At 37.4% G+C, this 144179-nt stretch overlaps 3 protein-coding genes, 2 long non-coding RNA genes, 1 other non-coding gene and 3 pseudogenes across 8 annotated transcripts; 2 read left to right on the top strand and 7 right to left on the bottom strand.

Annotated features, from left to right (window-relative positions):
• Positions 1-17471: 17471 nt before the first annotated feature.
• On the bottom strand, positions 17472-19331 carry LOC104593697 (uncharacterized). Its single transcript, XR_016084568.1, has 3 exons — positions 19121-19331; positions 18757-18832; positions 17472-17937 (listed from the first exon to the last, which is right to left on the bottom strand). It is a non-coding gene; the product is annotated as an uncharacterized LOC104593697 (long non-coding RNA).
• A 1024-nt stretch (positions 19332-20355) lies between these two features.
• On the bottom strand, positions 20356-23474 carry LOC104593690 (uncharacterized). Its single transcript, XM_010253658.3, has 4 exons — positions 22703-23474; positions 22408-22578; positions 21825-22233; positions 20356-21705 (listed from the first exon to the last, which is right to left on the bottom strand). The coding sequence occupies exons 1-4, from the start codon at positions 22995-22997 to the stop codon at positions 20835-20837; spliced, it is 1746 nt and encodes a 581-aa protein (XP_010251960.1). The 5' UTR covers positions 22998-23474; the 3' UTR covers positions 20356-20834.
• Positions 23475-44223: 20749 nt separating this feature from the next.
• LOC104595128 (GDP-fucose transporter 1 pseudogene) lies at positions 44224-59332 on the bottom strand (annotated as a pseudogene).
• Positions 59333-62717: 3385 nt separating this feature from the next.
• LOC104593673 (putative L-gulonolactone oxidase 6) lies at positions 62718-70025 on the top strand. 2 transcript variants are annotated; one of them, XM_088899967.1, is made up of 4 exons: positions 63548-63687; positions 64187-64236; positions 68774-69029; positions 69153-70025. In XM_088899967.1, the coding sequence occupies exons 3-4, from the start codon at positions 68888-68890 to the stop codon at positions 69965-69967; spliced, it is 957 nt and encodes a 318-aa protein (XP_088756093.1). In that variant the 5' UTR covers positions 63548-63687; positions 64187-64236; positions 68774-68887; the 3' UTR covers positions 69968-70025. The 2 variants fall into 2 exon arrangements, with proteins under 2 accessions (XP_010251945.2, XP_088756093.1); XM_010253643.3 differs by lacking the exon at positions 64187-64236 and having other exon boundaries at positions 62718-63687.
• Positions 70026-70395: 370 nt separating this feature from the next.
• Positions 70396-70467, top strand: TRNAD-GUC (transfer RNA aspartic acid (anticodon GUC)). Its single transcript has one exon. It is a non-coding gene; the product is annotated as a tRNA-Asp (tRNA).
• Positions 70468-80383: 9916 nt separating this feature from the next.
• LOC104593664 (protein BRANCHLESS TRICHOME-like) lies at positions 80384-83254 on the bottom strand (annotated as a pseudogene).
• Positions 83255-94124: 10870 nt separating this feature from the next.
• On the bottom strand, positions 94125-107980 carry LOC104593659 (uncharacterized). The gene is made up of 3 exons (XR_016083646.1): positions 107235-107980; positions 106885-107153; positions 94125-94421 (listed from the first exon to the last, which is right to left on the bottom strand). It is a non-coding gene; the product is annotated as an uncharacterized LOC104593659 (long non-coding RNA).
• A 2604-nt stretch (positions 107981-110584) lies between these two features.
• Positions 110585-112561, bottom strand: LOC104593652 (protein CANDIDATE G PROTEIN-COUPLED RECEPTOR 7 pseudogene; annotated as a pseudogene). The gene has a single exon (XR_016083645.1). The product of XR_016083645.1 is annotated as a protein CANDIDATE G PROTEIN-COUPLED RECEPTOR 7 pseudogene (transcript).
• A 19534-nt stretch (positions 112562-132095) lies between these two features.
• On the bottom strand, positions 132096-134980 carry LOC104593639 (endoglucanase 1-like). Its single transcript, XM_010253603.3, has 7 exons — positions 134649-134980; positions 134337-134546; positions 133867-134067; positions 133676-133768; positions 133418-133579; positions 133230-133341; positions 132096-132756 (listed from the first exon to the last, which is right to left on the bottom strand). Exons 1-7 carry the CDS (start codon positions 134853-134855, stop codon positions 132257-132259), a joined length of 1485 nt encoding a protein of 494 aa, XP_010251905.1. The 5' UTR covers positions 134856-134980; the 3' UTR covers positions 132096-132256.
• Positions 134981-144179: the final 9199 nt, after the last annotated feature.

Below are 144179 nucleotides of genomic sequence, written 5' to 3'. Positions count from 1 at the left end.
TTAAACAATATAAAATAAATACAATTTAAGCATGATTAATACAAAATAGTATTATTTATATAATATAAATAATTAAATAACTATTAACTAGTGGAAGTATTTATAAAAAGTAATTATTATTATAAAATAGAAGTCTTAAAATATTAATCATTTATATAAAACTAATAATGATTAAAATTATTATTAATTATTTATAATATTAAAATTATAAGATAATCAATAATGATTTATTATAAGATAAATAATAATTAAATATAATTAAAATGATAAAAAAAACCCTATCTTCCAGGCTAACATTTCTTATAAGCAAATGGGATTCATCAAAGATTCAAAAACATTCAGGGCAAGCTAGTATTCATTATAATCTGATAGAGTGAAGCAATTGGCTTAACCACTTTGATTAACAAAACAAATTTTTATTCTGCTAAAACCGTAATAAACAATTATAGAGAAGATTACCATTACCCAATCAAATCAAAGATGAAAAAAAGGACGGACAAAGCTTGCAGCAGTGAACATGGTATGTCTCAAAGCGGTGAACAAAATCTTAACTCCTAAAAACACAAAGAAAACTTGTCAAAAAATTTAATAATTATGGTGTTACTATCCATTTGCCCCATGTTGGTGGTATGAGATGCTAATGTTAGGTATCCCACATTGGTAGTATAGGATGCTACTGTGGGGTATATATGTGCTTGGATTCCCTTCCTCTAACAACTAGCTTTTAGGGGTGAGTTCTCCTAAGGCACGTAACAAATGGTATCAGAACCAATACTATGCTTCCCAGTTGCAATCGTGCAGTGCAAGTGGTGACGTCGATGAGACTGCAGAGCATGGTGGAATGTTACGATCCATTTGTCCCATATTAATAGTATGTGATGCTAATGTAAGGTATCCCACATCAGTAGTATGGGATTTGGCTCACCAAATATTTTCATGTAAACAACGGCTGTGAAAGATATTTTTTTACCATCAAAGATATATTATGATATAGTATGGATCAATGCAAAATATATCGTGTATTGGTCTATGCAACAGTATACTGAACAGTCTGGCATCTCATGGCTTGGATATGATTGGATTCAGTCCTCACAAGACAGTTGCTCACACCATTAACACTGACAGTCCCTTGCAGCCTTGCATTGGGAAGGGGACTGTGCACATAATATGAACACAGTCTAATGAGGACCAAATCCAAATACCACCAATTGTGGGGTAGCCTAGTTGGTGCGTTAGATGAAATGTCCTATTAATGGTGCGGTTTCGAATCTCACTCTTATCATCTATGTAAGAAAAGAGTGTTAATGTGATATTGTACTGTTCACTTAAAAAGAGTAACAACCCCCATAGGGGTGTCACAACTTCCACTAAGTTACTCAGCTCGTCCCCTCGTTTGTAAGTAGTTTTTTTATGGGTTCAGCTTCCATCAAGACAATGCCCGTTCGAGTAAGCCTTTACAGCCTTGCATTGGGAATATCTTCCTACTCATGTGTTTTATTTCATGGGAAGATATTCTGGATACAAGATTGCAAGAGGCTGTTAGGACGGTGTAAGCACGGGCTTGTCCTAACCAAAGTCAATCTCCTTTTTTATAGGGAGATATTCTCAATACTAGGCTGAAAGGAAATGTAGGAATTGTGCAAGTACGGTCTTATGAGATTTGATTCTACGTCAAATCTGGAACAAAGCAGCTAACACACCAACGCGCCAGCCTCGATTGGTGATGGTCAAAACTCTTTAGGTATCAGTCCTTTCCACGACATTTTTTTTGGAATGACCATCTTCCATTATGTTGTACAAACATGAGAATTGAGAAGTAGCTTATCAATCAAAGACTTGATTTTTTTTTTTCCATTTAATTGATCTATACACAATTTATTAATGAAACAGTAGATGAGATGCTGATCAACAAAAGGCTGAATGTCAAAATTGTAAACCTAAATTTCACAAAGAGCGAAATTGACCTCATGCCCGTAAACCTATATAAATAAAATTGTAATTCTTGTATGGCAATATTCTTTGGATTTTAGATAGCTTAGGGTTTTACAAAATTTTAATATATATTCGATGAATGACATTTGAGCTCTTGTTAATTTTAAAAATTTTGATTGTGAAAATGCAGAAATCAAAATCATTCATGTTGGCCGACACACTATTAAGAATGGGAAAATGAAATGACATCCTCATGGTACGTAAATGAAATCCTCACATTACCAATAAGAAGCCACCCAGTATACATTGTGTTGCATATCCCCTCTACAGAGAGTACAGACCAATCCCCTCCCCACGCCACGCCATCTCCATCTAAAACAAGGATATTGCAAGTACCGCGGGCGAGTCCTCGCTGACCAATTGAGAAGAGGAGCTATCCAGCTGCCCAAACTCAGAGCTTAGGCTCGCGGGTTACTACTTACTACTACAGCGGTGGAACGCGTGACAATGGAATGGTAGCAATTGGTGGTGCTGGGAATGGGATCAGTACGATAAGGCCCAGAGCCTACTTACATGGCAGCCGATGCCCGATGACGCCGGAGAGAGAACGAGTTGGATCAGCTAAGATTAAGAAACGTCTCTCATTTCCAGTTTCCGAGATCAATATAATGCGAGCTGTGGTGGCGGGTCCCCAGGGAATGTAAGGAGTTTATTGGAAAGACATTGAGCAGTAAACCTAGGGGTTCCCCAGGTTACATCTTCCTCTCTAAGCTGAAATCTTGTAAAAATGAATTAAAGGAATGGAGCAAATTGAAATTTGGAAAAATTAATCAACAATTGCACAAAATAAAAGCCCAAATCAGTTACTTGGAGTCATAAGACAATGACAATAAAAACATATCACAACTCAATTCACTACAAATACAATATGACGAATGGCTGCAAAGAGAAAAGCAATTACGGATATTAAAGTCCCATGAATTTTGGATTTCAGTAGGAGACCGCAATACAAAATTTTGTCATCAAACGGTGAAACACAAAAGAAGAAGAAATGAAATTTATTGGATTCATGGTAGTAGAGGAGATTGGATAGTGGACAAATAGGAGATACGGAATTCATTTCAATCTTTTGTGGAAGCTTATGGAAATGTAGAAGAGCACTCTGACTTCACATTTTTAGACAATCTCTCTCTCCCCTCATTGATAGCTGAACATCGAGAAAGCCTCTCACATCCACCATCAAGGGATGAGGTCACTTTGATAGTGAAACAAATGAATCTGCATAAAGCCCCTAGGTTAGACGGATTTTCAGCTTTCTTCTATCAACAATATTGGAACATAATAGGGGAAGATGTCTATCAGATGATTCATAGGTTCTATAATTTTGGGTATTTATCGAAAGAATTGAATAACACAAACCTCCCTATCAGTCTTTGCAATGTTGCATATAAGATGATCTCGAAATGGATGGTCAACAACTCCAACTTATTTTGCATGAGCTGATCTCACTAAATCAGGCAAAATTTCTTAAAACTCGATAGATTACAAACAATATTATCCTAGCAAGAGAAATAGTGCTTAAAACAAGGGAGCAAAGAAAAGGCAAAGGTTGGAGAGCTCTCAAGCTAGACATGTCAAAGGATTTCGACCATATGAGATGGAATTATATCATATCAGTAATGGGAAAGATGAATTTCCATAGCATTGGATTAACTTAGTCCATAAGTGCATATCCACTCCCACCTTATCTATCAAAATGGGAGGAGAAGTTTTAAGATACTTCCATATGAAGAGAGGACTAAGACAGGGAGATCCCTTATCACCATAGGGATGGAAGTCCTCACACAATTAATCATTAAGGAAGTTTCTCTGGAGAATTTGGAAGGTATTAAACTCAATAGAGATTCCCAATAGATCACACACCTTCTTTTTGCAAATGATTGCATCATCTTTTGTAAAGCTGAATACAATAAAGTCAAAAGCTTGAAGTCCTTGCTATAGAACTTTGAAGATGCCTTAGGCCAAAAGATTAACTATAGCAAGTCAAGCATCCTATTCAGCAAAAATATTCACAAACAGCTTAGGACATTCATCTCAAAACACCTAGGAGTCCATACAAACCTTGAAGCTGGTAGCTATTTGGGTGCGAAGCTATGGATAGGGAAAAACTTCACTCAACAATACAGATACCTCATTGAGAGAATTAAATCAAAAACAGAATCTTGAAGAGCAAATTTGTTATTTTAAGATGGCCACACCACCCTCATTCAAGCAGTCACTCAATTTATACCTACATATACCATGTCCACTACCATATTACCAAAAGTTCTTATTGATAAATTGGATAAGGAACAAAGGAACTTCCGGTGGTCAGGCAATGAAGTGAAGCAACAAAAGCACCTAATCTCTGTCAAAACTTTGCCAACCAAAATCAAAGGGGGATTAGGTTTTAAACAAAATCTACATATGAACAATGCCATGTTTGGGAAGCAAGATATATCAGAAACCGTAGCCCATTTCAGGTTGAACTAAAGGCCCATGATTCTCTCTAGTGAAAACATGCAGTTAAAAATCATGAAAGAACACAAAACAGAAGTGATCTGGATAATCAAGGATGGATCAAGTATTGGTGCATTGCATGATCCGTGGATACCAACACTACCTGGAGGTATCCCCCAATTGTCAAATAATGGTTTGCAAAATCAAACGCACTTAAGAGTTTCTAATTTTTTTATTTTCGAATGGATCATGGAAGCTACAAACTCTCCAACAACACTTTATAGCAGAGTCGATTAACCACATAATTGAAATAAAGGAAAACACACAACTAGAAACAAATACACTTGTTTTGAAACGTAACAACCCAGGTAGATATACAGTCAAATCAACTTACATATCCTTTTCACAAGCCTCCCTCCATCTTCAAATCAATTATTTGTTTGGAAGTTATTATGGAAACCAAAAATTCCATATAAATTCCAAGTTTTCATGTGGAAAGCAATGTATAGAGGTATCAAAACAAAAGAAAAATGCAATGCCTAGATCCAAGAGCAAGACATGCTATGTGCTATATGTTCACAAGAAATTGAATCATTTCATCATTTGTTTTTTTAGTGCCCTTTGGCTAAAGCAATTTGGTGCCACGCTCAAATAGGAGCAAACCCATAACACACTAGAGAAAAACCATTTCACTAGTACCTTTTAGAATGGTTCTACTCATTACTTGGTCATCTCTCCAAAATGGAGAAAATCTACATTCTCTCCAAATTCTAGGTGATATATACAAGTTATGGGAAGCAAGGAATCAATAGATCTATCAAAAGAAAAAAAAAATCACCCCCTGAGTATCACTGAATCAGCTTGCAACATCCTTAAAGAATATTCAAAAATAGCAAAAGAAGAGAATGAGCACCCCGACACAAGGTCAAATCCTATCACTCCCTCATTTATCTTGTACACAGACAGCTCATTTGATGAAAAATCAGGTCATGCAGGGATTGGATATGTACTTAGGAGTTTATAATCAAAAGCAATCATGGAAGTGCAACGAATAGCATGCAAAGAAAATGATAGCAATGATGCAAAAATTAGAATTCCAATTTAAGGATTGGAATCAGTAATCTGTCACAATTGCAATCATTTACTAGTCTGCCTAAATACTGAAGGATTGGTCAAGAAACTCAAGAACCATTCTCTTGATAGCTCACGGGTGGACCAACTTCACTAGGGTACCATTCAAACCAAGACACAACACTTCCAGTCAATAAAATTTGTATATATCCCTCGTACAGAAAACAAACTAACTCCACCTCGTAGCATATAAAGCTTGTATATATGGAGAAACAGAAAGATACCATGCTCTCGACTATTCTGATGTACAAACCTTGAATTGTTAATAGAATAAGAAACTTTACCAGCAAAAAAAAGAAAAAAAAAGAAAGAGCTCCCTTGAAGCTCCAATTTGATATTCGACTAATCATGATACGGCATGTTAGCCTGACCTAGTGCATCGTAATATTGGCCATCTTTTATGACTAGAACAATAAACAATTCTACTCTCGTTCCATAGTTCCAACGCTTTTGGGCTCGAAGGGATTTTCCCTTCTAGTCCACAGTCACATATTTGATACGCTTTTGACAATTTGGACAACAAAAAAAACAAGAATCCTCAATGGATAATGGTTTTATTAGTTAATGGAACAGTTAGCCCGTGAACTAGGCCAAAATGCCTGTTGGTTATTGGTTACCGGTTCCCATTTTTCACGGTCGGACCATATAGTCTTACAAATTACAATATCCACAAATGTATTTGCAACTGTGGTTCTGGATTTTTACTCTAGAATAAAAGGTAGACCATTACTGGTTAGATAAAAAAGGCAACATGCACCGCTACTTGTGCAATCTTACATTGGGAATATCTCCCCATGAAATAAAGCACACACAAGTATGGAGATATTCTCAATGCAAGGTAGTAAAGGCTGCTCGAACAGGCTTCGCCTTGATTGAAGGTGAACTCGCTACTTGTATACAAATGATATGCCATAGCTTTTGTTTGTCCAAAGGTCCAAATCCTCTCCAAAGCTCCATGCCTATTCCCTTAGTCAGTCATTGCAAGGAAATATTTAGTGAGCCATTTCTTCTTCTAACCAACAACATTGAGCACAAAGTGGATGGAAGGGCAAGATCAAATTAAGAACATCCTAGTAGACCATTTCAAGGCAGTATTCACTACTTCCTCACCTTCAAAGATCTCCACTGCTATTGAATTTATGAATTGCAGAAACAGAGAAGAAAATAGTACAGATATCTAAAGAGAGGTAACTGAAGAGGAGATTAAAGAATCTCTCTTCCAAATGGCTCCTAGGAAAGCTCCAGGACCTAATGGGTACCAAAATTTTTTCTTTAAAAAATTTTGGGAAATTGTAAAAGAAGATGTGGAAAAAGAGGTGCTATCTTTCTTTAATGATGGCATTCTAAATAAAACCATAAACTCCATGTTTATAGCCTTAATCCCAAAAGTTAGAAATCTAGAAGAAGCATACCAGTTCAGGTCAATTTATTTGTGCAATACATTGTATAAAATCATTGCAAAAATCCTAGATAATAGGCTGAAACCAATTCTAGATGAAATAATATCCAAAAATCAAAGTGCTTTTATACCAAATAGGGCTATTATAGATAATATCTTAATTGCCCATGAGGTGATGCACTTTATGGCTCACACTAAAGCTAGAAATGGTTTCATGGCTATCAAGATAGACATGAGCAAGGCCTATGATAGGGTGCAATGGGCTTTCCTAAAAAGTCAACCATTGAAAATTTTGGTTTTGGGTAAAAGTGGATCTCTGGGGTCATGAATTGTATGACACTAGTATCCTATCAAATCCTGGTAAATGGTTCTCCATCAAAAAAAAATTTACCCTCAGAGGGGGCTAAGACAAAGGGATCCCCTCTTACCCTATCTTTTCTTTCTATGCTTTGATGTTTTATCTACTCTTTTAAACTAGAAAGGGAATAGGAAGGAAATTTCAAGAATCAAAATTTGTAGAAGAGCTCCAACTATATCTCATCTATTTTTTGTAGATGACAACTATATTTTCTCTAAGTGAATCTTAAAGAAGCAAGCTCACTGCTGGATGCCATCTCCCTTTATGAGAAAGCTTCTGGGCAACAGGAAATTACCAAAAATTTGAAGTTTTTTCAATAAGAATATGCATCCCAAATTAAAGAAGTTGGTATCAAATTGTCTTCATAACAAAAGAATGGATAAACCATCAATTTATTTGGGAGCCCATACTCTTATTGGGAAGAATAAATCTCAAGCTTTTGGGTATTTAATTGAGAGAGTGGACAAAAGGTTCAAAAGTTGGAGGGGCTCTCTTTTATCTCAAGCAAGCAAGGAAATTCTTCTTAAATCAATGCTTATAGCAATTCCAACATACTGTATGTCTTGCTTCCTACTTCCTAAAGAAGTTTGTAATACCTTGGTAAAAAGCCAAAAAGCCTTCTGGTGGGGGATTATGAAGGAAAAAAGAAAATAAGATGGATGAGATGGGATTAAATCAATAAAAACAAATCAAATGGTGGGCTAAGATTTAGAGATCCATTGTCTTTTAACCTAGCTTTATTGGCAAAGCTAGCTTAGAGACTATGTTCAGATTCCTCTAGCCTTTGGGCCAGACTCTTGAAAGCAAAACATTTCCAAAATACCAACTTTCTTCAAGCAACCCAGAGAGCCAATCAATCCTGGGGTTGGAAAAGCATCATGGCTGGTTAAGAGGTCATCAAAAAAGGAATTATTTAGAAAATTGGAAATGGTTCAGAAGTTAATTTGTGGGATGACCCATGGATTCCGAGCTTAGAAGAATGCAAACCAATAAGGCCTAGACCTAATAATTCTGACCTAAAGGTGGCTGACCTAATAGATCAAACCAACAAGTGGGATGAAAGAAAAATAAAATGCACTCTTTAATCAACACATAACCCAAAAAATTCTGGACCTGGAGATCCTAGCTAACCCTTGGCCAGACAAGTTAGTCTGGATTGGAAGCAAAAAAGGTGTCTTATCGGCTAGAGCTACCCATTTCTTAGCAAAATCTCTCCAAGAGACTAAACCCATTCCCCAAAATTACCTAAATGCTGAAAAAAAGTTTCTGGGATCAAGTGTGGAAACTCCCAATTGAACCAAACATTTTGTTTGGAGGTGCTGTGTTGGAGGACTAGCTATAAAGAGAAACCTTTACCATAAGGGCCTAGTAAATTCAGATATTTGTGGGAAAGAGCCAAAAACAATTTGTCATGCTTTACTCCATTGTGATAAAGCTAGATGCATCTGGCTGGGATTTGGATTAGGTATTAACCCAAAACATGAAAGGCTCTTTAGCACCTTTGGGGAGTGGATAAAAGAAATCTTCTCTCAAGCTAAAACTGGAAATGCGGATTTTTTGTCTAATATGGAAATAATCCTATGGGAAATTTGGAAAGATAGGAACTTGTCTTACTGTCAAAAAAAAAGATTTAAGTCCCTTTTGTTGTTCTTTCCAAAATTCGCAGGTCAATTGCAGAGAGATATCATCACTGGTAACAGAAATTGGAAAGCTCTTTTAATCCGATGGTGAAAGTTGGTGAGGTATCATGGAAGACCCAAGAACAAGGTTTTCTTAAAATAAACTATGATGCAGGCTTTGTTTCAGAAAATAAAACTTCCTATGATTTCCTTTTGCGTGATTACTGTGGAGTGTGCTGGGGTGCCGGTTTTGGGTCTCTGAAAGCTTCATCGCCTCTAGTAGCTGAAGCCAAAGCATTGTGGTAAGTAGTCTCTTTTGCAGATCAGTTGGATTTATCAAATACAACCTTCGAATCAGACTATGCAAACCTAATCAGGTTTTTTCGTGACAGTGATGCTGCTGTATGTCCAGATATTTTGTTCTGTTGCGATGACATCAAAGAGGTAGCAGTTAGAAGGAACTACAGCTTCCAGTGGTGCCCAAGAAGCTCGAATAGTGCTGCTAATGGTGCAGTAAAGTTTGGCTTGTCGTCGTCTTTTAGGCTCTGTACAGTGTAAATACATACAAAATCATGGTTTTTAAAAACGAACTGGTGACCGAACCGGTTAGGGGTCTGGTTACTGGTTCGAACGGTCGGCCCGTTCTGACAAAAAAATTAAAAAATTGGAAAATGGTCAAAACCGTTTGAACGGTTCGAACGGTTAATCGGCCAGTTTAGCGGTTTGCTGACCAAAATCAACGGTTTTGGAAGAAAAAACGGTTTTGGAGGAAAACGGAACCGATCAGGTGACTGATTCCGGGTTTTTCCGGTCCGGTCCAGTTTTGAAAACATAAAAATATAAGATTTTGCACTCTACATATTTGCATTTATACTCCTTCCAAACTCAGCCTTAAGTCCTGTTGGGCCTTGCCCCTTTGCTTATCAGATTGTATTCTCAGAGATGTTACTTCTGTTAGTTTGCTCCCTTAGTTAGGTTTTTCTGTTTTTCTTTTTTTCTTTAGTTTGTTTTTCTGTTTTCTTAGCCTGGTTTCTTCCCTGTTTCTGTAGCTCTCTTGTTTCCTGTTTCTTCTTTAACGAAATCTCTCTTTACCAAAAAAAATAACATTGAGTACATAGATTTCGAATTGAAATCAGCCCCCTACAAGATAGTTTTCCACAATGTCCCACAGCACATCTCCACCGTGTATTGGAATGCCTCATAATTTCTGATATTATCATAAGGAGATGTTCTCAATACAAGACGGGAATATACTGTGAAATGTTGAGGAATGTTGTGAAAACTATCTTGTGGAAGCTGATTTGAACTCATAGATTTCAGGGCACTATCTTGTGGCCATTAGCAACTAATATCCCACCACAAGCTATCTTCTTTTCTTTAGTAGAATGGAATTGGAAAGGCCAAAATTATTATTTAGGCCAACACTCGTAAGGAGAATAGACCCGGAAAGCTAAACCCGAGCCTAACCCAACCCAACCCGAGATTTTGGACGGACTGGGTCTATTATTTGGGCTTTGTGCTGGCGCTGTTGGGCACCTCGAGTTGCCAAACTCGACTCAAGCCCAGTTCAACCTCATCCCACCCAAACAAATATATGCATATATGGAATTTATCAATATAAAAATATATCAATTTAACTCAATTGAGAATGTGATAGGTCTACTTCTGTTTTGATTTCATTTTAATAAAGCCCGCACATCTTACAGGGCTGTTTCTGCTGATGCTGCAATCTCTGTGTAAATGGGTTTTGTATCAGTCATTAAAGAGCATACTTCTCCGTGTCCATTGCATAACTATTGTGTGCTCAATCCGTGATTTAAAATGCAATCAGACATGTAAAAGGTCTATACATTCAAGTGAGACTAAGCCCGTGGCCCATCCAATTTGAATGTATACAATGGTACCACAATCAAATAGAGAGAAGGTTTAGTAATCATTTTATTTATTTAATTTGAGGGATATCACGGGGTAGGCGGGATTTAATCCCAAGTCTCTGTTACAGTCAGATGACCTTACCAATCAGCTGGTTGGTGCCTTTTATTTTAATTTCGTTAGTGTTAGTGGACACACTAATAAGATATTTAGTGCCGTTTGGCAAGTTTTTTCTGAAAGATCTTCTATAAGATCTAACAGCTAAAAGATATAATGGGCTTTTACATAAAGATTTTGGTAGTTCATAGACCGTTTGATTGAAGGTGCATCTTTCCGCATGTCTTTCTGTACAAAAACAATATGAAAAAAGACGAAAAGTTTCATTTCTATCTTCTCAAAATAATCTTGAATCGAACTTCGCACGTCTTTTTAGAACAGTCTTTTGACAGCAAATTCTTTCCCCAACCAAATAAAAAAAAAAAAAAAAAAAAAAAGAAAAACGAATTACCAACCCATATGAAAAGACATGCCAAACTAGGCCTTAATCAGTGTTGGCTGATTCCACTATCAGCAAATTATTCAAATATTGTCACGGCTAGTATATTAATTTATGGATTAGGGCCCACTTGAGACCCACTAACTGGGAACCTGGGATGGTCAGTGACATACGGAGCAACATGCGTATCACTAATATGATGAATGGACCTCACATGCACCCCTCTCTCTTCGTCCTGTATTGTGCATTACGCAATATCCAAAAAAATAAAAACGTTTAACTCAGCCGATTTGAATAAAGCTACTAAAACAAATTACATCCAAAAGCCAACTTTGTTATTAACATCATATTTGAGAAAAGTAAATATAATTTTTTTTAGGTTTTTCAAAGCCCTACCAAATGGGCACTTATGACCGGCCAGGAAAGAGAGTTCAAGTGAAAAAAAATCACCCTACTTTGTAGTATTAAGAAATAAAAAAATAAAAACTTTGGAATGGTTCTTTTCACGGTCTCAACCCAATTACGGCTGCAACTTGGCCAGGTTGAGCGGTGTAAATCAGTATCGGCCTGGCATGAAATTGGAACGGCTTGGCCCGGCATGACGGCTGAGGCTGTGCTAGGTCCAGCACGATGGTCCGTGCCGTGCTAGGCTGGGGGTTCGAGGTTCATGGGCCGGTATGGCACAGCCCACAGGGCCCGTAGCAAGTCGAGTGCGGCCCGTCCGGAATATAGCCGTTGCCTCCCCCCCCCCCCCTCCATGGCTAGTTTCAGCTTTTTGGGAGGGGTTTATAGAAATACCCCCCAACAGCTATAAACAGTCATATTAGGGGGATATTTGTGTATTTTGCTTATGGGGGTTGAAAAAATGATATAAATGCCCCCCCAACAAATATATAACAACTAGTTTAGGGAGACTTTTTGGGTAAAGTTACAAACAACTTTACAATGACCAAAACACCCCTCTCAACAACTAAATAACAGCTAGTTTTTTGAGTATTTTGGGCAATTGAATTATGTTCAATTCCTATAAATAACCCTATCTTCCACCAATCTCACATCACACCAATTCAACAATTGTCTTAATCTCTTCTCTCTCTCTCTCATACTCATACATTCTCAATTCTCTGCAATCTGAGTAATTCTGATTAGCTGATTGTTTGATTCTGCATTCTCCAATTCTCAAGTCTCAACTTTGTTGAAATTTCAACTTTCAAAAAAAAAGAATGCTTGCTCAACTAGCTCAAGTATCTCAATTTGGGAGGCTTGGACATTGAAAGGCTTCAACTATTGAAATCAAGTTGGGATTTTGAACCGGCAATCCAGGTAAGTCAAACTAGATTAATTTTTATCTTTTTAAAATTAAAAAAATGGTCGGTTCTTCCGAAAACCGATTCCCCAACATGTTCACCCTTGATGATATTCAATCGCATCATGATAGTGTTAGCACTATGCGATTGATATCGATGGAAGTAGAACTTTCACCCCCAGTACTAATACTAGGGGAAAAAGGAGGACCTCCAAGTTGAGTAGCCCGGTTTGAAAACTTTTCGAAGTAGAGGATATCGAGGGAAAGGGGAAAAGGGCAGTTTGCCAAAAATGTGGGAAGGACTTTAGTTATTGTAGAAAGGGTGGTATGGGTCATTTGATCAGACATCTGCTCACACATGAGAAGGAAGAAGATGAAGGGAGAAAAACAACTCAAACACAAATAGGGAGGGGGAATAGTTTTGGTACTTTTAAATATTTACAAGAAAAATGAAACAAGAATTAGCTAAGTATATTGTACATGCAGAACAACCATTTATATTAGTTGAAAATTTAATTTCTTTGTTATCAAATCTTAATTCTAAAGTTGCAATTACTTCGGATGTTTGGACATCCAAATTTAATACAAGTTATATTTGTGTTACTAACCATTTCATTGATGAAAATTGGCTTTTGAATAAAATAATTTTAAGTTTTACTACGCTTGAATGGCCACATACTGACCCAACTATTGCTGCAAGTATTTTAAATACTTTGTATGCTTATGAAATAGAAAATAGATTATTTTCTATTAGTTTTGATTATGCCAACAATAATGATTCTACAATAAATATTTTAAAATCTCAATTAAGACCATGCTTAAATGGTAAATTATTTCATATTAAATGTGCATGTCACATCTTAAATTTATGTATTCAAGATGCCTTGAATATTATTTTTACTCATATTTCTAAAATTAAAAATTATATTATATATATTAAAAGTTCAGGGGCAAGAAAACAAGAATTTAAATATTTAAGTCAAAACTATGGTTTAAAATATAAATATTTTATATTAGATGTAAAACATAGGTGAAATTCTGCATATGCTATGTTAAAAAGTTGTATTTCTCATAAACAAATTCTTACTGATTTTTATAACTCAAAAATGCCTAATGATATGATATTTAAGGAAGACTGGGAAATGACAGTCTGTATAAGAGATTTTTTAAAACATTTTTATGATGCAACAAATGAATTATCAGGAATTTATTATCCAACTACTTGTAATTTACCTTATCAATTAATGGTAATTAGTGATTGTTTTGCAAAATATAGAAATAATCCATAATTTCAATGTATCATTGAAATAATGGAAAATAAATTTAAAAAATATTGAGAGAACATTTCTCCCCTTTATTGTTTAGTTACAATATTAGACCCTAGGATTAGGAAAGATGGTTTAGATATTTTACTTGAATCATATTGTGAAAATATGAATGTTGATATAGGAAATAAAAAAGAAGAAATTAATAATTTGTTATTTGAAATGTACAATTTATATGAATCTGAAGTTGTAGGAATATTGTACAACATCTTCTACTTTTGACCTTGAGACCAGTAGTAGAAGAGAAAAACTTTTTTATTTAATAAGTAGAAGGCAGAAATTTGCTACTTCTACAACAAGTTCATTTATTGAACTTAATTTTTATTTACAAGCAAATTTTTCTAATTTAGATGAAGGATCAAATAATTTTGATATTTGAGCCTGGTGGAGTGAACATTCAAAGAATTATCTAGATCTCACCGCCATGGCACGTGATCTACTAACCCCTCCGGTGTCTACAGTTCCATCGAAGTCTTTTTTAGTGCAGGTACCAGGGTGTTAGATGACAAGAGAAGTTACATGAATGATGAAAGCATAGAGATGTGCATCTACTTCAAAGATTGGCTAGATGCAAAAGATAGATTACAAGACAAAGGAGGGCATGATACTACACTGGATATTTCACCTAAAGCAAATGATGAAAGTCATGATTCATGAAGTTGACTATTTATATAGAATTTTTTTTTCAAATGATTGTAAATTATTTTAATTTTATTTAATTTATTTGATATTTTTTAATTTTTTAACAATGTAATTTTGTATTTTCAATTTGTAACTATATTATATTTTTTATATTTTATTAATTTATTCCATTTTCAAATTTCACTCATTCAAGTATCCTTTGATACAATCATTGTATTTGTAATTTGTACCATTCAAATTTAAATGAAATAAAATTCATATTTTTCTTCCAATTTGTTATTCCCTCATTCTTATTTCATTTTGGTTAAGTGTTTTTTTTCATTTATGTGTTAGATAACTTAGATTTCTCATTTCTTAATTTTTTAAATAGTTCCCAATTTCCAAAGTTCAAAGGAAAGTTAAATATTTTAGTTTTACAATTTTCTTAGAAAAGAAATCAAAATTTTCAAAAACACAACAAAAAAATCAAAAAAAATGTGTAGCTCGATTCGGTCTAGGCCCAAGGCCCGCCCTGTGGCCTAGCCCGGCACGGCCCAAGCCCACCGAATGGCGTGTAGCTTGACTCGGCCTAGGCCCGCAGCATGGCACGGCACGGCATGGGCCTAGACCCCCAAGCCCACCGTGGGTTGTGCTGGGCCGACCCCCAAAATTTACGACACGACCCACTTTACACCTCTAGTTGAGCCCAACCTATAGGTTCGGGTTATTGTGTGGAGGGGATCAATCTGTACTTCTTAAAAGCAACGACACTGAGGTCTTTTTTGAAAGCACTAAGGGTCTGTTTGGCTTGTTGTTGGAATCAGAATTGGAATGGTCCATTTTCATAGTTTGTTTGATTCAGACAGGAATGGGAATGGAAATTATAATCAGTAGGAATGGGATTTCATTCACAAGGGAGGGGCAGGAAATGGCCACTCCCTCAAATGGGGGAATGCCATTCTAGCATGAACAGAAATGGGATTCTGATTTTGCCCAACCAAACAATTGGAATCAGAATAGCCCATTCTGATTCCGATTCTAGACCCATATTCTTGTGAACCAAACAGGGCCTAATATCTTTATAAAAAAATGGTTTGAGTTGAGTGACTACATTAATTGGCTAATAATATAAGACTCACAAAAATTAAATGGGAAATGATTTTAAATAGCATATTAGCATGTACAATCTTTATATATGTCTATATCTATACTACTATTAAAAGTACAAATGAGGGCATGGAACTTTTCTTTTTGACTAACTACTCCTGTTTTTTAATTTAGTTTCTCTCTATTTGTGAGGGCTCAAAACATAATTTGAACTATTACTTGTGATCACATTTAATCCACTCTCAGTAAATCTTATGCTTTATGTATTAATTTGCATTGTCCCTCATTAAATCCTATATTTAAGGTATTTTTCTCACTAATAAACTCTATTAATTCTCTACAAAAAAAATCTATTAATTGGATCTATTCCGACTACTTTCACAATATAAAACTGATGTTTTTTTACAATTGGCCCTAAAAAAATCATTCTTCCATTCAAGTGGCAGGTAAGCAATTCAACCATCCAAGTCAAGTGTATCAATCCATAATGAAAAAATGTAAAAAAATGAGTATGTCTTTAATATTTTATATTAATTATTTAAAAAAATAAGTATGATAAACAACAATTGTTTTTATTGATGATGAAACGACATAGAAAATTAAAAAGTAACCAAAAAATGGTAAAATGTCTCTATTTGGTGGTGAGTCAACAATTCAACTTTCAGACCAAATGTTTCAACCATTGATATCATAATTAAACAATTCAACTTCTTTTCCAAGGAAGGTAACATTGTAGATGTATTTCATTTGCCTCGTTCATCTTTTTTTGAATTTTTTTTATCAAGACCTCTTTTCTTCTTTCCTAACGACATAAATTTCAAATACTATTATGCCATGTCAGCTCACAAACAAATAAGCCTTGTATTGTGAAATTAAAAAATCCAGCAAAATTTTCTCATAACTGGTCTCAGGAACCAAACACATTCTGGCAGGAATGGGAAAATAAATTTTCCCTTCCTATCACATCCTTTAGGCTCCGTTTGGTTTGTGGGAAAGTTTGGGTGGGATGGGATAAGATGAGAAAGTGTGAAAAATTTACTTTCCACCGTTTGGTTGTACAAGGAAAATTAGTGGAAATTTTCATTTTCCCATTTTTGTTTTTGGGAAAATTCATTTTCCCATGTTTACTTCCCTAAACAAATTATGGCAATTATACTGATGCATTTTGCTATTGCGCTCATGTTATGAAATAATGAAGTAAATTAAGGGCCAAACAGCCAAACTAGTTGATGTAATCCAACTTATATATGTTTTTAGAATCTTATTTTAACAATGCTGATTGTAACCATCACATTTGATACAGACCAATGATGGGCCCATGTCATTTGAATTTCATATGGCAAAATTATGGCCCCATGCAACAACAGCTAGCAGTCCTATTTAGCAACCAATCGACCAGATACTATAACTATAACTGTGTCGAGATGATTTGAGCCATCAATTTCTCCTCTTACAATCTCAGGTCATTAACTCACCAGACATTTGATACAAAGAAACTAAAAATAATGGCCAGGAGATCCTAACCAAGGGTCCAAGTTTTGAGGCATCAAATCTACCAAAAGTCCATACTTCAATTAATTATTATAATTAGGCTAGTTCTAAATTTTAATTTTTCTTTTTGGTTCATGCTTAATAATAAATTTTAAAAACAATTATTGAAATTGAAATTTATATATTTATATATTTATAAATATTAACAACAATTAAATTGGTTTTTTAAAAATTAAGATATACACGCCATCCATCCATGCTTTGTGTTTTGGGTGTCACCCGGTGGGGTGGTGTATACTTCACAATAGATTGCGGTTCCTCCTCTCAAACTAAAACAATCAAAAAATTCAAAAGCAGAATTACATGCTATTAAACTTGCAAATTTCAAAGATGTTAAAGCCTACGAGTTGCTTCTCCATCATCCAACTTCAAAACATCAGAGATAAACCATAACTGATATAAAAAGGAAACAAGGGAAAGGTCTCTCCCAAGAATAAAAAATTTTAAAACCTCAAATCCTAATCTAAATATCTCTAGATCACTCAATTCATCTATCAATTTTTGAAGATGTAATCATTGATAGGAATTACATAAACAAGTTGGGCCTTGATGCCCTGTATGTGGTTTAAGCTTCCTGGTTGGAGGCCTGAGCTTCTTGAACACCAAGGGGAACTTAATATTGGCATTGTGGACTCTCTCTTGCATAGGCTAGCTGGAATGGTGGTTGTCTTGATGATCTGGATGCATAGTTCTTGATCTTGGTTGGGTTCTTCTCAAAAATCTATATTGAAAAAACAATGGTCAAGACAATACCCATCGAAAACCACAAGAAGCAACTATAAATGGATTGTATGAAACAACAAGATTTAACAAAGAGAAGAAAGAATCTAGCAGAAGTCAGAATCACTAACAATAGCAGATAATTTGTTAGTGTTAATTTGTCTTTTCTCAATTAAAAGCCCACTAACCCACTACTATCTCCCTAAAAAAACAAAAAATAAGTTGTTCTATATCTTCACTAAAAGAAATCTCTACTCATAGAGAAAGAATCTTGAATGCATGGTTCACAAGATTGGCGAACAGGCTCTTAGAGGTTGGGAGATTGGTCCTTATCAATTTCCCGTTACAAAGATTGGACCTTGGAGAGATTAGTCCAAGTTTCTATTTGAAAGAGAGCTTAGTCCTTATTTTTGACGAGAAATTGATAAGGACGTCGTTTTCATTTCCAAGTTGATTGGTTTATGGTTACCCTAATTCTGCTGAAGTTGATTGATTTCATAGACAACAAAAGAAGTACTGGAGTGAGTTTAGTTTGGGTGCTTTTTATCGTTCAGCAAGTGTGCAGAAGCATCGTTTAACTCCAACAAAATAGAAAGGATTAACATTAAAGTAATTAATAGAAAAAGTAACTATTTATTCATCATTCAACAAGTATGCAGAAGCATAAAACACCGACCCAATAAAATTACATACAACTAACGCTCAAGCTTTGAATCTTCAAAAAAGATAAGAAAGCATGTCCAACGCAGAAAAAACAACAAATATCCACATCTAACTTTAATTAACAAGGAGAGCAACAAAAGAAAGAAAGAATAGATACCTGCCACGATGGGAGTGTCAATAGAGCAGAAGAGCAACAAATGGAAGGTCTTCTTTGATTTGGTCTATATGAAAGCCTAGAAGGGCAAAGAGAGATCATTCAAGGCAGCCATCTCAACTGCAATAAATTACTCAAAACGCAAAGTATAAAATGCATAAAAAGGAAAAAAATCCTAAAATGCAGTTCTTTTTGGAGGAATTTAGGTAACTAGCAAAAACCAGGGTAGAGCAGAGGACAAGATCTTGAAGTGGGAAATGGAGAGAGTGCGTAGGGTTCTTACATACGGACAGGGAATATCTTTCTTGAAAATAAAAAAGGTATAGATAGAACCCTTAATACGAGTAGATCTTGAATGTAGTCTTACCGTCGTTCGAAGACACCGAAAAAGTGGCCGGAGATATGACCATCGGAATGCCTAGAGGTAGACGGGGGAAAACGAAGGAGCTTCCTCTCAGACAAGGCGCGATAGTTTTTCCCAGATACGTCTTTGATTTTCCCTCTCTGTGGGGTCGCATACTCCATTGATTTGGTGCTACCCCGCCCGCGTTCTTATTTTTGGGATCTCACATCCCACCCCACCCCACCCCACCCTTTTCCCATTCCATCCTCCTATTTCTTCCAAAACAAACAAAGAAAAAAAAAATATTTTTAAAATATTCTCTTTTTTCCATCCCTGTCCTACAAACCAAACATAGCCTTAGGCCCTATATTCAAACAATAACGTCACACAGTTTCGTGGATGGCAGAATAGGGAATAGGGATTGGCCCATGAATCGACTCTGGATTCCCATGAATCAGCTTCATCCACGAGGATATATCCACCTCTCCGGCTCCCTTCCATCTAAGCATGCAATACGTGGCTTTCAAAAACAAAAACAACAATGCAATAAGTGTAAGCTAAGTTGATTAATTCAACTAAAATGTATTTGGGTTCATGAAATGGTGATTGAAATTTAAATAACGTCAGAATAAGTCGTAAGCGCGGGGTGGTGTAATGCCTAATGCATTTCAAGCCCAAATGCAAATTCATGTCCAGGCCTGTGAAGTAGAGTGGGTTATAGGCACATCTCATCTTTTTTTTTTCCGAAAAGAAGGGGCAAAACCCTAAAACTGTTGAAAAACCACATGTTGGAAAGACAAAAAGACCCCATATACATTGGTCTTTATAGTTACAGAAAAAGGTTTCATATTTGTCAGACTTTTAATAAGTTTTCATTTGTTAGCCAAACAAAGTAAAGTTTAATAAAGCACGCCATACCAAAAGAGTATTCATACAAGAAAAGAAAAAAAAAATTAAGAAATTGCTGAATTTGAATACTTGTTATACCAAGCCGCTGAATCTGAAACTTTCAACCTTGCCATAAACCATATACTATTTTAATGGCCACCCTTGGCTCCCTCATCAGTTGTAACAAGGAAACCACTCCAAGGACTTTAATTGTTAACAAAGGTCAGCTGCATATTATTATTGTGGATTAAATTGGAGGAATGTTGGGAAAAGATTTCAGTAAAGATGAATTGGTGATGCACCATTTAACCAGTAATCTCTTGTTCTTCAATCGAGATCAAGGAATAGACAAATTGGGCTTAACCAAGAAATTAATTAAATTTGTTTTACATGGATCTATTATAAGTAAAATTGTCATAGAAACATGCTAAAAATGAAATGGTTGAAATTGGATCCGGTTATGCTCAATTTTTGGTGTAGGTAGGGTGAGAAAGGGAAGGACCAGTTTGTCCAGCATTTTGTGCAAATAACTTCAATTACACAATTCACAAAATAAAGTTGGGGATTTATTAATCCCTAAAACCCAATAAATATTGCAAGCTTGTGAACGGTTGAACCCCAACAAACCCTTTTGCTTGGACTACATTCCTAAGTCCCACTCCATTAATCCAGTGAGTGCTCTCAAACTCACAAGCGTCTAAGTTCTAACAGCGACGACACACCGGAAGGCCAGAATGAGCATGATAAGCCCATTCAAAACAAAAGGGATACGATTAATAATAATTATTAACTACGGCTCATCGGTTTTTCAGTTCCCTCGTCGCCCTCACCGAACTAAACGAAATCATGGTCATTTGCTCTGGTTCGACCACTGGATAGCAATCTCCGACTTTGGCACACCAGCCGTGAACGAGGGGCTGCTGCTACCACTGCTATCTGAGAGAGATACGAGGGTCTTCTGCAGGACACCCGACGGAGATGAAGCTGTAGTTGCTGGAGGGCTACTGGGATCGCTACCGACACCCCAAAAGTCGCTCATCAAATTAAGATCCTCGCCACCATACGAGCTCTTTTTCCCTGTGGTACCTCCGCTGCAGCTTTCAGGACAAACCCCATTCGACGCCCCAGTCACAGTGGCAGCACCGCTTGGTAGTAAAACTTCCCCCAATGGTCCACCGGGTGGAGAAGATACCCATGAAACAGGGTTCATCCAGCTTGAAGGTTGACACCCTTCACCGATGTCACGTTCAGAGCCCATAACCCCAAGATCCCTCTGCACCTGATCCATTTCCTCCCCCATCCCACATCCACCCGACATTGACAATGTAAGAGAAGACGACAGCGACAGTATCCCATTTGAAGAAACAGGGGACTTGCCTCTGCTGGCCGTGGTGTTTTCACTCCCCGCAGTTGACCAGGCATCTATGAATCCTCTCGGCGTTTGTCTCCTGTCGGAGCCGGACGAGCCATCTAAGGAGACAAATCCGGTATTAAGGAGCAAGCAACAATTATCAGTCTGCTGTTGTTCTGATCCTTCGCCCTCACCGAGATGCGAGTGCAAGTTCAAATTTGTCGCTTCTTTGTAATGTTGTCGATATACAGTGGCATTACACAGGTTGCTATCAGTCCTAAATGCTACTTTCGTGTTCATCTGCTGCTGCCATTGCTGATCAAATGCAGTAAAGGAAACCGTTTCTCCTTTTGACGTCCACTCCGCGCACCTTTTTACGTTTTAAGCAGCAAAATCAAACATTAATACCAGAGGAAAAGAAGAAAAAGAAAGCGAAGAAAATACATATGCATTTCGTATTCAGAGAAATGGCTGGAAAATGTAACTCACCCAGGTTGCTTGTAAGATAGCGAAGGGAAATTGGTTTCGAAAGGGGAGACTTTGTATGCGGGATCGACCAAAACCCTAGAAGGTTGAGTGTCAAACTTCTCTGCCGCGAGGCGATGAAATGATATATTACTGGTATTGGTTGCGATGGTAGGAAGGCATGCGGTTGCTGGTGTTGATGTAGCCGAGGGCGCGTTATTGCTAGCGATGTTGTTGTCCTCGCCTTCAGCTTGTAGTTCCACAGGCTTTCTTGAACGGGGGCGGCCTCTGTGCATGTGTCGCTCACAGTACTTCTGATCAGGTGCCACATCTCTGGAACACCGCCACTTCTTTCCATCCGTTCTGCGACACCTCCCCGGCTCAGGATCCGTGCTGCTAGAGAATCGTAGATTGAAACAAGCCCCCCGACCCACTGAACATGATCATTAAACAGAGAAGAATAAGCCTTTTTGAAATAAACAAATCAACCAACACCACCCAAAGAAACTATAATACAGGACGAGAAATATAAAACCAACGTCGAATAGTATCAACAGAAAAACACAAACACAAGAAAAAAATGATTTGAAGGAGAAGAAACGGTTACTGGTAGATTGGGAAGCAATAGGTTGGGAGGGGTTTCTGCTAATGGTCATGAGAAGATCAGGAGGAACAGGTACAGAAGCCATCATATACTTGTAGATCAAAGCCTGCCTCTCAAGTTCCTGCCACTGAGTAGATGTAAAAGGAAATCTCAGAGATGCCGCCATTCCTCCTCCTGTGGACACAAGATCACATCCTCATCTTCAAGTTTAGTCCCTCAGGGACCCGCTTTTCTTCAATAAGAAAACTCAATCAAGTTTTTCTTTGCATTAACATGAAAGGAATTAGGAAATACTGACCTGGGGACTTGAAGGCAGTATAGGTGTTAAAAGGCTGCAGAGTCATGGCTGCAGCACCGCCACCACCACCAACAGCAGAATCGTATATAGCTCTCGTAAACCTGGCCCCCTCTTTGCTTCCGCTGTAAAAGGTGGGGCCACCACCAAAAACCTCAGCCATCGCCACCGGCGCTGCCGTGGTCATTTTATACGGAAAAGATGGAGTGCGTTGCAACTTAAGACGCATACCGTCTCCCGCAGCAGTCTCCGCTGCTGCCATATCAGAAACAGGCTCACCACTGATTTCGGTTCTCATGATCTTTCCCTAAAACAGGAAACCAACTTTGTCATCAACCATCAAAGAAAAAAGAAAGGCAGAATCCAAAGACCGAGCCCGCCGCTTTTAGACTTGAAGAGAAAAAAACTCCAACTGTTTGAAACTGTAGAGCTGAATCACGCAGCAGTATCTTTCTTGCTCCGCGCCCCTTCTCTCTCTTTCTGGTGTTCTTAGTATTGTTTTTTTGTCCGTGTTGTTGAGACGAGTCTTTGCCGCCATTTACACACTCATACCTTTGCTTCCCAAGCTTCCAACATTCGAACCATGGCAGACAAAACAGTAAAAGGTATACATCTCCTTATCCCTATTACACATCACATGAAGCATAGACATCTCGTTATTGAGATAACTATGTTTTTCGATTATTATTATTAATTTTTTTTTTCTGTCTGTAAATAAAACTTACTAACAGGTGATGAAATTGTAGCAGTAATTACTAGAGATTACATTAGCCTCATCCTTCAAAGAATGGAAGTAGTATATATGATCGACGGGCTCCGTGGGAGGGTAGAGACTAGAGACGATGTCGCTTTCCAGCACTAGACGGCGTTAACACACTTTTGTTTGCCTTGGGGGGATGAATCTGTGGTCCACCTGACACAGCCGTCCTCCGTCCACACACACACTAGGGTTTGGGCCCGAAAACAACTTTTCGAAGTGATGGGTTTTCTCTACGAGCTGCCCCCCTCCATGGCTCCATGTATGATGTTGTGCTTTTCTTTTTTCTTTTCATGTATCATTGCTCATGAATGGATGGATGGATGGAGGCCAGTATATCTATATACAAAAGTCAATTGGAGAAGAGAGAGAGAGAGAATGTTTTAAATCGAGAGTTGAGATTAGATTGATATTGATGAATGAAGATACCACTGCGTCACACTCACACCAACCGAGGTCAAACTCAAACTGATGACTCTCCTTTATCTTTTAAGCGCTGATATCGGTGGAGAAGAGAAGAAAGGTTGGCTCGGCCGCCCTTTATCCAAGAGAAAATTTTCTAGTTACAGAGAGAGAGAGAGAATTGAGAAATTGTTATGGTACCCTTTTACTTTTACCTGTTTCAACGCACTTAACAATTGTTAACTGTTAACTTATATCCGGTATAAATTGTTTGTTTGTTAAATCACTAAATGTTATATAAATATGTCGCAAGGCATTAAACTAATGTGCTGAAATGCTGCTGCATCACCACCACCGTTGGATCAAACCCATCTGTTAAAACTAAAAGGGATGATCCTCGAAATTAAGTTTTGTCTCATTAGAACATGCTAGCTAGCTAAAGATAAGATTGAAAATCACAGTAGACACTCCCTAGAATCTTGCATGTAAGACGCGTGTTAATAGTGTTGAGCTGAATTATCATATAATTGAATATGGGGAAGCATTGATACCAAAGAGTGAGGACTGGTCTGGTCAGACAGCTGTCGAGGGAAAGTGGCGAATGGCCCGTCACCATCACAACCTTAGGGTCCTGGTTTATGGAACCGTGACTTGTACTCCACTCACTCTCTCTCTCTCTCTTCTCTTCCCCCGTCGCTCACAACTCACAGCTTCATCTATATATTTATATAGTTTATCCTATTATATTATAGTAAGCCGCTAAGCCCTAACCTCAAATCCGATATCATCTGACATCTGTAGGGCTCTTGGCCCTACCGAAAAAGAGTGCATATCTATCGAGGTCGGATCTTCTGCCCACGACGAGAACTTTGCCTACGTTATCGCAGTTATACATAGAAAATATCTCATCATCTGTAGATGTTCTCAATTTATGGGGATAATGTGTTATGGATGCACATGGGCAGGAGATTCGAATTCATACCTAAATCCTAATACGGAATTTTGCCTTTTTTTTATATACAAATTTGCATTTCCATCCAAAGTCTCCCAATCTGGCAATGTCCTCCCAACTGTGTAGGGTGGACCCCACTCAACCTTAATCCCATTTAATCCTTATATAGGTGATAGGTCCGTCCGTTGGTTATACCATCTCTATTGCTCTACATACAATCGACAAACGACAATTCATTCCCATCAATCCCACCCAATCAATAAACCCATGTGCTGCTTATCGCCCTCTCGGGCCTACCACAGGGCACAGGCACACTCTACCATTGTCATTGAGATCGAGCCCTCTCTTCAATTATCGATTTATCATGCTACTTCCGACTCCGAGATTGAATTTCCACTCTCGGAGACAGAGATTTCAAATTTCATTCGCACAAGAAGATGGATGTTTGGACCATTCTTTGTGGGGAAATCTGATTTCACTACCTCCACTCTCCAGTCCGGTTAAGAACCCAGTGAGAGAGAAAGAGAGAGAGGAGTTTTTTTTGGTTAGATGTCTCCGAGGGAGGCAATTACTGTTTTCAAAATCGGATTGGACCGAATGGTCAGATTGAAAAAATCGGAAGCCCGTCATATGACCGGTTCCGTTTTTCTTTAAAATCGTTTTTTTCCCCCAAAACAATTGATTTTGGTCAGTAAAACATTGAACCAACCAGTTAACTGTTCTAACCGTTCAAACGATTTTGACTATTTACTAATTTTTTAATTTTATTATTTTTTTATCAAAACAAATCAACCATTTGAATCAAATGATCAGACTGTTCGAACCAATAACTAGACCCCTGACCGATTCAATCACCGGTTAGTTTTTAAAATCCATGGAGGTAACGAAACAAAGGTGTTACAGCAATTGGTCTGGACCGCTTGGTCTAAGTGCATTGTAAACCCGAATCTACCACCGCTAGGCGCTATCGCTAAGGAAACACCAACCTCCAGAACAAATGGCAAATGCTGATATAATCATATTATCATATAATTATTAATTGATAATTGTATCACGAACCCGCAATTATTAACTTTTGATGGGTCAACATGTCATCATTCAAAACATGCATATTTTTAGAGATACATACATTCAAGTTACCCAAAGCGGGTTTTGAAAAAAATTTTAAATAATAAAATTTGCCCAAAGCGAATTCCACCCACACTCACTGATGATTTCCTACTCATTTTTTCTACCCACTCTCTACTCGTTGTGAATTGGAGTTACACGTATAATTTCAAAAGTTATCGTTAATTTATTTCATTCGTCAATAACCTCGGGAGGATAATACTAGAGTTATGGGTCTCACTCCCATCTCATGACCAATGCTTCAAAAACCGTTTTTGATTCAGGTTGTGGGTCACCAACTTCACCCTTTGGGTCAAATTGGTTATATGATTTCTTATTAATATATATATATATATTAGCAGGTACCCATGTAATGTACGAGCTCTGTTAAGCAAAAGTTAAACTATAGAAATACATAAGAGTATATAATTGTTTTATATTTTAACTTTTTAATAATCAATCCAATCAAATCCGATTCGAGTTGATCGATTTTTTAATATTTTTCGATCGGTTTTGGTTTAGCAATTTTCTAACCCGACTAAGTTAGGTTAGTTTCGGTTTGGCCATTTGTAAACCGACTAAAACTAAATCGATCTGACCATAAATATATATTAATATTTTATATTTTATGTTTTTTTTAATACAGGAAAGTAGGAAAATTCTCATATTTCTCAACCTAAAATATTTTATATCATAAATTTATTTTTTAATAATATCACTATAATTTGTGAAATTTAAATTTAATTTTTAAGTTTAAATATTCCCAAACCAATACAACCCAAGTTGGCAGGTTTTTATTAATCATCAATCGATTTCCAGTGACAAACTCCTGACTTGACCATATAGATTTGGTTGGCGAAACAACCTGCAATTGAACTGAACCAATCCTTGAACGCTCCTAATTTCAGCTAAATTTATAGTGTAATTTCTAATAAATAACAATAGTTTAATCTCAAATAATTATTGAAAATATATAGTAAAAATACACAATCATTGAAAATAAATTTATAATGAAAATATAATATATATCTAAAAAATATACAATAATTAAAAATAATAATAAATACTAAAAATAAACTAAATTAGTCAATAAGTAATGTAATCTCAAATAATAGTTTAATCTCTATAAATTATAAAAAAATATATAATTACTAAAAACAAATTTATAACAAAATTAAAATACAATAAATTAAATTTCAAAAGTTAAACAATAGTTGTTTAATCTCCAATAATTATTGAAAATTTTCTATTAAATAACAAAACAAAAATAGATGTATAAATAATTATTGAAGATATATTTATCAAAGTATACAATAAATAATTACTAAAAATAAAATAAATTCCAATTTTAGTATATATAAATATATAATGAATATACACTATTATTGAAAAATTATTAATAATAAATTTAATTTTTTTGAAAGTTATTTTCTATAATTATTAATTGATATGAGTGGAATTAGTTATTCACAATATTATTTAGTTATTAAAATAATATTGTTATTTAAAATTTTAAAATAATAATTATTTATTAAAATTTAATAATCCATAAAATTACAATTTTACTATTATTACATAATTTGTTATTAATTTTGTAAAATATTAAATTATTATTAACATGAATATTATGAAATCTAATATAATTATATTTTACTTTGAAGAATGTTTTTTAATTTATTACATAATTTTGTTATTTTAACTGTTTAAAATTTAGTAATTTTAAATATTTCGTTATTTAAATATTTAAATAATATGTAGAATATTTTAAAATTTTCATTATTTGAATTTTATTTATTTTAATGTTATTTACGTAATATTAAATGTTTTTATATAATTATTTAGCTACTTTTAATGTTTTTATATTTAAGATATTTAGTTATTGAAATATTGAAATAATATTTGTTTTTTAGTGTTAAATTTTTATTATTTGAATAACATTTAAATTGAATCATTCCGAAACTTATAATTTATATTATTACTACATATTTTCATGATGAATCTTGTAAAAATATAGAATTATCAATAATATGAATATTATTTAACCTATTATAATTAATTTTTGGTGTTTTGAATAAATATTTTAAATTTAATATATAATTTTGTTATAATATTTAAATAATTTTGAAATTTATAATTGAAACTTTCTTTAGATAGATATAGATAAAAAGTGTGGGAAGAGGATAAATAGGAATTAGAGATAGTTTAAGAGAGAATCTCTCTACTAAATTAGAGATAATTTAAGAGGTAAATAGGAAATAGAGATAATTTAGGAGATAACTAGGAATTAGAGACAATTTAGGAGGAAGTGGGGGAAAATGGTGCCACTTGGTTAAACATTAGAAAAGCAAATCCCTCTTTCTTTATGATTGTTAGAAATAGTTAAGCATATGTGATTTCCTTATTGGTTTAATGGATAATTATGTGTAATTAAAAAATAAAAAATTCAAAAAAGTAGATAATTAGATGTAATATATATAATTTTATATTTAATTATATTTTTAAATTTAGTTTTCATTTTTGTATAAAAATGTTAAAAAATGCAATTTAAGACCCAAAAAAACTGTTTCTTTTTTGGCAAAAAATAGAAGTGGTGCCTTGAGACGCATGGTTATGGCCTATGGAAGTTTGTACATACATTGAATGTGCAATCTACAACCCAATGACCACGGTGAATGGATAACTTTCAACCGCTCAAATCAGATGATTTTTTACTAAGTAAATGTTTTTTTGACTAAATAACAGATTTCAAGAGAATTAGACCCAAAATCAAGACCAAATGAGAGATTAAATGAATAACCAACCAAATCAATGGTGAGTTAAAAACACTCAATCACACGTCAGTCATGACACCACCTTGAGCCTATCAGTAGTAGTAGCGAGCAGATGGTCCACGTCACCATGCCTCTCCTTGCTCCATTACCCAATATTCTCCTTGACTCTCTCCTCTCTCCTTCCCATCAGTCCCATTAAGCCATGTCACCATTCCCAACCCCACTCCCCAATCAATTCCTAAAATCTCTCCCCCCAATCTATATCCATCATCTCTCATTTAAAATATCCATATTAATTAATAAATAGTTAAAAACGGTTAACTCATATTCAATGAGTATTAGATAGTGTTATTACCAAAAGTTAATAAAGACAATTAGTAAATTATCAAAAATTAAATAATCTTATTAATACAGTTAATAAATTACCAAAAATTAATAAATACTATTATTATTAACTCATCATGACTTTTTAAATTGTTTTGGGTAAATTCTGTTATACTCATGTTAATTAACAACATTTTATAGAAATTGAAAACTCTTAACTAATTTCTATAAAGTTGATAATTTCATTTAAAAATTATTAAAAAGTATAAAATTTTAGTTATTGCTATTATTATAGTTAATAATGGAATGTAGATAGGGGAATATGATATTATAATGTTAGAAAATAAAATTATTAATTAATTTATATTAGAAAATAAAAGACAAATTAGTGTTATTTTGTTATTAATTAAAATTTTAAAATATTTTTCAACAAATCTCCATAATTAAACAAATATAATAACTTTTTCAAAAATTTTCATAAAACTACATTTTCATAAAATAACATTTTGGAAATTAAAAGATATAATATTGTACTTTTGGAAAAGCTTTGAAAGTTTATTTAAAATGTATCAAATAATTATTGAAAATTATTAGAATATTTTGGAAATTTTAGGAAAATTTATTACACTTGATAGATTTTGGAAAACTATTAAAAAATTATGTAATTTTCAATGTAAATTATTGAAAATTATTAAAGATAAATGAGTATGGAAAAGGGAAACTGTAATTTGAATCAATAATTACACAAATTATTAAGATAAATTAGTATAATATTGGAAAAGGAAATTATTGATTAGTTTATATTAGAAAATATAAGATAAATTAGTGTAATTCTGTTAGTAACCATTTAAAAAGCAATTATTTAATAACATTTTAAAAACAAATTTGAATACATTTTCAAAATTACACAAATGTAATTAATTTTCATAAAATTACATTTTTGAAAATTAAAGACAATTTAGTATACCTTTAAAAATTTACCATGTGGTTGATACTAAGTATATCCTTTTGATCATTTTTCATCAAATTGAATATTGGGTTCATAGGGAGTGAGTGTCTTGCCTTGAACCCACCGAACACTAGGGACAGGGCAAGGAAAAATCGAGGGTTCCCCATCCTTGATGAGTGGGTGCCATTCCATGAACTCGCTTGACACTGAGAACGAGGCGGTCGAAACCGAGCCGAGCCGAGCTCGAATAGCTCGTGAAGAGCTCGGCTCGTGACCACCCCAAACTACTACCATAGATGTTCACTTTTGTGGAAGTAAAGTATTTTTATGAAAGCACTTTTATAAAAGTACTTTACAAAAGCAATTTTGTAAAAGTACTTTTATAAAAGTAAATTTATGAAAAGTACTTTTGTGAAAGTAAAGTACTTTTATGAAAACACTTTTATAAAAATATTTTTATGAAAGTACTTTTATAAAAAACACTTTTACGAAAATACTTTTACAAAACATCTATGCCAATTGATAAACATTGACTGCCGGCCATCCACCGATAAACATCTATGCATCATAGGGCACTTGTCAGTCTGAAAAGAATTCTTTCTTATAAAAAAAAGTATTTGGTTTATAGCAATATTTTCTTATTTTACATATATTTACCCATTTTTATTCATTTTAGAATTTCATATTGAATAAAAATGAGAAACAATGATAATTAAACCAAACATGGCCCTATATTTCAAATTGCAGTGGTTTTCTCGTACATTGGACTTGAGTTAATAGTGGGTGCATCATGGATCATGGATTTCCCGGTCGGCCGTGCCCTAACAGAACCAAAGTGCCATTGCCCATTTACCTTTATTCTTCTTCTTTCGTATTACTTTAACCACAGAAAATAAATAGAAAGATTTATGGAAGGTGAAGGGACGTAGCCTGTCACTGTCTCGATATATTCTTGTTTGGTGCCTTTTGTCTTTTAATTCGATGAAATTGAATGTAGCAGGACCACCACATGCCAACCATAAACCTTCTTTGGATTTATTCCATTCCTCACTTCTCAGTGGAGAGGTCAGAACCATAAACCTTATATTTACTTTTTACTTCTTCAGCGGTATAACTTGATCACCGGCGGGTGAGTATGACTGTATTAGTATGAATCATTAGCGTTTTCAATGGACTCCAAAAAAATTTAATATTGGATTTGGATGCTGGAATTTGCATTCGATTAATAATGGGATCGGATGAAGATTTAATCTCATCCATTCAATTTCAATTTGATTAAAATCTGAATTTGATAAAATATTATATATATATAGAGAGAGAGAGAATAATTATATATATAGATATTATATAAAGTTATATAAAATTTGTAATTGATAAATTTAATATTTAATATTTATAAATATTTATTATATATAAGTTAAAAATAATTATTTTTTTTTAACTTTTTTAATTTAATTTTTGGTCATGTTAAATTTAATAGGATGGTTGTGGATTAAATCCAAATCCCATCTGAAATTGGACATATAATGAGATGCAATGGATGTAGTTGGATCCAATTCAATTACATCCCTATGAATCATCCCTCACTTTGACGTATGTATGGCTTTCATAGTACATCACAACCATTCCTATACATGATGCTAGTGGGGACCCGTGTAATGCACAAGATTTGTTAAAGAAAGCTAAACAATAAAATACATAATTATAAAAATATAATAAATAATAAAAATATATTAAGTTAGTCAATAAATATTATAATCTCAAATAATAGTTTAGTTTCTAATAAATATCAATGAATATATTAGAATAAAAATACAATAAAAACATTAAATTAAACTTAAAATTTAAATAAAGTAGTTTAATATCCAATAATTATTAAAAATTTTCTGTTAAATAACAAAACAAATATAGGTTTATACATATTTATTGAAAATATATTTACCACAAGAAACTATAAATAATTGCTGAAAATATAATAAATATTAACTTTAGTATATATAAATATATAATAAATACAGATTAAGATTTTATGATCATTATTAATGAATATTGTCTTTTGAAATTTATTTTTATAGAATTATTAGTTGATATAAGTGAATTTGGTTATTTAAAATGTTATTTAGTTATTTAAATAATATCATTATTTAAATTTTTTAATTCTAATAATTTTTGAATTTAATAATCCATAAAGTTATATCATTATTAATTATTTATTTATTTGAATATTATGTTACAATTATTTTTATTTTTAAGATTTTTTATTTTATTGCATAAATTCATTGTTCTAACTATTTAAAGTTTAGTTATGTTAAATATTTCGTTATTTAAAATATTTATTTATTTAAATATTTAAATAATATATAAAATATTAAAAATATTCATTATTTGAATTTAAGATATTTCTTTATTTAAAATATTTGTTTTTCTCTATAGTTATTTAGCTATTTTTAGTATTTTATTATTTTGTAATGTTAAATTTCTATTATTTGAATAACATTTAATTTGAACAATTTGGAAAATCATCATTTATGTTGTTAGTACATATATAATTTCTTGATGAATTTTGCAAAAATATAAACTATTGATAATATGAATATTATTAAATCTATTATAATCAACTTTTGTGTTTTTCATAAATATTTAAAGTTATTATATAATTTTGTTAGAATATTTAAATAATTCTTAATTTTTTTTTATTTAAACTTTTTTTAGATAGATAAAAAGGTGGGGAAGATGATATATAGAAATTAGAGATAATTTGGAGAGAAACTCTTTAGTAAATTAGAGATAAGTTAGGAGATAAATAGAAATTGGAGATGATTTAGGAGAAAGTGGGGGTGGTAGGACTCCGGAAGTCCTGTCCATGTCTACCCACAACACACTACCCCCGTAAATTGGAAACATCTCCCCGTGCATAATACTATGTAGAAAGATGAGATATTCTCCATGTGTGGCTTCGATGTTATGTGGGTAGACATGGACAGAGTTTTATCTATATCTATATAGATAGATAGATAGATAGATAGATAGATAAATAATATCGTAGGGAAGTTTTGTCATGTTTTCTCACAACAATTGGGTAAGACCGTAAGAGTATTGAAACTTGTTAATGTTTATAGACTATTAGTTTCATCTGTTGTTGGTTAAGTTTTCTCTTTTCCAAGGTGAGCTTCATATCTTTGTTAGTCTCTGATATCTTTGGTTCTACATTTCTGGTTTGTGGGTGTGTTCCTGTTCATCGGTGCTTCCTACTTTTTTTGTGTCTCTCTTGATTATCAGGTATTTTCCCTTTTGGGGGTTTCTTTCCCTTGTTGTAGAGTGTTCTTCCCCCTTTGTAGAGTTCTTATTCTTTTTCTTCAGTTGTTCTGTTGTTTGTAGATAGGATGGATGATACTACAAAGTCGAGGGCATGATTTTGATGATTTGAACTTAGAGTTTGCCCAAATGCTGCAAGACAATACTGATCAAGCTGTAGAACTTTTTGGTGTAAGTGATATCATTACATACGAAGTGAGAAGTGTGTGGAGGCTCTATCTTATACATCGGTTATTCCCTCGAACCTCCATTCCTCTTCAGGATCTCATAAATAGAGCTTATGCTAGTTGGGGCTTTAGTAGCAATAGTTTGATGGTTTGGTCGTTGAGTAGGGGCTATTATTGGTTTAGATTTCACTATAAACAAGATTTAGACAACATTCGAAATAACGGTCCATGGGTGATTTTTTACAAGTGGCTCTTATTAGCAGAATGGAGGGAAGGAAGAACACAGGGACAATGGGTTTTAACAAATGTTCAGGTTTGTCTCCAGATTCATAACCTCCCTTATGAATTAGTTAGACAGGATATTGGGGAAAGAATCAGAACAACATTTTTGGACGGTTTAAGTATTGAGTTAATTAGGGAATTTATTATAATGAAGGAGGTTATCAACATTGATCGTCCTTTGAAAGTAGAAGGTTTCATTACTTCTAATGTTTGGGTTGTCTATAAGTATGAGAACCTGCTAGGAGTGTGTTACTTTTGTGGCCGTCTAGGACATGGTTATCATCGGTGTGTGTTGGGAACTCAACACCCAACCAACTTGAAAGAGTATTTTGCTACTCATCCTATGAACTTTTATGGCCCTTGGTTGAAACTAGAAAATCTGTTCCAACCAAAGTGGCAACCGCCTGAATTTCAAACTTACATGCAAACCTAAACAAGGAACCGACAAAATCTGGGAAGTGTTCATGGTGAAAGTGACAGGGGCTTTGGTGATACTAGTTGGGGAGATAGTGCATCTTCGAAAACTAGAGTTAACTGGCTGACCCATGGGGACCGAAACACTAGATTTTTTTCATAATGCGGCTATAAAGAGAGCCAAAACTAGAGTTTTGAAACTAAAAAACAAAGATGGGGAATGGATGGAAGGTGAGGTGAGCATCAAGAAGATCTTTATGACCACTTTGAGAAAACTTTTACTTCATTAAATCCAATGGAGGAGGATGTGGAGGCAACCCTAAGAAACTTGCATCCAACAATATCAGATGAGGATAAAAGGGAAGTATCAGATGAAGAAATTCACCAAGCCCTCCTTCAAATGTCTCCTAGGAAAGCACCGGGTCCGGATGGCTTCCCGAACTTTCTCTTTCAAAAGTTCAGGGGCCTTATAAAGGATGACATTGTGAAAGAGATTGGGGATTTTTTTGGAGAAGGAGATTTAGATGCCAATGTGAATTCTACCATTATCACTCGTATTCCTTAAAGTGATGAATCAAGAGTCAGCCTCTCAGTTCCTCCCAATTAGCCTATGCAACTCTATTTACAAGATAATAGCAAAAATTTTAGCAAATAGGCTAAAATGCAAACTAGAGAATCTTATCTCTAAGAATAACTGTTTTAAAAACTGGACCAGAACGGACGGTCGGACCGGAAAGACCGAGAACCGGTTCCATTTTCCTCCAAAACCATTTTTTTCCCTCAAAATCGTTGATTTTGGTCAGCAAACCGCTGAACCGTTCGAACGGTTTTGACCGTTTTCCAAATTTTTAATCTTTTTAAAATTATTTATTTTTTTTTTGTTAGAACGGGCCGGCCGTTCGAATTGGTAACCAGACCCCTGACCGGTTCGGTCACCGGTTCGTTTTTAAAAACCATGCTGACAATTAAAGTGCATTCATTCCAAGAAAAGTGATTTTGATAACATTCATCTACTCATGAAGTATTGCATTACATATACGAGTCACTCAAAAGCAAAAAAGGAAGGATGGCTATAAAACTAGACATGAGCAAGGCCTATGATAAGGTGGAATGGTGTTACCTTGCAAAGGGTCATGGAAAATTGGGTTTTGGCCAAAGCTGGATAAAGTGGATAATGAAGTGTGTTTCTTTGTCTTGTATCAAATCCTAGTGAATGGCTCTCCATCAAAGAAAATATGACCTCAAATAGGGCTAAGACAAGGAGACCCCTTTTCTTCTTACTTATTTCTCCTTTGTTTTGAAGTTTTCTCTTCTCTTCTGAATGGTTTAATTAGTGACAAAAGGCTTTCTGGGGTAAAGATTTGTAGGCAGTCTCCAATGATCTCTCACTTGTTTTTTGCAGATGATAGCTATATCTTTGCCAAAGCTGATATGGAGGAAGGAGGGATTCTATTGGAAGCCATCTCTGTATGAGAAAGCCTCTGGTCAACATGTGAACTATTCCAAATCATCTCTTTGTAGATGATAGCTATATATATATCTTAGACTCATGAGAATATTGGCTTCCATGCTCCATATTAAAAAGGTTGATAAACCTTTAGTTTATTTGGGGACTTTTTCTATGATAAACATAAGAAAGTGTCATCTTTTTGACTACTTGACTGATAGAGTTACAAGTAAAGCAAATGGGTGTAGAAATTCCCTTCTCTCTTAGGCCGGGAAGGAGGTTTCTTCTTAAATCGGTAATCACAGCCATCCTCACCTATTGCATGTCTTGATTTCTTTTGCGAAAAAAAAAAATTGTGATAGCATTAGGAAAACTCAAATGAAATTCTAGTGGGGGGACACAGAGGAAAAGAGAAAGACGAGATGGGTATCTTGGGAGCAATTAAGAAAAAATAAGGGTTTAGGAAGTCTTGGTTTCAGAGATCCTCATGATTTCAATTTATCTCTCCTCTCAAAGATGATAGCTATATATATATCTTAGACTCATGAGAATACTGGCTTCCATGCTCCATATTAAAAAGGTAGATAAACCTTTTGTTTATTTGGGGACTTTTCCTATGATATACATAAGAAAGTGTCATCTTTTTGACTACTTGACTGATAGAGTTGCAAGTAAAGCAAATGGGTGGAGAAGTTCCCTTCTCTCTTAGGCCGGGAAGGAGGTTTCTTCTTAAATCGGTAATCACAGTCATCCCCACCTATTGCATGTCTTGCTTTCTTTTGTCAAAAAAAACTTGTGATAGCAATAGGAAAACTCAAATGAAATTCTAGTGGGGGGACAGAGAGGAAAAGGGAAAGATGAGATGGGTATCTTGGGAGCAATTAAGAAAAAATAAGGGTTTAGGAAGTCTTGGTTTCAGAAATCCTCATGATTTCAATGTAGCTCTCCTCTCAAAGCTAGCCTAAGGGTCTATTCTGATTCTTATAGCCTTTGGGCTCGTACAATGAAAGCCAAATATTTCCCAAATAATCAAATTTTAAGAGCCAGGGGAAGAAGATGGCAATCTTGGGAATGGAAAAGTGTGCTAGAAGGGAGGGGAGCGATTGAGAAGGGAGCTCTTTGGAAAGTACATAAGTTTTCAAACATTAGGATCTGGGATGACCTGTGGATCCCATGCTTAGAAAATTTTAAACCTATTGGGCCAAGGCCATGGCGTGGGAGCCCTTTGGTGGTAGCATAGGCCCCGTTTGTTTTTTGGTAAGTTATTTACCCGGGTAAATGTATTTATCAAGGTAAGTAGTGTTTCCTAGGAAAGACTTACCCGGGTAAGTGCGTTTACCCATGTTCTTTTATTTTCCATGCAAACAAGAGAATGACCATTTTAACCATAAAAATCCATTATTACAAGGGGCATTTTTGTCCCATTCAAGTGTTGGTAACTTTTCTCCAAGGTGGGAAAGTTATTTACCCACCTAAGAGATGGGTATAAGTTATACACAGGAAAATAAACTTTCCCTGGTCCCCACATAAATCTGAAAAAAGAACATGGGAGTTTTGGTCCCCCTCTCAAAATCCAAAAAAATAACCCCCCCCCTAAATGAAATTAAACTCTATCTTCCCTACATCTATTGTAGATAAAATAAATGAAATTGATCTTGCTGAAAATCAGCCTATCAAGTTACTCATGACAATCTGAGCAAGAATACCATTGTATCCCTTTCTTCTAAACTCCTTCAGGAAGGATGAAATGTGTTGTGGAAGATCCCAATTGAATCCAAAATTGTGCACTTTCTGTGTAAATGTTGCTTGAACTGCATAGCAGTCAAAGACACCCCGTATTAACAAGAAAATAACTTCCTCTCCTGTGTGTGAAAGATGCAACGAGTGTGAAGAGTCCATTCTTTACGCGTTGGTTTATTGTCATAAAGCGAGAAGCATTTGGTTGGGGGTTGGTATTGGTATTGATGTATCTCAACTCAGTCATGCTATCAGTTTTGACAAATGGTTCTTGTTTCTGTTAAACGAATTTAGTTCAAAAAATTCAGAGATTTTAGCTAGATGTGCTATTTGTTTATGGGAAATTTGGAAGGATCAAAACGCCTTTTATTTTGAGAAAATAGATTCTAATCCTCTGGATGTGATTGCTTCATTTCGCATATCTGTAATTCAGAGATCTCAGATCTGGCCTCTAAGATTGGTAAGCTCTTCAGTGGTTGAGGGTGCTTCAAAGCCCAATCCAGCTTTTTGGTCACCACCGAGATTAGGCTTTTTCAAGGAAAACGTGGGTGGTGTTTTTTTTTGAACTCAAATAAAGCTTCCATGGGCATAGTGTTCAAAGATGAAGTAGGAGTGTGCATTCTAGCAAAATTTGGTCCTGTGCAAGGTTCTTCTGCTCTAATAGCTGAAGCAAAGGCCTTAATTGAAGCAGTGGAAACTACCATTGATATGAAGATGGAAACAACTCTTTTTGAATTTGACTGCAATACACTGATAGATAGTGTGCATGCTGATGAAAACTCCTGCCACAGAGACTTGATTTATTTATATTTAGATTTAAAGAGACTGATTCATGGCATATCCTTTTCTTTTGGTTGGGCTCCTTGCTCTACAAATGGAGTGGCTTATAAACTAGCTATCCAAGGTCTCTCGACCCAGAAATGTTATGTGGATTCTATGCCCAGATGGCTATCGGATGCTATTTGCTGTGATGATCCTGTTAGGAAGTTCTAGTGTTGTGGTTTTTTTTTTTTTTTTCTAGTTTTTCTGTTTCTTCTCTTCTGGCTCTTTGCTGCTTTATTGTTGTTTCTTTCCACAGTTTGTTGCTTTGTCATTGTGTTGTTGCTTGAATGAATTGAATTTTCCAGGGTTTTTATAATTCAGTCCACCTCAGAAATCTGACCCCCACCGTATAGCAGTGAGGTAGAGTTGGTGTTAAGGTGGCCAATTCCCCTATTAGGGTCAAGTTGAATTAATCTTTTCGCAGGTCTAGTTTAAATTAGGGCAATTATTTCCTTGATGTAGTGCAGTCGGTATGAACCGGAGACAAAATCATACACATCTGGCTGAACTACCTATCATGGTTGAACACGGTGCGTTCAGTACAGCTGGGTCCCAGAGTGAACACTGGCGTGTTCAACCATAACCATAATAGGTAGTTCAGTCGGGTGCTTATGTTTTTGTCTCCAGCTAATCTGTTCCCGATGTAGTGGGCCAGGCTCAACGGATTCTAGAGACCTTTTGAACGATAATCACTATTAACCAGACCTCAGTTTCTGATCCGGGCTATTGGTTACAAATAGGATGACCAAATTAAGTGGGGTTATGGGTGTATGACCAAAAAGAGCCAGTCATTTCTTTGAAGGTGAATCTAGCTCTTTGGGCAAGGAAGTGGTTACTGGTTCTTAGCTTAATGTAAGTTTTAGGGTCAAGGGGAAGCAAGAAATTCAAGAACCAACGTAGGATAACTGATCAAACAAATCATAATACTCAATTGAATGATGATGAGTCACAGGTAAATAATGCTTTTTATTTAACAAAGCGGAGTACTAAAGAGGCCCTCTCCATATTTTGTTGTGGAATTGTAAAGGTGCAGCTAGAAAATCTTTTTCTCAAAATTTGTTAAACTTTTCTAATACAATACCTCTTGATTTTAATTTTTTTATCAAAGACTAAAGTAGCAGATGATAAAATGGTAATATTAAATAGAAAATTGCGATATTCTAATTATTTTTCTCGTTTCATATTAGTAGGAGCACTAGCTCTTTTTTTAGTTTATATTTTGAGGTATTCAAAGAGAGGTATATTCTCTTCTCACTTGATTGTTGAGGTATAGTCATGTGGGTCCTTATAACAATAACAAATTGAAGTTCTGGATGGAGTTGAAGGAGACTATAGCTGATATGTGTGATCATGAATCTCCTGTGGTTTGCATTGGGGAATTTAATATAGATTTTGGTGCCCAGTGGGAGGAGTATCTAGAGCCTATTAAACTTAACTAGTCTAGGAATACCAAAAAATAAACTAGTCTAGGGGAAAATTTGAAAATGTCTTTTATTTCACTCTCTCTAAGATTAATTTGAAAGGTGGGAACTTAACTTGGTTTAATGAGCAAGTAGGTCTTGCAAGGGAATTTAAGAAACTAGATCGAATATATGTGTCAGTCAATTGTTGGTTACTGCTTAAATCAATTGAGGCTTATATTTACACTAGATGGGGCTCCAATCATAAACCTCTAGTCTTTCTTTTGAATTCAAGCTGTCAAAAGAATAGGCCTAAACATTTTGGGTTTTTTGAAGCTTGACTTTAGGAATGTTTGAGTTTGTTTAAAAATGAATGGAATAAGGAAATTCGGGGTTTCGCAAGCTTCAAGGTGACCTCAAAGTTGGATTTAATCAAAATTTCCCATAAGAAACGGAATAAAGAACGTTTTGGTGATTTTAATTTGAAGGTGGATAGGATTAATGAGTTATTAATGAAGTTGTGTCAATTTACTGGCAAAAGAAGAGTGGATTTTAAAGACTCTAGTTCAAATACGAGAAAAAGTGTTAGACTAACATGAATCCTTTTGGAGGGCGATAGAAATACTAGGTTTTCCCATTAGTCAACACTTTTTAGAAGGCAAACAAATGCTATTTCTTGGATCAAATCATCAAAGGATGAGGAGGATCAGTGGTGTATTGATCATTATTAAATTGCTAGTCAATTTCTTAAGTCTTACTCATATTTATTTACTAGCAAGAGATCCGAGGCTAATCAAAGCTTCCCCCACTTTTTTGAAAAGGTCACAACTGAAGCTAAGAATGAATTGTTAGTTGGGATGCCAACTAGGGAAGAGGTTTAACAAGTGGTTTAATCATTAGGAGCTCTTAAAGCTCCTGGACCAGATGACATACCTATAGTGGTTTATCAGACTTTTTACGATATCATGGAGGATAATATTTATGAGTTTGTTTGTGAATTTTTTTTTTCAAAATAAAAGATTTGTAGGGAGGATTAATAATTAGTTTATGTAATGTTTTGTAAAAATAATATCCAAAATATTTGCTAACTGACTAAAACATTTGTTGCAAAAGTGTATATCACCTTATTAGTCAACCTTTGCTCGAGGAAGGCAAATTCATGATAATATAGTAATAGCCCAGGAAGTTATACATTATGTTAAGTGAAAAAAAAAAAATTCAAGTGGGGGTCTAATTAATGGTGGTTAAGATATTTCAAAGGCTTATGATATTTTAGAGTGGGATTATTTGCAATGGTTAATGGTGGAGTTTGGATTTCCTCTGAATAGTGGGAGTTAATTTGGAAGGCTTGTCTAGAGTTATAGACAATTATCATTTTGTTTTATCCATGGAAGGCTTGTCTAGAGTTATAGAGTAAGCTAATGCTTATGGGAAGTTGGAAGGTGTCAACATTGCTAGACAAGCTCCTAAAATCTCCCATTTACTATTTGATGATGATATGATGTTATTTAGTAAAGCTAATAAAGAGGAAGCAGCTAATTTTTTGGACTTGTTTAAAGAGTTTTTAGGAGCTTTCAGGTCTTCAAATAAACCTTAAAAAATCTGGTCTTTGGTTTAGTAAAAACACTCCTTCCAAAGGGCCAAAAATGCTTAGGAGACAAATGAAAATGTCATCTATTAGTCGGGATTGTAAATATCTAGGGGTTCCTTTACTGTGGAAAAAGTGAAAGTTAGAATCTTTAGAATATTTTATGGATAAAATGAGGACAAAATTAGCTGTTTGGAAAAAAGCTGTTAATACTATCCACCCTGCAGTTTATTCCTATTTATAGTTGGGTGTGGTTCAATTTCCTAAAAATCTTTGACTCAATTAAAGAAAATTCAAAGGAATTTCTGGTGGAGAGAGACAACTCAAAAGAAAGTCTTCAAATGGGGTGCTTGGGATAAGTTATGTGCTATAGTGAAAGAGGGAGGATTAGGTTTTAAGCAGATAGAGCTCTTAAATAAAGCTTTGCTAGCTAAGCTAACCTTTAGGTTTCTAAGGGAGTCGGATTCTCTTTGAGCTAAGTTATTAAAAATTTAGTATTTAACTAATAATGGTATTCCTAGAAGAATTTAAGCTAAGGCCTCTCCACCATGGAAAACCCTTGTTAAAGCTTTATGGGATCTATGTCCTTTTTTGGGTGTGAAATTTAACCCCCAGTCTAAAATTAGTGTTTAGGACTTTCCTTGGATAAAGTTAGAAGATAAATTTCATTTCCCAATCGCCACCCCAGAGAAGCAAGACTAGTCTATGGTTATTAAGGACTTACTATCTACTAAATCAGGTTTTTGGAATCGAAATAAACTACTTCAATTCCTCTCTGAGAAAGAGATGAATGACGTTAGGTGTATCCGTATTTTTATGTCTAGACCAAGATTCAATTGTTTGTGTGAATAGTAAAAACAGTGTTTTTTTTTCAGTAAAAAACTTTTATTTAATGGAATGGAGAAACATGAATGGTTTTTTCAACCAATCTTGCCTTTTTGTTTCAAACAGAGTTTGGAAATTGAATCCACCAAAATACAAAATCTTTTTGTGGAGATTGTTGAGGAATTCTTTAGTTACAAAACCTATACTAAATAAGTTGGGCATTCTACCTATTAGTCAGTGTCTTCTTTGTGAATTTGGTGAGGAAATTTCGATCTATCATTTTGGTTGTTGTTCTTATTTGTCGAATTTGTATATATTTCCTTAACGTATCCATGTGTTTTTATTTTTTCCTTTGTATTCATGTATTTTCAAAACATATCTATATTCGTATTTGTATTCATATAATCTGATATGCCCCGGCCCAAACGGCTGGGGTGGGTTTTCCTTAATCTTAAATGGGACAGGTTGGACACACGAAACTTTTTTTTCCCAAATCGTGGATGGACAAAGTATGGGGTTTATATACAATTCCAAAAACTTAATCGTAAATTATTAAAATACCTCTAGGTTTAATGTTAATTTCTAAAATACCCCTGAGTATATAAGATGACTTAGGTTTCCCATTTTCTTCTAATTCTCAAAACCCTTCTATGTCTGTTATTTGAATTTTTAACTCACCACAAACTGCCCTAACCTTTATTGATTGCCAATGCTGATAGGACTCCTTCGTTGGCACCAATACTAGTGGGTTCTTTCCTCTCCCGTCACAACCGTTTTAATCCATCACCAGTCACTAATTTGAAGTCCCTCAGTTGGGGTGAGAAAAATTGGGAATTCCTAATTCCTCATTCCAAATGGCAGCAGGAGCAGGATGGGGGATTTTGGCTATGAGGCAAAGACGAGGAGGAGGTGCCCCACTCCATCTGGGCTAGTTCGAATTTTTGTAAATGATTTTCATTCAGGCTGGTTCCAAAGTCTAGAGGTTTACCTTACGAGAACCAACCTAGAGAATCAATCTTACTTAGCCTTGATGGAAATGACTTAGTTGACTTTGGTGGAACTAGTTTTGGTAAAAACTTGTTTTGAAATAAATCCTAAAATACTTCTAGAATGTGTAGATTTGAACCCAAAGACTCATGGTTACAAAGATTATAGTCTCACTTGATCATTGGGTCACTTAAGTGATTTGATCTTTTTCTTTTTAATTTAGTATTTGAATGTGTATAAAAGTTATGTAAAAGGTAAATGCTTGCAAAATTTAAATTATAATGATAAGTTTTGAATTATATACTAATATATTATGATAATCTTCAAATTAAATCACTCAATTTAATCAATAAAGGGAATATGAATTGAACTATAATGATAATCTACACCTCTCATGTGATCTACCATGTTGAAACCATATTTTCTCCTCAGGTGTGCATTGGGAACATCTCCCTATGATTCTATGAATGATAACATGCACACATTTGCAGTAAAATAAAACATCTAGGACTGTGTTTGGTTGCAATGCAAAAATTTGTATTGATGCAAAATCATGCCAGTGCAAATGATTCGAGTGTAAACTCTGATTTATTTTTGTTATTCCAAGCATTTATATTAATGCAAATAAAATTACATTATAACCAAAGGCAGCACTAAATACAAAAGACGTTCTTGAATGCACGATTGAAAGATGTTGTGACGAGGTTAGTGTGAGAGTGCTTTTTGAGGAGCAAATTTGGATTCTTTCATGTTAAAATCATAACAGAAAAGAGAGGAATCATAAAGAGCACGAACCACCGGACACCGGTTCACCAACAACACTTCCGTGCCCCAACGGCAAACCGTCGACAGTCCATTCAGCACCCCAATGTAGCTGTGTCCATATTCCATTGCCGTACGTTTCTCGCCGTGATTGGAATTCCCCTCTCTATCGCCTTGATTCTTCTAGATTCTCCATTGAAGCAAGTCCTAAGCCCCTAACTGACGCAGAGAACGAAGAAAGAAAAAAGGTGATTACACATCGATACCCCTTCAGTGCTGACAATTATTGATGTTCTCAATAAAAACCTTTTGACCTCCGTAAACCTACCTCACCGTCCATCTACTTTTTCTCTCTTGTCTTCGGCCAAAGGTTCTAAACCTTCCATCATTTGTTCTACCTCTTCTATCAGTCTTTATTCTATTAATCAAATTCCACTTAACTGTACCATAGGGAAATCGTCTAAAACTCGGCATTTTTCTTAAATTCACTATACCCATTAAATAGATTAATGGGTATTAGTAGACTACCATTTTACCTTTTATTATATTTGACTCAAAACCCACATGAGAGAATACATCAACATACTCCCTAGTCACAACCCAGAATAAGGGTGCCATCATCAAAGGCGAGATTGTTGTAAAATACATAACCCCAAGTGTTCAACCCAATATTCGTAATTACCGGTGGCAATTGGGTGGGTTGGGTTGGGTTTAGTTTGGGTTGAGCTTCAATCCAACTCATTAACCCATCAATCCATTAATGACTCAGTTATATAAAATTAAATGGGTTACGTTGGATCCAATCTAAGTCCGCTTTGATCCAATCCAACTCGTCCAAACCCATTAATCTTATATTTATGTACTTAAAATAAAAAAAACTAACTCCCTCTTAATAAGTTGATTATAGCTTGGTGGTAATAGTAGTTGCTATTTGCACAAGTGGTGAAGGTTTAAATCACATTACATGTGTATTATTTTTACATAATGAAGACATATTACTATGTTCAGGTTTCGGGTTTGACCAAACCACTTCGGTTAAATTGGTCAGACCATCTTGAATTATCTAATTGGATTGTCTTAACTTAATCACATTAAGAGTGGTTGAACCATTTGGATTCGGAATTGTCTGGTCGACTAGACCGGACCGGTTCAATCAATGGAGGATTGAATTGGACCAGCTCATATCAAGTTTGTGCATGGGTTTGGGACCAAACCAACTAGCTCGAAGTGGGCCTAGGGAAGTAAATTGGACCGGTCTAGATTCGGATCGGGTTGTATAGATACTAGTTGGACTGGACGATCCAAATTGAATCAAAGCAAGTGAGGGATTTTGGGTCGGGCTGGCCCGGGGTCCATTTTAGATTTGGGTCACCCAGATCGACCAACCCTAGGTCGGGTTGGGTTCGTACTGGGCTGACCAACCCAAACGAACTGAACTGAGGTGATCAGGTTTGTTCATATTTAGACCAAGTTAAGCTGATCCGGACTCGGGTCAAGTTGATTTGGATTTATGTCGATTTGGGTGAAGTGTGTTGATTCGAGATAAAACTAATTTTTGTAAATAATTAATAGAAAATTAATGCATTAATTATAAATTATTTCGTACAAATGAAAATTAAAAAAATGGCTAAGGAATTAATACCTATATCTTTAGTGGTTAACCAAATGATTATCCACAACCCAACCTGACCTAACCACTTTAAATTGACCCAATTGGTGATCAACTCATTTCCAACCCACCAAGTAAATAAGCGTGTTGGATGTATTAGATACTAGGTGGATTCAGCGGGCTGGGTGAAAAATTGCCACCCCTATTCATAACCATGTGTTTGATGTAAACCATCTCAATAGTAATAATGGATACCAAATAAGCGAATACCCATGATTAAGTAGTGGGGGTAAATGCTGAATCAGTGGCCACATATCCAACTGCACCACCCAATATGATCACCAGAAACGTGAAGGTGAACTTTGATGGGCAGAACTGTTTCTGAAACGTAATATCTACTATGGCAACCAAAAGGGGCGTACAAGATCTGAAAACGATGAAAGTATCGACGTTGGCGTGATGAAGCAGATTTGTATTCGTGAAGATTACTAGAGAGAAAACAATGGTACAGCAAGCAGAAATTTCTTTATAGTCTCCAATGTGAAAGGGTCATGCATGGTAGAAAAACCCTAATTTCCCAACAACCCAAACACCCAGAGCAGAGGTCAAGTACTGCAATGCACTCAAAAGGCAAGAAACAACTTCCCACCCACGCTCTGACTTGCGTCACAAATCATGGATAAGATCACTGATTACCATTTTATCCTTTTACCCTTGCAATAAACTGGGCAAGTATTCACGCTCTGATTTGCGTCTCTTGGATTTCCATCTCCATCTTTGACGACGTTCTTGAGTATGGTGGCTAATGGAAGATGGGAAGATTAGTAAGTCAGAAATCATGGTCTCATTACTGCTATTGAGAAGATAAATGCAGAGTGGAGAAGGCTCTCTCCCATGAAAAACTGATTGGGGGCTTTGAAGATACTAAGAGGCCATTGATATAGCTGATTCAGTCATTTAGGGGTAATTTGGTTATGAAAATTACCTTTATGCTGATATGTACAATTTCTGTCTATGAAACAAAACCTCACTAAGATGGGGTTTTTTAGAAGTTCTGAAAAGTTATGATGAATTTAAGAAAAATTCTGAAAAGTTGAGGTGAGTTTAGACAATATCGCAAATTTTAAAGGTTTTCAGGTCAGTAGTCTTCGACGATGGAGCACTTCCTCAACCATGCATAACTCTGGCCAAATTTTATTATTTGAAACCAATAGAAATGAAGCAACGCATGACAAAGATAATCCAAAACTTAATTACAATTCAACAGCTTTCAACAAAAAATCAATCGAGAATTGAAAGAAAGTTTCACCACACCTCTGGCGGAAGAATCATGGATAAAATCACTGATTTGGTATCATGAACAATATCCTCACTGAGGTCTTCAATAGGTGAGATTGGACGAACGGAACAGGATTAGAGGGTTTACAAGAAAAGGTGTTCTCACAATTCACAAACAGCCTTTTCAAGAAATTGCCAAAGAACAAGACTATCGTTGTCTTAGTATTACCCATTTCTATGAGATTAGCCTGATATCTTATAGGATGTAATCACTAATAAATATTTGTGTAGTTCGCATATAATTATATAAACAATGTTCAACAATATTAAGCGTAGGGGTGCAACTTGGGCCGGGGCAATCTTGGTCCAAACAGACTTAGGTCACAATTTTATACCTGTTGGGCTAGGATTTTCAATCCTTGAATTCGTCCTAAGCCCAAAAATTTGGGTTCTCTTTTATTTATTTATCTTTTTTTTTGGGTCCAATCTTATCCCAACGTAAGGGTGCAACTTGGGCGGCTCAACTTGAGCCCAAACTAGTCCAATTTGCAATTTTACAAACGTTGGGCTTGTATTTTTAGTCCTTGGGCTTGGTCTGGGTCCAAAAGTTCAACCCTTTTTATTTTCTTATTAGGTAGCCCGAATTCGTCCCAAGCCCATCCAGGCCCAAGCCTAGCTCGACTATATACATACATATATACAATATATAGGCACATGTTTGCATGCATATATGCATATATGCATATTGCTTTTTGGTATACCATACGCAAATGCATACATGCATACATTTATATCAAATTTTAGTGTGAGATGCTGACTAACCTGAACCTAACTTGGGCATGACTGCACGAGTCCAACCCGAGTGCATCAAATTTAAGTGCAGGTTGGATAGTTTGGGCTTGACCTCAGGTTTGAGTCTTAGGCCCAATTCTTAGGGTTAGGCTATGTTTAACCTGGCTTGCACTCCTATCCCAACCCCAGTTCAGCCTATGTACATATGTATATGCACATTAGACTTGTTCATGGGCTGGGCTTAGGCTTGACTTTACATTGTTTTAGGCTCAGGCTTTGGGCCAGGTCTATTAGAATTTTGGCAAATTCCAAGCCCATGTCCAGCCCACCACAAACAGGTCTAATGCACATATAGACACATTTGCATACATACAAGCAAATAAGCATACTTACTTTTGGTAAACCAAACATATATACATACATATACTGTGGGCTGATTCACCAACCAGACCCTAGGCCTGAGGCCAACCTGAATACATCAAATTTTAGTGTGGTCTGGACTTGGATTGGACCATTCAAGCTTGACCTCAGGCTCATGGTTTTCAAAACCAGATCGGACCAGATGATTGGACCGGAAAAATCGGGAACTGGCTAGGTGACCGGTTTCGTTTTACCCCAAAACCGTTATTCCCCAAAAACTGTTGATTTGGTCAGAAAACCACTGACCTGGGCAATCGAACTGTTCAAAGGTTTGGCCGGTTTTTATTTTTTAAAATTTTTAATTTTTTGTTAGAATGTCGCCCATTTGGTTTAAACAATCGGACCGTTCGACCCAGGAACCAGACCCCTGACCAGTTTGTTGTCTGGTTCAGTTTTAAAAACCTTGCTAAGGCTTGATCTGGGTTCGGGCCTTAGACCCAAGATATTCTGTACAAGATAGATATGAATGAAATATATAACAAATATGAATAACAGGAGACCCCTATAAATTTCAAGTGAAGGGGCTTGGGCTGGGCTTGGGCCTTTACGGTTTTTTATTCATATCCATTTGACCCAAATAGTTGAATCACTAATCCACCATTAGGATGGAAAAACAGTACACATCCTAAAATACATGCATTAATTAAAAAAACTGTACACAGCCTAAATGAAACAGGGTTGTTTAATGTCTTCTCCAGAATTACATTAAATGAAGAAGCCTTCTATTTTTGCAATCATTTATTTTACGATTCAAACCCAGAGACAGAGTTCCTACCCACAAGAACTCTGTCACATCTACCCACAAGGCCACAACACATTATTTGTGTGCATTAGGAACATCTCCCGTGCATAATACCATGTAAGAGGATGAAATGTTTCCAATGTATGACTACAATATTATGTGGGTAAACATGGAGATCACAAGCCTTCCGTTTTGTAGTTATTACAATTATGGGGTATAGACTAAATTTGTGAAATTTAATGGCGAGAATGAGAGTTGATAGTTGAATGCAGGAGTTAATGGAATAACTGTACATGTCCTCAATGAGACGGAGTTGTTCTATGCTTTTTCAGAAAAATACATTCAATGAAGAAATAACAAACCATTTTTGTCATCGTTTTATACAGAAAAGTACGAACAGGCCCAATGCAGATTTCTGATTTCCATTGGAGAGCTATAAACATTCAAAATGCCAACAACCCACACTCTATGCACCAAGACGACACATGAATTAGCATCAATTCCAAACTGGCACCTACCCCAACAAAACTTTGAGCCTACAAATTCTGATCTTGGGCTGAACCGTCATTCTCCCTTTATTTTACAATTCAAAACAAGAGACAAGTGTATTTTATGCCCACGAAAAGTTTATTGCAAACAAAGATGATGATTACCCTATAAAAACAGAAATATCAGAGGGAAGAAAAGCTACCTACTAGATCAAAATTAACTGGCCCAAACTAAGCTTAATTGCCTATTGGCCCAGCATGTGAATGTTTAATCAAAGTATTAAACTAGTAATTGAGAAGTTAAGGGATAGGAGCCAGATGATTGCTTGCCAATAAGAACAAGCATCTATTCAACTAAAGAAAATGGCCACTCAAAATTAATAACCTAATATAGGAAATCAAATTCAGTTGTGAGGTTATAAAATGTTGAGTGTGCTCAACATTTTTTGAAAGGTGAGGATAGGTTTTGAATATTAATTGGTTAGAAACCTCAAGGGAGCAACTGGTTTAACTACTTTCCCTTGATTGTTGTTTTCTCATCTCACCCCCTCCCACCAAACAAAATTATAGGAGCCATTTGGCAAGTCTTTTTGGGAAGATCTCCTGGTACCTTTGACAGGTAAAAGACGTATTGAGCTTTTGCATTAAGATCTGAGCAGCCTGAAGCCCGTTTGGCTAAGGCGTGTCTTTTCGCACATCTTTCCACATGAAGATGAATAGAAAAAATGCAAAAGCTCATTTTGGAGCTTCCTAAAAATCGCCCGTTTTGGGCTTCTCGCATCTTTTCGGCATGTCGACTAGATCTATCGTAAACCAAATGGGAAAAGATCCAAATTGCGGTCTACTAAGCTTGTAAATAGCTGGCTAACCACGCAAAAAGATGCGCCAAACGGGGCCATAGTAATTAATGCTCCCCCCCATACACACACACACACACACCCATATAGGCCAAGACCTGGCCTAATCCCCTATGAATCAATTATAGAATAATCTAGGATAAGAGAGAGAGAGAGAGAGAGAGAGAGAGAGAGCAACGAAAATAAAAGAAGTCAATGAACACAATGAAGAGAAATTGAATGGATTAGTGATGACTCCCACTTCAACAAAAAGTATACAAATTTCACCCTTTTTTACTCTTTTACAAACAAAATGCTTGTCATCTTAATGTGTTTGGTATGTTTATGGAGAATTGGGTTATGAATAATACTAATTGCAGCCTTGTTATCACTGTATAATGACAAATGCCCAACTCAATAGGGATGTTTTTCAACCACAAGAATTCAACAATTACTTGAGACGTAGCTGTACACTCAACTGCCACACTTGGCTTTGCCACCAATAGATTATTTCTTGCTCCTCCAAGTGATTATATATCCTCTTACAAATGTGCAATAACTAGTAGTGGATCTCTTATTATCAATACAACCAGCCTAGTTAGCATCAGTATAGCCTTTACCTTCATGTAACCATACTTAATAAAGAAGATGTCCCTACCCTGGTGTTTTTTCAAATAAGTTAGAATCTTTTTAGTAGCCCTAAAGTGAGTGAGTATAGGTGAGTGCATATACTTACTCAAAATGCTCACAACAAAAGTAATATCTGGCATAATCGTGGAAAGATATAACAACCTCTTAATAAGTCTTTGACATTGATGAACATCTAAAACTATCTTTCCCTCACAATTTCTAAGTTTATAACTAGGATTCGTATGAGAATCAACTGGCTTATACCTTAGTTTTCTAAATAGATCAAGGATATACTTCATTTGGAAGATAAATATACCCTTATCAGATTGTACAACTGCAATTAATGTTAAAGAATATTCAAGTCTAATATCTTTAACTTTAAAATGTGAAGCCAAAAATTTGTTCAACTCTTGAATTTCTTCTTCCTAGTTTTCTATAATCACAATATCATCAACATACACAATAAGAATAACAACCAACTCACCCCTTCTTTTTACAAATGGTGTATGATTAATTTGGTACTATGCAAAACCAATATGTTGTACAACACTATTGGACCTCTCAAACTAAGCTCAGGGGGATTGTTTCAAGCCATATAAAGATTTTTCAAATGACATAACTTATCCTCACATCCCTACACACGAAATTTTGGAGGTAGGATCATATATACTTCCTTATCATGGTCACTATTTAAAAACACGTTATTCACATTCAAGTGATGATTTTAGAAAAAATTGATAGTAAGGTATAAGAGAATTTAGATAGCATTTATCTTGGCAATTAGAGCAAAAGTTTCATTGTAATCCACACCATATGTTTAGGGGAACCCCTTCGCTACCAACCTCACTTTATACATTTCAATAGACCCATCAGTATGATGCTTTATTGTGAATACCTACTTATAACCTATAAGCTTCTTTCCCTTTGGAAGATTAACAAGGTCCTACGTTTTTATGAAGGGCATGAATTTCCTCACACAACATTTTTTATATTTAGGTAATTCCAAAGCCTTTGTAACACATTTAAGAATAAGCACACTACAAATAGTAAATGAAAGCATGATAATTAAGAGACAAATGAGCGATGAAAGTAAAGTGGGTATAGGGTGATTTGTACAACTTTATACACCCTTAAGAGAAACTAGAAGATCATTATCACAAGGACAAAGTTTAAAGGTACCTGAAGGATGAGTGGCATGAGGATTTGCCTCATAAGATTCTAACAACAATAATTACACTTCAGATGTTGCCACACCTATATTTAGTGAATGATTTGATGATGAATCTTTCAATGTTGTTAAGTATAACGGGAAAAATTATAGTAAGGTGATGGAGGTAGTGAAGACTATTGTTGAGATTGATGAAATTGGAGTTGTGAAGGAGTATGAATAGAAAGAAAGAATGAATATGTCTCACCTCACAACTACTCTCCCCTTAAGGTGAGGCATTAAAGGAAGGATATAACTCAAAAAATGAAACACCCATGAAGATATAAACTTGGTAAAAAATAGGGTCAAACACTTATATCCCTTATGAGTAGATGGATAATCAAGAAACACAAAAAATGAGATGAGGGTCCAACTTACTAAACAAGGGAGAGATTTTCGGCAAAACATTGAAAACCAAACAAATAAAGAGGAATGAAAAATAAAAGAGATAAAGGGAAAAGTGACTGATGTGGGGCCCAATAATGCAACAATTTCATGGGTATGCAATTTACTGGGTAGGCTATTGTGAGAAGAGCATGACCCCAAAAAATGTTTTAGAACATTCATTTAGAGAAGCAAACCATGAACTACATATAATAAATATCAGTTATTTCTTTTCAACAATACCACTTTGTTATGGAGTTTTATGGCAAAAGGCTTGATGTAATATACCATTATTTGGAAGATAGGCATTGACATCTTTTATAAAGTACTTTCTGGCATTATCGGAGTTAATAATTTTAATATCAACATGGAACTAAGTATACACTATACAACAAAAATTCTTTACAATTTTAGGAACTTTATTACACGAATGCAATAGATATATCCATGTGTAGCATGAGTAATCATTAATGAAACATATTAAATACTGATATCTACCTTCATATACAATAGAACAAGGGCCCCACACATCAAAGTGCACAATATAAAAAGGAAAATTAATTAGCTTTTTTATTAATATAAAGATATGGATTCTATAATATTTGCTTAACTAATAAGTAGAAGATTCCAATGACTACAAAGACATTAATTTGAGTAAGCCTATAAACAAATTCTTCAAAGAAACAAAGGACAAATGACACAAAAGACAATGCCAAAGGTAAATATGGATTTATTACTCTAACTCTTATGCAAATTAGAACAACTCAATAAACTAGTAATCTTATAGGAATTAGAAGCTATTGAATCCAAAATTTAGAGTTCATCTGTCATGCCATCTCTAGCATTCTCCCTAAAGTCAAATCCTAGAACATATAAGAGTTAAGAAGAAAGGGTTACAAAACAATTTAAAACTTAGTAATGCAACTAAAAGATCAGATATTAGTGGACATCTTTAGAAGATTGTAAACATTAGACAAGCTTAGACTAACTGGAAGAGAGACAATTCCTTGCTTAAAAATAGAAGAATAAGAGTCATCAAGAAGTTTAACTTTATCTTTCCAATTAAAATGCAATAAGAAGAGAAAAGGGAAGACTTACCAGTCATATGGTTTGTGGCACTTGAATTAATGATCTAGGAAGACTAAAAGGGAATTGAGGAAACATGGAAAACAATGGCTTTGTTACCTGAATTTTCTACATATACGAGGTGGAGGGAGTAATGGAAGTTTACTCCAATTGTCCAAGAGCATGCCCAAACTATTCAAACTGATCACACAAGGTACTTAAAAGTACTCCATCCTTAAGTGTAGAAGCCAAATAAAGAATTGGAGTAGAATTACCCTGATTGGACTATTGGTCATCCTTGCTAGTAGTGGAAGAAGCAATATTAGTTGTATTAAGTCCCTTGTTCTTCCTCCCCTATAACTTCTCAAATTTTCCAACTAAATCCCAACAAACTTCCTTTGTGTGCCAAAATCTCTTACAATGAGTACACCAGAACCTGTCTTTGTCACTCCTCCCTTCTTTTATATTTCACCCGTCTTGTTGTCTCTCTTAGACAACAATGTCACCTGCTCTCCCTCAAGAGGATTCAAATTCACTCTCCTACTTTCCTCATATTGCATCAAAGCAAACACTTGTTCAAGGCCTAGGATCTCCTTACAACCCAAAATTTAAACCCATATAAGCTCATAAACAAAACTTAGACTTGCTAAGAATGTAAGCACCCTTTTCTTGAAAGAAAAATTTTCTATATGCAAAAACATTTTCTTCATTCTTCCATTCTATAGACTTGTAGTGATTTAGCTCCTTCCACATGAAAGTAAGGGTTAAATAATGGGTTGCAATAGACTTCCCCCCTTGTTTCAATGCAATTGACTCTACTTGGAGTTAGTAGATCCTAGCAAGGTGCCTTTGTTCAGAGTATGTGGACTTTGCTTGGTCCTAAATTTCCTTGGTTGTTTCAATCCACATAATTAATTTCTTTCTAAATTTACATTGAATAGAAAATATAAGCCAAAACATGATAAGATAATTCCCTTATTTCCACTTCTTATATTCAACCCCTTCATTAGTAGGCTTCTTAGTTTTCCTAGTGAGGTACCCTAACTTCCCTCTAGATTAACAAATATCTTAACATACTTAAACCACTCTAAATAATTCAGTTCATAAAGAAGAACAATGGATATAGGAAAACTAACACTATTCATCCTACTAGTAGAACTAACAACCCTCCAGAAGAGTTTGAAGTGATGACACTCTATGAAAACATTGCTTAAACACAACTATTAGAGAATCCAAACTCCTAAAAAGATAAAAGAGCTTTTCTTGGGCACATACAATCATACGATTATAGTAGTCTAAGGTAACAAGAAGAAAACTGAGTTAGGATGAATAAACTGAGTTGCAATCACATGTGCTAGGTACATCGCCACTGATAAACCATTATTGCAAATACAGCCTGGTTAACATCTGAACAACCCTTTGGTTTTCACTTGGCAAACAAGAAACATAAATCTAGTCACTTGGAAAAACATCATTCCAATGAAAAACACTTTCAAGACAACTACTAGCACCTTCGTTAGGTATAACAACCTTTAAACAATCTTCAAAAGTAATCCAAACCAAAACAAATGCAACAAAAAAATATTGCAACACGGACTTCTCAGTTTTTGGTCTACTATTACTACTACTACTTTTACAACTACTTAATAATAATAATAATAATAATAATAACTTGGACCTATGACCAAGGATGGAGGAGATTATTGGATGTGGCGATCAAATCACTGGCTTGTTTGAGTATGTCCTCTTGATGATTTAATTGATGTGTGAAAGAAAAAGAACAAAAAAGGAAAAAAGAAAAGGTAAAGGTTACTCTATGACAAGTTATTGCTCTTATACCATGTAATCAATCATAGAAAAAACTAGGATAGAGAGAGAGAGAAAAAAAAACAAATAACAGACAGAATTGTACATAGAAGAGAAAGGTTAGTGGGGCCCCCTACTTCACCCTAGTATATTAATGACATAAATAATTACAAAGTAGTCCTTGAAAGAAAGAAAATAATAGGAAACCCTACACTTGAATCATTAATAAAAACACCTCTTACAACACAGTCTAAACCCTATAGACCAAGGCCTGAGCTTATATTTTTGGCCTAGGTCTCGGCATGGCCAGAATCAAGATATAGCTCCTATGATAGGTGATAAGCCTAGCTCAGCCCATGATTATCACCCCTACTTGCATTCCAGGGCTCTAAATGGTACCTAATTGTTTGAATTCAAATTTGATCCTATTAAGGGTGGGTGACTGCATTTTAATCCGTTCATAATTGGATTAAGTATGGATCCTCCTCAATCCAATCCAATATAATCCAATTCAATTCGATATATATATATATATATATATACACACACACACACACTTAAAAAATTCACATTATATCTATCAATCAAATTGGTTTGAATGTTATATTATCACTAAATTGTCTTAAGTTCAAGTTTTATACAAGTAATTTTTCAATCCATTTGTGGCCAGATTCAAGGGCTGCTTTGAGTTGACTGTATCATATGCAATTTCACCGAAATATGTTTGGACTCTTGTTGGAAACCTATGTCAAAGACCTAATAATGACGAGAACCCCTTCTAGCTATGTTTAGATAATATGAGAGAAGGGAAAATGAAGGTTCCCTTAATTCTTAACAACATTAAACTAGGAAAAGTTGTGTATATATATTTTGTTGTTAGTCTTGAAAAATAGGAATCATACCATTTTCAAAGTAGAGTCACACAATTCATATATCTCATCACCGAACCACAAGAGAATTTAGTGATTAATGGAGGCTACCTATCTCACACTCACCACACTCTTACAAAGAAATGAGACCAACCCAATCCTTTTAATTTTGACATGTTAGTTTTAAGTTGGGTAAACATTTAGTTGTCTTGACAGAGACCCCCTAATTGGTTGGATCCTAAGGAATCATTTCAAGTTTGATCTAATTATTAACAAATCACATTTTCAAATATGATCTAATCTAGTCGGAATCTTATTATCAACTTGATTGCTGATTGCAGATTGCTAATGACGAGCTTCTCCCACTACTTATTGTTATGGACTTTTAAATTGGATAAAACGGCTGTTCATTCAGAAGCCAAATTTGATTTAGCCATTTCTAATGTACAGGTGTAAAGCAGTAAAACAGGCCAGTAAATAAATATATTATTAATCTATCTTCTTTTTAGGGATGTCAATGGGTTGGATTAAATGGTAAGACCCGGTTTAACCCAACCTATAACATCAGGTTAGGGTCAAGTATATTCGATTTAGGGTTGGATTAGGGTTTTGATTCTTTAAATCGAGTCAAGTTTGAGTTTTGGTTGACCCATCTCGATGGATCATGAGGGTCATATATACAAAGTATTCTTGTAAGTTTTTGACTTCTAATTCTATAGCCTTTAAGATTTACTTACATATTGATTTTGGTTTTCTTCTTTTTTTAAATGGGAAAAGTGACACCTTAAAATCTATAAAACAATTTAATAGATTTTATGTCTTCAAAACGTGTTTAAAACATGTAATTAAAATGTTACGAATCTGGTCAGGTTGGTATTGGGTTAGACCCTATAGGGTCAGGTCAAGCTTGGGAATCATGCATTTTAAAGTCAGGTCGGTTAGGGTTTGAGTTGGGGTACTGGTGGGTCGGGTTGTGGTTGAGACAAACCCGTGTCGAACCCGATCTGTTAACATCACTACTCCTCTTTCCAAACCTCCTTTCCTGCTTCCTCCTTCCCTCTCTTTACCCCTTTTTAATCCTCTCATTAAGTCGTGTGAGCACTTGTCTCTCTCCATTCCTCTCCCTTTCCATTGGACGATTGACAACTAACTTTTTTCCTCTACTTTTTGTGAGATATATATATATATATATATATATATATATATATCACTTTCCCTTCTATGAATGAAATTAGTGCTAATGTACATTCATTTTTTTTTCTAGATTTTGAGATGCCCATAGCGTTTGAGACAAAGCATTCTGTTTTACAGCATCTCTTCATGATCAGTCCCCCATGACTAGCTAATGTTGATGACCTTTTGTAAAAACGTTTGGTCTTTCAAGATATTTGAAACGATAGAGAATGTCTTTTCACCATTGTATTCTATCTATTAGTGCTCATGGGGACATTGCCCACCATCTAGGTGTGGTGTTGCCTCATCAGGGGCTGCAATTACAACTATTTCGAATTGAAGTGGAAGTATTAGTTTTGTTGATGATGCGGTGAAATGCCAAGATGTTGGTTCATAAGGGTTTTAAGTTTATTGAAATTGGGGTAGATATTCTATATGTTGTGAATGTTGAACTTTTCTGAAGCTTGGGAAATATTCAAGGTGGTGTGCTATATATGTTGAGAAATACATAACCAAGGTGTTCCATGTTTTGTGTGATAATCAATCCGTGATTAAGAGTGTGAAGGACCATCTTTCTGGTATATTTGTATCAAAGCAAGTCTAAGATTGAGTCGAGGATATGGTATCTTTACTCCCTAATTTTCACGATTATCTTTCTTTATTATTACTAGCACATACTTTGTCTACTACTTTAGGTAATGGGGGTTGTCCTTCTCTTGGATGGATTCATTCCTTCTTTTTACCTTTTCTCTTATGTATTAACATTCATCACACAAGGTATAAGTACATGTAATTCCATACTATGAGAATTGTAATAGAAACCTGGATAAGAACTGATTATGCGCGATCTGGAAGCTCATAGCTGGAAGATGATTTGGACTTTAGTCGCATGACAAACTAGACCAAGCTGCAAGATAAAGGATCAGAGAACCTAGGGTGGCTAACCCGGTGAGGTTGCTCCGATGCTTAAGTCGGTATTGTATTATGGTTGCGAGCTGAAAATTTGAGTGCTATAATGCTAGTGAGCAAATAATTGCGCGTACCTGAGTCTTGGGAGTTGATGCCCTTATATAGCTGGGACACTGTGGGTCTCGCGAAATGCTCCTGGAATATTTGGCTCGTGACGTAGGGATCCTTTCCCGCTTTGGAAGGTAGGTAATGTACCAATTAAGAAGGCTCACTGTTTCCTTCCGATTCGAGCGGGATGAGGATAAGGCCTACAGTTACGTGATGCTATTCCGAGAAGTTTGGAGATGATTGGCGAACTTCTAGGTTTGGTTATGTGGCACCTCAGTGCGCATGGGTACTGAGGCGCCCCAATTACGAAGTGATTTGATATCAAGGTGCTCTGGTTCCAAAGTGACCAAGCTCCCAAGGTCCTGCAAACTGCTGTCGTGGCACCACACGTTGATCTGTCATTTGGCTGGCAGGCCGCATCCACGTGTCCCTTACTCATTAGGTCGGGCCAAATCACCTCTCATCAAGAACCGCATGGAGAAACCCTAGACGAGGCAAGATGGGAAAGATGATAGATAGTGCTTAAGGTATTAGAATGACTAATATATCCTTGCAATAGCAGGACAATTAATACTCTACAGAGGCAATGCAGGGCTCACACACCTGTGATGAGTATAAAATGTCATTTAGGGCCTGTGATGAGCATAAAGTGTTATTCAAAACCTACAATAAGCATAGAACAATGTCACACGCCTATGATGGGCGATAGGTATTGTTCAAAATTGACGATGAATGCTTAAACACCTATTCATAGTTGACTTACGTTTCTTATAGTCATAGCAAGTTATGATGAGGCGTCTCAAGGATGGCTACTAAGATACCCGAACATGTTGGCCACCTACCAAAATCTCATCCCTGGCACATGGCCTCATGAAGGGGTGTAGCCAACACGTGCTATGTGAGAATCTGCGAGGAAACAAAAACTTTATTCTCAAATGATCTTGTTGGACACATAGTGAAACTCTAGTGGAATTTACTTAATCGCTAACGTGAGATCCAAGACTCCCTTCCCTAATGGGAAAAGTTCTCTTTGGGACTTTTCTCTTTATAGCCTTGGGATCTCTTCTATGAAAAGGAGAAGATACAAACTGCAGGACACACGAGAATCTTCAGAATTCCCTAGGGCTATGTTTGGTTTGAAGGAAAAGGTAGAGAAACATATACAAGGTTTGTAAAGGTTTCCCTACCTTTTCCTTCAAACCAAACACAGCCTAGATGAAAACCTCTCAACCCACTCTCCCCAAAGAATTAAACCTACCTGTAACTCTGACTCGAGATCAACTCCATCTTGGTCTCTCAAGGAGACCATTCTCTATCGTGTTACCACCATACTTTACAACGTCTTATGCAGTGGTAGGGGGTGTCAAGTTAAACAAGAAAATGAGATAGGGAATAGATAGGTAGAGTTTGGAGAGAAATGGAACCGACACAAATGTTTGAATCTATTACAGATTTTTTTTTTAAGAAAAAATAAACAAAATATTTTGATTTTAGGAATTGGAGGAATATTATATAGTAATCCTCAACATTCTAGTTGGATTTTCCAGTTTTGGGAGGCCAAGGACACAATTACATTTCTGACCCTAATCCTACATCCACTTATATAAATAATAAATAATGGTTTTAATAAGTTTAGGGGAACAAAGACCCCACCAATATACTTGGCTCTGCTCATATGGACGTAGTAGGAACATAAAAAATTCACCATTAAGATTTTGTTTTGCATTCTCTGCATTAAGATTTTTGGTCAATGCTTTCTTCTTTTTTTTATTTAATAGAGAAACATGCATTGTATGGTCTACTGAGAATTCAGTTGATTTCTATCTTTCATATGATTCCTATTTTAATGGCGGTCAAAAGGGGAAAACTCTTTTTTTTAAGGGTTACACAATGGGGGTAGTTCATCCCCCACCCCATGACCCCCTAGGGATGGCAATTTCTATCCTATCCGATGGGTATTTGTCCCAACCCTCTCCGATGGGGTGGGTTTTTTTTTTTGTTTGAAGGATGAGTTTTGGGGTGGGGACGAGTTTTAGGATTCTACAACCCGTAGGGTACGGTATTAGGCTAAATTCGAGCCTCCCCTATTCACGTATCGTTGGAAAGCATATAAACTTTTTGTGCCAAGTGTTGAATTTAATAATATTCTGAATATAGTTTTTTTTTTCTATATGTCTTAATCAAATAATTGAAACTTTTGTTGTTTATTTGTATTATTTTACTTATTTATTATTTATATATGATAAAAAATAATAAAAAATTAGATATAAACTCTAAATACAACCCACCCCTACCATTGAATGCAAGAAAGATAGGGTTGGGGAGGATTTTGCATTTTCATGTAGGGTTTTGCATTTTAGGGCAGGTGCAGGCGGGGTTCTGTCCCGGGTCTCCAGTCCATTACAACCAGCTGGAGACCTTACCACAGGTTTTTCATGACCTGTTTCGTACAACCCATACACTTTTTTTATGTGTCCTATTAACTCAACCCATTTGCAATATAAAGAGTTAAGACCCATCCACTGTATGGGTATTAGACATTATTTGAACCGTTTGTGGTCCCAGGTCTGTACCCTATGTGGATTCACACTAACGTACACTGTATGCATTAACTGAATAAATTAATAATTAGCAGGGCCCGTACAATGCACGAGAAAATTAGATATGAAATTCGGGTTTTATAGGTGAGAATCTCAAATTCAAGTCTACTAATTAATTAATTAATTCATAGTAATTTCTGTTAATAGTAATATGTGCAAATGTTTATTGAAGACCTGAAATATAGTGAATTTCTGTTAATATAATTTATCTTAATTACAGTTAATTAACACTAGTTAATAGCATTGCAGTAATAATTGACAGTAACAAATCGAATTAATAGTTTAATATCAATCCTACATTTCATGGCATAATGTTGAATCTATTCACTATATACACTTAAGTAAGATGTGATTTAATAAAATTTTGAAGCAAGCGTACTTGTATAGAGTAGATAATGATGTGGCCTTTATAATGAAAAAACCTGCTAAAAAATCCAAATTTAAGTACTGACAAATTATATATAATTACTCTATTTTCTGAAATTTCAATTAATTTACTATTCAATTAATTAAAAAAATGAAATACGCTTATTTAAATTATTAAATGCATCAAAAAACTGATGTTTTGGCTAATTATTAGCTTACAATCTCAATACATTTTAAATTCTATTTAAGTATAATTTAAGATCCATTTGAAAATAGCGGCATAAATAGAATTGAAATTAATGAATAAGATCAATAAAACTGATTTTAAGGTTAATTAATTGATAAAATAAAAATTATTAATTAATTGGAAAAAATGAATGTAGAATAAATTTATGTTTGTAAAAGGCAAAAAGGAAATTGGCCACCCTAATCACTATGGGTGCAAGATCGATGGGCTCAAGTTGAGAATTTTTCAAAACTTCAATGGGTTGAGCCCCAAAGCCCAAAGTTGACAATGTAAATTCCTCAAATTTGATACCTGATATACGCCCTTAAAGTTGAGTTTGATCCAATCAGCTACACATAACCCAAAAATAATATTTGGTTAGACTTGGACAGGTTTGGCGTAATTGAGAATGTCAATGGGCTCATTCTACATTTTCCTTAGATCCATTTTCGTTGACCATTCTCTGGTTGAGTTAAATGGTTCATTTTAAATTTATTTCCCGAGCAATGTGTGACCTGTGAAGTTAATGAAAATTTTAACAAAGATTACATTAGCAAAACTCACTTTATTTATATTTAATTATAACTTGAGAAAACTTAAATTCCCTTTAATTATTTATTCAGAATAAATTTTATTAAAAATGAAAGTAGAATTAATATATGATTGTTATTATTTTGAGATGTGTTAACAAAAATAGAATTAATAAAATATGATAAAAATGACAAAAATTAAGACAAATAATAAAAATGAACACAAATTTATCTAACAACTTTTAACCCAAAAAAATAAATTGCATTGGACTTGGTACCACTTGGTTCAATTGATATTATCATAAGACTCCTGCCACAATTTTTTTTAACAACACTTGTATATCATATCAAATCGGGCTAGTACATTTATGTATATAGATATATTTTTTAAAATTTTTCTTTGATAAACAAATTTCATGCTGTCCCACGAGTCCGACTCCTCCCTGTTCTGCTGTGTCGTGCCATCGCGACCCATTACAGTGTGGGTAACATAAAAGAGAAAATTCTTAATCAGTACCTTGCACTTTGGGGGTTGTATCCAGTCCCCAAACTTTAAAATATGTCTCTGTAATACCTTGAATTTTCAAATAAAGAAAGGAAAGAATGGTTACACTGATCAACTGTGGAAACTCTCTTTCCCCGAACGTGTGAAAAAAAAATTGCAAGAACTCAACATTAACAAACGCGATAGTTCTCCACCACGGCCACATCTAAAGTGCTGCCATTTCAAACTGATTCTTGAATTGATTTATATAGAAGTGACAAATAAAAAAAAAAAATATATGACACCTGATGGATATTTCTGTTATTTCATTTATCCGTCATTATGTGTTAACAGATTGGGACTTATTAGATAGAATTTGAAGAAGAGACATTTTAAACTTGGAAAGCTAACTTTACACAACCCCTAACCCCTAAAGCAAGTAGAGCGTAAATTTTTGAGAGAATCTGAAATGCAGTAGGCCTGTCCTTACTAATACATAATTTTTTCCTAATAAAATCGATGTCTTAATGGTCTGGCACTGCCAACATTACACCTGTACTCTAACGATCGTACTTGTTCTGTTACCCTGGTTCAGATTGTATGTATCTCTGACCAAAATAATGAATGAAATTTGGCATCACCGCGTGCTATATTTGCCATATGTACAGTACTGTTAGTAATGTCTAAAAATCAACGGAGAAATACCGACAGGCCCAAATGTTAAATACCACCGACATTACTTTCTTCCAACAGTTAACGATCATGGCTGTAACAGAAGGAGCTTTTCTTAGGCATGTTTTCTGGTCACTGAATCTCCTTTTAATATCCCACATGGTGAGAATGAGATGCAGCCCTCCGGAGGATCCAATAAAATGTTCACCACCAAGTACGAGCAATTGCACGATCACCAATTCATATGGCGCTTTCCCCGATCGAAGCGTGTGTCGAGCGGCCGAGGTGGTTTACCCAATCTCGGAGGAAGAGCTCATATCAGTAGTCGCCAATGCTACGATGAGAAAGAGAAAGATGAAGGTGGTGACTCGTTACTCCCACAGTATACCCAAACTGGTTTGTCCGGACGGTCAGGACGGCTTGCTCATAAGCACCAAGTATCTCCGTCAAATTTTGAAGGTGGACGCAACGGCGATGAGGATGACCGTGGAAAGTGGTGTGACGCTGAGGGAGTTGATTGACGAGGCAGCAAATAAGGCTGGGCTGGCGCTGCCTTATACGCCTTACTGGTGGGGCTTGACGGTTGGTGGTCTCCTTGGCACCGGTGCCCACGGTAGCTCTTTATGGGGAAAGGGGAGTTCTGTCCATGACTACGTGATCGGCCTTCGAATCGTCACTCCTGCCGGACCCAACCAGGGTTATGCTGTGGTCCGAGTCCTGGATAACAGTCACGATGACATTAACGCGGCTAAGCTGTCGCTTGGGGTCCTTGGGGTCGTTTCACAGGTAAACCAACTCTCTTCCATTTCTGTTTCTCTCTGTTAATTTGGAATCGGGAGTTGCTCTCACTTTGCGTTCCTCGTACCGACCTCACAGCACTGTCCCAACGGAAAAATAATAACACACATGTTCTCGGCTGTGACGTACCGTGAGATTGGTGTGAGGATCCGATCCGGACTCGTTAATTAATTTGGGGTTAGGGTTACACTGGAATAAGAACTAGGATGATGGATGCAAGTACGTCCTTTAGATTTGGAAAATGCTAGTGTGAAACCAGTATGAGTCTCATACGGCCATTAATGGAATCTGAATGTCCAATGCTCCATTTGACTCTAAAAATTTTAATATCTAATTTGATATTGTGTATAAATTAATTATATTGGATTTGGATGTTGGAACCCAAGCCCGTGTTGCCACATGTCCTGAAATGAACCAAAGAACTGTTGATCACTCGAATTGCCCTAACTACTTATCTGACCCAATGCTCATCTTCTTGTATGACTAGGACTCCTCGGCAGCACGACATCTCTCCTATATGGCCTCCTCAGATAAAAGGTACACAATATATAACGCTCTCAAGCCCCATACTTACTTGCTTTCCTCACCAACCAACCTCCTTGACTTACCCCGACAACCCCTTGCTCACTAACTTAATCGGGGACATACCTCAAGACCTTCCCATTTTGTCAGTCTACGAAAATAGCTCGGGTCGACCATTAAACTTGGTTCATCCTCTTGCTCTTTATTTGTTGGTTAGATTTTGATTACAACAAATTGGCGTCGTTTGTGGGAACTGAACAAAGAAGCTATATCATCGTATTTCCGAAGACACACACCAACACCAATGGAGACTCGAACCAACCCCTCTCCTAACTAACCAAGGAACACCTTAATAGCAAGATAAGATTCCAAGCATTCGATTGGCTAGTGCTATTGCATTGTCAGCCGAACTGAATAATCACTCAAGCTATCAAAACAAGTAGGGGTACCTTAACCACCCAACCACTCAGTGCAACTACAACGATATATGACCAGAACCACCCTAGAATAACCATAGACCTTGGGCCTTGAGTAATCAAACCTATCATCTAGAATCTCAACATGACAAGTAACAAGCTCCACGGGTACGAAAGATCCAAATTAACAACCTCATCTAGACCCTAAAGGCTCTAAATTATGGATGTTACACCCCTCTAAATGTCTCTCAGATGCAAATCGTGTTCGAAGCTTGAGATAAACTCTTCCTTACGTGGCTTCACAATCTCAAATCTAACCAAGGAGATTAGGACAGATATTACAAATTTGATTGAGACCATAGACACGACACCAAGAACTGTCAAACTAAAGAACGAAATTGAGCACCTCGTCCAACAAGAATAGCTCAATCATCACACCTCTCATAAATGATAAAAGAAAGATAAGACAAAGGGACAAGTACAAGATCCCGATAACAAGCCAACGAGAAATGTAAGACATATCATCTCCGAAATATGAAGAAGCCTTGGCTTTCATAGTGATGAACTCACTAATATTGCCTGTATGTTCCAATTTAAGTTTTAATAAAATTCGATTTTCATTACAAATATCTTCCTTTACAAGCATGATGACTAGGCCCTGAACCTCCAAGGACATAGACCTAAATAAGCTAGACTTAACAGGGAATGGCGGTTGAATACCAAAGCCGAAGCCACCTAGCTACAAGTATAAACCACGAAGGCCACTCGATGGAGCAATGGGGTGGTCAGCCCTGGTTGTATCACCTAAGTTATCACGACAACCAAGCCACCACCAAGCGTGTCTCACCTAAAGACTTAATTGAGTTAAGGCCCAGTAGGTAATGTAGCCTAGCAGTTAAGTCGCCAACTTGGACTTTGTCCACGAATGGGTTGCACTGATAGGCCAAAAGTTGGTTACCAATATAAGCTAAACTCACCTATAAGGTTTAGAAGGTTTAGCCAAGGAATTGAACAACTCAAATAGAAAAGACCTCATATAGGTTAGCTGAATAGACCAACATAGCAATACCAAAGAGTTGAGCCATATCAGCCATCAACTTGACTTGCAAAGGCCCCGGGTGAGCCACTTTAACAAGTCCACTCAACCAGGCCAACTCGGCTTTCAACCGTGTACAATTATAATGACCTTATATATGCCACCTCAGTAAAGAAATTAAGGAAACAACTAGGTATGTGGGATTCAAGTCATAAGAGCTAATTTCAAAACAAAAGAGAGGAATCACGTCGAACAAGGGTACACATCGTTAGTCCTTGGTGTAACCGACTCCTCAACAATGAGAGATTTATGGTTATCGCAAGTGTAGGGATGTTAACACCCAATTTTTGCTTTGTCCCTTCACTTTACGTCATACCCTCCTTTTAGACCCCCAAACTTGAAAATATAACCAGACTAATTTGAGACCTGTCAAAACCAAAAAAATCCCCCTTTAAGTGAAACCCCATAATTACGTGTTGAATTTCATCACCAAACTCTCATTGGATGCACAAAACCCATGAAAATTAACCCCAAATAGAAGAGAAACCTTTCACCAAGAAGGAAGATTGACTGAGCACCCTTTTTTTTTTCAAATCTTTGCCCTTTTTCATGAAGAAGTTGTCTTGAAGCCTAGGTTCTTTGATTGGGCGAATTTCACACATGTTCCCTTCTTTTCTCTATAAATAAAGACCCAATTCAAGCTCTAAGGGCGATCTTTTAAAGAACCATCAAAGAGAGACTTAGGAAGCATCTCTATCCTCTATAGAAACCACATTCTACAAAAAATCTCCAAGCACTTGAACCCCAGACTTCAAATTTGCCTCCCCTGTTTTCAAACTGGAGATTAGCAACCAGAAGCACTCCACAACTCAATAGCTCATGCAAGCATCCTCCCAACTCATTCCCGCTATTGGAGAACCTTTGTTAAGGTTACACACACGGGAGGTAAGCCTCTCACCCTCCCATTTAACTTAAATTCATATTCCTATTTTTCGTGTGGTTCTGAATTACTAGAAGTCCTGAAACCATGGAGAACTCACATTCCTAGTTTCCTCTAGTCTAAGAAAATGAGATAGAGAGGCGAGGGTCTTAGGAAAATTAGTACCTAAGACCTAATGGCATAACCTAAAATCAGTTGGGAGGGTTTTTCTCCAGATTTCATAAATTCTTAGCAATCATTTTACTAGTTTTTCGTTAGAAATTGAACCTAAACCACTCTCGTTTAGGCTACTACAATAACTTGGAGAGATGGATGCCTAACACTTTCCCTCTCCCAATCCTTGTAATCCAAAATCTATCGGTTGAGTGCCTTAGATGTGGAGAAATGGAGTCACTATCAAGAATGTAAAATCAAAATTTTGAATTTGAAGTGAGGGCCCATTTCCTTTGATAAATGGGTGGTAACTGCCTTTGTTTGAGCCGACCATGAGCTTTTCGAAGCTCACAAGGGGTGCAAATTGGGTGGCTTGGCTCACTATCGAGCTTAAGCATAGTTGAGGTCGAACATATGAGATTTTGAGTTGAGTTGAATTCTAGCTCATATTTCTATCTCGAATCAAGCTCAAGCCCGAACATGAGCCTCATGTTTTTCTATTGAGCCGAGCTCAAATAGCCTAATATTCAATTTGGCTCAGCTTCAATCCACCCCTACCTAATTGGACTATTCTCAGAAGCTCCCTATGCAATTCTATGTATTTGTGCCATGTAAACAAACTCTTTATCTAATTTAAACTGTATGCCAATTTAGTTAAGTACCCTCTAGTGAACCTAATTGGTTTACTTTCTCCGTTTATACGACCCTTGTAGAAAACTTTGTATATTTTCCCAACCTTTTTTAGTAAATAAGCTCTTCAGTATTAGTAGGGCTGCAAACTGTAACAGATTGTCCAAATTAAATGAATTCAATCCCATTAAGGTTCATCCAAATTTGGTCCTTTTTATAATTGGATCTAATATGGATCCACCCCTATTCCATCCCATAAAATTCATTGGTTCATCAATTTAAATATACATTGCTCATATATACTTGAAATTTATAGTGTATCTATTTATAAAGTTGGTTTGAATGTTGTGCTTTCACCAAATTGTCATGTTCAAGTTCCATATATGTTATATTTTGATCCATTTGGTTCATGAAATACAATCAGTCTAGTCCATTTTATTAATAGTATATGATATTTTTGATCATTTTCGTTTAATTTATTAACACCGTTTAATATCCGATTGCAATACCAATTCAATTTGAATTCGATATAAATCCAATGGCTATGATCCAATTCAAATTTGAATACAAACAAACCTAATTACCAGAGTAGAGACAAATACAAGATGGAACAGAACAGAACAGAACAGAAGAGAAAAAAAAAACAGAGTAAAACAACACACCACAGCAATTAGATCTAGAACCTAATAGGACTTGGAGAACTCACATTAATACTTGAAATGTCTTTAACCAGAACAGCTGACAGCCATCTTGGGAGAACTTCAGTGAACTGAAACTCCGCATGCATCCATGATCCATCCCTATGTTGGCCATTGCATGAGCAGTTCCACTGGAGTCTCTGGAGTAGGAATCCAATGTTGGAACTTGACAGACCTACCTGCACCTGCACTGCTGCACTAAAAGACTGGATATCTATGCACAGGAAGAATATATTATATCCTGATGACCCGAATCATCCACACCAGTAAGGCTGATTACAAGCCGCATATTATCAGTTTCAAAAATAGCCTTATTCATAGAGTCAACAACAAAAATTTTAGAGCTTCCAGCATAGCTTTGGCCTCAGCAACGAGAGGCGAATCAAATTGACAAGGACCAGACCTATTGGCTCCCCAATAGAATGCTTTAAAGAATTTATTGGCATTAACAGAACCATCATCAATATTGATTTCAAAGCTCCCACTTCAGGTGACTCCCAGAAAGAAACCTGACAAGACTTGGTCTTAACCTAAGAATGGTTTGCTAATCTCAAATTCAAGGTCTAAGATGTCTCCACTATTGACCTGCACTCCAATGGCAAAAATCACATCCAAACTTGAAGTAATACTTGGGTCCTGGAACTAATAGATGTGGAAATCCTCTGATCAATCGGCCTAGGTTACATTCGAGTTGCAGCCTCTTTTCAAACGGTCTATCACCAACTTGGTAAAAAGCGACTCAGACTTGGGAGAACAGGCTCTTAACTTCGGCAAACAACACGAGTATGCAGACATGGCATGGTATCCCAGTCAACAGAAGGTAGTCTACCGAATTGATGACCGGGTCTCCTCCAATGTCTCCGGTAATGGATTCAACAACTTTATTGGATTCCGTTCCACGCCTTCACTCACTTTGGCAATGATAAGATCTACAGGTATTCTACAATCATTTTCTGGATGATATATATATATATTCCCTTACTCCCTTCCAGTGCATTAACTGTCGATTGTTCTCTGAGTTGAAATTAATCTCCCCTGTACGTTGTTTGTATAAACAGAGGAGACTCAAGAATCAACAAGCGATGCGGATGCAAAGTGTCTCACTTCGCAGATAACAACGTCCACATTGATGGCTAATGGATACGGGCTGACAAATGACGGTATCTCTTTTACTGGGTATCCAGTAATTGGATATCACAACCTCCTGCAAGCATCTGGAACCTGCCTTGATAGCCCAGAAGATTCCCTCGTCACTGCTTGTCCATGGGACCCCAGGGTTAAGAGTCAGTTCTTTCATCAAACAGCGATTAGCATTGGATTAAACAAAGTTAGGAACTTCATTGAAGACGTGCAGAAGCTAGTAGCCATGGAGCCCAAGGCCATGTGTGGTTTGGAGCTCAATAATGGGATTTTAATGCGATATGTGAAGGCCTCCAACGCCTATCTGGGTAAACAGGAGGATGCAATTGACTTTGACATGACTTACTACAGAAGCAGAAACCCAATGACCCCTAGGCTCTTCGAGGACATACTTGAAGAGGTCGAGCAGCTTGCACTGTTCAAGTATGGAGGGCTACCACACTGGGGAAAGAATCGGAACCTTGCATTTGATGATGTAATAAACAAATATCGGAACGCCAGAGCATTCTTACAAGTGAGAGAGAGGTATGATCCCTTGGGGCTATTCTCTAGTGAATGGACGGACCAAGTTCTTGGATTACAGAAAGGGGTAGCTATAAACAAGGAGGGTTGTGCTCTGGAAGGTTTATGTATATGCTCACAGGACATCCACTGTGCCCCAGATAAGGGTTACTTCTGTCGAGCAGGTAGAGTGTATAAGGATGCCCGGGTTTGTACACGCTTGATCTCTTAAATGAACTAGCAATTCCTCTATTTGGACAATAAATTTATGAATCAGGTATCATTATTAACAGTTTGCAAGCAGTTCCCCTGATTCTTTGAGTGGAACTGGAACCAATCTAATGGTTGATGAATTGAAAAAACAAAAACGTCTAGAAGATGTTTGTCATGTTGTCTTCGCTAAAGAGACCCAAATAATATCAAAACCAGTGAAAATACATATTTCCATCTCTCTCTTGAAGATCTTCCAGAGTGATCCATATCCAATCTGTTTAAATGGAATTATGCATTTGGTGGGATCAATACATGGGATAAAATTTGATTCAGGGCGGAAGGAATATCAGCATAAAATCCGTTACTGGAATATGCACTTTGGCTCCGAGAAATAGTCCTGAAGACGTACAATACTTCTACTTTTAATTACGACAATTGGACAAGAAAGTCGTTGTAGTATAGTGGTGAGTATTCCCGCCTGTCACGCGGGTGACCCGGGTTCGATCCCCGGCAACGGCGATATCATGTTTTGCCAAAAATGTTATGAAATTGAAATATCACTACTCACGAATTTCAAACTTTTATTTTACAAAATAATTGATCAAGTTTCTCCTATTTCCAACTTAAATCATGTTTACAAAACAGTCCGGGAAAACAGTTACAGATCTTAGACAAAATTATCCTCTATTCAAAATATTGACCCTTCTATGTGTTTTCATTCTATTTATCTTTTTTTTATCATCCAACCAAAGATTTTTTTCAAAAACATTATTTTATATTGATTTCTGATGAGGTGTAATTTGCTCCTCCAATGATATTGCGACTCGTGGCATTGGATAATATTAGAGTGACACCTCGACTTCATGTAAGCAGATCCCAGGAGCACCTCAGACACTTCACAACTGCATCAACGACCTTGGTATCACCCTAGTAGGCTGAACTACGAATAACTAGGCAAGACCTCAGGTCGGCATAAGAGACGACCTGCTTTCATCGATCCAACCTGACTTTGGTAGCGACTTGCTTGATGTGCCGAGTGACCTCCCCTTAAGCGGACTATCGCCTCCGAATAACCCGGTATCACGATACCACGTTGGAAGAACTGGTTATCAATTTATCACCCCACCCACTTCAGGTGGGATTGGATAAACATTACTTGGTTACATGGAGTCCACATCTAGCATGAAAACACCTGAAAACCAGATAGGTCAGAAATCCCAGACGCATTTCATGAGGCTTATGGCAACTCACCTATATAAGGGCCTCACCTCCAACCTCATAAGGTACATGCAATTTAGCACTCAAGATCTCTAGTTCTCTTTTGCTTTCTATTTTTTAGAAAACTCTAGTTCGCTAACTTAAGCATCGGAGTGCCCACAATGGGTAAAGTAACACAGGTACTATGATCTTTTCGCTCTTTCCTTATAGCTCAACCAGGCGACCCATCTAGCCTGACATCCAAGCCATCATCCAGTAAGGACCTGCTAGATCGTGCACCATCAATTGGTGTCGTTTGTGGGAAACGCTACACAAAAGTCGTACTCTCACACTTTCTTTCCAAGTACTTCTTCAATGGCATCTTCTAACAACACTCCAGTCAACAACCCTGTTAACAACAACAAATCAGTCATAGGGGGCAGGACCAACCCCCTGTGCACCTCGAGGTCCCCTTTGTGACTATTGGGCAGTTCACTATCCCCTTGACCTTATTAGGTGTCTTCATCATGCTCATTCCCAACTTTCCTCTATCTAATGTGGACGCGCCTCTCCCGCCAATCAAGCCCTTAGCAGTTCCTATTGGGATCGATGCACGCTAGTTCAATGAGTTGATGTAGTACGTCCTCAAGACAAACCTGTAAATGAGAACATGGGAAGGTCATTTTGTTGCCCTAATAGGGATGCAACAGCAACAACAATAGCAGTAGCAACAACACTGACGAGATCAAGCTGCTGAGCAGAACGACGGCCAAAACTAGAACTAACAACTTGGCAATCAGAATCAGAACCTAGTACCTAACCCACCTCGTCGCTTCGACAACTAGAACCAAGTCCCAGTAGAGGAACAAAACCAGCCACAACACCGATTAGGACTGAAGCCACCAACTTGACCGAAGGGTCACGGAGAAGGCGCCATAGACGCAGACGCCGTGCCCTAGGAAAAAGCTTCCTTGCCCCAAATGACAACGAGGAGGTAGAGAAAAAGAAGGGAAGGAAGCCACCTCGTCAACACAGCTAGTGTCCCAGACTTCACCACTGGCTGATGAGATCCTCATGGCCCCACGACCGAAAGACTTCAAGGCCCCTAGCCTAAAATCCTACTATCGGACAACCGACCCAACCAACCACGCTGAGATCTTCTAGGCCCTGATGTAGCTACACAGGGTAAACAACACGAGCCTTTGGATGGCCTTCCCGACCACTTTCTAGGGCATAGCTTGGATGTAGTATTCAAGGCTGGCCGCGGGCTTCATCAAAAGTTGGAACCAGTTCGCTGACATGTTTACTACACACTTCGCTACAAGTAAGCGATGCCTAAAGTCCACGACCTACTGCTCAATGTCGTCCAACAACCTGAAGAGAAGCTTCGGGATTAATTTAAACGGTTCAACCTAGAGCAACTTCACAATCACCTCGACCCAGCCATCGAGCTCACTGTAGTGGTCAACGGCTTCCGACACCCCAACTTGCACTGGGAGATCGAGTTGAACCCTCCAGCCTCTATGGAGAAGTTCTTTAACCAAGCGGCCAAGTTTACGAAGACCAAAGAAGCAATTGGATCCCGATTGGAGTTGAACAGCAAATGGAAGAGGTCATAAGACGAGTTGTGGAGTAGCAAACAGTGATGGAAGAGCAAGTCACCAAGGCGCAATAGGTCCCCCTGCAACCGACATAGTAGGTCGCCGCGAAGAAGAACCAGGTCTTTGTATAAAAGTAGTAGATCCTCGGGTCAGCGTTCTCGCACCCCCCGGTACAGAACCATAACTACATCGCGCTAAATGCGAAGAGGGGGGAATTCTGGTGTAGATCAAGCCGACCGAGTACGACATATAGCCATCTCGGATGATAGAAAACCCCGCCAATCGGAACTTGAACAAATATTGCCACTTTGATCAGGACATTGACCACAACGCTGAGAATTGTCATAACCTCAAGGACGAAATTGAGGAGCTGATTTGTCAAGATTTTTTGAAGCAGTTCATCAAGTAGGAGGATTGAAGCTGACCTGCCGACCAGCTAAGAGAAGTGCCATAGTGGAGCAAGGACTGGAATAGAGACCAGCCTCCTCGAGACACACCACCAGTAGAGCGGCCCATCCGTAGTGTTATTAGCATGATCATGGGAGGGTCCACAGTGGTAGGATACAACACCTTGACAAGAAAAAACTTAGTTTGGGAGCTTGAGCATGAGGATGAGAACTCGCTGAAGCAACCTCGTGTGGAGGAAGAGATTTACTTCACCGAGGATGACGCCCGCGGGATCCAGTATCTGCATGAAAATGGCCTCGTAGTCAAGTTAGTCATAAGCGATTTCGAGGTAAAGCGGATTCTAGTCATCTTCGGAAGTTTGGCCGATATCGTTTTCTTGGAGGCATTTAAGCGGGTGGAGCTTGAAAGGAAAGACTTGCAGCCGGCCGATGTGCCCCTAGTCGGCTTTAGGGGAAGAATGGTCCAGCCTCTAGGCCAAGTGAGAGTGCCAGTAACAATGGGATTAATACTATATTCAGTACACTTCGATAACAACCTTTTAGTAGTTGCGACGCCCTTGCCCTACAATGCCATTTTGGGCCGACCTATCTTACATGCCCTCTGAGTAGTAGTATCAACCTACTACCTATTGATGAAGTTTCCGACAGATTATAGAGTAGGAGTGGTTCAAGGTGATAAACTTGAGTCTCGCAAGTGTTATGTGGCCGCATTGAAGGGCAAAGGAAAGCATGCTACCGACATTGACTTGGAGCTGCCTCAAGAGAATGGCGACGAGAGGACTCACCCCATGGAGGACACCGTGAGTGTAGATTGTAGATCGCCATCCGACCCCAAGAAGACAGTGCAGATTGGAGATCACCTCACGGAACCACTATGCTTTGACTTGGAAAGTTTTTTAATTAAAAATATACATGTTTTTGCTTGGTCTTCAGTCGAAATTCCTGACTTAGACCCCTCTGTCATAATTCATAGGCTAAATGTTAACCCTTTAGTCAAACCAGTCCGAGAGAGGAAGAGGAACCTTGCCCAGGAGCAGTGGAGGATAGTAGATGAGGAGGTCGGGAAGCTCTTCACAACAGACTTTGTTAGAGAGGTCTAATACTCAAGCTGAATTGTCAATCTCATGCTCGTGAAGAAAGCCAATGGCAAGTGGCGCAAATGCATCGACTACACCAACCTCAACTAAGCTTGCCCAAAGGATAGCTTCCCACTCCCTAGAATTGACCGCTAGGTAGACGCGACCTCAGGGTTTGAACTGTTGGGTTTCATGGATGCATAATTTGGCTACAACCAAATCTAGATGGATCCGACCAATAAATGGGCTTGTACTGTTATAAAGCTATGCCCTTTGGTTTGACAAATGCTAGAACGACCTTCCAATGCATTGTAAAGAAAGTTTTTTTCTGATTTAATTGGAAATAAAGTTGAGGCTAATGTTGATGATATGGTTGTGAAAACCTAGTTTTTGAACTCTTTAATTTCCGATCTTAATTTTATTTTTGACATTATAAAGAAAATGCAACATGAAACTCAACCCAAACAAGTGCGTCTTCGAGGTCACGTCGAGCAAGTTCCTCGAATACATAGTAAACTGACATGGCATCGATGCCAACCCGGATAAAATCCAAGCCGTCCTAGATATGAGACCCCCTAGGTTGACTAAAGAAGTTCAAAGTTTAATAGGTCGGATAGCTGCCCTAAATCAGTTTATATCTAAGTCGGCTTAACAGTCCCTTCTGTTTTTCAAGGCCAAAAAAAAAGAACTAAGACTTTGAGTGGATTGAAGAGTGCCAACTCGCTTTTAACAAGATCAAGAGGTTCCTCAGTTCGCCACCTTTGTTAACCAAGCCGAAACCCGAGGACGTGCTCATACTCCACCTCTCTATGATTGACGAGGTAGTCAGCTCGGTCCTAATCTGCGAGGTGAACAGAGTGTAGCGACCTGTGTATTACGTGAGTAAAGTGTTGCACACTGTGGAAACCAGGTATCCAAACATCGAGAAATTGGACTTCTCGCTAGTGCTAGCAGCTCGTAAGTTGCATCCTTATAGGACCATACCATCGTTGTATTAATTGATCGACCCTAGAGGCAAGTCCTCCAGAAGCTTGATGTCTTGAGTAGGCTAACAAAATGGGCAATCAAGCTTAGTAAGTATGACATACGCTTTGAATCGCCCCTAACAATCAAGGCGCAAGTCCTAGCTGACTTCGTTGCCAAGTGCACGTTCAGTACGCCAACCCCTAAATATGCCAAGCTCGTGACCAATTCAGAGACATTAACCAGTACAACACTCAGCCCAACTTGGGACGAGGAGCCTTGGATCCTCCATGTGGACGGGTCATCCAACCAACATGGAAGTGGAGCTAGATCGATATTCTATGGACCTAGCAAGGTGAAGCCTCTCTTTACCGAAAAAAAAAACCCTTAAACCTCTCTTTACCAAAAATCCCATATACCTACTTTCCTATTGCATAAACAAAGCCATTATTTTTTTTTGGTAAAGAGAGGTTTAAGGGTTTTTTTGGTAAAAAGTTTTAAGGGGGCGTTATTTTTTTGGATTTTGAGAGGGGAGAAAGTAAGTCAAGAGGATTTTGGTTCCCAGTGATCAATAATCCCATGTTCTTTTATTAGATTAATGTGGGGACCAGGGAAAGTTTATTTTCCTAGGTATCACTTACCCCCATCTTCTAGGTGGGTAATAACTTTTCCACTTGGGGGGGGGTAGAGTTTCCAACACTTGAATGGGACAAAATTACCCCTTTTAATACTGTATTTTTATGGCTAAAATGGTCATTTCCTTTTTTTTTACTTGGGAAATAAAAGAACATGGGTAAATACACTTACCTAGGTAAGTGTTTCCCTACCCAGGTAATTGTATCTACCCGAGTAAATCAAGGTTTTTAAAACCAAACCGAACAACGAACCGATTAGGGGTTTGGTTCTCGGGTCAAATGGTTCAACTATTTGAACCGAATAAAAAACATCCAAGTCGTTGAATGGTTCGAACGGTTCGACTGCCCGAGTCAGCGATTTGTTGATCAAATCAATGACTTTTGGGGAAATAATGGTTCTGGAGTAAAACGGAACCGGTCACCTGACCAATTCCCACTTTTTCTAGTCTGATTGTCCAGTCTGATTCAATTTTGAAACCCGGGGTAAATAACATAACGAAAAATGAACAGGGCCTAAGAGTTTTCTTTTGGTTAAAAATTTACGGGTATTTCAATCATCCAATTGATAATTTTATATAAAGAAAAAATTAGTATTATAATATGTTTAAATCCAATTGATAATTTCAAAAAAAAACCCAGGGAAGAAGGTTGAAGGGGTTTACCCATTTCTTTTTTAAGAATGATTATAGAATCAAGATATTGAATTCTAAACTTGATCGGCTGTGAAGCAAAAAGACCTTATGAGGTAGTGACAATGGTCATCGTATAGGCAGGAATCTCAGTGCACCATCTCCGGTTCCCATGGCACTTTTCCTGATCAAACAGAGTAGTTTGATCGGGCTGATACCCGACCAAGAAGCAAAGCAAGACTGAAGACTCAAGTCAACGACATGCCAAAGAAAGATGATAATGGACAATTCGTGAGTGTAATTGTTTCCAATGTTTTAAGACCTAAACTGAACCGGTCGGTCAGATTATTAGACCTGGGAATTGGAGGCCATGCCATTATATTTTTTTGTTTAATCTCGGGTTTGAAAATTCTGAAAAACCGGCAGAAACGATCAAAACCTAGCTGGCTTTTGACTTAAAACAAGATTTGAACCCCTTGGGACCAGAATTGATATTAACCTTATTAGGGCTGTCAATGGGTCGGTCTGATCCTATGGATCCGAACTCACCATTTGATTTTCTCGTGTGTCAATGGGTCGGTTTGACGCATGGTGAATTTGTCAACTATATATATTAACCTTTTAGAGTGGATTCATTGACGAACTCACCATTTGATTTACCATTCACACAGCTCCCTCTGTTGGAGCTGTTGAAATTATCCACACGAGAAGTTGATGAAGTGGCATGTTCATCGGAAAAAGAGTCCTCACTTTATGTGTCATTTGCCCGGGAGTGTTTAGAATCCAATTTCACCGACTTGCCATCAAAGCTCTTCTTCAAGCCATTGGTAAGCATCCCCCTTGAAGAAAAGGAGAAACTTTGAGACATATTTGGCCTCTGAGTTCGAGAAAATGAAATTGGAAATTCCCAATTAGCTTTGATCCTTTGGTGTTCTATGTTCTTCAAGCCATTGTCACGACCAGCTCCAATTTTCTAAAAATACAGATCATCATATCCATGTCTCCTCACGGACCATACCCAATCATTCATCCAACAGAAACAATTCAAATGAATATATGTATGTTAGATTTTACCTTTATGCCCCTTTTATTTTTCGGTAAGTTATTTATGCGGGTAAATGTATTTATTTGGGTAAGTATTTTTTAAAAAAGACTTATGCAGGTAAGTGCATTTATCCATGTTCTTTTATTTCTCATATAAATAAGGCAATGATCATCTTAGCCATAAAAATTTCATTATTAAAAGGAGACATTTTTGTCTCATCCAAGTATTGATAACTTTTTCCTAAATGGGAAAGTTAATTTACACACCTAAGGAGATGGGTATCACTTACCATTTACCCGAATAAGTAATACCCAGTAAAATAAACTTTCATTAATCCCCACATAAATCTGAAAAATGAACATGGGTTTCTTGGTCAATGGGAATCAAAATCCTATTGACCAACTTTCCCCCTCTCAAGATCCAAAAAAAATAACGCGCATTAGACCCTTTTGTTATTAAAACAGTCTTAGAAACTCCATTTACTTGCGACATATCTACACCATTGTCAGCGTTCTCATTTTACTTGTTTATATTCAAAACTACATTTTCCATGGGATAAGTTTCCTCAACAACACCATTGTCAATGGGAGAGGTTTCCTCTCCTACTTAACAACACCGTTGATCGATTCTGCCTTTACAATCAGACTCTATAATTCAAATTGAAAATCTCTTTTGGGTTCTTAAATCTTACAAGCACTTTGGAAAAATCGGGGGCGACCAAGACGAAGGAGGGCCTGTTGTGTCGACACGTAATCATTCTACCCATCTTTACAATCTTGCCATGTTTGAACCATCCAAATTCAGATATTGAAAGAGTGTCCCTCCTACCATGGTTTTTAAAATCGGACTGGACCAGATGGTCGGACCCGAAAAATCGGGAACCGGTCAGGTGACCAGTTCCATTTTCCCTCCAAAACCGGATTTTCTCAAAAAAACGTTGATTTTAGTTAGCAAATCGCTGAATCGAGTGATTAATCGTTTGAACGATTTTGACCATTTTTTATTATTTTAAATTTTTTAATTTTTTGTCAGAACAGTCAGCCCGTTCGACCCAGTAACCGGATCCCTGACTGGTTCGGTCTCTGAGTCGGTTTTAAAAACCATGCCTCCTACTATTATGGTCCTGCTAACGCTTTTTACATACCTCCTGTGTCTAGATTTCTAAATCTCTGATATAAAATTTACAGATGCAGTTTGAGAAGGTTGCTGTTGAAGTTGGATTGGGGGTGGCAACGGCGGACTTAGAGCAGAGGGTGGTCTCTTGTCTTTGTTGATGGACTTTCCCTGAGAAACACAACGTACGTAGAGGATGAAAGGGGAAAGAGATTGTAGTCAGTTGGGTTTTATTTTGAAATTTTGAAGAATAATGGAGGACAAATTTAATATTTTATTCTTTTCCGATAGCACTTACCAGCCATGTCAATTGTATGATACTTTAAGACAATATGTAAACAATAAAGATAGAGTTAATCAATTAGCTAAACCATAAGGATAGTTTAAAAAATTTGTCCTTTGAATTTTTAGGTTTTCACGAAATATAAATATACAATTTTGATATTTTTGTGTGAGGCCCAGCTCAGATTACTAGTAGTGGCATCCCAAAAGCCCTCTCAAACAAGCACTTAGCCTAACTTGTGGTACTAGGCTGTATTTGAGAGTTCAGTTTTTAACTGGGCTTAAGAAGCACATTTTATTAGATAAATGCATGGTGCCATGTCCTAAAACAGGTATTTCCTTTATGAAAGGGCTTCAATTTTTGTCTTATTCTAAATGATAATTTTGAGTTTTTCACCAAACACCATTTCCGGCTTGTTTGAATGCTTTTGGTTTCTAATAAGCTATAAGCCCAATAAACGCTTAATATAATCACTCACAAACGCAGCATCCAAGGCTTGGCCTGGAGGTCCAATTACTGGGATTCAGCTTTGGCCTTGGCCCAATCAGCCAAAGAGCATTGATCATTATTGTTGCCTGCTTTCTAATTCTACGTGTAGGCGAAACCCTCAAATTTTAGGTAACCAGAGAAAAGGTTGAAATTGTTTGGTTAATGAGTAATCTGATAATCAAAATGGGTGGAAGTGGATAGTATCAGCTATAAGTTAGCACCCCCACCATGTCTCTTAAAAAGGCATTCAACTTTAAGCAATTGATGGCATGTGTATCTCCCACAGGGCACAGGTTACTCTCCTGTTCCTGTGTGGCTGTGTCCTCTTCCTCACCAGTGTTATTGAGATGTAAACCTTCCGAATCGAATAATACATGAAACAGCATGCTCGGCTTATCTGTAATACGTATGGACTGTGGTGTATATTCATTCACAAATCACTTTTTATTCTGAACCGCTGAGGTGGGCCTTGCTCATTTCTTCTTAATCAGTAGGGATGCCAGTGGGCTGAGTTAAGTGGTAAATCCAGGTTCAGAGTCACGTCAGCATTAATGGAGTTTTGGGTTGGATTCGGCTGAGGTCAATACGATACGAGACAGGATTAACTGAACGCAATAGCTGTTCGACAGGCTGTGGGGCCAATGATAATCTCCACTCCACACCAGCCTTTAAATACATGGGGCCATGACCATTCAGCCTGTCAGTGGTTCCACAGTCTGCTACACAGCCAATGCCTTCAGCAATTCAGCTAGCTAATCCGAATTAGATCAATACATGCCAAACCCCATCGGTTTCGGTTGAATCATATGCATTTAACCACTAATCCATTCATTTACCAAGAATCAACGTAATCTTTAAATTTCAATTTCAGAAAGACACAAGTCATTTTGTTAATTTTCAAGAAAAACAAGCAACAGGTTCATCATCATGATATCAGTCTACAATTATAAATATATATATATATATAGTACCTATCTCCAGTTTCGTCATAAAACTATACAAACTCAACATCCCTTTTTTTCTCCTTTTTATTCATCGAGAAATTTAGATGAAGTGCCAATTGCAGATGTAATTAAATTATCAAATACAAAAACCAAAATTATTAATCACAGAGGAACCAAGGAAATATTATGAATGCGCAGAGCGAATGACAAAGAAAAGAGAGGTGAAGCGGAAGATTGATCAACCCACAATGAGATTATTGGTTGGGATGGGGCTCTTCTGTCTCAGTATAGAAGCCGAAGCTGAGACCTTTGACATTCTAGCTTGGAACCCAGATGATGCCTTCCTCTAGAGCCAATGGCTCGAACCACTTTGGGAAATTCCACGAACCCTTTGATCCCTCTCTTTATGTGAGGATTTTCTGCTTCTGGTGATGCTCTTCTATGGTTTGTCGTCGAACGAACAACACCGCTATTTTCAGTAGAATTCGAATTCCCACATAAATCCAAACCCATGGTTTTGGAATCATTAATAGTAACAGAATCAGTAGTGGTAGCTGTCAAGGCACCCTCCCCTGTGTGGTTCTTCAGCTCAACTTTGGCTGTTGATGTATCAACTGAAACACCTTTGGATGATAACTCTAACAACTTTTCCTCAAAGAGAATCTTTGCTTCAGCCAGCTTCATTTGAACTCTCTCTTCCCGCAACACCTCAGCCACCCTCAGCATCTTCTTCTCCTCCTCTATCTCTCTCTTCATCCGACGGATCTCCTCCTTATCGGATGCAATCTCCTCCACCAGCTCTTGGCAAATACGTTCCATGACTTGTCTTCCTTTCCTCTCCTCTGAGAGCTCTTTGGTGAGTCTCTTGTTAAGGGACTCGACCTTCTTACGAACCTTGCGTTCCAATTCAAGCTCTGCTTTCAATTCGGCAACCTGAGCTCGAACGTTGTCGACCTCGGAATCCATGACTGCAGGTTTGAAGAAACTGAGACCCCAAAGAGAAACGGCGATCTTGCTAGCCGAGAGTGGAAGTTGGGGACGACAACGATGGTGTTGATGATGACGTTGATGTTGATGCTGATTTTGATGCTGTTGAGAATAATAAAATGGGTTTTCGTAAAGTTTCCAGCTAGGGAAAGTGGTGGTGGCGTTTTGGATTCTGAGAGCTCCTGAGCTTCTAATCAACTCCATCATCTCGTCCATAATGTTTGTTCTTCTTTCTCTGATCGATCGATCGACTGTGTTTTTCTTTGATACTTTTTCTCTTTTTCCCACAGCAGATTTCTCTGTCAAGACTCAAGAAAGTAAATGGGGTTGGCCCATATCTCTCCAGCCATTTGCTTTTTGCTTCGGTGGATCGTAGGCGATGTCACATGCACCTTGCCTCTAAAATCTTAATTAAAGCTGGGGAGGTGGTGACTGATAGATATAGACCGGTACTCGTCGGTCGTCGCCCAGGTTTCAAGAGTTCAAACTTCAAACTGCTATGGATCGGTCCATGTCTTCTCGCTTCCCTTTAATAAGATGAGGGTAAATTACAAAGACCCCCCCGCTATTATGGGCAGGTCAGTAACATATTCCCCTGTACTTTAGCAAAGAGCCCCCTGAAGTTTTACATTGTGACAAATACCGCCTCTATTAGTGTTCTAACGATTTTATCTTTTAAATTTTCAAATTGTCATCTTTAGAGTTCGACTATGATACTGAAAAGATACCATATCCAAAAACTTCTGACCAATCAATAGAATCATAAACGTAATAATTAATCAGGTGTTATTTATCAAAATTCACTGGTGAATTCTAAGGATCAACAATTCTTGAAAACATTTGTTCTCATATGGTTAAAGTAGTTGGGGTGGCATACGTGTATATTCCCTTTGCAACAACAATAAAAATGCCTTCTTCTCCAATAATGACATAAAAGAAGCAAATGGATTTTTTAGTATTGCTAGAGAGATTCTTCTACATTCGGCGATGATGTGCTAGATGTCTCTTTATCGATGAAATAGTGGCAATAAATTTTGATGAATAACAATCTAGGGTTCTCATCAAATACTTCTCCAATGGTATGCTTATATAGAGTTTCCCTGTCTGGGTTTTTAGAGTTTCTCTCTCTACTTTGAGAGAGTCTTCATCTCAGGGTTTTCTTGGTTATTTCTCTTCATCCACCCTCCCCCTCTTCTATCATTCTTCTTTCATCTTTGTTGGTTTCCGTCGTCCTTCTTTAGTCTTCGTCCTTCTTCTATCGTCTCAAGGTTTCTTTGGTTTCTAGAGTCTCCATCGTCCTTCTTCTGTCTTCCGTCATTTTTGGGGTAACTCCCCTTTCTTTCCTTCTCCCTCTCCCCCTCTCTTCTCCGTTCTTCTATGTTTTTCCACTTCTTTGCTTCTCTGCTTCTTTGTTCTTCGTCTACTTCTCATTCTATCCTCTCACTCATTCATCTCTTTTATCTTTTGTTTTTTCTTTCTGTTCTTTTATGCAAGGATTTTGATACAAGAGGCCGACTCTTCCTTGAAGAATTTGGTGTTGGGCGGTAGCCTTCATCGCTTCTTTGGCTTTCACCGTTAGTGGCTGTTTCCAAAGTGTATTTCACCAGCGGTTACAGTTCTACATGATTACAGTTCCGGCAATTACAGTTTCAGTGGGTACAGTTCCGGGTGGCTCTAGTTTTTTGATGCGAGTGGCTACTATCTTTATCCCTCACTTTCGGTGGATGGAAATGCACTCAATTGTTTATTCTATTGGTGATTTTGCCTCACCTTATAACGATTGTAGAAGTTCTTTTTTTTTTATTGTTCTCCTTTATCCACAATCTATATTTTGTTCTTTCTAAAGATTTGTATATGTGCTTTTTTGCTTGGTACTGTAATTACTTCTCTGTATTCTTATAAGTTTCTTTTAATTTGAATGAAATGTGATTTTTGCCTTAAAAGAAATGATATGTTTGTATAAATTAAGGTTTAGGAGAAAATCAGAAAATAAATAAAGAATAGACACAAGGGAGAATGGTTTTGCCTATTTTCGTTTAAAAATATCATTTCAAAATCCTTAAATTAGAAAAGGGTATTTTGATAATTTAAAGACTTCCATCAATGAAAAGTCTTTATCGTAAAAGTTTAGGGGGTTTGTCGAAAATGAAAGTAGAGGGGTATTTGTCTTTTTTTTTTTTTTTTTTTTGAAAATGAGGGGTATTTGTCATTGATAAGGATGGCAACGGGCCGGGTATGGGGCGGGGCACCCTCTCCCCGTCCCCGTCCCATGGCTAAAATCCCCGCACCCGTCTCTGCCTTGTCCCCTGTATTGGGGTAAAAATTCAACCCCCACCCCGGGCCCCGTCAGGGATGGGGAATTCCCGTCATGTACCCACCCCGTAACCTTCCTATTCAGACGGTCTAATTCTATTCTTGGATGGACGGGCTCTAGGGTGTGAACAAAAGAGAAAAGGAATTACACAATTACAAACAAAATGGCAAAGAAGTTGGCTGCCAGTGCCAGACTGAGAAACAGAGAATGAGAGAAAGTGAGAACTGCGGTGGTTGGCGGTTCTATGGTGGCAGCGGCGCCCAAGGACGAATACTTGTAAATTACAACTAGGGTATACTTGTAAATTACAACTAGGGTCGGGGCAGGTTCGGGGATTTATAGGCAGACCCCATCCCCACCCGTCCCCGGTCCGGGGAAAAAAATTCCCCAAACCCGACCACATGCATTGTGACCGGGGAAAATCCGGGAATGGTCCACATGCATTTGCCACCCCTAGTCATTGACGCCATGGGTTTTTGTCATGGTTTTCAAAATCGGGAACGGTCACCTTATCGGTTCTATTTTTCTTCAAAACCATTAATTTTGGTCAATAAATCGCTGAACCGGCCGGTTAATCGTTCAAACCACTGAAACGGTTTTGACCATTTTTTAATTTTTTAATTTTTATTTTTTTGTCAGAACGGCCCATTCGACCTGGTAACCGGACCCCTGACCGGTTCGATCGCCGGGTCGATTTTAAAAACCGTGGTTTTTGTATTATCTATCAAACGTTCAACGGTCCCATTCAATTTATTTGAAATTTTAAAATGTTGGGGTGTTTAATCATTTTCATCGCTATTTGCTACTGCCCATTCCTATATTAATTAGTGATAAATCTGATATGTATGGTGACTAGCAACTCATCATCACAAGCGTCCGCTAAGTGGGGAACAATTTGATCGTAAAGAAAAAAATATATATTATGATTCAGATATTACATTCCATTCGGGTATACAATCTATTTTCAACTCATGACAAATGAAATGCCGTCGTCCAGCACAACAGTTCATGATTCATGAGCCATGATTTCAAATAATTTATCATTTACGATACGTTTGGTTTTCAGTTAGAATTGAAATGGAAATTAGAATTTAAAATCAGTTGGAATTGGAATTGGAATGGTCTATTGTCAAAGGATGGAATGAGTTTTTTCTTTCAAAAAATGAGAGAATGTCATTTTATCAGGAATGAGAATGAAATTTCAATTCCCATAAACCAAATGGTCCCTTAGAGTAAGATGCAAGAGGCTTGGATTGAACATTTCTTAAATTTTGAACTTGCACCCCTTAATTTAGGTATATGGATAAATCAAGAAATGACATTTTTACCGATAAATTAGGAATTGAACTTGCACCCCTTAATTTAAGTATATGTTTGGTTTCATTGGAGTTTATAGAGATGCCATTTATGACCATTTACTGAGAGGCCATTTACTATCTTAGTTTAAATGTTTTTTGTTTTTTTTTTGTTTATTGTTCATTATTTTAAATATTTATTGATTTTCACCTCATATTGACACCCAAAAAGCATGTCACATCGGCATTTCATTTTAAGAAATGATGGGGCATTAGGAAAAACGAAATATTTGATGTTTCTCCAAATGTCCCATACACAAATAAACTAAGCATTTTCAGTTTCTTAGTGCTTATTTGATAAATGATGAAACCAAACAGTGGTTTCATATACAATAAATACAAACACCCATGTATACGAAGTCAGTTTTTCAATAAACACCAACAAAATCAAACATCCCGTAAAACTAATCAAAATATTTTTATGAAGGTAATACATAAAGATTGAAAAAATACTAGGCAGCCCTTTTTTTACAACTCAGATTTCCTACCCACAACCACAAGAACTCTATCCACCTTACCCACATGACATGGCAGCCACACAGAAAACATATGTGCTTGCTTATACATTATTATACATGTGGAAATGTTCCCAAACCGCTGCAGTTTTTCGTGGATAGGTGTGAGTAGAAGATCCAAAGTCCTTTTATTATGGGGGCATTAATCCAGAATCCTTTTCAAAATGAACTTTTGTTGAAAAAGAATTGAAAGAAACGTGTAAGAGTCAAGATTTTATTTTGAGCTTTTGGCCAAGGTAAACAGAAATTTTACAAGAATTTGATAAATCTTTTAAATATATAATCTAAAGTCAAACACTTTTAGCCCCAAAAACATAAAGCCTAAAATTGAGATTTTGTGTTGTAAGAACTTTAAAAACACGAATCCTAAAGCTTATCCAAATGTAATGGTAAAATATTCATCTCTTTTCTCTTTTTTTTTTCCTTTTATTAATAAAATTTATTTACTATCAAATAACACAAGGGTAGTCTGATATTTTAAAATATTTAATCGAATATTCTAGGAAGTTAATTGATAGTACGCTAATATGGGCAAAGTGCTGAAAAACAAAAGGCAGAAGTCCAGGGGGGTCTAAGCGTCATTATCCCCCCAATTACAAGGTAGCTGCCAATGATTTAATTTAAAATTTAAAAGAAAGAAAACACTGCAATAATGCCCTATATGGTAAACTAGAGATTTCAAGTTGCAAATTGCAGTTAACTTCTCTCAAGTTGCAATAGTGCCCCTTACCAAGGTTTTACCCTTAACCTCTCTCAAGTTTCTTAATTAATGTGGAAAATGTTGGTATTGTCCTTACATACTTTGAGCTCAGTTTGGAAAGAGTATAAATGCAAATACAAATATGTACAGCTTAAATGCATTCAAAATAATATAAAATATAAGGTTTTACACTTTACATATTTGCATTTGTACTCCTTTCAGACTTGGTGTTTTTTATTTTGTCTATTTGTTTCTATCTCCCTCTACCGCTCAGTTTTATCATTTTAACATATTTCACTTATTAACAAAAAAAACTAAAAAGAAAGTTGACATATTTTTAATTTTTCTGCTGAAAAGAAAGTTGATTTCTTTTTTTTTTCCTCCCATCTCTTTAAGCTAGCAAAGGCCGGATAACTTCAGGTGAATTCACATCAGTGGCCAACAATGCCCCACAGCACATCTTGACCTTATATTCGGAATATCTCTCGATGAGGTCTCATAATCTCCCATACTATCATCATCTCTTAATACAAGGATTGAATGTGCTGTGGGCATTGTGGGGTGCCCCCTTGTGGGGCGCTGATGTGAAATCAATTTCAGGTCAAGGTTCAAAGTATCGACACATATCGACCCGTATTGGCTGATACGTATCATTCCGAGACCCCTCCGATATGCCCCTACAGTGGGTGTATCGGGGGTCTGACCGGTTCAGGGGGTGGAGGAGCCCTAAACCGACCTCCCTGAATCAATTTCAGAAAAAAATAAAAAAAAAAAAATACAGTATCGATTCACCCAATACGCCCCTACCAGCATATCGAGCATATCAATATTTTAAACCTTGCTTCAGGCATAATCTTTGGAGTCCAATAGTGTCCAACTGTTTGTATTTCCACTTCTCAAGGATTAGGAGTCAGGACCCATCAACATAGCAGGTTAGCATTAGATAACCTTAATTAACGGGTTAACTTTGGCTGTCTGTTGGGACAGTTTCTAGGTTGGGCACGTTCTGCGTAGTTTACTTATTCACACCCATGCTTTGGTTTTTAGTAAAAAATAAATTAAGATGTAATTACTAATTTACCTATTCTCAGGGTAACGTGACATTCCCAAAAATTCTTTCAACAGCATAAGCTATTGGCCCCAACAGCTAAAGTTTTTTCTTAATTAACAATCTGATTTTATTATCCTTCTCGATTTTTCTAAAATTTACTATTCTAAATTTTTTTTCCTTCTTATACCATTTAAATGTGATCCTAATAATAATGAGTGGGCACCAAATCCCTTACATAGAAGTTCAATTTGCAGACCGGCTGCACGCCCAAATGCGAGTCAAGTTGGAAATTTCTCTCCAACAACATTGCCAGATGAATCTTCATTAATTGCCAATAACTTAACAAGCATATTTTTTATTCATGGATAGATTTGGATCGGTCAAAACTCTTTGTATATCTTTTTGGCATCATAGATTTTTCCATGATGAATAGACTTTCGCATCGGGTGTTTCCGTACTTATCGATAATGAATACCAATTGTGGCTAATTATAAAGACCGTGTGTAGTGTGACATGAGAGGTATTGAAAGTTTTTGGGAGTAGCAAAAAAACCTTACGCCTAGTGGAATGACATGAAAACAACCATATATTAGCTGCATGCTGTCCAAAGAAACAAAACATCAAGGTGTGGATCCAATCATTAATCATAGACAGCGGCATGAGAATTTTAAGTCCATTGCTTTCCTTTTTTTATCGTTGTTAAAATTTTTTAACACATTATAAGTTGTTAAAATCATCCTTGAAATTTGGTGCAATTACCTCTCATGAACTTTCTAACACATTATAAGTAGAATCTCTTCTATTAGAATCCTCTAACAAGAGGTATGAAAAATGTCCAAAATACCCATATAGCTATTTTTTATCAAAATGTTTATTTTTTAAATTTTCTTTTCATATTAACCGCTACCCAAAATCATTCCCATCTCTTTTCCAAAATTGATTTATTGTCCAAATTTCCCCTTCATATCAATTCCTCAAAGGTTAATTCACAACTTTAAATTCCCTTTTTCCTGTTGTACATAAAATTTGTATTCTTTCTTTTGTAGAAATCAACCTCAATAGTAATTGCATGGGTGTTTTGGACATTTTCATGCCTCTTATTAGAGAATTCTAACAAAAAGGGTATATTTGCAATTGTGTCAAAAAGTCCAGGAGAGGTGAGTGTAATTACCAAACTTCAAGGGAGATTTCAACAATGATCAAAAACTTCATGGTAGATTTCAAAATTTTTCCCCTTTTTTGAGAAATACATTAAAACAAAAGACAAATTATCAAACTTCAAGGGATATTTCAGAAATTTACCCTTTCTTTTTTTTGAAAAATACATTAAAACAAAGACAAAATATATAGTGCAGTTCATATAAAGCAAAAAACTTGAATAAGTAAGAAAACAACCAAAGTTGAATTCTTATGCCCCATTTGCTTTTTGGTAAGTCACTTACAGGTAAGTACATTTACCCATGTTCTTTTATTTCCCATGTAAATAAGGCAATGACCATCATAGCCATAAAAATTTCATTATTAGAAGGGGCATTTTTGTCCCATCCACGTATTGGCAACTTTCCCCTAGATGGAAAAGTTAATTTACCCACCTAGGAGACGGCGGTAAGTAATACCCAGGAAAATAAACTTTCACTGGTTCTCACATAAATCTGAAAAATGAGCATGGATTTCTTGATCAATGGGAATCAAAATCCCATTGACCAACTTTCCCCCCTCTCAAAATCCAAAAAAAGAACGCCCCCTTAATGTTATTAAAATCTTCAATAGTAAGTACGTCTTATCAAACTTGAACCAATGAAAAATAAGTGGGTGAGGAGTAACTATATTCTCACTCTCTTCTTAATCCGATTTGGCCCTTTCTAAATGGGAGTCTCCCATTGCCTTAAGGGACATACAATGAAACTTAAGCCTCCACATATGAATCCCCAAACCACTAGCACCATGGCATCAATTATAATTAAAATGAGAAATTATATTGGTTCCTACCTGGTCAAAGGAATTGTGTCCAACCAAATGCATCTTTAGTTACAATTTAGTGTTTTAAGATTAGAGTTTTTAGATTTAGGCTTTTGGGTTTATGATTTAGAGTTGGCGTTTATAATTTTAGGGTTTAAGGTTCAAGAAATGGTCAGATGAATCTAACCATGTAGAAATGAGTAATCTGACGTGACTCGTATGTGGCACTATTTTCTCAGAAAACAGCAATGGAACTAAACACCACCTATGATTCCGAGTCTAGGTAAATTCCTAAGATCAATGCTCTTGATGAATCAATCAATAGCCTCAATTAGCTCCCTCAATACACCCAATCTTCACCAACCACTGCCTCCATTGTTGTCTTTGTATATTGCACCTCTCCAACCCCAACTAACACAGCCTGATATGCATCTAAAGCACATTGCATTTTTGTACCACCTATACTCAAGGCGTAAGTCTTTTTTTTTTCAAAAAATAAAAAAAAAACCCTATGTTTAAATGGGCCTTATGGTTTCAAAAATTACTTATAATATAATATGACCCCACATAACATAAATAATGTTAAGAAAATGTTTAGGCCATTAATTTTTTATAATGTCATTTTTACCCCTCCTCCTTTCTCTCTTCTTTAATCTCCCAATTCTTGCTGATGTTAAGAGGGAAAGAGCACCAGATGACTTCTTGCCGTAATGGGTTGAATTGCAAGAGAGAACCGCTTCTCTTTCTCTGTCTTCCTGGAGTTCTAATCCAAGCCCCAATATCTCATGCTGCAGGGAAAACTCCAAGTTTCTTTTACAAATTGGCTTGTTGAGAACACTGCAATTTCCGAGTTAGAATCGTTATTGCAATGTTCACACTTGGAAGCCAATCTTATGTCGTGAGACTTTTATTGCTGTTGAAGGATTTTTCGAAGCGGATGAGAGTGCTTGGAGCCTTGGAGGTTTTGCTTGTGTTCGAAGATGATGTTGATACAGGAGATTTGGATGAAAGACGCATTAATTAGGACATGTGTCTCACAGCTATTACGTGTTTATTCATTGTGCTTACCTAACGTGCCTACTACATCCAGACCCGTTGTTTTTTATGCTTGAAGTTGGAAGTTGATAAGAGTTTTGAAGGGGAATTTGTTGAAATGGATTCAACGGAAGGCCTCCAAGCACTGCATTATTTAGTGAAAGTGAGCCCGAGATCGTCAACGAATCCAAAATGACCAAAAGGACCATATCGACAAATCCAAAACGTTTAGGGCCATTTATAATTATCATTAAATTTTTTTCATAATTCCAAGTTTATCCTTCTATTTTGAAACACTATTGATCTTCTACTTCAAATTTCTCAACGAAAACCCTAGATTGATCTTCCCATTCTTCTATGATATTTTCTAAGCACATTTGAGCAATAAAAAAAAACAGGAGACGAAAGGAACTCAGCCTTCGAGAAAAATAAAAAATAGATTGTGTTGATTTTGGAATTGGCTACAATGGTGGAGATGGAAAGTTGTTGGAGTAAGATGTTACCTCAGTTCGGAGTGTCACCTTGGCTCGTCACCTTGGCTGATAAGGGAGATCTATTTATAAGAGAGGGACTTCATCCAAGAACCGACACACTACTCACACGTGGTTGGAGTTCGATTCACTTGTCACACCCTTGATCGACACATTGTGTGCACATTGCATATACATGTAGTATGCACATGGTAGGCAATAGGCCTATATGAAATGTGTTGGTGTTGATGTTCTAATCGTCTTGACCACGTGTTGCTTGTGCATGTTATGAACCGGTGTCCCAATAAGATCAGGTTAGGTCAACCTACCTAGGTGAGCTTGGTCAATTAACAACTTTTCCCCCAGCTTGTTGCCACTTGCAACTTTTGACTCGTGGTTGATCTTGGTCGTATCAAATTGAAAATCTTTAAGAAAAAATATTGGGAAAAAAACATGGAAAAGAGCTGCTCCAACCATCTCCAATAGTGAGAGAAACAATGACAAGGACATTGAAACCCAGTCTACATTGCGGAGACATACAACGAATGCCCAAGGCTGAGCACTTTGGAGATAGTGTTTCAAACGTGTCACTATAGTACCTAAACTTTCAAAAAGTGTCATGTTGGTCCCCACTGTTAACCGACCATCATTTATCTATTGAAAATGTCAAAACTACCCTTCAAAAGAAGACATTGTTCATTGTCTTCTACCTTGACAACACTGGCACCATAGATTGCACCAAGGCATTGCATTATGATGTAGAATAGCGCACGGACTAGGGAAACCTTCTTGCCAGTAGTAGACCAAAAGGTTACAATCGAGTTGATATATCAACCTGCCCGAAAGAACCAACCTCTCAGCCGGGTTGAGAGAGAGGAGGTGCTGGTGTTTTGTTGCTACATTGAGAGGAAAGGGATCAGGGAGGGTAATATTGGGTTTTAAAAATTTTGAAATGTCACATGGTGTCACATGTATATGGATTTTGATGGAATATTAACGAGCGCTAATGATAAGGGTAGAACTAGTCGATTGTTAAAAACAGTAAGAGTGGTTTAAGACAATAGTTAAACAATAAGAGTACAATTTGTCAATTAGCTAAACAATAGGTTAGTTTAAGAAATTTGCCCTTGTAATTATCTCAAAAGAATTAGGGCCCATTTGGTAAGTCTTTTTGGGAATATCTTCTGGTAGTTCTAACAGTCAAAAGACGCATTGAGCTTTTGCATGAAGATCTGAGCAGCCCGAAGCTAATTTGGCAGATACACATCTTTCCGTACATCTTTATATGTCTTTCTGCATGAGAATAAAACATGAAAGATGCAAAAAGCTTCATTTGAAGCTTCTCGAAATCAGCCCAAAATGGGCTTCTCACGTCCTTTTGACGCTCTGGCTTTTGGTGGCTAGATCTTCTATGAACTAAACGAAAATAGACCAAAAATCAGTTTGCCCAACTTGTAAACAACCGAAAGACTGCACAGAAAGACACACCAAACAAACCCTTAATATATTTTGTCTGACTACAAAAACGCCCCTCAAGTAATTTGCAATGTTGTGAATTGTTGCCTTATTCAGGCAGTCGCATCTTACAACCAATCAATGAATTGTTGCCTTCTTCATTGTAAGGAGAAAACAACCGGGGCCCAGCCAAAGCATCCTCAACTCAACACTGCCTTCATGATCCGCGCATGGATGTTGTGCCTTTACTTGCCACCTCAATTCTCCTTTTAACTAACCTACCAGTGATCAGATAAATATTTTTCATTTTAATTAGGATGGTGAGAGGCACAGGGCTGGGATGCGTGAGTCGGAAAATTTGCTTCACCAGGAAGAATTGGACCACCACAAGTATTTGAGTGGAACAAGGGTCAAAGTCATGCGATAAAGGTGAGGCCGGCCGGTAGGTGTTGCTTCACCTACGCTAAGCAGTAATAAATCGGGGCCTGGGACAGAAAAGCACGCATGTTGTACAAAGCTTGAGTATGACCATATCCAGGTTCATGTGAAGTGAAATGCAACCTATAATCAAAGCATAGCCATCTTAACGTCAAAACAAAACCTGCTTTTTAACTTATTTCTCCGATCAATACATTCACAGATTGTTCTTGCATCCACGTTCGACCTTTGCATCGCCTACTTCCCATGTGACAGGCTAAGCCCTATATTATTCAGGTGTTCACAGGTCGGATTGGGTCAGTTGTAGGTTTTTCGTTCAACCGAACCAACCTGATCGGTTGATAAACAAGTAACCCAAAACTGACCGGTTATAAGGAAAAACGGACCCAAAAATGAAGGGTCAGTTTGGATCGATTTTTCAGTTTAGTCGGGCCAGTTTGGGGATAGTCAATTGGTCATCCTGGGTGATTTATTGATTTTCAATCTCCTTTCCTATTTTTTATGACTCTAATTGGCTGATTTGACCCATTGGGTGTTTGAGTCAAACACATCTTTTTCCAAGTCATATAGGCTGTTGAGTTCTGTGTGCCTGCATCTATACTACTCCAAACCCAAAGATAATTGCTATTTTTGTGCAAGTCTTGCAAGTCTCTTCAACTTTAAGACTAATGTAAATAAATAGTAATAAAGTCCAACTGTCTATATTTGTAAAAAGTATTGCGTAAAATCTTAAAAGTGGAGGGAGTCCCGTTATTTCTATAATAAAACCAGAAGTATTAGACTTCTATTAGCCATAGTCGATTCGGTTCGGGTTGGTTTTGATTTTCAGATTGAAAAACCGAAACCAACCCCACCAGTTGAGTTGTCTATATTTATAAACCGAGGCCAACCAAAAGTTTAAAAAAACCGACCAAATTAGGTTAGATCGGATTGGTTTGATCAGTCTGATCGGTTTGGTTATTCTTATGAACACCCTACTATATTAAATGCCCCATGGCACTTAATTGCATCAATGCTTGTGATTCCTGAGCCATTGTTTTGTTGCCTCAACCTGACCTAGTAGTTGTAGCTCGAAAAAGCTGGCCAAGCATAGAAATAATATGTTGTTTTAAATCTGAACTGACTCTGAAAAATAAAGTTCTAAACACAACTTTATGTATTCTTTATCTTTCTGCGTGGGTATGTATTCAGAATTACTATCTACATCTAATGAGTATATTAGCTTTTTAAATTGTCAAGGCATCACATTTCCTAGGACTAGGAGAACAACACACATTGGCATTAACTAACCACCTCAAATAAATTGATTTTAACCATTTAGAAAAATCCACTGTTTTAAAAGCAAGAAGTGAGTGCAAAGAATTTCTAGAGCCTAAAATGCTAGGTGCAAGGAAAGATAGCAACTTTTGAAAATAAAGGAAATATTTAATAAACAGGAATATGCACATCTAAATTCTTAAAGAATTGAAATTTTTTGCAAAGCCTATTGGCTTAAATGGTTCTAATATCATGTCATTAACACAAAATATTGTAGTCTTTTACATTCAAGTCCTGTTTAAATAGGATGCATTCAACATCAAATTCAAATTCAAAGTTAATTCATCAAACAAAGCAAAAGGTTAGGTAAGATGTACCTCATTTATGAGATTGAACACAACCAAGGCTTGCCTTTTCTACAACAATTATATCCTCTATCACCATTATCATTTAAGCCTTGTCCCAACTATATGGGGCTGACTACATGAATCTTGTTTCGCCCTTCCATTCTCTTCGGTGCATATCCATTATAGCATATTGCTTCTGGGGAACGCCCTAACATGAGCACAAAAAAATAAAAAGAAAAAAATCAGGATCCATAACCATGAGAGATTGGCAAAAGTTTTAATAGTCTCAGGTGCCAACTCGATGCATTCCCCTCCTTTATCCAGGCTTGGGACCAGTAATATAAGACAACCTCACATTGGCAGAGTTATTATGTCCTCTAATTCTCCTTTATTTTTTCCTGCTAAAGCAACATTTTTTCTCCATAAAATAGACAATTTTTTTGGACTGAAATAATTCAGCTATTATTTCCACCCCTTGGAACAAAAAATTTGTTTTCCACCTTATCTAAATTGTTTTGATGAAAATGACAAGGAAAACAATGTTTCATTCATAAAAGGGGTGAAAATATAGCTCACGCATTTCAGACTGAAATTTTTTCCAGTTGTTTTATGTTGAAACAAACACAGCCTTAAAGTTTCCTGCTTAACCTCTTAAAGCTTTCAACTTGCACTATTCTTTTGGAGAGAAGGTAAAGCATTGTACTTGTTAAGAAATTACAGATAGCATAGCCAAAAACTAAAAATATGCTGCCTTACATATAGCCATCACAAAAATGTCTTGGTATGAAAAAAGCATGTTGTGGTATACCTTTATCTTCTAGTCAACTCCTCATGGGAACTCCGCTTGTATTCAAAAGTTCTGAGATTTCTTTCCTTCTACATGCACCAAGTCGCAGCCACAAGTATTGTACTCCATTGTAATCTGCCTCTCCAATTAAATCCTATAATTTCCAGCCTAACAAATGCCGCCTCAGCGATCTTGGGTGGCACCAGCTGGTATTTAGAATCTTGCAGAAGTGGCTATAGATGTCTCATGCTGTAGGACATTGAAGGAACTTAATGAGGGGTAATTTGGTCCTCCTAATTGCCTCGTGACACGTGGCCTTCAAGTGACACCTCAGCGTTGAGTAAGAAAACTAGCTCAGCAAGTCAGCCTGGAGCACCTCGCCTAAACTGATCTCCACCTCGATCGGGTTGAACTGACAGGCTCCCTAACTCGCGGCAAGCTGTCTCAGACCAGCTGAGCTGTAGGAATCCACAGTGACATGCGAGGAGAGCCTGCTGACTTGGACCGATAATGCGTTACCAGCCCGAGATCTCTGGGACGTTAATGTCTCGACTATTAGACCGGCCTACCGCATCGCACGCCTCAGAGTTATTCGGGCAGATCGTAACCTCCGCGCAAATCTCGTAACCAACATATTAATCCACCCGACTAAGTGAAAACGGCTCCGCAAGAAAGAGGACCCATTGTGAAGGGCTCTGACCATCGAAACCTATATAAGGCACTCACTTCTACCTGAAAAGGTACGCCCAATTATACACTCTCAAGCTCTCTCATTCTCTCAAGATTTCTATAAACAATATCTGACTTAAGCATCGGAATGCCCTCCTCGGGTAGAGACAACCCAGGCACTCTAACCTTCCTCCTTGTAGAACATATCAACTCGGCCTAAGCAAAGAACCATCTGAACCAGTATCCGAGTTGACTGACACAAGGGAGCGACCAGATCACGCGACACCAGAACTAAAGATCTTCCATTTCACTTTCCTCCCCACAAAATACATAAATCACTGAACTCAGGCTGGAATTACTTCTTTCAAGGTCATTTCTGTTTAGATATTTGCCTGATATTGCAGTCCAGAGCAAGAAAGCCACTTTTGATGGCCCCATGTAGTATCCAAACTTTATATGGAATGTTTGCCTCTAGTATTCAATTCAATTTCTTGAAGAAGAGTCTAACAAAAAACTTTTCAGATCTGTCTCATCATCATCATCACCATCCATGCCTTATCCAACTATATGGTGTCGGCTACACGAACCTTGTTTCACCATTTCGTTCTATTTAAAGCCATATCCACTGTTAAATTTTTAGTGCTTAAAACATTTCTTACTACTACTGTATTCATATCCTTTTTGGTCTACTACCCTGAGCTCTTCTAGCCCCTTCACTTCTTACTACTTTCCAGATCTGTCTCACTTCCAAAATCTTTCATCCACCTTCTCCAGGTGTGGAGTGGCAGTGTTAAGCAGCTAAATCAGTCTCATCAAGTCTTTTATTTCCCAATCATTCAAAAGTCTTATAAAAAATGGGCACCAAACCACCAGTTTCACCTTGAAGCTAAAAGAGATCAGCTCCTCACACCTCCGTCCTCAGCTAGGATGAAGAATGAAGGGAATTGAACATCTCCATTAGAGCTATGTCATCACACCACTGACTCCATCCCCCACCTTCATTCTCACTCCTTGGATAAAGTTATGAAAACTTTCCAATCCTCTCCAAATCAAACATTCATGGGACTTGTTACTAATACCAGGAACCCAACTCAAATTCCTTGTTCCAGAATCTAGATTTTTCTGCAATAATCAGCCTCCATAGTTGGTGGTTGGATGTTGAACCTCCAAAAAATACCATCTTCCCATAGTTGTCAAGGCGACGCCTAGACGCCTAGGCGTCGCCTATGCGACTAGGCGCTTTTCAAAGAATGCCTTGCCCAAACACCAACTATGTTAGGCGCATGCTTAGGGGGCTGAAGCAAATATATACTATATAAATATTTATTAAATAAAAAATACAAAATATATAATATTTTATTGGTTGTTTTAGTTTTTATAATAGAACCTATTGCATGTTATCATGCTTTTGTTTTGAGGAAAGTAAAAACAAAAGTAATCTTCGAGGGTTTCACTTTGACAATAGAATCGAACTGACGAAGAGGAGAGAACAACAGCCCTCCATCGTTCCCACACAGTCCTCTAAAGTCAAGGTGAGTTAATCAGTTTTCTTCTTCTTCTTAGTTTTGTTCTCTACTTCCTGGTTTAAAACAGTAGTTACGCCCCATTTTTCTCTTCCTTTTTGTATCTTTTCTCCAAGTTTTTGAATCATTTCATTGGACTAATACAGGGGCTCCGCCCCCTTCTTTTGTTCTTAAATTTCCTGCATGTTTTCAGCTTTTTTTTTTTCTCATTATTGGTGTCTTTAACAGGGGCGGAACAGGGGCTTCACCCCTTCTTTTATTCTTCATATTCTTCTTTTATTTTAGTATTTTTTTCACTAGATTTTCTGGGTCTAGAACAGGGGCTCCGCCCCCTTTTGTTCTTAATTTCTTGCATTTTTTCAGGTTTTTTTTTGTTCTCATCATTTGTTTCTGAAACAGGGCTCCGCCCCTTCTTTTCTTCTTTTATTTTAATATTTTTTCACTAGCTTTTGTGGCTCTAGAACAGGGGCTCCACCCCTACTTTTCTTTTTCATTTTCTTTAATTTTAGTATTTGTTCCCTATGTATTATTGATCTAAAACAGGGGCTCCACCCCTACCATATATTGATACTTCTTGGCCCTAAAAATGCTTAACTGGGTCAGGGTGTGAATTTCATACGTCATTCTTAGTAGCTAAACAGGGGTGGCCAGCATTGTTGCTAGTTTTCTTTGTATCGAACTATCCAAACTCTGGATAGGATGTAATTTTTCTTTAAAGAAATTAATCATCTTTTACTGTTGAGAATAAAAAAAATGTAAAAATTAAACCTCATTCCATATATTCCTTCTCTGGATTATCCTGTAACTTTTGATTTTTAAAGCATCCCCTTGAATTCCAATTTTAGATTTATCCCATCTCTAAGTCTCATCAGTCAAACTAGCATAATCTCATCAACCAAAACTTTTTCTAAGACTTTTCTAAGAGAATATTCTACCTGTAGACAAAATCACTGTCTCAAGTAAGACTTTTGGTAAGATATTGCCAGAACTTAAAGCGAGAGATGGAGAATAGGTTTGTAGAGGCTGCTAGATGGAGGAGAGCGGTGAAGATTGAAGCAAAAGATTTATTATTTGAAGAGATAAGGATCAGGGGCCAGCAGAGCTTGAAGATTTAGGGAGGCAAAGAGAGCCACAATATTGTTGGAAGGTCTTGAAGTGATTGAGTGGTTGCAGAGTTATGTTTCAGAAGCAAGCTCCAAAGGTAAGCAACTGAACTTTACGAAGTTCAACCTTGATGGAAGAAAGAGCTATGAGGTGGAATGCAAAAGGCTGCTACATAACACTGTAGGAATTCTTCGGAGGAAGAAAGAAGCAGCTGGCTTGTTTCCCAGAAGGTAAACAGGGTGTTGGATGGAAGGTAGTGGCAGAGGCACTAAGTGACTTTACTCAGCAGATGAAAACAAAACAAGTAGAGGCTGCAGTAAAGGAAATGAAAGGGGGTAATCACAAGAGAAAGGAAGAACCCGCTGACAGGAAATGGATGATTGCAGAAAAAGGGGAAAGATCTTGTAAACTGGTAGCAACAGCAGAAAAAGAGGATTGGGAGAAGAAATTTGTGGTTGAGACTTCAAGTCCACCAAGGGATTGGAGAGGTATTGCTCAGGCGATTCTCAAAGAACTAAACCTGCGGAAGCCGATGGTGAGTACTCCTTATGAACCCTGTAAAGCTTTGATAGATCTGGGTGAAGTTAAAGTAGAGATTTCAGCTTTAAACATTCTTTCTGAGGCTGGTGCTGCTACAGTCTCGAGTTGGTGTCCGCTAATCTAATACCAAATGCTTTGAGATTGAAGACAATGTAATAGTCAGAGTGCTTGGATTACCTTTCAATCTCGGAAAGGAGGAAGTTTTACAGTCAATAGCTTTAATTTGTGATGCAAAATTAGGAGTTTTTGATTGTGATCTCCATTCAGTTGCAGTGAGTTTAAGTGGTGCTAAACCCAGTGACATCCCAAGGAAGATAGAGGTTGTTTCAGAGAGCTTAGTATTAACGCGTTTGGCTTGCTAAATCCATCGAAGCCCAGCTTTGGAAGGAGGGAAGAAGGGAGGAAGATGAAGGGGCAGAATAGGCCTGGTTGCTTGGTTTGCAAGGCAGAGTAGACACTACAAAAGAGGCCAAGTCTTCTGAGGCAACTAGGAAAAAAGAGAGAAAAGAAAAAAATTTAACTACTTGGGGAAAGTCTGTTTGGCAGGGCGGGCTGAGGGATAGCAGGTCCTATGTTCATTCGGTGATAGGAGGTTTAATTGGAGGTAGACTTGCGCCAGGAGTTCAAATTTCAAAAGAAACTGAACTAAGGCAGGCAAAGGTTCAGGGGTTAAGCCGGTCTTGTAAGCTGGTCCTGTCTACTCCTTTGAACCGAGGCCAGTCACATGTCTCCTTAAGTGAACACGTGACTGGTAAAGAAGTTGGGGGGTTGGGCCCAGACCCATCAAAAATAAGGGGGCCTTTTCCTACAAATGGGCCGGCCGGATTAAAGAGAGCGAACCCAAATTCTAAAGTCCGACGGACCAGTTTAAGTAGGCACGTGACTAAAGGTTTGGAGAGGATGATGAACCAAAAAAATGGTCTATCATCGTCTTCCACGAGTAAACCTCTTCTACCGCTCGCAGTGGAGAAAGCTAGCAGCGGCAGAGTGGCAAGTTCGAACTGAGCATGGGTTCCAAGCAAGAAGAAGAAAGTTTTCTCCCGAACGGCGCAATCCGAGGTTCAAGAAGCAATCGTTGACAGCGGAGTCAGGGAGTTCCCTTTTTTCGGAGACAGTAAATCAGGTCTTTACGGACACGGTCGAGACTGTGCTACAGAGGAAGAAAGTAGCTCAGATTCAGAGTCTGAAGACTCTTCAAGTATTGGAAGCGTGGATCTGGAAAAAGCCAAATCCCCTAGTGATGAGAGCCTTCACACCGAGCTGCCTTTTTTGGAAAATGATGACCTGGATGCTTCAGTTTCAGCCCAGAAGTTGCACTCTAAATGTATCTTATTAGCTACAGATTTGGGGTTTACCGCAGATTTCTTAGAGGAGAGGCAGGGGACACCGGTTCTTAAATTAGCTCCCAGTTCACTAGAGCAGCACGGCACCGGTAGAGGAATAGAGGAACAGGAATTACCTTGGTCACCGATCACAGAGTTATCAACAAGGGGACAACTTACAAAGACAAATTCTGATGCAAGGATTAAAACAACATTGGTTAAACACAATGGGAACCCACAGTCATCTTCTTTGGAAGGATTAGCTGTGACCTTGCCCCTATGTGTTGCCCCTCAAGAGTTTTTGACATCTTCCCACAACCATTCAGGCAATATTGTCAATTCGTTTTATGGTACTGATGTCGGTTTTCTACCTGAAACAGGTACTCCTGCAGCTCAACTTGATGCAGCAGCCAAGGTTGGAAGGGACAAGGGGGGGAGGAAGTGGTAAGGGAAAGAGAATCACAGGAAAAGGAGTTAAAGATGATCTGGGATCAGATCTGTATGTTTTTGGAGTATAAGAGAAAAGAGGAAGAGGGAGGGAAGGGTGAGGTTAAAGAAGTTTCAGCAAAAACAGGGGATCAAAGTAGGAAAAATGCGAAGGGTGAATCAATTATGGGAAAGATGCAGAATGAGGAATTAGAGAGGATTTGGGGACAGATCTGTGACCTCCTTGAAGAGTACAGGCAAAAAGAGGAATCTTTGGAGGAAAACCAAGAAATCTCAAAAAAGCAAAATAAAACAAAAGCAGTCTTAAGCAGATCTGGAACATTTAATAACCGAAGGAAGAAGAAAAGATCAAAGGTGGAAAGGCTGATATCAGATATAGAAGAAAATCTGGAATTCAGCGGAAGAGGGGAGAGAAGGAAAGCCTCTAGGTAGAGGTCTGACCTTAGAGGGGGGATGTCAAATCTTTTACTACCATGAAAATCATTAGTTGGAATGTGTGGGGTTGGGTAGTGCTAGGAAAAGAAGGCTGATTGAGAACCTCCTTAGAAGGGAAAGGCCGGATATAGTGATGCTTCAGGAGACCAAACTAGCTGATATCAATAGAAGATGGGTAAGAAGTATCTGGAAATCTAGAGGAATAAGTTGGGTTTCAGCACCTTCTTGGGGGGCTTCGGGGGGAATTGCTACCTTTTGGAGAGAGGATACGGTGGAGGTTTTGGAGGAGCTAGTAAGTAATTTTTCAATGTCATTAAAATTCAAGATGGTTGAGGATGGATTTGTCTGGGCCCTAACTAATGTGTATGGACCAAGCAATTATAGAGAAAGGAACAAACTGTGGGAAGAGCTTTATGGGATTCAAGGGCTTTGGGAGGGTCCATGGTGCTTGGGGGGAGATTTCAATGTAATTCGATTTACGAATGAATCAAATAACCCCCACCAGGTCATTACAACCAGCATGCAGAGATTCAACAATTTTATTAATAATTTTGAGTTAAAGGAACTCCCGTTGCTGCAAGCTAACTATACCTAGTCCAATTTTCAGGAGGTACTAACCTGCTCCAAATTAGATAGGTTCCTCTTCAATGAAAGCTGGGAAAACAAGTGGGCGGACTTGTTAACAAGGGCTTTACCTGGAGTCACATCTGACCATTGTCCCATTAGCCTAGGACAGGAGACTTTTAGGCAAGGACCTCGACCATTTAGGTTTGAGAACATGTGGTTGACTCACCCGGACTTCGTGAAGAAGGTTGAGGAATGGTGGAGAGAAGACCTAAGGGGGGTGAAGTGGAAAGGGGTAAGATTCCATGAAAAAAATAAAAAGATTGAGAGCACATGTGAAGGATTGGAATAGGGAGCATTGTGGGAGAATAGAAGAAAGGAAATCATCTCTGTTGACCCAAATAGAGGAACTGGATGAGAAGGAATCCCAAAGAGCCTTAAGCCCTCAGGATAGAGATCAGAGATGGAATCTGAAAAGAGAGTTAAATGAAGTTATTTTGAGAGAAGAAATTTCTTGGAGGCAGAAGTCTAGATGCAAGTGGATTAAGGAGATGGGAACAGTAAATTTTTTCATGACCTAACCAATGGAAGGAGAAGGAAAAACCTAGTTTCCAAACTGGAAGTGGTAGAACAGTCTTTGATACCCAATAGAGGATAGCCACTTGTTTTGTTGACCATTTCAAATCCATCTTGTGGAGACCCCTAAGCCCTAGAGTGGAGTTGGAAGGTGTGACCTAGCAGAGGCTTCCAGAAGAGAGTAGAAGCTGGCTGGAGAGGACTTTTGAGGAGGAAGAAATTAGAAAAGCTGTTTTTTCCATGGACAGATCTAAAGCACCAGGGCCAGATGGGTTCACAATGGCTTTCTTTCAAGATTGTTTAGACATAGTCAAAGAGGATTTAATTGAGGTCTTCAAGGAATTTGAGAACAATCAAGTGATGAGTCGGGAATTAATTCTACTTTTTTAGCCTTAATTCCGAGAAAGAAAGAGGCCAAGCATCCAAAGGACTTTAGACCTATCAGTTTGGTGACTAGCGTTTACAAGATTGTGGCAAAAGTCTTATCCTTGAGAATAAAGCAGGTGCTTCCTCATCTTATAAGCCAAGCGCAAGGAGATTTTGTTCAGGGGAGACAAATTGTAGATTAGATTCTAATAGCAAATGAATGCGTGAAGGAGATGAGGAGATCGGGGTGTAAAGGTTATGTTTGTAAACTTGACCTTGAAAAGGCCTATGACTTAGTGGATTGGGGATTCTTATTACTCGTGCTAAGGAAGTGTGGGTTTGGGGATAAGTGGTGCAAATGGATAAACGGTTGCCTCTCTAGTTGCCATTATTCCATCCTAGTCAACGGGGTAGTTACTGATTTTTTCCCAGCTAGCAGGGGTCTGAGACAAGGTGATCCCATGTCACCTTTCCTTTTCTCTTTAGTCGTCGATGCCTTTAGTAGACTCCTTTCAAAAGAGGATAGAGCCGGATCCCTAAGAGGGTGGAGAATAGGTAGAGACAGAGTGTCAGTAACCCATCTCCAATTTGCAGATGATATAATAATCTTTTGTGAAGGTTGTGATTTGACAGAGGTAAGGAATCTGAAGGATTTAATAATTTACTTTGAGAAGGCCTCGAATTTGAAGGTAAATTTTGAGAAGAGTTGTGTTGTGGGGGTTCATTTGAACAAAGAGGAGGTGGAGTCTATAGCAGCCTTGTTAGAATGCACTTGCTCTCAATGGCCTCTATCCTATTTACGACTTCCCCTAGGTGCAAATCCCAAGGAAAGTAGGTTCTGGAATCCGGTGGTTGAAATTTTTGAAAAAAGATTGGCAACTTGGAAGGGGAACTACATCTCCGTGGGTGGTAGAGTTACTTTGATTACAGCAACTTTAGCCAACTTGCCTTTATACTTCCTATCAGTCTTTAGAATTCCTAAAAAGGAGGCAAAGGGGTTGGAAAAACTGACGAGGGACTTCTTATGAGAACCTGGTGTAAAGAAAAAAGACCACTTGATTAGGTTGGAGGTGGTGAGTAGGAGCAAAAATGGACTAGGCTTAGGGAATGTGGTGAGTAAGAATGAGGCTCTTTTAGGTAAGTGGCTTTGGAGGTGGCCTCTGGAGAGGGAGAGGTTGTGGCATGAAGTAGTGAAAAATATCCATGGCTGTTCTGAATCAGGTTGGGATGCGGGGCTATCCCGAAGGGCTTTGCTCACAACTCCCTAGAAGGCTATCTCTGGCATTCTCCCTAATTTCCTTAGGTTTGTAAGGTACAATGCTTGTTTTCGAAACTCTATTCTTTTTTGGGAAGATACTTGGGTAAGCACTCAACCCCTAAAAGACCGTTTCCCTTCTCTCTATTTCATATCCCTCTTTAAAAAGAAACCCATTTCTTGGTTCCCCCCCCCCCCCGGTTTTCCCTTTGGCTTTAAATTGAAATTTTGGGTTTCAGAGAGGGTTAAGGGATGAAGAATTTCTGTGTCTCAGAGTTGTTGCTTCTAGATTCGGTGTGCCTGGACCCCACTAACCCGGACAAAAGAGTCTGGGCTCTAAACCCGATTGGCTCTTTCACTTGCACATCTTTCTTTAAAGCCCTTTGCTCTAACCCTTTCTCTCAAATCTTCCCTGTTAAAGAGGTTTGGTCAAGGCCATTACCCCCCAAAGTAGTAGTGTTCTGTTGGGAAGCCTATTATGGTAAAATCAATACTGTGGAAAACTTGCAAAAGAAGAAACCTTCTTTGTGTTTGTCCCCAAATTGGTGCTTTATGTGTAAAGTGAAGGGTGAGGACTGTAACCATTTGCTGATATCGTGTTCCTTTGCTGCCAATATTTGGAATTGGGTTGTTTCTTTATTTGGGTGCAGGTGGAACTTGTCCTCTGAAGTAAAGCTGTTGTTCACTCTAGATGCTCTTGGGAGATTGACAAGAAGGGGGAAGATAATGTGGAAATGTATCAGAGCCGCCACCTTGTGGATTTTATGGGAGGAAAGAAATGCTAGAATATTTCAAGAAAATGAAAGAAGTTTTGCTGAAGTCAAGGAATGCATATTGACAAAGACAATTTCATGGCTGAAATCTTCACAATTGTTGGCAGATTTCTCCTTTGATGACTTAAGGAGAAATTTGGAAGCATTGGCTTCTACGGTCTCCACTAGGAACAAATTACAAGTTGAATGGAAACCCTCACCGGATGGAGTGGTAAAATTGAACTTTAATGGCAGCTGCCAAGGTAACCCAGGGCCATCCAGAATTGGAGGGATTTTGAGAGATCAAGACAGCAATACGTTGTCTCTCTTCTCAGGACCAGCGGGTGAAGGCAATTCTGTAAGGGCAGAGCTACTAGCAGCGGTACAAGGCATACAGATGGCTAGTAATTAGGAGTGAACAATTTGTTAGTAGAAGGAGATTCCAAGGTAGTAGTGGGCTGGCTGAATAGCCCAGACACAGTTTGTTGGGGCTACAGGGATCTGTTAAAGAAAGTTAAATGGATGACAAGAAATATGACTGTTAGGTTCCAGTGGATTAGCAGATCAGCAAATGTAATGGCCGATTCTCTGGCCAAGCAAGGGGTGTCAAGGGGTGATCTGTTTTGGGCTACTTTGTAATTTGTATCTCAGGTTTGGGCATGTTTTAGTTTTTATGATTCAGTCCTTGGGGGAGATAGCATCTCGTGCCTCTTCTTAGGCTGCTTGTATTTCTGATTTTTTTTCAACAAAATTACTCTCATTTATCAAAAAAAAATTCTAAGACATTTGTCCATGCATCTAATTTTGCATTTACAACAAGCACCATGGCACCTCCACCTGAATATATCCAAACCAGACAAGTGAACCCAAACCAAGAACCACCAGAACTATAGTTCAAAACAGTTGACTTTGGTAAGGCAAGTTGAACAATGAAATATTTTTTAACCGATTGCCTAGTTCTGTCAAACAGTCAAACCAGAATCAGCCTTTCCAATTTGATGCTATGTTCAGTTTTTAAAATATTGATGAAAATGATCCCTATACAAAGTGTTGTTAGTTGTTGTTGGGGAAACTTTGAAATTACAAACTGGTAGGCCAGATATTTTTTATAACCATCTCTTGGGCAGACAGAGTTGTGCTTACCACTAAGGCTAGTTCTATCTAAAAGGGGATTATTTGTGATAGTTCATCGACAACTTAATAAGACTAGAAAACTTGAAAATGAAAGCAAGGGAGCATGACTAGTTCCAAGCCCACCCAACGTCAAGGATGATCAGAAATTTTACAAGGAAAGGTGGCTGATCTATGATTCCTAGATACTATAACCAACACAGATATGAGAAACAGGGAAATGACTCTTCATTTCCTAAAATCCAGATATCCATTTTATATGATTCTCAAACCAAAAAGGAAATTTTTGTACTTAATCAACTATTAGACTGTGTTTGAAACTTTGAATCATAGTAGATTTGAAATTGAATTCCACTTTCGCCTTGATTCTATAGAATTTAAATGACTAATATCCCATGGTCTTTTCTAATTACAGTAAACATGGAAATTCAAGGCTAAAAACCTTTGCCCTGCCAAATTCCTTCCACTGCCAATGTGCATGGTTTATTGATTCCATACCAGAAAACTATATTATTATTCAATTGTGATAAAAGAGTCTATAATCATTGTCAAAATAGAGTTTTCCTAAGGAAGACCACTCTAAAAATTCTAGCATCATGCTGACATTGAGCCACTAACATGGAGGCAATCATGTGGATTTCATAGTCAAGTACCCAGGAGCTCAGGTGACTCCAACTTCCTCAATAAACAGAAAAATAACACTAAGACTTCTTGCTTTCTATCTGCTTTCTAATCTAGTAACTAAGTTTCAGCCTATTGTAACCACACAAAAACTTAAAGGACATTCTGATTTAACTAGGGGTGCTCACGGTTTGGTTAACCGAACCGTGGGGTTTTTTTTTGAACTGAACCAACTTGATCGGTTTTTTTAAATCTAAACCGAAACCGAACCGATGTACCGGTGGATCGGTTAACCGCGGTTCGGTTTTTTGGTTTTATTTTTTTTTGCACTCAAAATTAAGAGGAAAACTGTGCTTTTCTTGGCGCCCGTGTTCTTGTGAAATACTCTACAGACGACCCATTCATCCTGCAAACACAGAAAGAAAAACCAGAGTTTTTCTTATATATATTCTTCTCAGAAGCAGGCAGACGGCCAGAGAGAGAGAGAGCATGTAGAATATCATGTGACAGAAAAAGAAAGATGATGAACTTTTGAATTAAATATAAAAAGGGGAAAAGAAAAAGGAGAAAGGAACCTACCTTTGCAGATTTAGGGAGGTTATAATAAGAGAATTTTCCTTCCAATCTGTATTCATGCATGACCCAGTTGGTTTTCTCCCCCTTGGGCGCTCTCCCTCTGTAGAAAACAAGGGTCTTCTTCATCCCAACAAGACAAGCTTTACCCCTGTAGATCTCTTTATCCTTTCCAGTACCCAGCTTCAGTTGCTCTATTGGTTCTCATGCCCGTTGGGTACTTCCTATCTCTCTAGAAAAGAAGTACCATTCCTTCTCTCCCATCTTCGCCTTCTCTGCAGAATAATCAAATCATATAAATTAATAAAAGCAAAAAAAAGAAGAAAATCCAGTAACACAAGAATACAATGAAGCACCTATGTTTAATGGTTTAGGTTTCCAAGAAGGGGAAAGTTTTCCACTTTCCAACCTAAACCATTTTCCCACTTTCCCCTTCTTGGAAAGGTGCCAGGCGCCAGGTGGACACTTTTTTGAAACCTAAAACGGCTTTTCATTAAAGAGCCTTGAAGACCTGCTTACATGCTATTGGATTAAAGAGCCTTGAAAAGGCCACCGAACATAAAATATAAATATAATATATAACATATACATTATACAATATATTATTGTATATATACACCGGTCAGTTTGGTTAACCACCGGTTTTTGTACGAGGTTAACCAAAACCAAAACCAAACCTGGTCCATCTGTAATGGATGTTTATTGGACTGGGTCGGATAGAACCATCTAGTCCATTGACAGAAGATAAGAGTACAGGTGTTGATGGATTATGTTTGGGTCATAGTTTTCAAGGCGCCAAGGCGAGGCTAGGCGACCCGGGGGCGCCTTGTTACCTAGTCACCTAGGCGATGGATTTTTTTAAGTGAAAAATACATATCCTAGGTAGTTCCCTAGGTTCCATAACCATCTTTCCTTAATAACCATCCATAATTTTCATAAGAAAATTATAAACTTCATGTTTATGTCTAGAAAATCAACATTTTTTTTTGATAAATAAGAAAAATAAGAAAGAAAAGAAAATTCAATAAATATGTGGACTGAACCCCTATTTTTGTTGTAGGAAAAGAAGAAAAGAAAAGGTGGAAGGAGATGTGGAAGAAGAAGAAGAAGATGTGGAGGAAGAAATGTGTTGATTAGACAAAACTTTAAGTTTTTCCCTTACTTATTGGTTCAAATTCTGAAGTCTTTGAGGGTTCAATACAGCAGTTAGCAATGTTTGTGTTGATTAAACCCTAACAAATAAGAATATAATAAAAAGAAATTAGTTTATAAACACAAAAAATGAATATTTTTGTTTAATAATGTCTATTTTATAATTATAATCTCAAAAAAGTAACAATATAAAAGTATTTTATAAGACAGTATACAAAACTGCTAGGTGACTGGGCGAGGCGAGCCTCCAAGGGCGCCTTGTCGCCTAGGCGCCCGCCTAGGCGTCGCCTTGACAACTATGGTTTGGGTTGGACCCAATCTAAATTAAAATCAATTTGAATAGATTGGGCAGTCTGGACATTAATGGTCCAAACTCCAAAGTATTCATCAGATTGGATTGGACCTGGTCCATCTGTAAGGGACTCATCTTGGACTGGGTTGGGTTGGACCAATATCTATCCAGTCAATTGACATCCCTAGGAGAGTAAAATACCAAACAAAATCATCAAGAATTTATATGCAGAAAAGAATTCAAAATTGGCCTTTGATGATGATGATAATGATAAAATACAGAAAACAACTCACACAATTATAGCATATCAATACTTGTCAAAAAAAATTATAGCATATCAGTGCAACACAAATATGCCCAATCAGCAACACTAGACAATCTTAAGGCTGTGTTCTGATTACAGAAGAAGCAGAAAATAGGACAGAAAAGGAACCTGCACTCTGTCACCTCAATGAACAATAGAATGACTAAGGAGCTTAGTCATCCCATTATCCACCAATCACAACATTCATGCCACTTTTCCACTTCCCATCTGCAATTCAAAAGCATAATAAAACCAGCATAAAACCACCTGAATGATAGATAGATAGATAGATAGTAGAGCCTACCACACCATCTTTCTCTTGGACTGAAACATGTGTTCCTACCCCTTCTATTCCTTTAATGATACCAGGCGTGGGTTCGGCGACCAACAGACTGAGATGACTTAGGTTCGCTGTTCACCTCTTTGTCCACTGTCATGCCTTACGGAGAATTTGGGTTTTCTGCAACCAACAGACTGTTCTCAAGATTCTAGAACCTGCAGCTACTTTTTAGAGGTTCTGGAAAGAGAGCAATCACAGATTATTTGACAGTGTTCCTTGGCAAGAAGATGAATTGCTAGAGCCACTGCAGCCACTATATCCTACTGGTTTTCTGCGCATTTCCCATCTTTAGCTATCTCTTTTCAGCAGTTGGTTTCCTTTAATTACTCTTGTAATTAAATGTCAAAGCATTTTTTTGATAGGAAACAGTAACTTTCATTAAAGAGAGATTAAAAGGTACATTTGTCACCACCCAAAGGGTGTTAGACAAACCAATTACAATAAAAACTAAACTACAAACAGGCCCGGAACAAAGTCTCCCTGTTTACTCCTTGCTTAGATAAAGTATCAGCCATTCCGTTGGCTGATCTTCTTGCCCACCTGAACTGCACCCTTAAATCCCTTGCTAAAATCAAAATTTCCCTTATCAGTTGCCTGAAGTACCATGTGCCCAGATTTCCAGCTTGCAGCCACCTTATTACCAGTTTGAAGTCACCTTCCACTTCTAACAGTTGCATTCCCCTCTGTTTTGCCAATCTGAGACCTTGAAGTAGGGCCTATATTTCTGCCCCTATTGAACCTGAGTAGAGGGCCAGCACTCTTTCTTCCCCATCTCTGAAGACTCCCCCAATTCTCAAAGGACCTGGATTACATAGAGAACTGCCATCAAAATTCAGTTTCACTCTAGCTTGTATAGGTTTTTGCTTGCATAAGCTTTGAGAGAAACAGGCGCTCAACGCTCAACCCCCTTCTTCTCACTCTTCTCTTTTGATTTTTTTCCCCTTCTTTTTCTTGGACAAAAACAGGCTTCTTATTGTTTACTTGGTTAATTTGAAATTGTTTTTATCCTGCAATTGCTTTATATTCTATTAAACATTTATTTTACTACAATATTGTGTTTGAGATATTGATATCAATAGATTTAAAATGTCATTCTTTTATAGATATGAAGATTTTCCATGTTTTGGAATGAAATTTATTATTATCTAGTAAAGATCATTGATTCATTGTCTTGTTTTCCAAAATAGATGCCTATTATGCTATGTAAAAACTAGAGAATTAACATGGAATCCATAATCTTTTTTAATTAAAATCTACCGCCTAGACAGGCAAGGCAATACATAGCCTCACCCCTGGCACCTTGAAACTATGCAGCACTGTTAGACATTATTACCAAAACATCATACTGGATTACATGAATCAAAAATAATTTTTTTCTTTTGGTTTGATTAGAATCACATTTAAACCATATTGGAATTCAGGACAGCTGAGGACTCCACTAGTGCGATCATATTCTTACTAGTTAATCATAAGCTAATAAAAAGATCCACAATAGCACTATATGTACATTTTTCTCATAATTCAGAGCATTCCGCTATGAAAAGTGAGTTTTAGCGGTTAGAAGTATAAATTAGCAAAAACAAAGTACACAAATGGCATTCAAAATTCAATGTAAGAATGATAAAGAAATAAAATACAATCTTTAATCCAAAATTTATGCTGAGTATATGATATCATCAGTAAGTTTCACTCACCCAGTAATAAACAGATAAATATCCAATTCTATAAAACTAGGCTGCTTAAGTACAACAAATGCAGAAAGCGCTAAAAAACACTAAGGATAACACCAATAACAGGGTGAACAAGAGTTTCACGCCTTCTACAAGAATGACTAAATATCCCACTGTAATGGCCAATTCCTTCCACCGCTTCCCGAAACAACTGCCGTAGTCTTTGACGAAAACCAAGGTTCATTTTCATAATGGCCCCTAGTAATTAACACTAGGGAAAATTAAACCGTCTGACGGTCTATATATTTTCATAAGGATGCTATTACAATTCAAATTCATCCTCAAGCTTCAAAGCTTCGGCGGCAGCTTCCTCCTCTTCATCATCAATAACGAAATATGGATTATGCACCTCGGGCCTAAATTTATATCCAGTGAAGACATAGAATGCAAGTGTTGCCAGTTCCCCCGCCACTACACTGGTCCACAGATAGCGATAGGATGTGATGGTTTGCAAGGCATAAACAACAACTCGAGTAAAGTAAATGTAGCAGATAACAACGATGTAGTATTGCCGGAAGAGCGTCAACTTCATCAAGTTAACCGCAGCCTTTCCATCAGATCGTGCTGCCTCACGCAGGTTCTTTATCGACCACACGATTGGGAATAGGACAGCGCAGCAGCAAACAACGTCGACGAGCAGGAACACTTGCTTCCAAGTGATCCAGTCTTGTGCATAGGGACCGGACTCATCAATAACGACCTGTGCGATATTGGCAACAACCTGGAGAGGGATGACAATCATCAATACCTTCTTTTCCTTGTCTTGCAGGTAGGGTTTCAAGAAAGACCATCCAGTCCCGATCAAGACAATCAAGGTAAACAATGTAATCCCCTTCAAAAAGCTGAATATATAGAAGAGAACATCCCAACCGTGAGCACTACCGGTGCGCTTGATGTAAGACTTATCCTCCGCCTCACAGAGAAGGTTCAAAGCTTTCAAAAGAACCACAGCGAGCATAAAGAAGTGGATCCGGAAAACAGTCAAACGCTTCTTATACAGGACGTAAATCCATAGCCCCGCGAGGGAGAAATAAACTAAGAAAAATAGGAAGTAAACCCTAGGAAGAATGGAATTGCCGGCCGACAAGTAGTCGCGGCGACCGCTCCTGCCGTCGAGATTATACATGGCAGATCGAATATCCATAGAGATCTGAAGCTGCTGAAGGCAATTGGCGAAGACTAGAGTGAACTGATTGGCTTCGTTCTCCGTAAACACAACACCGAAGTTTTTAGCGCCCTTGAGACGGTCGAAAGTGTAGACGACCTTAACGAGACCGGATTGAAGGGCACAAGTGATCTCGCCGTCCTGGATCTGTTGAAGGACATGGATCCAGGAGTCTCTGGTGCTGAGGAAAAAGCCGACTTGGAAGAGATCAAGTTCAGGATTAGGATTCGAGAGAGAGATGTGAGAGACGTTGAGTTCGAGGCGACCTGTGTGTGTGAAACCAAAGTCATCGAAAGGGATTATGGACCGATCGTCTGAGCGAATCTCTGAGAAACGAACTTCAGCCAAGCAGGGAGGAAAGAAAACGACCAAAAAGGTGAATAAAGAGAAGATACGGGAGTACTGAGAGGAGATCGCCATGGCTCTGAGACTTGCGCTTCAGATCTCTCTCTCTCTCTCTACTTGCTAGTTGCTACGGTTGGAAAACTCTGAAATCAGAGAAGAAAGGATTTGGGCTTTTATGTTTATACTTTATATATAACAACTCGTACAAACCACGGCTTCGTTGACGAGGCTTTCTAAATTCTCGCGTTCTCTTTTCTTTCTTGCGATGGAAGGAGTCTTACGAGGAATCAATACAGTAAACTGTCCGACAAGAAGCGCACACAGCACACTGCACTGCGGATTGGAATGGTAGCAAACAACGAGTTTTTACATTGGGTCCGGTCATTTATCAAAGCCCAATACTTGCATTTGCATCCATCTATTGTGAATATCTCCGTATTTGTATGTTTTAATCATGCGATATATCTAAATGTACAGTTGCAAGTGTGTGAATACGGTGTACAGCCTTGTGAGAATTAAATCCGAGAAATCCGAATTCATGTCCTGTGGTCATCGACCACCACTGTAGCATAGCCACCGACACAAGTCAAAAAAATTGTGAATCTTCGGATTTTTTTAACGATTTTTATAAGCTCTACTAACAATCTGTGGAAAATTATAAATAATTTCTTAATTAAATGATTTTTTATGCAAAAAAGAATCATAAACACAATTATAAATTTTAAGCGAAATTTGTTTGAAGTGTAAATAAAAAAGGGTAAATTTCTTATACATTATTATTTAAAAATTGACTAACACTATTTTTACTATTTTTAACAATTAATAAATCTACCCTTATTGTTAAGTTCTGTTAACATTCCGTTAATTCATAGGCATATAACATATAATTTTTTTAAAAAACTTAATTTTACCCTCCACCTCTAACCTCTTTCAGTGTAATCTATGATCTCTCCCTTTTGCTTTCATTCTCTTCGCAGTTACGACCTTTCCCCTCTTCCTTTTCCCTGTCATTCTCTTCTCGGAAACCACCGGAATCATGGGAACTGCAGAGGTCGAATGCTATAGGGGTTTTTCATTGGGATTTTCTTATGGACACCCTTCAGTAGAAGAGCTACTCAAGAAGATCGAAGAGCTCAAAGCTAGGCATGCCCACCTTAAGCAAGAGATGTAGAAGCTGATGCTTAGCACAATTGGTGGCACCGACTCCAAAATGGACCACGGGCATCAGCACTCCCACTCTGTATCGCCCGAGAGATCTAGATTGGCCACTTCGAGGAGGAAAAGTGGTAGTGGCTACGAAGGAGCTGCTTCTTGGTGGCCCATCTTGTTCATGGGAACGATATCCCCTGGCCTATAAGATAGAGTAGTCGATGAGAGAGACAATACGCGGAAAGACGAGAAAACCAAAGAATAAACGTCAAAATGTTTTTCTTTTGTTCAGAAGTTAGAAGGGCTAAAATATTAACAGCGTGTGTTCTTCACTCTTCAATATTACCAATGACTCCTAATGTGACGGAATCCGGTCACATATCATTTTTTTGTGCTAAGTATCTCGTTATTTCGTTTACTCCCAGGTGGTCGATGACTCAGAGGCTAAAGTGGAGCTCCCTGGTGTAGCGCAACTCGGCTGCTCCCTGCAAGAGATGATTTATTCATCTTTGTAGACAGCGGACCTAGTTGATTTGCAAGAACTGGATCAGAGAACCCGGGGGTGTTTACCCGGCGATGTCACTCTGATGGCTAAGTCAGCACTTAGTGTGAACTGAAAATGATATTAGAGAATGAGAGAGCTAGAGAGCAGAGATCACGCATACCTCCCCCTCACCCCTGGGGGGTGAGGCCTTTATATACTGGAGTCCTCGTGGGTTTGGTGGAGCAGTTCCTGGATTCCCACTGTGATGGGACCTGCTTTCGTGTTAGGTGGGGATAAAGCCACCAACCGGTAAGGTTGCCCATTTCCTTGTAAATCGAAGAGTGGGTGAACTAATATAGCCGTTACAAGTCACAATCCCATAAAATGCGAGGTACAACGGTGAGCTCCTCGGGATTGTCATGTGGTGGTCGGTCTGATTTGGTGGCAAGCTACCTGTGCAGTGCTGAGTTGTCTAAGTTGCCAGGCTACATGATGGTGAGCTGCCTGTGGCGAGAGATCACTGCCTGTGGTGAGAGCTCACTGCCTGTGGCGAGAGCTCGCTGCCTGTGACGAGAACTCACTGCCTGTGGCGAGAGCTCGCTGCCTGTGGCGAGAGCTCGCTGCTTGTGGCGAGAGCTCGCTGCTTGTGGCGAGCTGCCTGTAAGTCGTGAGCTGCCTGTAAGTAGCGAGCTGCCTGAGAGTGGTGAGCTGCTTGAGAGTGGCGAGCTGTCTAGTTGTCATGAGGTTGCACTTAGTTGTCATAGTGTCATTGGAGGGCCAAATCCGCCCTCATCATTTGCCCCCCACTCCCGAGCTAAAAGTAACTCGGCGAAGGGAGTAGATTTCTCCTTTTGGCCCGTAATTCGACGAGCTCGTAAGCGCTGATTCAGTTTCTTAGGCTCTAGGAGCTGCTTGGAAGCGAGCTGCCCGTAAGGTGCTGAGGTCTTTGCCAGTTCGGTACTGTAGCCCTTAGGCTCTGGGGGCAACTTATAGTCCACTTTTGTTGATTTTGTCCATGCCGAAGAGGTGGTTGTGTTTTTAGTGCCCATGCCAAGGAGGCGACTGGGACTTGCTCGCCCATGCCAAAGAGGCGACTGGGTCTTAAGCGTCCATGCCGAGGAGGCGACTAGGACTAGCTCGCCCATGCCGAAGAGGCAACTGGGTCTTAAGTGTCCATGCCAATGAGGCAATTGGGACTTGCTCGCCCATGCCGAAGAGGCGACTGGGTCTTAAGTGTCCATGCCAAGGAGGCGACTGGGACTTGCTCGCCCATGCCGAAGAGGCGACTGGGACTTAGCTTGCCCATGCCGAAGAGGTGACTGGGACTTAGCTTGCCCATGCCGAAGAGGCGACTAGGACTTAGGTGCCCATGCCGAAGAGGCGACTGGAACTTAGCTTGCCCATGCCAAAGAGGCGATTGGATCTTAAGTGCCCATGCCGAGGAGGCGACTGGGACTAGCTCACCCATGCCGAAGAGGCGACTAGATCTTAAGTGTCCATGCCGAAGAGGCGACTGGGACTTAGCTCGCCCATGCCGAAGAGGCGAATGGGACTTAGGTGCCCATGCCGAAGAGGCGACTGGGACTTTGCTTGCCCATGCCGAAGAGGAGACTGGGACTTAGGTGCCCATGCCGAAGAGGCGACTGGGACTTAGCTCGCCCATGCTGAAGAGGCGACTGGGTCTTAGGCGATGAGGAATTCTTTTATCAGTTTGCCAGGTTGGCTCATGTACCAGGCCGCCAGGCCACACACAGGCCGCGCGCGGGTTGCGCCAGGTCGGCACATGTGCCAGGCTGCCAGGCCGCGCACAAACCGCGCGTAGGTCGGCACATGTGCCAGGCCACCAGGCCGCGCACAAGCCATGCCAGGCCGCATGCAGGCCGCCAGGTGGGTGCCTTAGAGATATGATTGCGTTGCATCAGCCTCGTAATGCCGGTCACCCACTCCTACAAGAAGCTACTAGGAGCTCGACCTTCGGGAGTAGCACTACTAACTTTAGGTCGCCAGCTCACACGGGAGCCTTGGAAGGCTCGACCAGCAAGGGTGCCCATGTAGTCTGTTGGCCACTAACTCCTGCAGAAGCCATGAAGAGCTCATCTTTGTAGAGGGGACCTCGAGAAGAGGACTGATGAGGTTTTATCTGAATTGAAAGTAAAGTTGGTAGAGCTGCTTAGTCTGTTAACTCCCTGCACAGTCTTTGAGTTCATAAAATATGGAAACTATAAAGCGGGAGCTTCAGTTTCTAAAAAGTGAGGACTTAGCTTTATAGGAGAAGAGGACTTAGCTTTTTGTAGGATGAGAACTTAGCTTTTTGTAGCGTTTCCCACAAACGGCACCAATTGATGTGGCATAATCCGATCACGTATCATTTTTTTTGTGCTAAGTACCTTGTCATTTCGTTTGCTCCCAGGTGGCCGATGACTCAGAGGCTGAAGTGGAGCTCCCTGGTGTAGCGCAACCCGGCTGCTCCTTGTAGGAGATGATCTGCTCATCTTTGTAGACGGCGGACCTGGTTAATATGCAAGAACTGCATCAGAGAACCCAGGGGTGTTTACCCGTCGAGGTCACTCCGATGGCTAAGTCAGCACTTAGTGTGAGCTGAAAATGATATTAGAGAATGAGAGAGCTAGAGAGCAGAGATCACACATACCTCCCCCTCACCCTGGGGGGTGAGGCCTTTATATACTGGAGTCCTCGTGGGTTTGGTGGACGTTCCTGGATTCCCGCTGTGATGGGACATGCTTTCGTATTAGGTAGGGATAAAGCCACCAACCGGTAAAGTTGCCCATTTCTGCCTAAATCGGGGAGTGGGTGAGCTAATATAGCCGTTACAAGTCACAATCCCGTAAAATGCGGGGTACAGCGGTGAGCTCCTCGGGATTGTCATGCAGTGATCGGTTTGACTTGGTGGTGAGCTGCCTGTGCAGTGCCAAGTTGTCTAAGTTGCCAGGCCACGTGATGGTGAGCTGCCTGTAAGTGGCGAGCTGCTTGTTGCAAGATGCCTGTAAGTGGCAAGTTGCTTGTGGCGAGCTGCTTGTGGCGAGCTACCTGTAAGTGGCGAGCTGCCTAAGAGTGGCGAGCTGTCTAGTTGTCATGAGCCTGCACTTAATTGTTATAGTGTCATTGGAGGGTCAAATCCGCCCTCATCAACTCCTCCTCATCTCTCTCACACTCTCGATCAATCGATCAAAGGGTTTATTATTAGTTTATAGGAAAAATTATAAAAAATCACCCATATTTCTGAGGAGGAAAAAGGGTTCTCGGAAAAATGGTAGTGGCGACGAAGGAGCTGCTTCCTAGAAAAAGGGTTCCTCGTCTTTTAGGCATTCGACATCGTTGCAGAGGGAGAACAGGTGCCATGGTGTTTTGAATCCAAGACAAGGTGGTGGGCTGGCAACAACTGCAGAGGTCGGAACAAGAGCCATAGTCCTTCAAGCATTCGTCGTTGTTGCATTCAGCGCTCCTCTCGTTCTCTTCTCCAAAATCGCTGCAACTGCAGAGGTCGGAACAAGAGCCATGGTCTTTCAGGTATTCATCGCCGTTGCATTCGGCGCCCCTCTCGTTCTCTTCTCCAAAATCGCTGTAATTGTAGAGGTCGGAACAGGAGCCATGGTTTTTCATGCATTCGTCATCGTTGCATTCGCCGCCCCTCTTGTTTTCTTCTCTAGAACCACTGCAAACCGCAGAGGTCGGATGTAGAGGTCGGCACCACTCTCATTCTCTTCTCCAGAACCGCTGCAACTATAGAGGTCAGCGCCCCTCTTGTTCTCTTCTCCGAAATTGCTGCAACTGTAGAGGTCGACACTTTGAATTCCATCTTCATTTTTCTGTGAAGCTTGGTTCATCCCACAAGCTACTTGTGAAGCTTTGTTCAGCCTGTTTTGCGACCTAACCTAAAAGAAGATAGATCCGGTCATCATCCGCTATTCCATCTAAGAGAATGAGAGGGGAGGGAGAGATCCGAGTAAGGAACCTAGATATGGGATTTGAGAGATACTCAGATCTAAGATTCAATCATCATTTCTCATTCGAAGTTCCGACAAAGAGAATGAGAGGGAGAGTGAGAGTGAGAGGGAGAGGGAGAGGGAGAGATCCGAGTAATTATAGTGGAGGGTAAAATAGTCATTTTCATATCTCCATCGACACACGTTAATGATTAAGAATGGCTAGTCAATTGCCAGAAACAATAGGGGTAGTGTTAGTCAATTTTTAAACAATAAGAGTACACTTAGTCAATTTGCTAAGCCATAAGGATAGTTTAAGAAATTTACCCAATAAAAAATTACAAGATAGAGTTTAAAATACACTCATTAAACTCTAAGCAATTTTGGTTGATCAAGGTAAAATACATGATCAGCAAAGAGGAAAGCTCATGGAGAGATAGAAAATAAAATGCCATCGCTACTCCAATCGACAACCCTAACTTGATCGTCCCTTCTTTTGTCATCGTCACTCCGATTGCCTCTCAATTATTGAGATCAGATCAGCCCCCCACAACATTCCGCAGCACATCCCCGCCATCTACTGGGAATATCTCCCGATGATAATACCAGAAATGATGATGTCATCATTGGGAGATGTTTTTAATACACGGCGGGGATGTGATGTGGGACATTGTAGGGAGCTAATTTGAATTCCTCTCAATTATTATATGATCATCGGTTTGCTCTCTTTGGCTTTTGAGACAGCAAGCTCCACCTATGAGACCTCAATACTGAAATATTCACCGTTTTGTCGGCCACACCAAGCATATTCTCTCTATGGCATTCTTGATTGATAATCGTCAAATCAAAGAAAGGGAGAGCGTTTGAGAGCATAATGGAAGGATCAAAGCCTGAGAGCATAATGGAGATTAGAGCGTTTGAGAACAGGGAGAGTCAGGGGTGAGCATTTTTTCTATTCGGTTAAAAATCGTATCGAATAAATCAAATTTTTAAAAAAGATCAGAGTGTCTGAGAGCATAATGGAGATCAAAGCGTCCGAATTTTATTAATATTATACTAATACTTATTATATATTATATAGATTAATATATTTATGTATATTATGATATATGTATATGTTAACGTATATTGTACATATTAATATTATATATAATATATATTATAATATATTATGTTTTACATACTAATAATATATATTATATTATGTATATAATAAATTTTGGTTAATTCAGCTTTTTCGATTAACCAAAATTCTAATCCTAAAAACTGAAATCGAAACCAAAATTTTTTAAAGTCGAATTAACTGAACCGAAAAAACTGAATCAAACAAACCAAAACTGAAAATTTTAGTTCGGTTTTTTGGTTTTAACCGAACAATGCTCACCCCTAGGGAGAGTGTTCGAGAGTAACAAGATGAAATAGATTATTTTATCCTTTGGTTCTGATTAGATTCAAGGAGAACATCTGAGAGCATAATGGAAGATCGGAGAAAGGGAGGAAGATGGTGGGTAGTGGTCGGGGGAGCTTAATACAAGATGAGATGAATTGAACACCTTCATCGTTTGCCATTTTCGATTGATTAAAAATCTTACCAAACGTTAGAGAGTAGAACGATGAGCGGGAGTACTTTTACATCGATTTTTTTGATGTATCTCAAAAAGGAGCTTTACACGGATCTTTGTTCTTGTTTTACACTCCATCCAAATAGCTGTAAAACCAGATCGGATTGTAATATTACACTGGTTCGACATTTAAATGCAAACAAGCACAACCTTAAATTCATTAATCTAATAATAATTTTTGTAAAAATATTTTTCTTAATTAAAAAAACTATAATTAAAAATCATCTATTTTATATATCCTAAATGATTTTTCATGATAATAAATAATTATAATATTAACCTATTAGACTCATTGATCTAACAACAATTTAACATGTCTTAAGTGAACCTTTAGGTTGTGTTTGTTTGTTGTGTAAAACCAAATTTACACCGAGGATTATAATGTCAATGGGTTTATGATAGGGATGCAGATTGATCATGTTAGATTCGAATCAAGGTATATCTGAATCCGATCCAACACTATTAAGAGCTGATGCGATTGGATCTCACAAGTATGGAATCAAATTCGGATTTGATGAAGAAGTTGGATTTTCATATTTGATCCGAAATATATGGTTTGGTTAGATCTTGCTAAGCAGATAGGCTTTATAGGCTACTTCCAATTGGATGTTTTGGTTAAATCCATGTGATCATTTGACATTGCAAAGAAGTAATGACACTAGTGATAAATTCCACAAAGTTATAGGCCAGATGGAACGGTGGGAAGGAGATGGATAGAGGTGTAAATCGAGCCAACATGGCATAGCCCATGGGCAACCCATCCTTTTGGTGGGTCGTATTGTGCCAACCCGCAAGCCAATCCAAGTCATGTTGCCTTCTCCTAGGATACTTGGGGGTCGACCTAGAATGGCCCACGGCCCGAGCCCATGTGAACCTGTGTCGTGTTGTGTCACGTCATGCTACAGGTTGGGCTGGTCCATAGGCCGAGCCATGGACCAGGCCAAGCCATGAAAGTTATATTTTCCTAAAAATTTGAAAAAAAAAATTTAAAGTAAATTAACAAAATAGACAAAAAATAAAAAAAGTCTTAAAATTTTATTTTATATGAATTTTAATGTATACAATTGTTTATATATCCAATAATAAAATTATATATATTATATTTTATATTATTATATAATTGTTATAATATATATATATATATATATATATATATATATATATGGGACGTGCTGGGTTAGGTCGTGTTGGCACGTGGACCACGAGCGGCACAACACGTAGTCGTGACGTGCCATTCTAGCCCATGGACCTAAAACCCTAGGCCTGACACGACTTGATTTACATCTCTAGAGATGGAGAAGAGAGACATTAGCCTTGGGAGGAGTTTAAAACCTCAAACATTATTTGATGTATAATTTGTAATGCTATTGTATGACATGCATATATTTAAGACTCATGGTATTATTAATTGTAATGTATCTCCTTACATATTGCCATTTCTTACGTGTTTATACCATATCTATAGTTATTTCAATTTTATATTATTGTTATCAATGTATTTGTGGTATATAATGAGTGGCTTAGCCATAATTTTTCTTGTGGGCCATACAATAACTTAAAGATTCATAAATGTTAAAATGTACTTTTTTGTTTTTTATTTTTTATTTTTGCATTTTCAATAAGGATGCAACATAGGTAGGCTCAACTCGAGCCTAAACTACCCCAGCCCAAAATCTTATATGGGCTGGGCTTGGATTTTCGGTCCTCATGTTGAATTGGGCCCAAGAATTCAGGCTTTTTTCATTTCTTTTTGGGTTAGGTTTGGGCCTAACCCTTAGGTAGCTTGAACCCAGTCCGAGCCTGCCCAACTATACACATTCCTATATACAAATGTGTATATGTAAAATTTTGCATACATACATATTTGTATGTATACGCTTTTGTATAGTTATTTGCATATATTCATACACACACACACATATATATATACTACTAATTAAGCACATGCATTTGCACATGAAAAAGTTTTCTTCATATTAATTACTTGAATTTTTTATATATATCATAGTTAAGATAGAAATTAAAAATTTACAAAAGTAACAACTTAAATGTTTGTAGTAAATGTGCATGTGCATTGCATGCGGAAATTTTAAATTATAATAATAAATTATTATTATTATATTAAATTTCGTATTCTATTTATGTCATAAATAAAAGTACTTTTTATTTTAACAATTATTTTTATTTAATATGATGAATATATAACATTAGAAATGTTCCCAAGTGTTCTCAACAAAATTCTGTATTTTTTTCATTTTTTTTGTGTTTCATATTTTTTAAAATATTTTTTATTCAATTATGACTTCATGAGTCTTTTGAAAAGTTGGATTATATAAATAATTTTCATTTGCTTTTGAATCGGTTTTAAATTATATATTTCATCTACATTATATAAATATTTTTTTCTTATCACACATAATTTTTGTTTGATATAAATAATATATAATTTTTTATATATTCTTTTGATTATTTATACTTTTTTTATTTTTTAATGATTTAGTATTTACCCATCATATCATTGATTTATCTATTTGACCCAAACCACTAACCCATCACACAAAGGAAAATATTTTGATTTCTAGGTTGACATTAAATTTTGTATTACATTTTCATTATTGATAAAATTATTTCTTATGTATAAAACTTATTTTTGTTCAATATAATGAATTTGTAATATTAGAGATATACCTAATATTTTATTTTTATAAACATATATCATTAGATATGTGTCCAAAATTTTCTTTATTTTTTTATTTGTGTGATTCTTTGTATTTTCTATTTTTAAAATTTTATTATTTGACTATGACATCGTTTCATTTCTACATTGATTTTAAATTTGACATTCCATTTTCATGGTTAATAAAAACAATTCTTACATTACATACTTATTGTTGTTTAGTATAATGAATATACAATATTAGAGATATCCCAATTCTTTTTTGTATTATATATATTTTTTGTTTTAATTTTTTATTATTTAATTATGATATTGTTTATTAACCCATTTGACCCTAAATGGTTGAATTGCTTACCCGCCATGGAAGAAAATGGTTTTGTTTTTAAGTACTTTTCAAAATATTTATTTTTATACTATTAAAATTAATGTTATGGACTTAACTAATATAATTTAATTATGAGAAAAATATATCTTAAATATAGGATTTAATGAAAGAATATACCTTAGATATAAAATTTAATGAGAAAGAACAAGAAAATAGATTTATTTCCGATTGATTTTAATTTTATATTCCATTTTCATCATTAATAAAAACATTTCTTATTTATCACACTTATTATTGTTTAATATGTCAAACATACGATGTTAAAAATGTTCTCATTTTTTTAATTTCTATATTCTTTTGCATTTTATTTATTTTAATTTTGAATTTTATTATTTAATTGTGGCAACATGGATTGACTCATCTGGCCCAAAATGGTTTAATTTCTTACCACCACCTACATGAAAACACTATTTTTTCTAGGTAGATTTTGAAAATATAAGTTTTTATGTTATTGGAATTATTAATTTATTATATATGGATTTAATTAATAGAATTAGTGATGAGAAGAAACAAAAATGTTTTAAATATATGATTTAATGAAGGTGAATGCAAGTTAATGCCTTAAATGTTGAATTTAATGAGAGAGAATTGAATGCATTTAATATCTTAAAATTACCTCTTTTTAACTCATTTAATATCAATAACCAATTACCCTATTTGCCTTCATTTTTTATCAATTAATTTAAATATAGAGGGGTAAATTTTGTCTACAAAAAATTCCAGAAATATTCTAGAGGTTATTCGTGCCTTTTAAAATAGTATATATATATATATTACATGTATACTTTTAGAGCATGTTCATTAATCAACCTAAGCCCAGCCCAGGCTCAAACCCAACCTGAATGCATCAAATTAAAATGTAGGCTAGGCTTGGGTTGGGAAGATCAGGTTTAACCTCAAACTCAGCCTGGGCTCAGGCCTTAATCCCAAATTTTAGGGTTGGGCCTGGGTTGACCATAAACCCAGCCCAACCTGCCCCACTTGCACCCCTAATTTTCAACCACTCAAGTCACAACTCATAGTAACCATTTTGCCCATTTGGGAGGGCTTTCATGTAGCAAATTTTGGCGTTGTAAGCCAAGAAACCCAAAATGTCATGAAGTCCTATTCGGTAAAAAATTTGAAAACCTGAAATAGGCTTACATAGGCCCAAAAGTGGAACTTTCCAATGAAGCTATCATAGGTAGTGTTGCTATCAAAATTTGCAGCAGGGGTTTAATTGAAAATTTTCTTAAAGTACTCAAGTCGGTATCTAAAATGTCACCTTGGCTAAGAGGATGTCACCTCATCTAAGAAGACCTCAATTCAATTGTTAGACGATTAGTTGTAATCATAGAAGAACATCAGAGGCCCCAATGTGATATTTTGGGGGCATGGACTCCAATGGTCAAGTGAGTAATACTGAAAATAAAGAAGATGAGTTGAAGAATTTGATGAAACATAATATGAGGTAATGTGAAAAGATGAGCCAAAGAGCTCAGTAAAACATAATATGAGGTGAGATGAGATGGAGTGAGGTGTGCTGAGGTGTTTGGCGTCTTGTGCCTTGAGTGTACAATCCAATGTGTTGAAATAAATGAGAGTTTCACCCATTTATAGGGGTAGAGCTAAATCTAAGAATGGGCACATCACTCACACATAGTTAGAGCTTAATTCACTTAACCATGCCCTTAGTTGACACATTATATGCACATGGTGTTTAGCATGTCCCCACATGGATGTCCACATGTTGCTTCCTTGGATGATCAGATGTATGTGTAATGAGCAGATATCAAGTAAACTTAACCAAGTTAATTGTTATCGGGTGAGCTTGGTTAGGTCATTGGTCTTGGGTTGATTCAACCAAGTTAGTTTAGTTAGTTGGTCTAAAATCGGTTCAGCTTTCAACCCAGCCTTTTAAGGTAATGTGAGGTCAATTGACCACTTTTGTCCTATCGCCCCAACTTATTGCTACGTGGTGACTTTTGACAGCTAGTGGTCAATTTTGGTCATATCAATTGCTCCTACTACTTTCGAGGATGAGGTGGCGATCAGACCAACTCATCCAAAGGAAGTACTAGATCAATCACTTGTGTCTTTGGGACATTAAGTGAACTTCATGTTGTGTTTGTGTAAGTTAGCATAGGTTGGCCACCGCTCTAGGTAAGTTTGCCATGCTGTGTTTGGCATGTTGTGTCTTAAGTGTGTTGAAACAAATGAGTGTCCCACCTGCTTATAGGAGTAGAGCTGGAAAATGTATGTTTTAGGTGTTTGGCATGTTGGATATCTGAGTCTAATATGATCTGATTCAAATTATGAAAAATTTAATAAATTATTGAACGAAAGAACATACAAGTTTATATTATAAAAAAAAAGAAAAAAATATAATTATTTTTTCAACTATTTTCATCATACATATTAATATATACATGTATTTTTTATAAGTAAACATGTTTATAAATATATACATATACATAATATGTATATATATTGGATCGAAATTCGATTATCCAAGCCAAAAATCTGACAAAAATAGGATTGGATTCTGACCAAATCGAATCATGATCTGATCCATTTGCCTCCCTAAAAACCAAGTGAACTATGCAATAACTAATTATTCAAATAGTAACATTGGAGATACAAGTAGGGGTGTCAATTGGACCGGATTTGGTCTAATCTAATTTAGTCTAATATGAATCAATTACAAATGGACCAGGTCCAATCCAATCCAATCAATACTTCGGACCATTTTTTATCAGTCCAATTTAATTTCTAAACCATCCAATCTATTCAAATTGGTTCCAACTCAAACATTCATTGACACCTGTATTCTTATCTTCTATCAATGGATCAATTATTGGTTCAATTCGACCCAATCCAATTAGGGATGCAAATGTATCGGATCATGACCCAATCAGATCCTATTTTTGTTCGATTCCCCTTTGCTGGATTATTGAACACCCCATCTGATTTGAAAAGATCTCATCCGATCCAACCTATATATATGTATGCATATATTTATAAACATATTTGCTTATAAAAATACATCTATATATTAATGTATTTATTTATAAATATGTTTTAATTGCATTGTTTGTAAATTTCTTATAAAAAGACATGTATATATTAATATATATGGTGAAAATAGTTGAAAAATACTTGTATTTTTTGTTTTTCTTTATATAAATTTTTATCTTTTTTTAATAATTTATTAAAATTTTCATAATTCAAACCAGATTGGATTAGATTCAGATATCCACCATCCTTAATGGATTTGGATTCGAGTCACCATTTGTGAGATCCAATCGGATCAGATCTCGAATATGCGATATTGGATCGAATTCGAATATACCCTAATTTGAATCCGATCCGATCCGTTTGCATCCCTAAATCCAATCCAATAAATGCTTAGACCGTTAAGTCTGAATCAAGGTTCAAAGTTTTGATACCTATCGGTAGGGATGAGAATTTTTCCCATTTCCCCGATCCCCATGGGGATGGGGAAATTTTCATCCCCGTTAGTGGGGATGGGGAGAGCACTTCCTACTCTGCGGGGACCCCGAACCCCGCCCCGTGGGATCCCCACTAATATATATTATATATGTATGCATACGTTATATATGTATGCATACATCTATATATTAATGTTTTTAAAAATATGATTGAATATATTTGAATCTTTTCTAATAGGATTATAAATTTTAATTATTTTATTTTTATTTTTTAAATAAAATAAAAAACAAAAACAAAATTATTAACATTATAAAAAATCACGGGAATGGGGATCCCTGCGGGGATGAGGATGGGGATAACCTTGTCCCCATTAGCAGGGACAGGGACGGGGATGGGGATGGGGATTTTCGCAAGGACAGGATGGGAAGAAACTCCCCGTCCCTGCCCTGCTCTGTTGCCATTCTTACCTATTGGGCCGGTCAATACGTATCTCCCAATACACCCCTCTAGTGAGTGTTTCGAATCAGACCATAGTTCAAGGGTTCAGAGGAAGACGGGCTTTAACCAACCCCTCTGAACCAGATTGAAAAAATAAATAAATAAAAAGGAGAAATGAATCTCAATATATTGGCCATATCGATATTTTGAACGTTGGTATAAATTGATACAATTAATTTGTCTTATTCGTCTATCAGTGAAAATTGATTTTAGTTTATAAGGGTAACCAAAAACCGGTTCATTGACAATAAGGGAACTTGGCTCCTATCGCTCAGCTGATCTATGACTTGCTCTAGTTTCTCTAGGCGTTTGTTTTCATATGTAATATATATTTGACCCTGAGAAAGCCTTTACGAAATCCTTTATGAAATAAGGACAAGTTCTTCTGTTGCATATAAGGCTTGTCTCCATTTTCTTTGGTATATCCTGCTACTGACAAATTTTAAGAAGTTATTGCATTTGAAACTAATGGGTCGAATTCTATCGGACTTGTTCATCAGAGAGTTCGGATCTATTATTCACAGAGCGCGCCTCACACCGACCTCTAGCACGACTGAAACATGCCGTGAGGTTGGTGCGAGGCGCGCTGTGTGAGTCGCAGATCTGAATTCGTTTAGACAAGACAAGGTTCTTTATATAAAAAACTTGCTTGACAACACCACAGCTGAGCATTGAAAGAACTCTTCGATTGGAAGAATTTGGATTCAACAGTTTTGCCGAAAAAAGTGAACTTCAGGTTGGTAGAATTGTTCAATGATTCAACTCAATGCTTTAAAAAATGATCTGGAATCAGAACTGTTCTGAACATTGGTTTCTGGGTCAACGGTTTGATCGTTCGGTTTAAATGGATGGCCTGTTCTGATAAAATAAATTAAAAACTAAAAAAATAATTAAAATTTAAAATGACCAAAAACTATTGAATGGGTTGAACGGTTTGATCGCCCAGGTCAATGAGTCATTGACCAATTCAGTGATTTTTGGTCAGGGACCAAATTTAGGGTAAAACGAAACTGATTGCTTAGACAGTTCCCGAGCCGAATGATTGGCTAGAAAACCATGATTCAACTAGAAATTCAGGATAATTTGTTGTTTAGGATGATCAGTTTCACTTATTTATGCCATGTTTGTGACATGCATAATGAATCTGGGCTAGAGTATCTCTCTTATATACATAACAGAAAGTGAGAACAAGATCTTCAATGATGTTGTACACAAGCGTCCGGGTCTATCTGCCCATGCACTCATTTGGTTTGATCTGAACATTTAGATAGATAATGTCTTGGATGTTTCTCTTGCAAAACCTCAAAATGAAAAGAATTTTGATCCTTCTCATTATTACAACCCTAGGATTCTTCCAAATTACCTTCCACTGCAGCTGGATATTTCCTTCATATTGTTTCCTTGACATTTAATTTGCAGAATTTTGTCCTTATCTGAGCAGTCAGCCATATATGGTCAAGGGTCAATGTCAACAGGGAATCAAAAGGTGTCAATGGTACTACCAGATGGTTGATTGGGTTCTGTAAGTGGTGTTTTGTTCCATTGGTTCCATTACCAGAAAGAAAAACTCCTGAAGCAGCTTCTTAGTTATGTTTCTAATTCTTGCAGACAAAACAAGAGCCAGGTGCACAAGCTCTGCCACCTCCAGATTGGAAGAATGATCAGAGTAGTGGTTTTAGTGGACCTCAAGGATGAGGAGGAAGTGGCAATGGTAATGGAAGTCATGGCTGAAGGCACCAGCCCTGCTAGTGGTATCCAATTAGATAGTTCATGTTATAAGGGAGTCTTGTAGGGTAAGGCGGTCTAAACCTCTGAAGGTGCGATCTAAGCTGAACCAGCTGGTTCCTGGTGCCGATAGACTAGTTCTGGGCTGAGTGACTGACTTAGGAACCGAGCTTCCCCACTGTGTTAGGGGGACTGAGAGTTGAAGGTCAAGCTGAACTGGTTGATCAGGGTAGCCCCTGAGGCTGGAGCAGGTAAGAGAACTTCGGAGGGAGGGAGAAGCAACTGAAGCTTGAGGACTGGGGTTAGGAGTTGTGTTGCCTGGGAATTGAGTGGAGAGTCTGTTCTGGTCTGGGTGGGTCTTGAACTCATATCCAATATCTGGTCCTGCTGCTGTTGCACCTGTAGTTGGATATACAACTAGAGACTCATAGCTAACAGGCAAACGTGCGGACTAGGAAAATGAATAGTTCACATATTGAAATTTGTAAGTCTTGGTTCCAAAATTAGGATTGAGCTGTCATTTTAATTTAGACGCTAACTGATACAGTAATACTTAGTTTCATGAGATAATTGGTTCTAAATAAATTAACTTATGGGGTTTTCTGCATGCTGGTTGATTTTTTCTTTTACTTTTTGGCCATGGAACATCCAGGGGGAGGGGGGCGGGGGGGGAACCTGTTTGCTATTGCCTCTTTTTTTTTTTTTTTCACTTTAACTAACCTGTGAAAAAGATTCAACTTTTTTTTTTCGTAGCTGAGAAATTCATGTAGCCAACCCCATATAGTTGGGACAAGGTTTAGATAATAATTATGTTGATTGTAGCTGAGAAATGTAGCTTCTGAAAACTGAACCATGATTTTAACTCACAAAATGCTGATGTGGCATGGTAACTGTGCAAAACTGGGGAGCCGTCCACCATGTTTCTATAAGAATGCTTATTTTTTTTATTTTTTTTTCTGTTTTCTCGAAAGAAAATTAACTATTGGCTAAACACCCCACTTAGGCTATGTTTGGTTTGAAGGAAAATGTAGGGAAAGGAATGGAAAGGTAGGGAAACCTTTACAAACCTTATATTGGTTTCCCTGTCTTTCCCTTCCTTTCCCTACCTTTTCCTTCAAACCAAACATAGCCTTAATGATCTTGGAAATTGTGCATTGTATGTCATAGTAAGACCCTTCATTTGGTTGGGGAATTATGTTGCATAAAATTCAATTTGATTTTTCACCTTACAAGGCCAAGGATAGATCCTCCTCCCCAGTCCCCAGGAGCTTGTTCCCTTGAATAGGCCTAACCTCCATTGATCTGCATTGACCTCCAATATCATCTGAGGTGGAGTTATACTCAATATAAATCCTTCTATATATATATATATATATATTTTTTTTTTTGACTGACAAACTGTTAACCATGTATTGTTTAATTTTGAAACACCACTCATGCTTGTTTGCAATTTTTCAGTCTCAAGTCTCAACTCGACTAAGCCTTGCCCCAACTACATGGAGATGGGGCCTACTACATGAATCCTCTTCCACCATTCCACTATGTTATATCCATTGTTAAATTATGGGCCGTCAAATCATTTATCACTACTTCAACCCATATCCTTTTTGGCCTGCCTCTATATCCTTGAGACCCTTCAACTTGCAATAGATATCTTTCTTCTCATTAGTGCCATATAGATGGTCTTCTCTTGCACATGACCAAACCAATTTAGTCCACTTTCCCTCATTTTTATCACCTACTGGAGTAGACCTGTTCATGGGCCGGGCCGGGCTGGGCTTTTGCTCTTTATTAACATAAATTTTTCAGGCCTGAGCCCGAGCCCGAGTCCGGCCCTCATAAAAAGCCCGAAGCCCGACCTGGGAGTCTGAGCGCTGGTGCCCTCTGAGGATTGAGAGAATGGCGCCTGCGGAGTTTGTGATTCCTAGGAGTCTGAGAGTGAGAATAGAAACTGAGAAAGTGAGAAGATAGAAGATGACAACAGTGCCGGACAGAGAGAGAGAGAGAGAGAGAGAGAAAGAGAACTCACTGCTCAAGAGAGAGAGACGATCTAGATCTGGTGGCACCAGCCGCCGGTGCCTGAGTTCACATAATAAAAATAGTGCGCCTGGGTTCTGGAGGCGCCAGCTGGAGAGAGAACTGAGAAGATAGAAGACCTAGTTCTAAGAAGAGAGAGAACTGAGAATGAGAAGAAAGATGAAAATGGTGATGACTGGAGAGAGAGAGAGAGATATCACCGCCGAAGTGAGATATGACTACTTCTGGTGGCGTCGGCCGCCGGTGACTGAGTTCGCAGGTGCAGCTGGGTTCACCAGTTCTGAGAGTTGAGAGGGAGAAATGAGAGCCACTTCTAAGAGTGAGAGTGAGAAAGGAGAAAGAAAAGAAATTTTTTAAGTATTTAGGGTTAGGGTTAGGTAGTTTAGGAAAAGTCAGACCGGGCCAGGCTTTTTCAACAAATCCCAAGCCCGACCCAAAAAATAGTCGGTCTCGGGCTTTTAAGCCTGAGGTCAAGCCCGCGGGCCAAAACACATGCTCAAGCCCATTCGGGGGCCAGGTCGGGCCGGGCCAGCCCGTCGGGTTACCCGGCCCATGAACAGGTCTATACTGGAGCCACTCCTACACTCCTACAAATATACTTATTTCTGATCTTATTCTTTCTAGTTTTCTCATTTATCCATATATTGATCAATAATAGCTTCTGTTGTTAATAAGTTATCTGTTCTGGATCAGTGATGGTGTTTCTTCTTAAATTGGATAGGGTCTGTGTCTATGTCTCAACTCTTTAAAGAGTTGATTCCTGGAACGATCAATTCTCTACAATGGAGTAACTGACCGATAAATTTGGACCAAAGCCTCTTTTTTAATTATATGACATACAGAGTATATTCACCATCTATGGTTTCTTGATATGCTGCTGTGATAACTTGAGAAAATCAGTTATTTGGATCCATTTTCTGAGGTTGGAGAGCTGTAGAAGCTGCTAACCTCTCAACTTAAACGAACTGCGAGGGATCACCCCCAATTTGCTTGTGTATCTCCAGAATTCCTTGAGTTGCATATTGAGAACAACATGCTATAGAATCCTATTCTTGTGATCTAATTAAGAGGGTGAATTAGCACATGACTTTTATTTAGCTCAGAATGTATTGCAATATCAAGAAGCTAGATTTGCTTGATGTCAACTTTAGGCTTAAGACAAAGACTACGAGTATGGTCAGGCACCAAAATGTGGTAACCATTCTTAGCTTGCAACAAAGACAATTTGCTTTGGTTTTGACCGAGAAAATACATGGTTGTAACCTATATGATGTTACAATACTGGAAAAAACCCAGTGCAGTAATTTATTGGAAACCACATTATTGAACTTCTATGAGTATTGTTCAAGGCCTTCCATCACTCCAGATGACTGTGGAACAAATCATTAGTAGATATGTTAAGTAGAACAACATTTTTTTTATGGATTCTAAACTGGTGCCTAATTTTGAGGGTTATGGATGGGAAAATTTGTTGTTGATTCTGATGTAAGCTTCATGAGGCCTTCAGTTGTAGGTATACTTGGCTAAACTTGCTCACATTGGATGTGATTCTACAGTTGTTTATCTTGTCTTTCTTAAACTATGTAAATTAATAGTCCTCTTGGTTGTCTGAAAAAGTGACTTGCACAGATGTGGGACTATTTCCTTTCATCATTCTTTACAGAAAATTCCACTGCTCCAGTTAAATACTAATTAGAAAGAAGACTTGGTGTTTTCTCTTGGATGAGGGAAAGAACTTACAGAAGGCAAATAATGTTTTCTCTTTTTGCTACCTGAGCAAGGATGTGGGTTTCTCAATGGGAGATGAAAGCTGAAGGCACTGAAGGAACTCAATTTAGAGCTTTTATGTACTGAAGTCATTTCTATTGGAAGCTCTCCATGAGAGATAGGGAAGCATCTATCATTAATATGGATGATCAACAGGAGAAAATAACTGTTAAGAAATAGAGTAATCAACTCATTTTTTATATTTAACACATGTCCTTATTTTAGATATTTTATATGGAAATCAGACCTAAGGGCTTCCGATCTCCCCTTGAAGGATAGAAATTACATGGGACGATTGTTATCCATCAAGAGAAATGTAATTATATTCAGTCAGTTCGCTATTGATGTTGCAGCAGAAAAATATGCAAGAGCACCTACAAATGGAGCATTGATGTAAGTAGCTGGCTCAGACTGCTGATAGTTGTTCCTGTCATCAGCAAAGTTGTCTCTATTATCTGGACCACCCAATATGGCTCCAACAAGGACATTTGGGTTGGACAAACTGGAGTATAAATACTGGAACCCTTCATTGCAGGCAATGCGATTAGGGTGTGTATGTACAGATGGTAGGGATGAGCCCCTATGATGAACGTGCTGTGGATACCTCTCACCAAAACCCACCATGTATGACATCTTTGCTGGGTTCTGTCCCAAAATGTAGTCAACCTGCTTCTTTGCCAGTGAGATGAGGTTTGCAGCCGTTAGAGTTGAAGTCCCACAGGAGACAACTCCACCATTTGAGTTCAGATACTTGGCATATGTCAATAGGAGGAAAGCCATTGAAGTTGCATACTGGAGATTGCTCTCACTTCCTTTGTAGAGAAGTCCACCTGTTGAGCATGACATAAGACAATTTACAATTAGGGGGGTGTTCCTTTTTTTGGATTTTGAGAGGGGGGAAGGTTGGTCAATGGGATTTTGGATTTTGGTTCCCATTGACCAAGAATCCCATGTTCCTTTTTCAGATTTATGTGAGGATCAGGGAAAGTTTATTTTCCTAGGTATCACTTATTCTCCTACGCGGGTAAATAACTTTCCCACCTAGGGGAAAGTTGCCAATACTTGAATGGGACAAAAATTTCCCTTTTAATAATGGATTTTTATGGCTAAAATGGTCATTACCTTATTTACATGAGAAATTAAAGAACATGGGTAAATGCACTTACCCAGGTAGGTAAGTGCTTCCCAGGAAAAACTTATCCAGGTAACTGCATTTACCCAGGTAAGTAACTTACCGAAAAGCGAACAGGGCCTAGAAACCCCTATTTGGAAGGAAAGAGATGTGCACAGTGTTTCAGCTGACCTGTTGTATACTGGGCCTGAAAACTAGATGTTCCTGGAATCAGGGAGCAGATGTAATTGTCTGAATGTACTTTATATAGTTGAAATTCCTCGATGCTCTTCTCTAAGAAGCCCTGTTGGAGAATCACGAAGTTGCAGAGTATAAGCTTAATCTTGACAGAAACAGGGATTGAGTGAGAGAATATAAACCTTTGAAAGAAGGACTTTGGTTCCAACTCTCTTGTCATCCCAACTGAAGGAGTAGTCATCTTCATCTGCACCAAGAGTGTGGCCATTGGAATGTATGTAAGCCAAGTAGGAACCATTCTGTGAGGCCCTATGAATCCATGATGCCCCCCATAGTAGCTCATCCTGATATGAATAACCGGGATTAATTATTATTGCTATAATCATCATTATCTAAAACAAGATCAATGCAAATGAAAGAAGCCCCAGGGTAACCCTTACATGGTATCCAGAGTAAGAGCAGTAGAATGGGCACACCACTGAACCAAGGGAATCACTGTAAGATCCTCTGTACTGGTCTGCAAAATCAAATACCTGCAAGATCACAATTATTTTGCTTAAACTAATTGGCAGAAGCGGAAACTGACAACCACTTTAAGAACGTATTCAGTCATCAGTGTGGAATTATTTACTTTCATGGCAGTCTGAAGTAAATGGGCAGAGTATGAAGGATCAGAGTCCTTGAAAACAATTGAAGCAGCGGCCAATGCAGCAGCAGTCTCTGCTGCAACATCAGACCCTGGGTTGTTAGTAGAAACCTTGTATACATTACGAGGTGTATCCATGTCTTCAGGCCTCTCCCAGCAACGATGATCCATGTTGGGGTCTGCTACCTGTATTGTCCCAAGTCAGAGCTGTTAAAAATACATGAAAAAGAAAACACATGATAAGTTGCTAAAGTTATATATGGATGCTCCTGTTAAATTCATTTTTTGTTTGCTATTGATTCTTGTTCTGTATAGGCAAAGAGTTGCTGGTGCAACGCTACAGTCATGGGCTAAAGCCTGCTCAGTAGCTGATGCCTGATGGGTATTTGAGGCTGGTCAAGGTTTTGTTTTATCATTCATTCTTGACGTTAACATTCGTGGCTTGCTTTGCTTACTTGAACATATAATGTGTCAGGGGTGGCCGTGGAAGCTTTTAGCAGATAATCTGTGCCCCAGCGGATAGAAGCTTTAGCATGTTCCATCTGGTCCTGCATTGAACTACCAAACTCAATAATGCTCCATGACAACATTGTCATGCTGAAAGCCATGGGCAGACCAAACTTGACATTATCCCCTGCATCATAGTATCCACCCACTAGATCCACCTGAAACCCACCGCATCCAAGGAAAACCTTGGTCGTGTCAAGTAATTGTTTAAGTTGATACGACTTAAAAATTGGGAACAAATGGGCAATAAGAACTCATACATGATAAGAGGAGCCATCAGATAACCCAGAATCGCCCCTCCATGTGAGGTGCTGGTTGGATGGTAGTTTCCCTGATCGTTGTCCCTCGAAGAAGAGGATGGATTTCTCAAGGGCGTTATAGTAATCACGGGAATCCAAGGCAGAACAACACAGACTGAAGGCCAACCACACAAACTGCACTGATACAACTCTTATTGTAGAAACCATTTTTCCCCTGCACGTCCTCCTAAAAGCTTAAACTACTTGTCTAGTAGTGTCACGGTTTCTATGACTACTACAAAGGGAGGGAAGCTTGAGAGGTGGTGGTGGTGGTGGGGCTGATATTGTTGTAGGTGGGGAATGCAATTTATAGAAGTGGAGGAGGGCGAGCAGCAGAAGTTAGGGAGACGGTTGGCAGTTAGAATCGAGGAGAGAGAGAGAGAGAGAGAGAGAGGAAAATATGCATGGTGGTCACGGGATCAACTGCGCTAAACCGGACCACTTATTGTGGCTGTGGGGACAAGAAGCAAACACTAAGGTAACGGTAAAAAAATTAATCAAGCAAAGTCAAGACGCAGACAACAGACAAATGGTGACGTTGAACCCCATTTTCCTGACTGTGCTCCAAGTCTCGTGACGTTTCTTCAAAATATTCTGTAATAGATTGAAATAGAGAGAAATTAATTCTCATCCCACAACATTTGCATCGATGGTCTACCATTCTCTAAGCTCTCTGGACACGTGAAACTCCTCTCAATAGGGGGCTCAAATTAACTAGCCAAACCATGTAAATAGATTATTGGATGTCAAATAACCTATTTAATTTGCCCATATCTTTGTTGATCACTTGAACTTTGAGTCAAAACTTGGATGCTCTAGTGGGGAAATTGGGTGTTTAAGCGCCATAATTTGAGGCGTGGTGTGGGTCTCTGGGATTCCGCAATCCTTGTTCCTTTTTTTTTTTATTGTTTTTTTAACCAGTCTAATCTCCAAGTTGAATTGAAGAGAGGATGGATTTTGGCGTTTGTATGTTGCAGGGAAATCTTTCGTCCTTAGCAAGTCACGGATTGTTGCCTTGCCGCTGGGAGTGGTCACATGTATGTACAGCAGGCCAAAGCCAGGAAGGAGAAGTGATCTCAACTCTCACCGGTGGCTGAAGCATCAGCATCAGCAGTAGCCTGAACTATGCAATACAACCAAGTCCCAACAACAGAAAGACGAGAAATTAATAAATATTGGTGATGGGTGCAAGACCAAAAATGGCGTGAAACACTTAATAGTAAGAGAGAGAGAGAGAGAGAGAGAGAGACGTAGCTCTTGTCCAATGCTGAAAACACAAGACAAACACAGTTTTAGCAGCAAGGTCTTTGGGAGAGGTAATGGCACTGGTAGGTCACATGGATGGACTGGATGGCCTTTGCACGGGCCGGAAAGATTCATCTTCGTCTTCTGCGCAGGCGGTTAATTGGGTGACTTTTTATAATTACTATTGTCTTGATGTTCATCTCCCTTTGTTTGTCGTCATACTGGTCAATTGTTATTTTGGGCCCGGCTGAGATTTCTTACATCCTAATATTAAATCTGGTATGCTTCTGTCATTCTCAGGAAAACTGCCATACCAAGCGGCTTGATTTGGATCTCCATTTCTGACTTTGGGAGACCAGCAGCAGCATATAACATTGGATTCCCTCTCTCTAACCCATGCATTGAGGTGACGGCTCCGACAATAAGGCCAAAATACGAAATACTTTCTCTCAGTCATTCCCGTGCTTATTTCGATTGGAAATTTTATAAATATAACAAGATAGTCATTAGTCAATGGTATAAAGAGTGAAATCTTCCTCCTCTTGAATTATTATTATCGGTTAACCTTAATCGTGGCATTTCAGTATAAATAATGTATACCATATTATTTTTAAAACCCGGCAACTGGGTATAACCAGTTTGATCAATAATCAACCCCTTTTTTTTGTTGGGGGGCAGTATATTAATCATCCTCCTGATCGTCATATTGTGACTTGTGAAACATTATTATTATTATTATTATTTTTTGTCTTAATCACCTTGGCTTTGCCCAACTAATAACGGTTCTTGGGATTTAAGCTTTTAATACAGGAGGCATTCTTTCTAATACAGACTATCAAGTTGGATGGTTAGGAGCTCGCACAAAATGGTCATGGTGGGACAGTAGAACATGCTTTTTGTGTGTGTGTTACTTTAATCAGTGTTTAATTTTTCAAGCCAGATGTGGGACCTTAATTAATTTGTTTTTGGAACAGAGAGTCAACAAAAAAACATGCGTTGGCAAATACCACCTTAATAAGTTAAATTTAGAAACAAAACTCTGTTAGTCTTTAGACCCATTCGTTTTTCGGTAAATTATTTATCTAGGTAAATGAAATCATCTGGCCTAAGTTTTTTTTTTTTGGAAACACTTACCTAGGTAAGTGTATTTATCCATGTTCTTTTATTTCTAGTGTAAATAAGGTAATGGTCATTTTAGTCATAAAAATCCATTATTAAAAGGGGTATTTTTTGTCCCATTCAAGTGTTAGCAACTTTCCTCCTAAGTGGGAAAATTATTTATCCACCTAAAAGATGGGTATCACTTAACTAGGAAAATAAATTTTCATTGGTCCCCACAATAATCTAAAAAATGATCATGGTATTCTTAGTCAACAACCAAAAATCCCATTAACCAACTTTCCTCCTCAAAATCCAGAAAAGAATGCCCCTTATATTTATGCATTTAAGAACAAAGTAAACTCATCCCAGAAATGAGTTGAGATTAGCTGGACATGCGCACTTATGGCTGTGCATTTGGGAATATCTCCTCTTGTAGCTGTGCATTGTAATATTTCCTGTTGACGAGCATGGCTGCAAAAGTTGTGAGGACGATTTTGGCACAGCATCCCAAGAATAAGAATAGCTTAGCGGAATGTCTGCAAAATTTCTTGAGGCTTGACCTATTTACTGCACTGGTAGACTCTTACAGCATTTTACCTGGACCATCCAATAGATTTCTGTCACGAATGGACTTAAAGCGACAGTAAACATTACCAACGTCCCCCAGTGAAATATCAGCACGTCAGTGTTTAAAAATAAAAAGGTGCTTTTATAGTTAAGGGTGGACTGAATCCTGTTCTTGGATTGATGTTAAATTTATGGGAGGATATGATTTATACGGGAGAGGGCTACTAATAGATTAGGAAGGGGTTGCAATTCAGATTTTTGAAGTGAATTGTAGTCCACTTATCCCAAATAAAAAATCAATTGACATTATATATTGAATTTATTTCAAATACGGACGTCGTTTGCATTTCAAAGGAGTTTGTGAACTGTTCTGCGACTAAGTTCGCAAAGGTAATGCAACCTCACAGTTAATAAAAATGGCATTTTAACTACCTAAACACAGTGGTGGTTCATCATCTTCACTATTTATCATCTTCCCCAAACACAAACCACTGAAGCACACTTGTGGCGAACGATGCTCGTCATGCTCTCTTCTCCCTTCAAAAATTGTTCATAGTCTTCTTCATCCTCTCAAACTGTTTATATTTGGGGAAAATTATTGATCAGTTATTGTCGTCTTCTTCCTCCTCCAAAACTGATTGAGGCAGTGTTTAAAAATAGGTTTATTTTGGGCCAAGACCACACCATTAAGCGAGTAAGGTTTAATTGATTGCTTTTGCGGTTTAGTGGGCTGTGGAACCAATGATAAGATTCCAAGTCAGTAATAAAATATATAGGGCCTGTACCTTTTACAGTGGAGCCCATCAATTTATTACTTGCGTGAAACCCCACAGCCCATTAAACAGCCAAAGTATTTAATTAATCTAAATTCTCATTAAGCAGTTATTGGCGTTTGAAAAATAAACCCAAAAAGTATTTATTTAAAAAATAAATGCTTATTCTTAGGAGGGGTGGAGTTAGGATTTTCACTTAAGATGAGAGGGGCCAAAATATAAGTGAGGTTGAATTGGGTATTGTGGGGATTTTCAAGGCAGCCCCCTCTGCTAGCGACTGCAACCCTTGACTCCGCCCCTACTAATTGAAGAAGCACAAAATGTCCCCAATTAGATTTTGATTCCAGCACAAAATGCTCCTGATTAGATTTCAAAATATCACTTATGCCCTTTAATCGTTCAAAAAATAGGGTTTGTTCTTTAAACTGCAACTCGACCGGTTAATCGGGGTAAGGTATCCTCTGTTTTCTTTTTTCTTTTGTTTTTTCATCCTCAAATGGTCAACCAAGTAGAGTGTTTTTTTTTTTTTTTTTTTCATTTTGTTCTTCGAACTAGGTAGTTTCTTCCTCATCACCTTCTCATTATAACAACGATGGAACTACAGCTCACACCAATCAACCAGGTAAATTATGCTCCCTTTTCGTTTTTTTGTTCGTTTTCTCGTCCTCAATCGATCAATCAGGTATTCATTTTTTTATTTTTCGTTTTGTTCTTCGAACCAGCCCTAATAAGATGTGTTTTCCTCTGTTTCAGGTTGGGGCTTTTCAAGCTCAAAGTTGGATCTCCGACCAAGTTAGTGAAGTCCTCTCTAAACATTTGTTTTTTTTTTTTTTCATTTTAAAAAACGAATATTGGTAATGGTTATTTTTTGCCCTAAATCACTTTTTTGCTTGAATGTCGATTCTTTATGATTTTGCCCCAAATCCAACCTGCTACTTAGGGGTGAACATAATTCGGTTAAAATTGAAAAATAGAACTGAAAATTTTGATTTTAGTTTTTTCAGTTTTGATTTTTCGGGTTTGGTTAATTCAGTGTTTGAATAACTTGATTTTCGGTTTCAGTTTTTAGAATTAAAAATTCGATTAACTGAATAAAGTGAATTAACCGAACTTTGATATATAATATATAATATATTATATTATTTATGTATTAATATATAATATAATGAAATTTGCTTTCATAATATATATAGTATATATATTATTAAAATTTGGTTTTAATAAAAAATTTTAGTTTCGATTTTTATTTTTTTAAAATCAGTTTTAAAAATTTTAATTTATTTAACTCGATTTTTAATTGAATAAATCAAATGCTCACCCCTACTAGTATTCTTTAACATGACCATAGCACGATTTAAGTTCAGACCAACCTTGGATAGGTAAATAGGACGAGTTCAGGCTAAATAGGACAAGTTCAGGCTTGGCCTGTATGTATCAACAACTGACATCCCCCAAATTATAATTCTACATTTACAGCAGATTCCATATTAGACCTGATTGACCAAAAATCCACAGTTTATATTTCACATGGAGTTTTCTATAGGATTTTTTTTTCATTAACTAATCTTAAGAGTACTAATTGTTCAGAAACAATAAAAGAAAGAAGACACCTAAATGTTTTGGTGCAACTTAAAACTAGTGAACATCCGGGCTTGGTTGGTAATCTTTCTCATATAACTACTTGCTAATTTTAAGTTACATGGAAATCATTCATAGGCCCAAGATCTTAAATTTGGTTCAGTTTCTTAAATCAGGGTAAAGTGCCAGACTTCCCATACCCCACCTAGCCAAACACATCACATCCCTTTAGATGCCAAGCTCCATTGTCACTCTTGCATCCTTTTCTACACTTATCACACCTCAATGAGATTTTTTTTAAGGCTTTAAAGAAGAAACTTAGAAAGAGATGAAGCAAAGAGGCCTATGTACTAGAAGAAGGAAAAAAAAGTAAAATATAGAAAATAGTATCCTTCAATAATTCATAAAAAATACTCCACTCAATAATTCATAAAAGAAATGACACCATTCAATACTTTTTTTTGTTTTGATGCACATTTTCTATTTGAGAAGCACTATATAACAGAGCAATGACTAATTAAATTTTTTCTTCTAAATAAAATTTTAATATTAAGCCATGGGCCACTTTGTTTCTCATTTTATTTGAATTATCACATAATGTGCTTGATTTACAGTTTAAAAATTTGTTAAATCATTTTACATGTGGCACTTCTAAAACGAAGGTTAAAGTTGTTGTTTTAAATGAATAAGTATTTATTGGAAAATAAATCATCAAACACCTAATATGAAATAAGTGTTTTATTTTTTTTAAAATAATCACTTAAAAAAATTGGGTGTCAAAAAATAAATGCTTATTCAAATAAGCACTTATTTTTAAAATAAGCACTCTCAAACTTGGTCTCTAAGAAACAAAACCTCCTAAGTCTCTTCTTCTTCATATTATTATACTTTCCTTCGATTCCTCTCCTTCCTCCTTCAGCCGCTGCCTGCTACTTTAAACCCAAAAGCAGAGAAAACTGAACAGAGCACCACCTCTCATTTTCTATCTTTATTCTTTAGCTCTCACTCTTTTAGTTTTCTCCTTCTCCACCTCCTTTCTCCCCATCTATTTACCTGTTCAGCCCTCAGTCCTCATGTTCACACCGTCCTTACAGCCACTTGCAACCGTATTTTTGGCACAACAGGAACCCTTCAACATTTTTCGTTAAGTTTTGATTTTTGAAATAAAAGATTTTGTTTATGTGGCAAAATAGGTTAAGATGAGATGGTCCAGGTAAAAGCTGGAACAGAGGATCCAGTGGTTGCACTCCAAAAAAAAAAAGAGATATTTACAAGCTTCGCCGATATGCAAGATTTTGTTCTATAAAAAGAAATAACTGCCATGTCAAGCCAATATTTTTTGACATATTGATTGAAGAACACCCACCCCCCACTCCTAAAAATTTCAAGTAACTTAAATTAATTAAGCTAGATATAATCCAAAAATAATTTTTAAATTGGCAAGGGTTTCACCGCCATCTCTTAAACCTTGGATTAGGGTTGAAAGAGAGAGATGAACAATCTATCAAAGCTTATCAAAGTGGGAATGGAAGAGACTGAGAATAAATATTACAATATAAAAATCCTAATTTATTAATGGCCTAATGATTGCCGCTGGCTATGGTAACCCACCCAAACCCGTTAATTAATACCTTATTTGGTTAATCGATTGACCGGGGACTAAATAGGCACAACCCAACCGAGTAACAAATGGGTGGGTTGGGTGGATTCAGCGGTTGGGTTAAAACTTGCCGCCCCTAAATCCACTCAACGATGGGCTCTGATCCCTACGGTTTTTTTCTTTTTTTGGTAAAGAATTAACCTACGGGTTGAAGAAAAAAACCAGAATTCCCGCGTTTTAGCCTGCTAATTTTGCAATATAATTCTTTCATTGCGGAAATGTACTCAACTCAACCGAGCCTTGTCCCAAGGTTCAGCTACCTGAATACTATTATTCCACCATTCCACTGTTGTAGCCTACAAATTAATCTATCCAAAACTCCCCTGTTTTAGCCTGCAAATTTTGCAACATAATTCTTTTATTGCAGAAATATACAGTTGAGCCTTGTACCTAGGGTGGTTCTCGATTCATGATTCTAAAAAAAGGGTGGTATGATCCTAGAGATATACTAATATATTTTTTTTTATAAAAATAACATTTCTCTTGGAACCACACAATTCCAAAGAGGCTGCCCTATTCATAGTTTATTTTTTGAAGTTTGAACCATGATATGTGAACATTGATTGTGTACTTGTGTACATGTACTTTTACTATCTATTTTTGATGGCATCGGTATGTCATCATGAAATAGAAACATTAGGACTGGAGCCATATTGGTGAACACTGTATAACGGCCATGTCATGCATGCTTACATCAGCAGATCATATTTCCCAACTGAAAAAGCTATAAAAAGTTACGTTAAAAAAAGGTCATTTTCTAGTTCTGAAACCATGGGTTGCTAGCATACGGAACAGTGTTAGTGAACAAAATTAAACACCAACACAACTATGAACCAAAACCCCTCTATGTGGCTACAGCTACATGAATCCCATTCTACCATTCCACCCAGTTCATTGGGAAATGTACTTTAGCTTTAATAATGAGGTTCGCATCTATCTATCAAATAAATCAATAAATAAATAATGAAGTTTGTCTCTTTCAATAAGCAAATTCTTGTCTCTCCCCTTTTTTACCCTGTAAAGAATTCTTCCATGGAAACATGAAATCTCTCTGTTCAAATACTAATTTGGTCGATAGAAGAAAATTGGCACAGGAAGAGGGGGTCTGATGGGTATATCTTTCCACCAAGAGTCTCATTGCATTGCACTTGCCCCTTTAGAAGCCTGAAAATGAAAAAAAAAAAGAAAAAAAAAGCTAAGGATCTGACACTAATGCCCTTTCTCCTTTCCACCTAAAAGAAAAACCATATAAAATTGTTTCGCTAGTCCCAACTTCCCAACATCCTGCATCCTGCTAACCACATCAATATGTTTTGGCTGATACATATCACCATATCAGATTTAGAGGTTACCAAAGTGTGTCACAAGTGTCCATTCCACCTATATCCATTGTATCAGCCAATATGGACCAATACCACAAATGTATCGGCCGATCGTATAGATTTGAATTTGTTAATGTTATTTATTTATTCATTCTAATAAAATATCTTCTTAAAAGACAGATAAAATTATAAAATCATTATGTTTTGTATAGAAATTAAGAATTTAAGACTTTAACATAGACTTGTTTGGATTTGCCTTGAGGGGCGTGGTACAAAGGTGGCTCGTAGAATATTAGGAATGCAATATATTTTACATCACATTAGCTAATTAATGTAATGCAAGTGAAGAGAAAATGAGATTGTGGGGTTTTACATGCTTGAAAATATTTTATATGTTTAATTTTATTTTTAAATTTTCATTTGAATATGCTTTAGATGTTATGTTTATGTATTTTAATTTAGATAATAGGTTTTTTAAAACATTTATTTTAAAATTTAAGTTTATATTTTTATTAATATTAACAATTTTTTGCATTTTTTGAAATTTTAACATTTTTTAAAATTTTCTATTTTTTTGGATTTTTTTTTGTATTTTTGTGCCTTACTTCAAAAAGGTGTGCACATCACCTTGCACCTTGCCTAGGGTGCAACTTGCCCCTTGTGTTTTTTTTGTACTTTGCGCTTTTAAAACATTGGTTAAATGTTATATATTTATAAAAATTAATAATAATTATACTGATTTTCTAAGAATTAACACATACAAGCAAGTCTTAGTTATGCTATCATTTTTCAACATTTCCCAATTATTTCCCAACATATCCATTATAGTTGTCAAGGCGACTAGGCGGTTTCAAACTTCACCTTGCCAAAGTTTGTATACGGCACACGCCTAGGCAACTAGACAGGCGCTTAACTCCAAAGCACACGCCTAGACTAGATGCAAGACACACTAATACATCCCTTAATACATTGATCCTTTAATATTTTTATATTGTTTTTTACTTTTCTTTTGCTCAAATAGTTTTTATTGGTTAGTTTTTGTTATTACAATAGAACCTATCACACATTATCACTCTTTTTGTTAGAAGAAGAGTGCTGTCATTTTAGGATTTTATTTTCATGGCAAAACTGAATAGAAGAGGGACTGCTGTCCGGTCAGGTTTGTTTCACACAGTCCAACTCCAACTGTTGTTGCATAACCAACTAGAAGTCTAAACAACTTCGAATATGCCAGGTAGTCAAATGA

This window comes from Nelumbo nucifera, chromosome 3 (assembly GCF_055504915.1).
Source record: "Nelumbo nucifera cultivar China Antique chromosome 3, China Antique-T2T, whole genome shotgun sequence".
In the NCBI taxonomy this organism is placed as follows: Eukaryota; Viridiplantae; Streptophyta; class Magnoliopsida; order Proteales; family Nelumbonaceae; genus Nelumbo; species Nelumbo nucifera.
This window is presented reverse-complemented; position numbering and strand designations above follow the sequence as displayed.

Coding starts and splice junctions, on each gene's coding strand:
- LOC104593690 (XM_010253658.3), bottom strand. CDS start 22,997: ATGAGAACCGAAATCAGTGGTGAGCCTGTTTCTGATATGGCAGCAGCG. Junction 22,579..22,702: donor TACTGCCTTCAAGTCCCCAG/GTCAGTATTTCC, acceptor TTGTGTCCACAG/GAGGAGGAATGGCGGCATCT. Junction 22,234..22,407: donor TATTGCTTCCCAATCTACCA/GTAACCGTTTCT, acceptor GATCATGTTCAG/TGGGTCGGGGGGCTTGTTTC.
- LOC104593673 (XM_010253643.3), top strand. CDS start 62,947: ATGTTAAATACCACCGACATTACTTTCTTCCAACAGTTAACGATCATG. Junction 63,688..68,773: donor TCCTTGGGGTCGTTTCACAG/GTAAACCAACTC, acceptor CAATCGGCCTAG/GTTACATTCGAGTTGCAGCC. Junction 69,030..69,152: donor GGCAATGATAAGATCTACAG/GTATTCTACAAT, acceptor TTGTATAAACAG/AGGAGACTCAAGAATCAACA.
- LOC104593639 (XM_010253603.3), bottom strand. CDS start 134,855: ATGGTTTCTACAATAAGAGTTGTATCAGTGCAGTTTGTGTGGTTGGCC. Junction 134,068..134,336: donor CTGACACATTATATGTTCAA/GTAAGCAAAGCA, acceptor GGGACAATACAG/GTAGCAGACCCCAACATGGA. Junction 132,757..133,229: donor TCAGGCCCAGTATACAACAG/GTCAGCTGAAAC, acceptor CATGCTCAACAG/GTGGACTTCTCTACAAAGGA.